Source organism: Pezoporus wallicus, unplaced genomic scaffold (assembly GCF_028554395.1).
Source record: "Pezoporus wallicus isolate ANWC-B61680 ecotype Strahan unplaced genomic scaffold, APGP_CSIRO_Pwel_v1 scaffold_3294, whole genome shotgun sequence".
Classification (NCBI taxonomy): Eukaryota; Metazoa; Chordata; class Aves; order Psittaciformes; family Psittacidae; genus Pezoporus; species Pezoporus wallicus.
Genome location: NW_026635478.1, coordinates 192,294 through 336,472, shown reverse-complemented (window position 1 = coordinate 336,472; position 144,179 = coordinate 192,294). Strand labels below are relative to the sequence as shown.

At 40.4% G+C, this 144,179-nt stretch overlaps 2 protein-coding genes across 5 annotated transcripts; one reads left to right on the top strand and one right to left on the bottom strand.

The window, feature by feature from the left end:
* Positions 1 to 31,272: 31,272 nt before the first annotated feature.
* On the top strand, positions 31,273 to 99,808 carry EEA1 (early endosome antigen 1). Of its 4 annotated transcripts, XM_057424605.1 has the most exons (30): positions 31,273 to 31,445; positions 39,718 to 39,810; positions 42,698 to 42,820; positions 51,351 to 51,478; positions 56,111 to 56,165; positions 56,294 to 56,359; positions 57,187 to 57,226; positions 58,059 to 58,166; positions 58,253 to 58,374; positions 59,965 to 60,120; positions 65,299 to 65,415; positions 70,183 to 70,521; positions 74,422 to 74,571; positions 75,576 to 75,695; positions 75,926 to 76,129; positions 76,746 to 76,946; positions 78,374 to 78,487; positions 80,154 to 80,309; positions 82,323 to 82,462; positions 83,070 to 83,400; positions 84,865 to 84,966; positions 85,336 to 85,530; positions 86,949 to 87,131; positions 93,043 to 93,228; positions 93,667 to 93,798; positions 95,643 to 95,828; positions 96,133 to 96,371; positions 97,719 to 97,839; positions 98,172 to 98,270; positions 99,404 to 99,808. In XM_057424605.1, exons 1-30 carry the CDS (start codon positions 31,422 to 31,424, stop codon positions 99,524 to 99,526), a joined length of 4,353 nt encoding a protein of 1,450 aa, XP_057280588.1. In that variant the 5' UTR covers positions 31,273 to 31,421; the 3' UTR covers positions 99,527 to 99,808. The 4 variants fall into 4 exon arrangements, with proteins under 4 accessions (XP_057280588.1, XP_057280597.1, XP_057280606.1 ...); XM_057424614.1 differs by lacking the exon at positions 42,698 to 42,820 and having other exon boundaries at positions 31,274 to 31,445; XM_057424623.1 differs by lacking the exons at positions 31,273 to 31,445; positions 39,718 to 39,810; positions 42,698 to 42,820; positions 56,111 to 56,165 and having other exon boundaries at positions 51,349 to 51,478.
* An 8,752-nt stretch (positions 99,809 to 108,560) lies between these two features.
* Positions 108,561 to 142,079, bottom strand: PLEKHG7 (pleckstrin homology and RhoGEF domain containing G7). Its single transcript, XM_057431039.1, is given in 18 exon segments — positions 108,561 to 108,730; positions 111,495 to 111,583; positions 114,342 to 114,501; positions 115,776 to 115,838; positions 115,840 to 115,859; positions 118,082 to 118,175; positions 118,947 to 119,062; positions 120,972 to 121,105; positions 121,107 to 121,144; positions 122,629 to 122,742; positions 124,020 to 124,115; positions 126,211 to 126,306; positions 128,274 to 128,423; positions 129,110 to 129,205; positions 131,495 to 131,529; positions 132,779 to 132,906; positions 140,204 to 140,226; positions 141,375 to 142,079. Coding segments are annotated over 18 exon segments (2,268 nt in total). The 3' UTR covers positions 108,561 to 108,619.
* Positions 142,080 to 144,179: the final 2,100 nt, after the last annotated feature.

Below are 144,179 nucleotides of genomic sequence, written 5' to 3'. Positions count from 1 at the left end.
GATCAGGGCCACTGTGTGTTGGTAGTAGATTGCACAGCTATATTGAATACATACCTCTGTTTCCCTTTTCCCTGCTGTGATGCTGGTATTGAGAGCAGTGTTCATTTCCAGGTGCCCAGCCTCATGCACTAACTGCATAGAGGGTGAAAGACAAGGTACCCCCCACTCTACCTGCTGTAAGGCAGATATTGAATGAAGTGCTAAGTCTGCAGTTCCCACCCATCTGAGGTGTTTTCTCTGGTACTCCAGCTGTGTCAGCCCCTGCTACTTTCCAATGGGATATTATTCAACAAGACCACAGCATAATGTATAAAGAGATCCAAGGCCAAAGAGGAGCACTGCGTCTAGCGCTCAGTGATGCAGCTCGCTTTTACAGCAGCCTGCACAATTTCAATTAAAAAAATAAAGAGAATTTTTAGTATGCATTTAGTATAGGTGGGAGACCTAATTCTAAAGTTTTGCTATGTTTAAGTGAGAATCCATTCCAGCTATGCAAATGAAATTGGAATACATCAGTTCCAAGCTGATATAAATGTTTCCAAGTAGGTATTCATAGGAAATGGTGCAAGCAAATATAACTCCACTCATTTGACATCTAAAATGGGATTTGTTGATGGATTCAATGGCGAAGAATAAATACTTTGCAATACATGAGTTCTGCCATTCTGAGGTAGATATATAAATTAATTCAGATGAGTTGTACTCCAGAAATGCTTCTTCACTACAGTAAAAAAGGTTGTCTAGACAACTAGCTCAGTTTTACATGTTTATACTGATGGCATCAAAAGTTTTTGTGAGATGAATCTCATCCCTGGTTTACTACAGGCCTCACTTGTGTCCAGGTTTTACTTGGGGATCTGAGAGCCTCACCCTATTACTAATGTGAACATGTTTTGCTCTGTCTGGATCTGATCCATACTGAAGAGAGGAGCTTGTGGTGAGGAAGGACAGAAGTATACCAACATGCAGAGCCATGGCCAGAGCCAGGCTAAGGGGAACATCAGCCATGCAGGGTCTTTGTGAAAGATGTCATAACTTGGGAAGCAGGGTGATGTGTAAGAGCACGCCAATATATGTTGCTGCCCAGACAAAGGGCCTGCATGTCCCTCGTGGCAGCTAGTAGGAGTGTAAAAAGCAGTAAGAAGCATCATAGTGGGATGCTGCCAAATCTTGTGGCAACTCTGCCTGCATTTCTTGCATGCCAGCAAGCATTGCTCATGACACAGGGAGAGGCCTGCAAGTTACATTCCTTACAAGCTGACAGCAAATTATTATCTTCAGCATGTGAAGGTATTTTAGAGAAACTGTGCTTCAGAGAAGTATAGTGGAGGGCAAGACTTCTTGTGCAAGGATGTATTCTCAATGGGTATTCCCTGATGGCAGATCTGATCCCAGCTGAGATCTCAAGCCAGATGAACTTTTTCTCCATGCCAACAGAGCTGTTCATATCACCATGTGGGAGGCTGGACTGAGAAACTGATGCTACTGAAATATAATGTGTTCTTTATTATTTTGCTGTAGAGTTTGCTGCCTTACGTGGCTCTGCTGCCAGATGTCCGTGGTGAGGTTCACACAGCAACCCTTGCTCAGAGCTGCTTTTTAAAGGCTCAGCATAGTCTGTGTCATAGTCCCCCAGATTTCAGTTTCTGTCCTGTTAAGTAACTCTTGCTAGTGACATGTCTTTACACATGTCCCTGGCTACCCTTGAGCTGGTCCTCAGAGAAGGTCCTACATAATGATCAGCCCGTCTCATTTGAGTGTGGTGAGCCAGGCTGTAGTCACAGCACCTTTACTTGTCAGTGACCTCACTGGCGAGACAAATAAATCCTGAAGGAGGACTCGCTCTTTTAAAGGAAGTCATCAAGCCTTTCACATCAGAGGTTGGTATGATACATAGTGGTTATTTGAACCAGAGAGACAGGGCAAAATCCCTTGGGCCTGTTGCCCAGGCTCCCCAGCTTGGACTGTGCCTCACCTTGGACATGCAAGGTGCCTCTGAGTCAGCTGCTGCATCACCTGTTTACATCATTATTATGGCCTGTATAATAGGGCTGATTCATCTTGATTCATCAGCAGCTCAAATATCCATACAGTCTCTGCTAGGCAGAAGGCTGGGGCATTATTTTTCTCCTTTTGTTCTACCTAAGGCATTCCTACTCTACTAAGCTCAGGCTTAGCCCTAAACCAAGCTTGAATATGGGAAGATCTGGTGTTCTGCAGAGCATTGCTAGATATTCTTCATTTTTCCCCAGTACACTTCTTTCAAGGGGCTTTCTTCAGTCTTCACTCCAGTTGCAGAAAGAGTCTAACGGGTCCTTGCTGTGCTGCCAACCTGTCATATCAGCAGGGTGCTGCCCTCTTCAGTTCTTGACGGCCCATTGAGGCAAACACTTGAGAATTTTCTTTCCCTTGCCTTTCTTTTCCCTTTGGTCCTAACCTGTTCTTGTCTCTTTCAGCCACTCATGCAGAACTGAAGAGACTATGACACCACAATGTTAACAGTATTGCAAAATGTTCCTGCATTTTCTACACAGCAGCTGTAGACAAAGCTTACAAAATACCATTACTATGAACTGCAGGAAAAATACTGCCTGTTGTATGCTGGCTGCTTTCTTGCTACTGAGAAAGCTGTCTTCTGACCCTCTGGTGTTCTCCACAGGGTGCAGATACCCAAAGCGATTCTTAGCGTCAACCCACTCCCTTCCTCCTTCACCCTACGCTCAGCCTTTATTCCCATCCCTATTTTATCCCCCTGGCTCTGCCTCTGTGACTGCATGCCAGGAAGCTGGTTGAACCATGTCATTGCAAGGAACTTTATTTCTGAGGGTTGTTTTTACTCCTGATACTTCAGTGACACAGTTAGCGGCACAGTCCCATCATGCAGTCATCAGACAGTGCCTGACAGAGAAAGTGGCTCTGGCTGGACAGGAATCACTCTGGGGGCTTTGTCTTGTGGAAAATGAAGTTTTGTGGAACTGTTCCTGCCTAACAGAGGTCTGTCAAAGCCAGTACAATGTAATGAGAGTGACAGATCCAGAGGATCTCCTCAGTGGGACATTAAGGAGGTGGTGGGGCAGGGTGAGAAGAATAGGAAGAAAGGTGGAAATGAATATATGAAAACTCAGTAGGTCTAGACAAGAGTGGGAAGGCTGTCAAAATGGAGATGGGGTTAGAAGAGTCTTTACTGGGGAGATAGTGAGCTGAGCATCAAATTGAGGACAGGGGTGTTGAAGGGAGGCGTCATATCTCTTCCTAGACAGATACAGCTAGAAAAAGCTCAGACACATTTCTAAGCCCACTGACTTTTCAGTGACATGGAGATGAGCTTGTGTGTCTGAAAATATGCCTGCTCCTTTTTCCCCCAAATGCAAAATTTAATAAAAAATAGGACTTGTCCTTACAAATATTGCCTTGGTTATGTCCTGAGACCATCACAGCTGCAACAGCCACACTATCACAGCCAAAAGTAGAGACAGAAGGAAGTTTGGGGAACTGGCATTTGAACTGGAATTAAAATTAACAGACAGTTTTTCTTGCTGTCTATCCCAAGGATATGTTAAAAACAGGTCTCTGACTTCCTTACACAGTCTCTGCTCAGCAGTAGATTTCACATTCTCTAGGGTCCCTAGAGTTCAAACCCATTTAATGTCTAAAAATGCTTGCCTGTTTTGTTACATAGCCAAGTCCCACTCAGCTTTCTCCAAAATTAGCAGAGCTACCCAAAGAGTAGAGATGACCAGGGTCAGTCTCTTTCTGTTATCTTTGTGCACAATTATCCCTGATCTTTACTGGATAAACTGACTCAAGCTAAACATGTCCATCGACTTATGTATCAGAGCTCTATTCCCAGCCTTGCCATGGCAAGGACACTGCGTGAACAAGTTCCCTAGCATATGATACCACACAGCCTTTGTGTTTCTAGTTCAGCGAAGGGTAAGCAATGGTATAGGATTTCAGGGAAGGCTGCTGATTTGCAGTCTCTTCAGGAAATTGTAATGTTCACTTAGACACTATCCTTAGTCTGAATACATTAAGCCCACTGGCAAAAAGATAGCCACAATTTAAGTTAATAGTACAGTTGCTGGAAATAATAAAAGAAGAGTTCTCTTTATAGTCAGTCCTCCCACTCATGGGATCAGCTAGTTTCGGATCCTCACTATCTCACACCACAAACCAGCAGGCAGAAAACGGTAATTCTTGACTCTTTTTGAAGCGGAAGAAGCAAGGGAAAGACATTTTTGGATCCTGTGTGGCTTTATTCGGCAGCAAGCTTGCATGTAACTGCAATTTACAAATGTCTTACAGAAGATTATCACACATATCCCGAGAAGTATCAGCAGCAGAACTGCCGCTTTGTTGTGAGAAAAATAAGACAAAAAGAAGAGAAATTGAGGGAATTAGTGTCAGGACTTTCTGGCTTTAGTTTTTGGCTTAGTTTATTAGAAACCGTTAAATGGGGAGGTGAGCTGTTTTCAAAAGCCTTTTTGATAAAATGCAATCAAATGGTAATGCTTCCAGACTTTTCCCTCCCATTTACACTATAGGGCTGTGGAATAGGTAACCAGGCAGTATTCCATCTTATCAGTCCTAAAATCTGGAGAAAGTGGAAGAATATACAGGTTGTTTGCCTCTGAATTGATAGCAGTTGACTCCAATGAGCTTGTCATTGATTGATAGAAGAAAGCTCTTCTTCAGGTGTAAGGATGCTGTCTTGGAGATTATAGACTTGGCCTCAAATGAAGGCAAGAATTAGATATCACTGTGCAAAGAACTTTCTCCATTCAGGAGGAACCTCTGGTAGCTCTGTGCCTTTTTACTCCCCAAAACAGGGGTTTCTATGTGTTCTGTGGACAAATGCTGGTAAAAGCAAATGCCAAACCATGCCACCACAGTAAGGCCAGCAGAGCTGCTTAAAAAAGCAGACTGCTCCCCCTTTCTTCTCTCATTCATTCCTGTTTTTATAGAAACCTACTTAAAATTGCAGTACAAGCATTTGTATGACCTTGTGGGGAACTATATTGGAAAAATTGCATATTTTTCCCCCAGGGGCTGTTTTTAAGCTGGATCAGTTCCCTGGTCTGGTTCACTATGTAGCCACACAAATATTTATGATGGCACAGTACAACAGATGATCTAGGAGAAGATGTAGGAGTGGGTGAAAGTGAGGACTTCTTTCTCGGCAATTGTGTTCACTTAAGAGAATACCAAACTGTAGCAAGGAATAGCAGTTGGAAGGCACATCTAAGAAGGGAGTTGAGGTATGTGCATTATTCCCCAGAAATGAAAACACAGCTTCAAATGTCAAACAGTGCAATTACAGGGAGTGAAGATCAGCTAACACAGCATTTCCAAATGATGCAATTTGCAGGCAGGGAAATGTTCAGTGTTTCAGTCACTCTGAAACTTCACTTTGAGAGAGCTGGGAAGTGGAAGATGCAGATGGTGGATCCAGACAGCTGCGAAAGCAGTGGATCTGCATGTGGATGACCCTCCACCTCCATGTAATCTGCAAGATCTGAAGTGAGATCTTATGTGAGATGATTTTGGATAAATACACTGGTCCCTGTGTGTTTGTGTTTGTGTATGTGTGTGTGTACAGGCTGAGATTCTGTGAGGGCTTCTTACATGGTTTTCTTCTCTTGAAGGTGCTTGTTGTGTTTTCTTTTGGAAAGGGGTGTCACCAGAAGGAGAATATAATGCATAGACGTATTTACCACTATTTTCTTACTAAGCTGTGCTATTTGCAGCAGCCTTCTGGGCCCTATGTGTGGTAATGGCACAGTAGCCTGGCCAAGTCCTCACAGAAAGATGATGTGGGGCTGCATGTCCCATGTTGCCAGTGTTCTGTCACTTGTTACTTGGGCTTGCCTGACCCTAGGACAAAGGGCCCTGTATGTACCTGCCTATAGCCCCAAAACTGACTGCTGGCCCTTTGATGGCCTCTTGCATTTGCATATACATATGTCTGGGGTTTATGCCAAAACACCCTCGTGTTACAATACCTCCAGGTGGAGAGGAGAGAAACTGAATAATGTTGTTGGACCGTGCTTGGGTCACACTGAGATAAGTATCCCCTCTTTCCACCTGCCTTTTAAAAGAATATATTGCGTATATTCTCATAGCTGTACATGGTAAGGTAAGAGCTTTTCTGCTTTGTAGTCAGTGTTGTAGGGGGATGGACTATGTGCAAGTACTTAGATTCTAGACTAAATACCAATTCTGATTTAGCATGGCACTTGTATCAGCATTCTCGCATGAGCCAGTTCCTTTCAGAAATGTTTTAAATGAATTAAGTTCTTAATGTCCAGGTCCTTTTTTCACTGGTACTTTATTTCAGTAGAGGCAGTTTCAGTCAGTATCTCCCTAGCTTTTAAGTGAATGATGTTATTATATCTCCACTTATTCAGAGGCAGTCAGGATCTGTAGTGAGATCAGAGATGTCAACCACCCTGTGATCTTCATTAAAAGGGGAAGACACAGGGAAAGGGTTGGCTTTTTAAAATCTTTGTCTCTTCAGACCATAATAATGGAGCAGTGATTCTTGCTTGGTTAAAGGATGCAGGGTAAGAAAGAGAACAGCTCTGGAATCAGACAATTTAGTAGTTCCCTTGTTTTGTGTGTGAGGAAGACCCTTTCCAGAGCATTACTAATTCTGTGTTGCCTCTGCATTTAACAACATTGTAGGACACTGTAGGACATTGATGAGAAGGAATGACCTTGGGAATGGGTTTACAGTTCCAGCTGCTTCAAATTTAAGGACACGATTGCTGGGCTTATAAAGCTATGAGTGAAAAGGAAGCAAAGACATTATCCTCATCAGTTCCAGGAACAGAAAGACCGGAACTTTCTTCTTAGTGATCTTGCACCTTTGCATGACAGTGTCAGGGCCCTGAGGGTACCCCCAGCCCTGACTGCCCCTGCCTGATCTCCAGGTGCTCCCCCCACCCTGCCTACAGCCCAGGACCACATTTTAGCCTTCTGAGACTGTTGATCCCTGCCCCAGTGATACCACAGCAGTGCTGGTGTCCGTATCTCCACAGCCCTGCCCAACCATGGGCCTTCCAAGCTCGGCCCCCTCATGGGTCCATGTCCCTATCCTGAAGGAGATGCCCAGTGCCTGGGGCTGGGATTGCCTCTGTGCCCTGGTGTCCCCCCAGTAGCCCTGTTCTGGGCTCTGTCCTGCCACCTCCCATGGGAAGCCTGGCCCCAGGGAGCCTCTGGCCGTAATGGGGTGCTGACGGTTGGGTTGCTTTGCTGGAATTCAGCCAGCACCTTTCTGAGGGCTTGTTCTTGGTGCTTTCTCAGATACGTGAATACATCTAGGCTGACTAAAAATATTCTTATCTATTATTCAATAATCTCTTCATCTTTCACCTTGCTGCTGGGTTGCTTTGTAAAACTTTAACAATAAGCTCATTTGATTGAATTAGAGATAAGGTGTCAGCTCATATATGTAGATTTCTGCTGGAGAACAGTTTGTGAAACCCATGTGTATTTGGTGTGTCTGCTGGTTTCAAGATCTAGTGACACTACTGTAAGAAGAGGGTGCTTGTTTGTTTCCATAGACATTTCGAGTACGTAACATAAGACAAACATGTTCTTTAACCTTTATTTAAAAATATCTATTGCAAAAGCACTGAGCTCAACGCTAATACCCAGGAATAGCAAGTGAGCTGTTCACTAATGTGAAGCAATGCTCTAAACAGAGTATTTTCATTACTGTGGCTTTTCATTTGAATGATTCTTTTTCATCAGTGTCAGAATGTTTGATGAATGTATTTGATAATATTCTCTCAAAGAATTTATGACAGCCATGTGTTTGAGGCTGGAACAGGAGAAGAAGGAAGGGGGGGGGAGTTACCTAAAGTAAGAAGAAAGAGCAGACTGCAACAACCCCCTGCCACTTTTATCCCATTTTGGATATTATGACACAGTTCTGGGTTTGGAAATGCACAATTTCTTCTTTTGGTCCTGAAAGAAGAAAAAATAAGGAATGATGTTTTCAACGTGATTGTGTGAAGGAACTGCCATTATCCGGCCTGCACAACCTGTGCATGCACTGTGCACAGGCAGTGTGCGAATGTCTGTCTCAAGAAAATACTTCTTCAGGAGTGATAAGGGGAACCTAACTGTAATCCTAAAGCCTGACTGTAGTGGTAGTTTGTATGGTCTGAAACCACAATCCTAACTTCCTTAGGAAATTTCACTACCAAGTATCTGAGTGGTTGCTGTAGTACAGAAAGGTGAATACCTGTCACCTTCTGCTGCTTTTGCCAAGGAAGTGGTAGGTGCGATAGCAGTGGCTCCTCCATGCTTGCTGAAGAATTTCTTTCACTTGAGGTACCCCTCCAGGTTTCTTATATGAGCACGACTGAAAAGTGAGCCATCTGTTTCCTCGTACTTCCCTGAATCACAGTCCTGAAGGAAGGGAGGGTTAAAAGCAGTTTTGAATTAAAAATTAATTTAAAATATCTTATTAAGCCTCTTCAGCCTTAACTACAGTAAGAAAATAAACTGATTTAGCATGTGATTTGTACAAGACACAGTTGTGTTTAATAATGTGGTAGCTTCCCACAAATTTCTGCCCTTGCTCATTCCAAGGACAAAATGAAGTTTAACGTTGGAATAGTTAGAAAACATTTTACCTCATACATTTTAACACTGCATTTTCCCTGTATAGTGTCTAGCTTAGTTATTCTAATTTTATCTTCAGTAATGGGTTCCTAATTTTATTGTTGTGGCTGTTGCTCCCTCAGGGCATTTGGAAATTAGATTTAGCATTTAAAAAACCCCTTAGCTGTAACTGACTTTTAATAATGAAATAAATGAAAAGAGTATTTCTGACTATAAATCCTGAATACTTTGACGTGGATACCTGAAGAGTTGCTACTGTTTGTTGAGTGCTGAGTTTTCCAGCCCTGTCTCATTTTACCACTTATTTGTCCGTCCTGGAGATATTCTGCACAGATTTGGAAATCTCCATTCAGAAGGGCTGGTGGTCGATATGTTTTCCACCATAGCATTTGTCAGATGTGGTAGAGTCCATAGGAAACCTTTTGAAACACAAGAGGACTGTGTAGGTAGTGCAGTGTTATGGCATTATGACTAAGAAGCTGTTTTAATTTTTAAACAACAGCAGACATTTCCTCTGAGATAGAAATAGATGCAATTTTTCTTTCACTTACATGGGCAAGTTAACTGCTCCAGATCTGGAAGGAGGGATCTATATGGCTAGGTGGGACTCTGGATGGCTGCTGTTCTTCAGCTGGGTACAAAAGTGATGGGTATTTGCTATGTGTGCATTCTCAGAAGATGAGCTTTTCTCCTGGGGAAACTCCTATGGGTTTCCTCACTGCCTGCAGCTTTCTGCTCTACCCTGTGCCTCCCCAGAATTTTTATCTGAACCATTCAGGGCATCTGAATGCAAAAGGAAAGCCCTGGAGGAAGGGCTTTGGAGTGGCTGGGTGCTCACTTCCCATGATGGCCATAGCATCAGCAGAGAAGAAATAAGCAAAGGTGCCAGTGGGGCACACACCTGCAGACTTGATTTACATGTCTGCAGATTACTCGCATGGGATAACATGTTTAAAAAAGGATTATCTTGCTGGGCCTTGTTTGCCAAATATCAGCCTGGAGCAAGTTTTTACAGCTGAGATACAATGGCCTGATAGCAGTGTTTATGATAGAAATTCCGCTAGCTATTTAATGCCAGCAACACACTGGCCACTTAATCACTGGAAGACTTTGTTGTCACAATGACTCTTTCTTTTGCAAATGGCAATATGTTTGGGGAATATTGCTTGGTGCTTCTGAGTGCAAAGACTCCATGCTGGTTAGTGGTTAGCCAAGCCCACAGGCGCTGTGAACAAATGTCCCCACACAGCTCTGCCAGTAACAATAACGGCTGGTGCTTACACAGCACTTTTCATCTTCAGGCTGGTTCCCAGAGTGGTGGGACCCGCTCCTCACAAGCTGCGGTTGCTGCTAGCTGCAGAGATGCTACAGCAGCTCTCCTGTGGCTTGGGGCAGTAAAGGTCGCGGCGGTACGCGGGACTCATGGTGCTTGCCACTGCCACATGTAGTTCGGAGAAAAAGCGGTATGTGCCCTAAGCCAGGACAGGCAGTGCATCCCAGCTCAGGTGCTCATCACTTGCCAGGGCTACCACATTGTGCGTGCCTACAGATAGGACTCCTCTATCAGGCTAAATAGGCAAGGATCTCTTTATTAGGATATTCGTGATGGGAAACATGCCCGTGAAGCACCAGGGCACGATGGCTTCCTAAACTTGACTACCCCATGTGTCTCTGTGGGAGATTTTGTTCCTTTTAAGGCAAATGCTTTTTGATCCTGAACTTATTTCCCAGACTTGGGAAAAGAATACCAAATATGCAAAATTATATAGTGTGTTACTAAATACCATTCAATGCCCTTATGCAAAATGGTCATGGCATGCAAAGTCATGACAGGGCTTTGCCCTCACAGAACTGCAGGATAAACTTTCTTTGGATATGCCCTTGGGAGATACTCAGAAATGATGGTCTCATGTGTTCATATGGACAAAAGCTACCTAGAATTTGGATAAAAATGAAAATGTATTTGCTGAGCCATTCTTGGTAAAGCAACAGCCAATATAACAATGTGTTTGTTGTCACTGGCCTGGTTTCAGCAGCAGGGTATGTTCAGCTCATATTGAATCACATAAAAACCCATGAAAAATGACATTGTGATCCAAGACCACTCAGCTTCAACTTACACGGTACACTGTCTGCTTTCTTTTAGGCTCAATTTGAAGAAAATTATTGCCAGTTGTGTTTCATTAGCGCACCAAAAAAAGGGCTGCTTTTTTGTTTTCCAGAAAGTTGCTGAATCACATCACTGTGCAGAGTATACTCCTCAAATGGCCTCTCTATAATGATGCAAGGAAAAACAAAAAAACCTTTATGAAAAGATGAAATGTGTTGTATGGGTTAGCTGAGGAAAAGTAATATTATCTTTTTTTAATGCCTCATGCTGCAGTGTCTGGGAACTGAAGGGCATAAAGTGTTCCTTTTCTCTTTTACTGCTGCATGACTTGTGCTTAACTATTTATGTTGCAATCCTAAGACCTGTTCTCGCTCCCCAGGAGAAAAACGCTGAAGTATTATTAGACCTTAGTGTGTGGGGGGAAGAGTTCTTAGTATAATTTTAATGTATAAATATTGTATGCTTTACTGCCGTGCTTAGAGTTTTACAGAAGTGTAAGTTGGCTGGTGCACACTCTGGTGGCCAGTCTTTCTGCAGGGAGAACTCCTGGGTACATCATGGTAAGTAAGAAATCTGTTTGCCAGGTATTGCACACCATTTTTTAATTTTTAATTGTTATTTTTAAGCTAAAAACACATATTCTACTCAATCAAGCATCTTGCAAGAGTAATTGCTCCCAAACAGGTATTTTTAAGTTACTAGTCTTCTGATCTCAAAGGCTGAATCTGGGTTTGTTTGATAGGATCCTGTTTCTGTTGAACATTTTTGGTCACGGCTCCCTACCTGTTTCAGAAGAAAGAAAAAGAAAAAGAAAAAGAAAAATATCCTCTCTTTTGTTGGACTATAATAGACATGGTAGGGCAAATGCTCTTGGTACAGATTTGTGTCATGCTCAGCAAATGCAGTTTTGAGTAGGCCAGGCCTTCTGCGTTTACAGTCGTACAAATATCTCCAGTGCAGGTTTGCATGGGTTAAAGATTGTTAGAAATGTTTGTGTATGCACGTAACCATAATGTTTAATTCAGCACATAGCCTCTACTGACAATATCTCTTTGATAGTTCTGCATATTCTGTCTTCTGAATACAGTTTTAGTGCTGGTTCTTCTTAATACTACTTCTCTTATGTTGTCTGTGATGTACAGTTATGGATTTTCTAGTTGCTCTTTTTGTTCAACAGGAAACGCCAGGCTTTTCTCACTGCATTCTGCCCTTACTTCTGGGTAGTGCTCTATTACATTGGCTGCCAGTGTGGGAACTAAAAATTCTGTTCAATTTCCAATCAAGCAAATCTCTATCCTGCAATGTGCAGAGAAGAGGCCAGAGTACCGGGACACCCCAGTGGCTGCAGAAGGGAGAGAACGCTGGGAAACTCTTGATTCTGAATAGAGCTCAAAGTGAGAACATGAAGAAGAAAGAAGGAAAAGACGATAGATGTGGATCTGCAACACTCTTGCTATGCCCTGAGAGGCAGGTGCTGCTGCCGGTCCACCTGTTTACAGGGTAACTGCTTCTGGCCCTTGGGACTGCTCCTTAAGACGTTTTCATCCTCTATCTCTCCTTTCCTTCAGGGTCGTCATTTAAGGTGGAAAACGCCTGTCGCTCAGGAAAAGAAGGCGAACTACCCCCTCTATAGGCTTTCCCCGTTGTTGCTTTCATGAACCGGCCATCCAGGGGATCAGAGCTGAATGCAAGCTTTGCAGGCTGGCAAGAACTCTGAAGTAAGGCATGTTTTGCATTTCTTTAAAATTTAGATATTATTTTTGTGTGTTTATGTGTGGGGGAATATGTATATGTGCATGCATATCCACACACATTCTCTAACACCTGTATATGTAGCTTCTTTTTCTGCAGAAGTCAGATATACAGAATCACAGAACCATGGAATGGGTTAGATTGGAAAGGACTTTAAGATTATTCAGTTCCAATTCCCCTGCCATGGGCATGGAAGCCTTGCACTAGACCAGGTTGCTCAAAGCCCCGTCCAACTCGGCCTTGAACACTGTCAGGCATGGGGCAGCCACAGCTTCCTGGGGCAGCCTGTTCCAGTGCCTCAGCACCATCATAGTGAAGAACTTCTTCCTTATATCTAACCTGAATTTCCCGTTTAAGTTTGAACCCATCATCCCCTGTCCTATTGCTAGTCCCTCATGAAGAGTCCCTCTCCAGGATCCCTATAGGCCCCCTTCAGATACTGGAAGGCTGCTATGAGGTCTCCACACAGCCTTCTCTTCTCCAGGCTGAACAGTCCCAACTTTCTCAGCCTGTCTTCATACAGGAGGTGCTCCAGTCCTCGGATCATCCTCGTGGCCCTCCTCTGGACTTGTTCCAACAGTTCCATGTCCTTTTAATGTTGAGGACACCAGACCTGCACACAATACTCCAGGTGAGGTCTCACAAGAGCAGAGGAGAGGGGCAGGATCAACTCCTCCGACCTGCTGGTCACGCTCCTTTTGATGCAGCCCAGGATATGGAGAAATTTTTTAAACCAATGCATGATCCTTTTGTTTATGAACTTCCTGCTTGTTAATGGTTTATTACAGCACCCTCCTGACTGCATTCTACCCTTCTTAGTGGAAGGGACACCACCTGAGCCAGCAGTTCCATGAACATAGGCAGGCTTCCTCCGCAGTGCCTGCTATCCCAACTGCTTTTCCCTCCTCTCTGTTCCGGGCCTCTGCCGCCACAATTGCACCAGCACTGCAGTTTATGGCATCATTCTGGTAAGAAAAGTAACCTATATTAAGAACAACCCTGTAAATAAAAAAGATTGTTTATAACAGCTCAGTGACCTGATTTACAGCACAGCACCACCAACAGCTGCAGAGCAGCAGGAGTGTGAAGAAGCAGCCAGAGGCAAGGTAGGGATGGGAGGCAGATGTTCCCAAGCTGGCCTTGCAGGTGAAGTCCCCCTTTTGAAAATGCAGCTGCCAGTGTACCTTTGCTCTGACATAGGTCAGAGGGAATTCTCCTGCAGTGTCTGAAGTAACACATTAGGGAAGAACTGACACATGCGTGAGTTATATATTAACCACTATAGACGACCTTTCAGAGAGTGGCAGTAACAATCTCACTGATAAAGGAAATGGCAATTTTTCCATTTTGCAGAGCACGGGTATTAACTCCCAGGAAAAGACTGCACAGCTCTTCCCACTAAATGATACCATTTTCAGTTCTTCCATACTTTCTTAAATGTGAATAAACTGTTCAGATGTTTTCAATGCTAAATAAATGCCTCTTTCTGTTTCTTGTGGGGAGCTGAGGGGAGAAGGCAGGAAATGTTTTAGCTAAAATGATGCAGCTATTTCCAAGGAAGTGTCAGAAGAGCAACATACAAGTTTGCTTGGGTTACAGTAGCAATCTTAGCAGCCATTCAGCACTCTGCTCACTTTTCCTTCCCAAGGCCTGACCTTGTTCTGTGTTCAGCATTACCAGAGATCTGCTGCAATGAAGTTTATGTACTTATGTCACTTAGGACACAAATGAATTGCTTTAACTTATGCTTAAAAGCAAAAACCTGCCAGAGATGACAAATCTGAGTACTGTATTTCACCAGTTAAATGACTAATGTTTTGTTGTCTTTGAAGCTTCTGGTGAAAGCTGAAGCATAATGGTGAAAGAAAAAATAATGTAAGTTACATAACACCACACATATGGAATTGATAATGCTCTGGTTTTATAAGGAATAAATTGTTCTTCCATGGTTATATACAGAAATATAATGAGGATGATCTCATTTGGTGTCCAATGTGTGCTGTGCATATATTCAGGAGATTCAGAAGATTTAAACTTTTTGACCAAAAGTGACAATTTCACAGAAGAATCCTTCTTCTGGTCAATATATTCCACTATTTAATGAAAAGAAACCCTGGCCATGTTACAATTCAATTGTTGTTTGGTTTTCAAGAGACATTTATTTTTTGACCTTCAAAACCACAAAAAATATCCTTGTTTTAGACTTAAATATCGTATTTTTGATTTTTTTTATTCTCCCCCTCAAGTACTGCTTACTGGAATTTTATTGCATGGAATTTATGTACCCAAGATTTTAAGCACCTCTACATAATTAATAATATAAATCAAAATCCCTGTGGTCTTTCTGTCAGGAACCCAACTATACAGACACCTTTAGAGACTCTTTTCCACTCTGTCATTATGGGAAGCACACTCTGCACTCAAGGAAGTGAAATAAGAAGGGATTCAGGTAATGAAAGGCTGGTGATAAATATCAGCCAGCAGAGGAGAGTTGATAGTAGGCCATGTTCAGGGCAGGATATTGCTCAAATGTGTTTGGGGAGGAAAGGACTGACAGGGGTTGCTTACCCATCCCTTAGAGCTGCTATTGCTTCACTTGGGTCAGGGATGGCCTGGGATGTGGAGGCTGCATCTCCTTTCATCCCACCCAGGCCTCTTCAAGAGAAGAGAGGTATGAGTAAGGGAGGAAAGGATGAATCATTTTGTTTAAATAGCTGGTGCTGGGGCTGCCAAAGAGGCAATCTGTGACAGAGAAGAAGAGAGGTGAAAGGCAAAAAGGGCTAGCCAGGATTAGGCCAGAAGACAGAATAAGCAAATGCAGAGAGAGAAACACTGAGACAAAGGCCTAGCCCAGGGATGAGTGATGTAAAGTTTCTGTGAAATTGGTGGTAGCCAGGATATAAGTGTGCTTAGGAATAGTGTGGTGGTTATGTTTGGATGCAAGGGCATTGTATGTACTAGCATTGCAGATATTGAACATCTTTAAGCTGGTGCCAGAGGTCTGTCGCATACATCAGTCTTGGAATCGCTGCCAGTTTTCTGAGTACAGTGTGTCCAAATGATTATTACATGAGACTGCAGTTAGAAGCATGCCAAATGAGTTGCACGTGAGTTATATCTATTATTTAGGCTCTAAGAAAAGAAAAAAGAGATGTAGGTCTTTCATCAGTCTCTTCAGAAAAAAAGCTTTGTACTTGCCTATAAATTAACCTCGTGTCATGATGACAGAAACATCAATTTCCACTTGTTGGAAATGTTTTGCATGCAGGCTTTGGCAACATCATTCCTCCTCACAGGAAAAAGACTGTAAGAAATCCCAGAGTTACTTTTCGTACTGCTATGCCATCTCATTACTGTATTGCGCCACCAGGGCGTTGCAAAGAATGCCTTAAAATGCAGAGCTGCCCAAACGTAAAAAGGCTTGGGAGTGGCATATTCTTTACTGTATGCATGACCTCATCTTAAAAGGAAGATTATTGTTAGCAAACTTAAGCTGATGGAAAGTTGAGAGTTCTTCTAAATGTAATCTCAGCAGCAACATGGTTCAAATAAGAAAAAATACATTATTGTCATCATCCTCTTTGCCAGTTCTACCTGTATCTGTTCTTCTTTATTTCAGAAGAGGCAAGCACCACAAAAATCAGGATGAACAAATTTCCCACCTATGTGCCAGGGCAACATCAGAAAGTGGTGTGCAGAGCAGCTGGCATTGCTATTCGGGCTGCTCTGCAGGGCCATGAAAACCATGCTCTGGGCTGGATGCAGGCACCCGGAAGTGCAGTGCAGAGGAGGGAGCTGCCAGTAACCATCTCTGGTGTCAGACTTATGCGAAGTATGACTAAAACAATGTCACTGCTGAATACAAAATTTCCCCATTTCTTTCTTGCTTTGATGAGAAGAGCACTGCAGATGTGGGGACAGGGACAAAAGTAGCCAGTATTTCCTCTCCTCTCTTTCTACATGCAAATCAGCCCTGCTCATGGGGCACTGGCTAATCCCTCTGGCTTCTGAACTGAGAAAAGAAGATGCTCCTCTTCCAAGTAACTAATGAATCACCCCTTTTAGTACATAGCATGCATGAATGCATTGTTAAAAAGCAGTCTTAATCACTCACTGAGAAAAATTATATTGATCATTTCTCCTTTTTAGTTGCTAACTGGAAGCCTCAGGAGTTGTGACTCACAGCCTGCGTGCTGCTCAGAAAGACTACTCAGAAAGTAGATTTTTAGCTTGTTATAGGAGCCCTCTGCATCTTATTCTTGCACCTTCCTAGTATGGATATGATTAGGAAAAAGGATAGATTTCTTCATTTCGTACCTTTCTAGGAATTACTGTTCTGCAGATGGATTTGGCCATGTCTTTTCAAAGAAGAGAAGCATTTTTGGTAGGCAACTGACTTCTAGTAGGGGATAGGGCTAAACAACTCCTGGGCTGGAGGAAACCCGCCCTCTATTTTGCTTTTAGGAATGTAGCAGTGTTGGACAAGCCACACATACAGCAGTTCATCCTGGTTTACGAGCATAGGACTGTGTGTCAACAGGACAGTGGCATAAGGAAAAAGAAGTAATAAATCTGACTGGTTTTGACAGCCTCCTTTAAAGATGGTGGGTGGGTCTAAGGTGAGAAATGAACTATGTTGTTGACTAGGAATTGCCAAAGACAGAGCAAAATTAATAGATAAAAAGTTTTTAATGCAACATGGGAAAAAATGTATCTCTAATTGTTTCAAATGCAGACAGTTGTACTGATAGACTAACTTGTATTAACTGCATGAAAAATACTACACTGAAAGATTTTTACGAATGCCAATAGTTAGGTTTTCAAGTGGTGGAGAATGCCAAAGCTAAGACAGCCTGCACCCCCTTAAATCAGTCCTTCTGGGTATATATGTATGTTATAAAAGTATAATATGGCTACATTTTGTTATTACACCTGACTTATTTAATCAGATCAGGCTCTTGTTAGTTTCTCCGCAAATGCAGAAGAAGCTACAGGGCCTTCATGGAGGACAATGCTTAAGGACAGTTCTGTTAGAAAGTAACTGAAGCATGTCTGTTGTTTTCAGTACTTACTGTTATTACCCCTAAGCAGCCCTTCTCGTTCACTCTGCAGGGACCTTCCCCATGCGCTCCTCCAGTTCTTACACTGCATGGCATTTTGGCAGTCAGCAGGTCCTCTGCTGTCCCACCACAACCTTCCTCAGTTGCTGGATGATTAAGTTACCTGTGAGCAGATGCTTAGGAGGAAGTGGGGAGAGGAGAAAAAAGGCACCCAATGAACTAGCTTTTGCTCATGTATTGATTGTGCAATGATGCTAAAAACATGTGTTACAAGACTTCATCATGTCTGAATGTAGCTGGAAGCAAAGGTCATGTAAAATGCTGGCATGCTGAGTGGTCAGGGTGGAGAGAGGAAAACTCAGGAGATGCCTGAATGCTGAATGTGATGCGTCCTCACCTACGCTGTCTGCTAAGCTGAGGGTGGTGACATCTTGGTAATTAGTTGGGTGCTGTTCAACCATCACAGCTTTTTCTAACAGAAGATATAATATCCTCAGTCTCCTGAAGTCTGCAGCAAGCAGGTCTCTTCAAAGAGATGGAGTTCATACATAGTGGCTAATGATTTTTTTTTCCTCATCAGGCCTTCCTGGAAGCTCAAGTTCCATTCTGGGGCTGAAGGGACAGAAAACAGGAGTGGTTCAACATAGGATTAGGATCCACTCACATGCTGCCCAGATGCAGTTAAGTTTTACTTGCTGCTGTGAAGCATCAGCCATAAAATTATATGTAGTCTACTCATTAAATGCAAATTGTTAAGGGCAATGGGGATAAGCAAGAAAAAAATAATCTCCGGAGAAATGGTATACTCAAACATGCTTCCAAAATGCGTGTGATTGCCCTTTGGGCTGTGCTGGTAGAGGCAGAAGGGTGGAATGGCCCATAGATCCTCTGCTTTAGCAGGGACTGCTGGCACAGATTTTCCCCATTGGACAATAATAGTTTTCTTTCAGCATCTTTACCTGGCATTGAATGACTGGCTTTTTGTTTCTTGGGCTGCCATTGCTGCAAAAAGTATTGCTGTCTGCTGTAGGTCTTAGAAATATCTTTTGGTGTATGGAAAGGAAATGGGATTTGTTTTGTGACAACCTCTCCTGACTGGTTGCTTGATGGATGTGGTCACTTGATGGAGGCATGCTGCTACGGGGGGACAACCTCTGGGGTCTGCCCCTGTGTTAGCTCAGAGAAAGATAAACTGCTGTGGAGGAAGCTGGTGTTCCCAGTGGTATCACAAAGAAAGAACAGACAGGATCATGTATTTAGGAAGGGCATGCTAAAGATCCTAGCAAATCTGCATTGGATGGGTTCCTGACAGGAGGTTGTAGTGAAGTGGGGGTTGGTCTCTTCTCCCAAGTAGCAACTGATAGGACAAGAGGTAATGGCCTCAAACTGCACCAGGGGAGGTTTAGTTTGGACATTAGGAACAATTTCTTCACTGAGAGGGAGATCAGGCATTGGAACAGGGTGCTTAGGGCAGTGGTGGAATCACTGTCCCTGCAAGTGTTCAAAAAACATGTAGGTGAGGCCCTTAGTGACATGGTTTAGAGGTGGTTGTGGCAGTGCTGGGGTGGAGGTTGGACTTCATGACCTTAAAGGTGTTTTTCAACCTAGTTGATTCTATGACTGTGATTCCAGGGAGGATTTGGCAAGAGCAGAGATGAAGAGGGAGCCTTGCTAGAGGATAGCTCTAGAGCAAAGCAGAGAAGCCCCAGAAGTCTCCCCAACCCCAACAGGCTGTCAGGAGGGTTCAGGTTTTATGTCATGACCCTACAGATGCAGAGGATTGCAACTCATAGGGTCACAAATCGCAGCCATCCTCTGTACTAAAGGGTCAGTGAGAAACACCAAATAGTAACTGTACAAAGTTCTAACTAAAAATGGACAGACCTGTTATAATCATCTGTAAATATTTCTGTCATGCAGAGATAGTTAGAGGAGCCAGCGCTTGTTCTTTGTAAGTAGGGTAGCAGTCATCAGGAAACCAAGATCTTTAATAACAAGCTGCAATTTGAAATCCTGACTGCAAGTTTAGTGTAAAATATCTTTAATACTCTTAAAATCACTTCAGTTAGTAAACTCATTCAGCATCAATTTCTGCTCAGATCTGAGAGTACCTTTTAATATTTGATTCTTGTTACATTCATAAAAATAGTACTTAAACATCAGTGGGTCCTTTATAAACATAAGAATCTTGGATACTTCAGCAAATTGCTTACTACAACTAACTGCCCACCACTTCACAAAACCCCTTTCTGTTTCAGGGCCCTTCCTTGCAAACATCCGTGAGACTGAGATAGCTCCATATCTAGTATCCCAGTATCTAAACTGTAAGATTGTGACTCTCAGTGTATTTTGTTTTAACTCCTAGCTTCCATGTGTGTCTATAGGCAGGTACAGATGTCCTTGTGAGACCTCAGAGCAGGGCCCTTGCACTGTGCATCTGGGGATTCACTCAACCAGGTCTGTTGCTGTGGCTTCAAACACCTCTCTGATATGTACATGTACATGTTATCTATCTTTCATGTCAAAATAGTCCCAAGCTGTGTTTCTACATAACATGGACCCCAGTCCTTAATGGGAATCAAAAGTCAGGATAACCAGAAAAGCCCTGCCCAATCATGAACCATATGTAATGGTTCTTCTCTTTTTTTACTGCAGACTAAAATACTGATTTCAATGCCTCACTGAGGTCCAGCAGTAAAATTCCCACTGTCTGCAAGAAATCCAAGAGTTGAGCCTTCAATATTGACACCAGCTGGGAGGTTTCTTTGAATGACTTGAAATGAAACACTGAATGCCTGCTCATTTGTTTTTCTGCCTTGGGCCAGGCTATAAAATGAACGTCTTATAGAAATTGGCTGTGGCCATCATGTTGCTGGGCAGCTGAGAAATGATGTAGCAGTACATATAGATGACCCTTGCTTCCTTCCTAAAGACAAATGACAATTTTAACCTTATATGTTTTGCAATTACATTATCGGTGGCTGTGATTACGCTACACAGGCTTAAAAAGGAAGGATTTTTATACAAATCAGAATTGTCCAACTGCCTACCAAAAAAAGGGCTTTATTATTCACCATGGGAAATCTCTATATTTGATCAGAAATGTCTAATACAAATGAAATATCCCAGCTTCAAAGAATACACCTGATTTTCCATTTATTGCTTATACAAATCCCCTGGCAAACTCATCAAAAGATTCTGGTGTACTAAACACATAGTTTAGCCAAATAGTTAAATTACCACTGAGATATTTTGCAGGTTGGTTGTTTTTAATTTTTTTGTAATTAATCTTAAAAAGATCTTTTCTTTAGAAGATGCTTGTTCTTGCTTATTCGTTCAAAAACTTTGGGAGGCAGAGATGGCCTGTGCTATAGCCTTCTACAATATATAACATCCAGTTTTGGAGGAGCCATTTCACTATCACTATAATGCCAAGCTGGAAATGAGGAGTGAACACTTATTTTCTGAGCATGTGCATCACTGGCATTGCTTTTACCATTACAGTTAACAACCATCTAAGAAAAGACAGGCATAGAGGCCAGGCTGTGGTTGGTAAATCTGGCTTTTCAGTACTTAATGGTGAACCAGAAAATTTACCAGCAGAAACAGTAAAATTGCAGTTCTGGTGCAAACTTATCCTATCTAACAGAATGTATTAGCATTGTTTTAAACCAGTAACTTTCTTCTGCCTAGCTTTATAGTGGGTTTGATGGGTTTGGGTTTTTGGCGTTTTTTGTTGTTTTTTTTTTTGCTGGCAGTCAACTTATAGTCAACAGAAAGTATGAAACTACTTTAACACTATATTCTACACACTTGTTATTTCAGAAGATGCAGAAATATAGTGCATGTGTATTTGATCCAGATTAAAACTGTATTGTCAGTTGACCCAGTAATGCATGTAGCTGGCATTAATGAATGGGAAGCCTCAGGTACTGAAGGGTTGATTCTTGAGAACCATGTTACCACGCAGCATTTCATCATCCCACAAGAAATGCATTTGTTAGTTTTCCTTCATTGATTCCCAGTGACCGTTTGCCCTACACTTTTGTATACACATTTTATTTTCTATTCATATATCAGCATTATTTTTTGTTTGCAAACTTTATCTGGTATTATATGAAATTACAAATCATACCTGCTCTATACCAGGAAAGGAAGAGGTTGAATGAAAGATCCCACTCATTATTCTTTTAGTGTGAACATTTTAACACTAAAAAAAAAAAAAACCTTAACAGAAGGATATTTTTAATCCTCCTTTGCTTATACCTAAGAGTCTTCTTCGTGCCTAAATCATTACTACAGTTGCTACATAGAGAGGTTTGGCCAGTACTGAAAGAAAATCAAGGGCAGGCCAGCTGAGAATTTAGCAGTGCAATACTATACACCTTAAAAATAGCATTTTGGATCATAAATTCAGGAAACTTCTAGCATTAAAATACAAATCTGGAAGACTTTTGAGAGGATCCCCCAGCTGGGAGGAGTGGCTGACACGCCAGAAGGCTGTGCTGCTATCCAGCGAGACCTGGACAGGCTGGAGAGTTGGGCAGGGAGTAACTTGATGAAATATAACAAGGGAAAGTGTAGAGTCCTGCATCTGGGCAGGAACAACCCCAGGTTCCAGTATAGGTTGGGGAACGACCTGTTAGAGAGCAGTGTAGGGGAGAGGGACCTGGGGGTCCTAGTGGATGACAGGATGACCATGAGCCAACACTGTGCCCTTGTGGCCAAGAAGGCCAATGGCATCCTGGGGTGTATTAGAAGGGGGTGGTTAGTAGGTCGAGAGAGGTCCTCCTTCCCCTCTACTCTGCCCTGGTGAGACCGCATCTGGAATATTGTGTCCAGTTCTGGGCCCCTCAGTTCAAGAAGGACAGGGAGCTGCTGGAGAGAGTCCAGCACAGGGCAACGAAGATGATTAAGGGAGTAGAGCATCTCCCTTATGAGGAAAGACTGAGGGAGCTGGGTCTCTATAGTTTAGAGAAGAGGAGACTGAGGGGTGACCTTATAAGTGTCTATAAATATATAAAGGGGGAGTGTCACGAGGATGGAGCCAGGCTCTACTCAGTGTCAAACAATGATAGGACAAGGGGTAATGGGTACAAACTGGAACACAAGAGGTTCCACTTAAACTTGAGAAGAAACTTCTTCTCAGTGAGGGTGACGGAACACTGGAACAGGCTGCCCAGGGAGGTTGTGGAGTCTCCTTCCCTGGAGACATTCAAAACCCACCTGGACACATTCCTGTGTAACATTATCTAGGTGTTCCTGCTCTGTCAGGGGGATTGGACTAGATGATCTTTCGAGGTCCCTTCCAATCTCTAGCATACTGTGATACTTTGATACTGTGATACTGTGGTTACGTTTATAATAATAGATGCTATTATTTAGCAGTCCCTGTTCTGACCATCTGAAAACAGCTAACTGAACTGCTAATGCAATGCTTGTGCACAGTGACTCCCAACAAAGTCAACATTTTTTACATCTGGTTTTATACGAAGCCATGAGCAAACAGCACATTAATTCTCAGAGAGAGAGGGCAGTGTTTGAATTGGTGCTGTATGGACCTTCATATGTTAAAAAGCTTGTTATTTTATTTGGCTAGATTTGTGTTGGAGAAAAAAACTCACAGGCCTTCAGCTTTTTTTTTAATTATGCATAAGGGTGATTAAGACAACATCCATAACTCTATTATCACTAAATCTTCATACATGACACGGAAAAATCTATCTTACATTTCTGCTGTAACAAAGAGATTCCTAATAAGATTAATTTAAATAATCAGTACTACTGACATCCCCTACAACTTGCGTAACTAAGGGTTCCCCTGCTTACTTCGTTTGGCATTGTAAGTATTTTGCTGAAAAACCTTTAAAGTAGTCTCAAAAGTGCCTAGACTGATGGAGATGAATAAGCTCGTGTCTAAGATCCAGAGAAAAAGAAGTTACGTATGTATATTAGCACGTATCAATGTGAGCACATAAGTAACCTCAAAGAATGTGTTCTTGGAAATATTTGAATTTTACCCGCCAGTGGAATTCCACCAATCCCCTTTTTTCTTGTTCCTTTTTACCCATTTTCTGTGCCATTTACTGGAAAGTGCCTACAAAACTTGCCAGCAAGAGCTAACGTCTCTGGAGTAACGGGATCAGAATGGCCATGATATCACCACAGCTTTTTAGGGTGGAATTGGAAAGTGTTTGTTTTGTAGCAGGCTTTCAACTTTATGCAGAATAATTTCTTAGCTGAGACATTTGGCAAAGAGTACTCTGCATGACTCAGTGGCAGATCTTCATCTCAGAGTCTGGTTATATTAATGCCAGGTTTATTTTTTACACAAACTCATACATATTTATGACTTACGTTCTCTTGCATGTTGCTGGGCTTTCTCTAATTCCAGCCCCTGTCTCTACAGCTACTCCAGCAGCAAACCTACACAGCGTACTTACTCTACACAGTGATTCAGTCACTGGAGGAATTCTTTGTTGCTAATAGAGATAATTCTATTATTTCTGCCTTTAATCAGGGTTATCTGGGTGAAGCTGTGCAAATCTTACAACATTCAGGTTCTGTAACACTAGATAGAAGCCATGACTTGGAGCCCTTGTACTTGGTATTAATGCTAGCTATGCAACCTTTATTAGTACACACACTTGTTACTCATGCGAGTAAGTGCACTGACTTGAAAGAGGCTTTCCGTAGCCCAGGAGCTGGCCTCCCGTTGTTAGCTCTTTGTTACAGACGTCATCACAGAGTCAGCCTGGTTCTAAAGTAGCTGAGCAAACACACCCTAACACACACAGGGTGAAGTACTGATGTTCTAGCCAACCTCTTTAGTGCCTTGAGTGAGGAACTGAAAAGCTGCTATTTCTCTCTGTAGTGAGAAGGGAATGGGTCAGGAACAACTAGTTCAAACATAGACTAAAACCACCCATAGGTTTTGCCTAGCTTCTGAGGGAAGCAGGTGACCTCTTGTGTCTTTCAAACCCATGAGGCAGTTTAAGTCTGAAATGAAAGAGGCATAGATGTCTCAAAGGTAGTTCTATTTCTTGGGTTTCTGACAAAACTGATGACTGGGTAGAGGTAAAAGATCCACATTTATGCTACTGAAAAGATCAGTGAACCAAGCTGATGTACAGGAGCTCCTGTGCAGCTCTGGACTGAGCACACCACATCCTGTTTCCTGCATGATGGAGGCCCTGACTGGCCTTGAAGAGGCAGAAGATGGAGTTTCTATAAAGGTGAAGCCGTAGGATATGTTCTTTGTGGGAAACTACATTTCTTTCACTGCTTATAAATCATGTGGTTATTACAACCTAATTGATTGCCAATAAATTTACATTAGTAGTACTATTTGACTCTTTTTAATGCTTTTCATCACAAGATTCCAATTTCTTTTTGCAATTGAGAGGTACCAGTATTTCCTTTTTTTTATAGGTGTTGTGTTACTCAGAGGATGTTTCGGGTGGTGTGCAAAATTATATGCAGTCTCTCAAGCCTTAGACTAGTGCCCAAGCTACTGGATAATCTTGATTTGCTAACACTAGTTTAAAACCACCCTAAATGTTTGCAAGGCTAAACACATTTGTTTCCCTTGATAAAGCTGAGGGGGAGCCAAACTGTAAGTAATGAAATACCAAGAGTTCAATCTGAACTATCAAACTCTTTTGAAGGCAAGATAGGTGCTGTCATTTTAATACTTAGTCATCACGAATTTTAAAGTATATTCCTACATAAATAGAAAAATCAGTAACAGATTTTCATATTTTGAGAACTCTGAAAAGCCTTTTAGCTGTTATTCATTGGCTATCTTAGTTCTCCTTTGGCTGTTGTGGAGCAGATGTACCCTATATATATGCAGGTGGCAGTCAGTGAGGGACTGGCAGCTGCCTGCCTCAGCAGTGTCTGGCAAGGTCCATGTACCCCCACTATGTGCTGCTAAGCAGCCCTGCCTTCATTTGAAGATGCAGTTGTTCCCAAATCTATACTTTGTAAAGCTTCCAAATTTTGTCATATGCTTCTGTTACTTTGTGTCTTCATAAGTCTACAAAGATTTAAACAAAATGTTCGTTTCCAATCTTTTCTACCTTTTGGACTATTAACATTTATGTGTCACTTTTTAAATGATTTTTTCTTGACGTACTGTGAGTCTCACTGATGTCTCATCCCAACCATCAAACACTTACTTCTCCGTATCACTGCTTTCACCAAGAACTTCCCTTTTATCAAGTGTTTTCAGCTGTTGGTCTCATCATGCTTTTTGGTGCTGCCTGCAAGAATGATGAGTTTCAATTGTAGTTTCTCAGCAAAATGACTGAGAAAAAAACTCTCCATGAATCTGAACTGCACTCTGCTTGTTTTGTTTGAAACATTTTTGAGGAACAAGAGCATCAATAGCTGAAACATTCTTCTTCAAGGTAGTTTTTCCTTCACAGACTTTAATTTGTCCAGCCATGTTCTTCTTAAATGATAATTCCAAGTAGGCAGTTGATGAAATGCTGCTTTGATTTAGGAATACCCAAATCCATGATATTCCATGAAATACATGCTAATAAGCCACTTACTTAGAGGAATTTAAAAATCCCACATGTATGTTTTCAGCTATGTTATAATTTAGGCTGTACAACTTAAGAATTTTCTCTTATAATAGCTCTGTTCTTTTTTTCTAGTCATAAATTTACTAACTGTTCATGAAATGTCATCTACTTTACCATCATTTTAGAATCCAGGCTCCAGGAGGCAGGTTTTCTAAATCATTGAGGACCGAACAGTGGATGACGGCCATATCTTAATCTCTGTGGTGACTCCTTGGCTGCCATTTCATAAATATGCACAGTAGTTGTTGTACAAATATTATAAACTATTTCCAAGAGGTAACAAATTTCCTGTGCTTGTGTGAAGTGTTTTAAGATAAAATACTTCTTTTGATCAGTAATTTCCATATGTATCATTTCTTGGGGTTTGGGGCAGGGTGTGTGTGTGTGCGTGTTCATAATTAAACTGTGTGTAAGAAGCCAGTTTGCTCCAACACCTCAAACACAGGTTTGTTGGAAGAGCTTGGCTGAGGAGAAAAGGGAGTTTATTTAATCTTTGAAGACAGATGGTTGGCACCTTCTTAATGCTTTTTAACTTCATTATTTCTCTTTGTCTGTTCCATGGTTTGTGATGTGGATTTTTAACATGATATTACTTTTACCTGCTAGTTATTATGGTTTTTAACATTCAAATAGTTTAAACAAACTGTATTCAACTGTTTTTCATAGAGTTTAACTTGACAGGAGAGAGCCTTGGGAAAAGACATGGGTCAATTTGAAAGCTACTTGCTGAAAGTATATGAGCAGCATATGGTGACAGTCAAAAATGTACAGTTAAAGAGCTAGGAAAAAAACAAAACCAAATCAAACAAAAATCAAAACCAAGAAGAGGCTCATGCCCCTTATAAATAGGATTCTTAAAAGCAACAACTTGAAAAAATGTGATAATTTTCCAGTGCAGCACATCATGAACCCAAGGAGCTTGTGACCAAGAGGTTTGGGGTTAGGAACTTAACATGACTGAAAATAACCATCCATATAAACACTAGAAACATGTAGGACCATGTAGCCAAGAATCTTTACCAAGTATATAGGCCACAAGTCTAAGTGAGCATAAATGCTGTGGACATACCACATGTTATTTTCCCTGACATTTTGTACCAAGTGATGGGGGTTCCTTGTGGCCCTCACTTATGGCACAAGATTGCAAGGGCACTGAATCCTGTGAGCCATGGTCCAGGAATCATTGCTTTTATTTGGCTATATGCATAACCTTTTTTTTTTTTAAAAAGAGAAAACAAAAGCAGTTATCTGTTAGAAGGTCTGAGAGGTGCTGGGCCATCCTCAATACTGCTGATACAGTGAAAAGATTGATTTCAGTTCTCTACTGAAATAAGGGCACACTGACTTCTGCAGGTATGCACGAAGTTGATGTAGTTCAGACTTTCAGCCTTTGGCTTCTGTTCAGAGGATGAAGTGCCTGCTTCCAGCTGGATGTGGGAAAGTCTCTATCAAGACTGTAGTCTGAAACTTATGGCTACCAGTGGACTCCACAGAAAGGCACCTTTTAATCTCCCTGTCATGAAACCTCCCACAGAGTTTATAAAGTTGGATGCAATGAAAATTTATAACTTCCATGCCTGAGGATATAGCCTAATACTCTATCAGCCTGAGATTTCAGTATTAGAGTAGCACGTTATGAATTCATAGGCATTACCATACAAACAATAATTAAAACCAAGGACTTCCACTGCAAATGGGACTGATTTAAACTCCCCCTTCACCCTAGATTTCTTCCCCAGGGTGAATTTTTATGTGCATTCTCTGGAATTGAGTAAAGGCAGTCACTCTGCAGTCTTTCCTTTACAGACAGGAATCAATAGGGTCTCTCTCCTCTCTCTGCCTGCCTGTTTAAATTTGTAGAAACTTGATATCTTTAAGCTTTATCTGTCTCTGTTGTACTTGATTGAAATTGGCTGATGGATTCATAAGTTACTAAGGGAATGATGGGTGGACAGGGAGACAGATGCATATGTTCACACAAAAATCCACACAAACAAAGGATCATGCATTTCCTTGCAAGACTTGTCTAAGAAAATCCTCAACTGATGTAAAACTTTTAACTAGTATCCTCAGATCCTATTTTCCTCTGGGCATTTGGGAATGGATAACCTAGGAGAATAAAAAATATGTTGCAAGGATGGGCTGCTTAAGTTACATGGGTATGGCAAGTTGAACACTCCAGCAATTCATCATCTGGCCTGCCACTCACTATTGTTGAACTATCTAGTAAAGAGAGTGAGATATTAAAATCTGTGGTCAGTTTGATTAGAGTAAATGTCTATAGAGTAAATGTACAGCCTTCCTGGATAGTTAACTGCACAGCCATACAGACCCAATCAATTCTTATAATTAATTACCTGTGCAAAATTCTGAAACAAACCTAACTGCCAAATTTCAACACCATTTTGTACTCTGGACATTTTACATAAATGAAAATGGTTTAATGGATGTGGCCAAAGACATCAGTGCTCATCAGCTGAAGCAATCACCAACTGCGTGTGGACTCCTGACCCACCCCAGTTGTTGACTAAATGACATGGCATGAAGCACACTGGAGCCTGTAGCTGGAGCAAACCAAGTTCAATCACATAATGCTGCTGTGCCTCAAGCCTTAAGGTGCTGCAGCCAAATCCTTCTTGTCATGTGCTTGTAACTCATGCTAAATCTGAGGATTTCAGAGTACTTAGAAATGTCAGCCTTTGAATAGAAAAACATCTTCCATCTTTACAGCACAGCCGGTGCTCTCCTATGATATTTGTTCTACTCAGCACAATTAGTCATTGAACAGGTTTATTATTTACTCATAACACTTTTTCTTGCATCCAATATGTAAAAGTTACAGCTTTAGAAGAGAACAGAGAACTGGAGTGTACTGAATTATGTATTCCAGAAGCTACTGGTATTCTAACAACTCTCTCGCCACATCTCATGTGGGTTTTTGCCTCAGGACCTACAGATCATAGAACCATAGAACAGTTTGGGTTGGAAGAGACCTTAAACATCATCTAGTTCCAACACCCCTACCACAGGCAGGGACACCTTCCGCTAGACCAGATTGCGCAAAGCCCTGTCCAACCTGGCCTTGAACACTGCCAGGGATGGGGCAGCCACAGCTTCTCTGGGCAAACTGTACCAGTGTCTCACCACCCTATAGTGAAGAATTTCTTCCTAATGTCTAATCTAAATTTACCCTCTTTCAGTTTAAAGTCCTTCCCCCTTGCCCTGCCACTGCATGCCCTTGTAAAAAGTCACTCTCAAAGATTTCTTCTAGGTCCCTTTTAGGTACTGGAAGACTGTTATAAGTTCTCCCCAGAGCCTTCTCTTCTCCAGGCTGAACAAGCCCAACTCTCCCAGCCTGTCTCCATAGGAGAGGTGCTCCAGGCCTCAGATCATCTTTGTGGCTTCCTCTGGACTCACTCCAACAGGTCCACATCCCTCTTGTGTTGCGGGTCCAGAGCTGAATGCTGTACATCTTGTGGGGCTTCACCAGACAGATTCTTTCTTGGATTAACTGATGTTTTTGAGCTGTACTTCTTTTTTTTTTTTTTTTTTTTGGGGGGGGGGGGGGGGTGTGTTGTTTTTTTTTTTTTGAAGGTAGGTGTGTGTTTTTGTGAGCAAATGTTTTTCTCTGACATTTAAAGAACACCTAGTGAGTCATGCTACAGGTAACAGCTACAGGTTGGGTGGAGAAGAGATTCAGAACAGCCCTGCAGAGGACTAGGGATTGCTGGTCAATGAGAAACTGAACATGAGCTGGCTTCAGTGTGTGCTCGCAGCCCAGAAAGCCAACCGTATCCTGGGCTGCATCAAAAGGAGTGTGACCAGGGGGTTGAAGGAGGTGATCCTGCCCCTCTGCTCTGCTCTTGTGAGACCTCACCTGGAGTATTGTGTGCAGTTCTGTTGTCCTCAACATAAAAAGGACATGGAACTGTTGGAACAAGTCCAGAGGAGGGCCACGAGGATGATCAGGGGACTGGAGCACCTCCTGTATGAAGAGAGGCTGAGGAAGTTGGGGCTGTTCAGCCTGGAGAAGAGAAGGCTGCGTGGAGACCTCATAGCAGCCTTCCAGTATCTGAAGGGGGGCTATAGGGATGCTGGAGAGGGACTCTTCATTAGGGACTGTAGTGACAGGACAAGGGGTAATGGGTTAAAACTTAAACAGGGGAGGTTTAGATTGGATATAAGGAAGAAATTGTTTCCTGTAAAGGTGGTGAAGCACTGGAATGGTTTGCCCAAGGAAGTTGTGAATGCTCCATCCCTGGTAGTGTTTAAGACCAGGCTGGACAGAGCCATGGGTGAGATGGTTTAGTGTGAGGTGTCCCTGCCCATGGCAGGGGGGCTGGAACTTGATGATCTTAAGGTCCTTTCCAACCCTAACGATTCTATGATTCTATGCCACAAGGTCGCCTTTTCAGCTCAGGGCTCGCAGGAAGCAGCTTGCTCCTTCAGAATTAAATTTCCAGTTCACTATGCAAATCAGTATGTTTCAGCCGTACTCTAACGTGCATTCCTGAGCGCTTTCAATACCTCACGACCAGCAAAGTAACGCGGAGCTGCGTTTGCGCTCTGCCTCACGCGGGAGGCCTCACCTGCAAGTTTAATCTACAGCTCGTTTCCTTCCCCTGCCCAGGACCCGATTCCGGAGCAATCACTGCTGCGAGGGGCTCTGCAGCTGCCGCGGCAGCCTCTGAGGGCGAGGCTGTGCTGCGGCGAACCGTGAACGCGGCTGCTCCCTCACCGGCGGCCTGCGCGGGCTCTGCAGGCCGAGCGGGCAGCGGGCGAGGGCAGGAGGGGTGACACCGCCCTCTCCGCTTCTCCTTTGGCAACCGGGCCGCGTCCCGGGTGCCACAGACACCGGCGGAAAACAGGAGGCGCACCGACAGCCGCGGTGATGGGCCCGCCGCTCATGGAAGGAGTCTGGCCCGGGCCCCGCGGAACAGAGAGAGGCGCAGACGCTGCGCCGCCACAGCCACCCCATCCCTATGATCAGCCCCGCCGACCTGGAATCCTCCGCCCGGCAGCTCCGGCCCTTTTTCACCCGTTTTCCCTACTCCCGTTCCGCTCCCCGCGGGTGGGCGGTGACAACCCCGGTCCCCCGTGCCCGTCCCTCCCCGGGGCGGGGCGGTGAGGAGGCTGCCCCGCCTCCGCGGCGGCTGTCACGGGGCGAGCGGGCCGTGCCGGGATCCTGCGGGCCGAGGGCGGTGCTGTGCGGGGCCCCGCAGCTTCCCCCTCGGCCTGGCCGCGGCCGCCCGGCGACATCCAGGCTCTGCCACCATGTTAAGGCGAATTCTGCAGCGGGTAAGGCAGCGAGACCTTCCCCGGTTGGCGGCGGTAAGGGCGGCGTGCCCTGCCCTGTCGTGGCGTGGCGTGGCGGGGAGGTGCCACTTCCTGGTGCCGGCAGCGCTCGGGGCTGGGCTCCCCGCGGCGGGGCCGGAGTCACCGGCTCGGCCCGGTTCGTCCTCTCCCGTCCTACGGCGCTGCGGAGGTGATAGGCCCGTGACGGCTGCAGGGCCGTGGGCTTCTCCGCCGCCTCCTCCTCGCCGCGAAGCGGGGGACGGCCCGAGCCCCGACGGTGTGGGCCGGGCCCGCTGTGCGCGTCCCCCGGGCTGCGCGGGGGTGCCGGCAGCGGGTGGGTCCCCCGGGTCGGGCGAGGGGCCTACCGGTGGGGCGGGGGGCGGCCCTGCCCCGGCGTGGCTCTTTCTTGCAGTGCGGCGGCGCCTCTCCCGCCACCTTCGCTCGTCGCGGCGGCTCCGGGCTGGCCGCGCTTCGGGCATGTTCAGTGAAGCCCCGCCTGGGGAGATCCGCCGCGGTGACCTGGGGTGATTGCCCCATGACCAGCAGGCAAACGAGCTTCCAACGCCGAAAGCCATTCCGGCAGCCACCGGCCAGCGGTGTCCCTTATGTTAGGAACCGGCTTTTCCGGCAGCTCTGCCTGCTGTGTAAAGCCAACTTGTGACACTCGTTTATGAAGCCCTTCTATCCCAAATCCTCGCGTATCGCTGCGGCGGTACTAGTCGCCTTGAAGTTCGCTGGTGGCTCCGGTGGAAGACGTCGGAGAGGTGATGGTAAAGGGAAGGGCCGGTGTCAGTCATCATGGCTCGGGGAGTCCGTCTCTGGCTCTCGGCTGAAGGATGCACCCAAAAGGGTTGAGTCACGGCGGCGGTGGGAAGGCAGCGCTTCGAATTCCGCACCGTGCCATGCAGAAGGCGCTCACGGGAAGGGGAAACCAGCGTGTTTTATCTGACGTGTCTTTCAGGTGTTTCTTTCAAAGCATGCTGTCCGTGTAGCACGTCTGTGGAAGGGTGTTTTATCGGAAACCGTGGCATGCTTTCTTCACCTGCCATGCAAGGAAGCATTGCTACAAGAATGAAAGTTAACAAGAGGGGAAGAAAGTACATCAGTATGCATACCGCCAACTTTCTCAGTGTAAAGTGTGCCTCACGATGTTTTTTGGTCATAGACCCTAAGCAGGTGAAGAGCGCTTTTGGTCTATTTGGAGCTTTGTGTTTACAGGAAGAACTTCCTTCCTGAAGTTTGATGGGAAGCCCTGCTAACAAGCTGGGAAACTTAGTGTGGACCTAATTAAATATTGGCAGCTTTTAACTGGGTGTTTATTGATTCTGAGGAGTAACAGGCCATCAAAGAAAGCTTCTTTGATAGAGGAGGAAGCTCGATACAGTGCCAGAGGAAATTTGCCTCTAAATATAATTTCAGCTGAACACTTCCTATAAAAAATTAAAGTCAGTGTGAAAGTTTTCATGTGTTAGAAATGGGCATCTTCTCTGAAAAGTTTAAAGAAAAAACTGTTCCCTAGTCGCTCCCAAAAATTACAGGGTTACAGCAGAACTAATAACCAAGAAAGGCAAAACAGACTTCTTCCTGCCCCAAAACAGAGAAATGCCGAGATTTTTAAAGGTGTCAGTGTTTTAATTGGTGTAAATAACTATGCTTTTAAGGAAATACCTCTTGCTAAAAGGGCTTTTAGAAATGTACAACCTCATACATACCTTTCTGACTTACAGTCTGTGGTTGGCAAAGTATGAAAAAGACTTCTGATGTATTTGGTGTTAACAGTGAGCCTTAGATTGCTGTCAAATTTGTTCATAAAGAGCAAATTAAAAATTATGTATTAAAATCTTTCACATCTCTGCGGCAATAGCTTGAAGGCCGAGGAACCACCTCTTGACCCTTTTCTTGGGCAGGGCATCATTAATGTAAATGGCAAAAGAAACCCACCTTCCAGTCACTGAAACATAGTTTCTTGTATACGTATTGGGTATATTATTTGATTATAGGTAGTGCTGTCCTTTCTGGGTGGATGGCTAGTCATTATTGGTGATATAACTTGAGTTATGGAAGTATGGTTAAAACCCACCAATTGTTACGTTCTTTTTTTATTTATAACTCAGCTGGCCATCAAGCTACAAAGATACTGTTTATAGTTCTTGTCTCTTATTTGAAATTCTGAATCCTGAATTTTTAAAACATCAGATATTTCTCTTTTATACTGCTTCTGTGCCTTGATCACCTTTTTATTTCATCCATGTGTTGATTTGTGTTTTTAAAAGCACCTTCACGGTCACTTTGAATGGCATATTTTCAAAATAGAAAGTGTTATATACTTGTCACTACTGAACATTGCTCATTTAGTATTTGAATTTAGTATCTCCATGCTGTCTTCAGCTAGGTCTTCAGTTTAGGTCCTTTCCCTGCAAGCTGTTTCTAAATGTTATGTGTGTTTTCTGTGTGACATCCTGGGGATCCATCTGTTCTGTACGTTTGCACTGTAAAACCCCTGTTCATTCATTCTTGCCACTTCTCAGTTCTGTGCATGGTTCGTCATGCTGATCTAGAAAAAGGTTGTCTTTCCCAAAAGACACCTTTGTGGAATGTCTGAGACACAAATGTTACTGCCAAGATATTATGATATTTGTCAGGGTATTTTTTAGAGCTGCCTATTCTTTATTGTGTTCAACTGTGAAGGCCCTTTGTGGCCATTGTGTCACCTCTCCTTTGTTCATCTGCTGGCAGGGCAGTGGCTGTTGCCTCTGATCTGTTAGAGGAGATTTCACTTCTTACATTTGCAAGATAAAAAAACTTAAAAAAAAAAAAGAAAAGAAAAAAATCCCACTTTTTGTAATAAGGAGGCATTTATTTTCGGCTGGTGGAAGAAGGATACTTGACCTTCTGAGCCTTCTTCCCATGGCTGGTGTTTTGTAGTGAAGGATTCAACTGTTGGGCCAGTTTGACTGCTGTTTACACTAGTTTTTGTCTTCAGTGTGTTAAACTGGCTGTCTGTGCCTGTTAGTGACTCCTATGTTTGGGTGGTAAGGTCCCATTGCTCTGTTTCTAGCAATGCTTGAGTGCTTGGTCATGAGATCTTGGGTTCTAGGTGGAGAATAGGGCTTTGGAGGCAACTCTGTAGCTTGGGTAGTACAGTCACCTTTTCTCTGACTCCAGACTCGGCAGTGGAGATATTTACTTGCCCAGGATGCATTGCATCTCATGCCTTACCTATAATTTTATGTTTATAACTGCAGGACTTGCTAGAGAGCTTATCTGCTTAGGTGGATGCTGAAGTGCAGCTGTGCTCATGACCTTCCTGTGGGGTTGAAGGGAGCATGTGTACTTCTTCCTAGGTACAAGGCCTGCTTCCCTGTAACTGATGGTGCGTTGGGAAAGAAAGGTTTCATGCCTTATGAAGTCAGGAGTCATTTCATTTTACGGAGTCATGAAACAGTGTTGCACTTCTTTAGAATTAAGTGATAGTACTGATTCACTATCACTGAGAGTTGTTTGATAACAAGAGCTTTGGCCTTCTTATCTTCCCATTCTTGCATCTTGTCTGTAGCTTCACGACCTTAATATGTGTGGGCCCTCCTGTAGTATTTAAATCTGTGTTAGGAAAACTGTATAAATCTCTATTTGTTTTAGACTTTCTCAAGGCTTAACATATTTTTCAAAGGTTTCAATTATTCTGAATTTAAAACTGCTGAATAGAGTATCATAACTGAATGAAGCATAGCAATAGACAGGTAAATGATGATGCAAAATGACATGGTAGCGATCCATATTTATACTCATTTTAATGCATTAGCTCAACTCATTCATTATATAATTTGCAGAAAATAAGCTGCAATCATTGTCATCCTTTTAGTTGTTAATGATGTTTCCTTTTATTCGCTTGCAGATTTGAGAAAACACAGAACATCATGAAAGTTTAGCGTATTACTTCTACAGCTGTAGTGCTAGGAGTAGAAACATGCCTCTCTGCAGAGTAAGCAAATAGAACTGACAACTAGAAAAGAAATACACTGAGTGAAAGACTAATTTTGCATCAGTCTTTAAACTCCAGCTATGGCTTTAAAGGTTAAATGTTAATTTTGTAAAGATACATATACAGAAACCTGTGTGAAAATTTACTTTGCCTATGGGATTCATAACTCATTCTTTTGCTCCCCTCTATAGTCCAACTGAAAGCAGAGCATCATTCTGAGCCTTTCCTTAGTTCATGAAGTCTGAGTTGTTTAATATGGTGTGATTTTTAAAATTTTCTTTTTAAATGGAATGTGATATAACAGTGGTCTGGGAGCCAAGCTTCAACATGTTTGTGAACCTATTTGAATGATCAATATTACCAATCCCCCAATCATTTGGCTGTTGGAGTAAGTTTAAACTATGTTACAGCTCTGAAAGATAAGTTAATTGCATTTATGGTCTTGGTTTCCATAGCATTCTTTCAAATTTGTAATAATTTTTTCTTGATAGTCTGTGTTACTTTGCAAATGGATGCTATGGGGTGATTCTCCTGATCCTGAAAGTTACTTAATGACCCCTTTCCTTCCCACCCTTCTTCCCTGTGCATGCCACTCGCCAGGAAATGTCACCAGCATTTTTCTTTTAAAGAGAGTGCATTGCTTTTTTTAAAGTTAAAAGGGTTTTAGCAGGTACTGTATAATAATTTCTGTTATATATATTCTGTGTTGTAGGATATGCTGTGCGGTGCCTTTTAGCATGATTATAGCATGTCTGAAGTGTTTCATAATGCAAATACTTTAATCAACTACATACTAATAATACTGTGCTTCTAATATAAAAGCTTTCATCCTGGAGGTTGTAATAATCTCCAATTTATGGTGCTGGAACTAGCAGGACTTAATATGCAAATCTCATTGCGAAATAGCTCTGGGGTGGAATGTGATAGGTGATTAACAATGCATAGTAGAGTATAAGAAGTTATAAGGTGAAGAAAATATTGTGTTAATTGTTGCAGAAGATTCTTAGGTTTGGGATGAATTGATTCATTAGTTATGTATACGCTCGAGTATTGCAAAAGTGGAGGTATATGCTGCCCGTCTAAAGAGATGGTTGGACTGTCTCTTACTGCCATTGTCCAGGCTATTGAGTTTTGTTAAAGTTCTCCCTCTGCTTTTGTACCTTTCTGTCCAAGGCTACATAAGGAAGTTCATATCCATTAGTGCTGACACTTCCTCCATTTATAACATGACATTTCTACTTGCAGGTATAGATGCTGGGACAGAGAGGGGTCCAAGTTCTCAGGCTTTCTAGAATAAAACAGCTACCATAGCTAACTTCCATACAAAAGCCTTTTTATTATGTTCAGTTTTCTAAAGCCTTTTAAAAAATTCATCTCAATGAGAAATTGATTCTTATATTGTAAAGTTCAACTCCTTTATGGAAGAAAACTTTGACACCTGGCCATCTTCCCTCATATAGATAGTACATCTTCTTTGGATTCTTTGTTTTTGCACAAAATGGATTCACAAGTGAGACTTAGATCTGGGTTGCATGACTGTGGTTTATGGGTTGCATGGAAAGGAACTTCTGAACTATATAAACTGAAGAAAACGGTTTATAACATTAGATGCAATAGTTAAACTTCCCTGTCTTACTGAGAAACTTGGCTATACCTTACCAATCGCTTTAGGTATTATTCTTCCAACTGTCAATGCACACAATCCATAACTTCATTTATGGAGTTACTAAACTTGTGCTTCAGAGCTCTCTTGTGGGATGTGTGTTTCCTCAGGGCAGCACTTCAGAGATCACAGAACAATCTGGGCAGAAAGGGAACTCAGGAACTCTCTAGCTTGAGCTCCTGCTGTGAGCTGGACCAGCTCAAGAGGTCAGGAGCAGACTGTTCAGGCCTGGCTTCATTGTGGAATAGCTTTTCCTTACATCCAGTGGGACCAGTCTTGTTTCAGTTTTTGTGTAGTGTCCTCCCACTGTGTGTTGCTGGGAGCAGCCTGGTTTTCTCCCTTTGATGACCTCCTCACAGATGGTGGTGGGGCTGCTGTTGAGCCCTCCCAGAGCTGAGACTGAGCCAGCCCTGTTCCCTCAGCCTCTCCCACAGGGCAGGTGCTCCAGCTCCCTTTATTGCCTTCTGCTGAACTTACTCTGTTTTGTCAATATCAGCCCTGGACTGGGAGAGCCAAGACTGGATGCAGTATCTTGATGTTGCCCCATGGGTGCTGGCCAGTGGTGGAGTGATCGCTTCGCTTGATCAGTTGGCTGGGCTCCTGTTACTACAACCCAGGGTGCTGGTGGTCCTCTCTGCTGCCTCAGCACTCTGCTTGCTAACTGATATGAGCCCTGGGTGTTTTTTGGCAGAGGCTTGTGTTTCAGCCAGGGGTTTGCCTCCCAGGCACAGGGCTCTTTGTTTGTCCCTTTTCAATTGCATGAGGTTCCTGTTGGCCCATTCCCGCAGTCTGTCTGGATCTACTGAATGACAGCCCTATCCCTGAATGTGTCAACTGGTCCTCCCAGTTTGATGTCATGAAAACTTGATGAGCATACACCCATGGTCCATGCTAGGATGTGCCTTGTTTACTGTCTGTATCAGTGATCTGGAGGAGAAATACTGATTGATGCCCTCATTTTTATGTGCTTTGCATGTGCATTGTATTCTTTGCTTACACCTTTTTTGCCTCTCTTATTATTAACTTGGTAACCTTGCATCACCTTGCCTACTGCTTTGATATGCTGTACTAGAAGGAAACTATGGTGTTCTTACTTTCTTTAGAAACATAAACCAGCTACAATAAAAAAAGGCATGGGAGTAGGAGAACTAGCATATGTTCATCACTTAGCTGATAACCTCAGAGAAGGCTGGAATGAGGAGAGAGTCCTCTCACTGTTGTCAGCTCCAATAGCTTGCTGCTTCACTCCTCCTCACTTCCCTTTGGCCAGTCTTTGGAGCGTTTCTAAAATTGAACTGTATCTTTATGGCAATTAAGTCCCTTAATCAGTAAACTTGGCCCTTTTATTACATATTTTTATTTAATTAGTCATAAAAAGTTATCTTTATGAAAGTTGGAAATAGAACTTTCTTTACAAAACAAAGCAGGAAAATGTACTTAATCTTCAAAGAATGGAAAAGCTCGCATGCTACAGATATCTTATAAAAGGTTATATAGTTGATTTGTGTAGGGGAAAAAAAGGATATATTTGAGCATGAAAATTCAAAACGAAATCCTATTTTGGAGACACCAGGATCTAGAAATGAAAACTATCTACTTCTGTCCGTCTCTGTAGATTTCAACCTATATAGTTAAAATTCTGTATCTTTGATACCCCTATATTAAGTTAGAAAATTCTTTATAACATTGCAAGTGTTTCCAGATGTGCTAAGCTACAGCAGTAGCATTACTTCATCCCATTTGCAGTTGTCATCATGGAATTGGATAATAAACTTTTGTTGAAACTAGGATTGCATATCAGGGTTAGGTTAATTTCTTTATTTGTGTTTCCTTTGAGACTACTAGGTTTTCTGCCATTGGTAATCAATAGTGTTCTGGAGATGAGTAAGAGAAGTTAAATCAAGTTTAAATCAAAGTTATAGTTAAATAAGCATTATAAGCTGCGATTCATCTATCCAGATTTTGAATTATGTAGTATTTCAAATTATTTGCTTATTTTCTCTGTAGTTTCGAATACTGTTTCATTTTCAGCATATTCAGAGGAGGTTTTTTTAGAGGTTGGCTTTCTGTTTAACAGAATATGTATTTTTATATTTCCAAATCAAGGCAGTGTACCTTCTTGCATGCGTATTGTATTAGCACAGTCCTCACTCTTCAGTTTTCCGTCTTTCAAATACTTAAAGGTGTGTTCAGATTGTAAATAAGTTGTCAAGTAAGTAGTATGATACTAGTTTACTACTTCTGAAACTGTTTAGATTGTAATTTCTAGTGTTTTTCTGTTAGAATACAGAAACGTAATTTAACATTAGTCAGTAATACAAGGGAAGAATTTTACTTCTTTGTTTTGTGTTGAGCGTTCATGAGGGGGAAGTAGTTTAAAATCCTGGCCTTTGCTTGTGGTATCTGCTTGTATTTTGATGTGTGAAGAACCTTGGATAAAAGCTTTTGTTGAAGTGTTGCACTGAAAATTATATCATTGTCTGTCAGCTTGTTCACGTCATTGCTCTTGTGGAGGGAAAATACTTCTGTATTCCAGCAAGTAGAAGAGAAGCCTTTGCATGCATATCATGCTTTATTAAGTACTCTGTAGACACTCATTTTATTTTTTTTTTCTCCTCCCTCTGTTTCAGACTCCTGGTAGGGGTGGATCTCAGAGCTCTGATTCAGATTCATCTGCCACACCAGGAAATGCCGTGGACGTGAACAGTGAAGGCTCCTCTGAGGTACTGTGCACCGTACGTGAGACTGGAGTCTTAAACCTGGGGTGCTGTTTCTCTGGTCCATGAAGCTGTTGGGAGTAACTTTTGATGCCCTACCTAAATAACAGCTGTACTAAATAAATACTTAGAAGTGTTACCTTATAAGAATTGGTTGTTATTTAAGTAAAAGAAAAAGGAAGGCTAGACCATATTTATATGTAAATGTCAATTAGGCTTACCTATCTAAATGGTTGCAAGCAATAATTCCTATAATCCTAGAGATGAATTATTAAAATTCAAAGAAATGAGACATAAGTTTAAGACTCCTCGTTAGTAAATATTTTATGAGAGTTCCAAAAAAACCAAGCTTTAACATTTTATCACACCTGTACTCTTTTTTCACCTTGCTTCTGCTGCACTATAATGTGTACAGGAAATCTACTCCTCCTTATGAAACATCAAATGTGTTGGGTTTTGTTTGGTGTTGGTGCATAAAGCTACCCTATCCATTTTTATGTGCTGATTGCCATACTTAACCAGCAGAATAAGCTGTTGTCCTTGCTTCAATCCCATATTACAATGTCTTTGGATTTACAGTGTTGTCAAATATTAACTCTGAAAAATGCAAACTGACTTCACTGGCTGTTGAAGCTAGTTTGTGCTAATGTAGCCTGATTACCTAGCTTGAAAATGTTTCAAGCTTAGCATGCAAATGCAGTGCAAGGTTCATTACTCCTATTACAGCATTAAAGGGAGCAAAGTGCCTTTTCTGGCATGGAATAAAGTATATGGTGATATAAATACTCCAATGTCTTCTGTGATAAGAAATAGGAGAAACTTTCACTGTGCTGTTTTAAAATCATAATTGCCTTCCATCTGCATATCTGCTTATTTCTTGAAGCATTATTGTAGTCAGTATAATCAGACATCCCTTAATATTTTGTTGCATGTTGCACAAGTCATGCATTTGTGAGTCCAGCTCTGTCTCACATTCATGTTTACACTGTCCCTGAAGCAAACAAATATTCTTGAATTGTAGACTAAAATTTCATTACTTCTGTAGTTAATTAAGGCATAAAAACATGCAATGAGGTAATTGCTTCTTTCCACAGTTTGTCTAAAATGGCACAGTTCTGTTAGTATGAGTGCAGTATCACTGACTGTGCAGCTAGTGGGTGTCACAAGGTACCTCAATACTAATGTAGTAGTATTTTCTTAGTATAGGATGAGTTTTCACAGCAGTGGTGTTCCTGCGCTGTTGCACCATTGGTTTTCCTTGCTACTGAGTCGAAACTTGGTGAGACCAAAGGCTGCTGTGTCACTTTTGGTTGATACTGTATAACGTGAAAGACTATCTGTTAGTTGTCAATAATTCTACCATCTGTTACATTAGTTACAAGTGGGGTGTTCTGCTTAGCATATGATTTCAAAATCTGCTTCAAGCTGAGCTCTGAAGCTGGTGATGGATTTTTACTCTCCTAAGGTTCATGGGTTGCAGCATGCAACTCGAGCCTTTCTGTTGGTCTTCCTTTTCCTGTGCAGCTGGCCTGAGATGTGGCCTCTGAGAGCTTCTCTCCAGGAGCACCACAGTGGGACTCTGCAGAATGTTTGCTCTCTGTTTTACTGTTATGTTGCCACCTGGTTCTTCAGTATTATGTAGACAGAAATCCAGCTAAGTTGTTTGCACTCTGGTTTCTTGGCTAGATTTCCTAATTTGCATTGCTGCAAGATTCAGATGGAGAATAATTATTAAATCTGTGCAGATTCTTACGTTTTCTACCTCCTCAAGCCTGGTTCCTGATTTTTGAGAATTATAGTATGAGTGGGGAATTCTGAATTCAAACTGTTCCTTGCTCAAGGAGAGGTAAAAATCTATTTTAGTCCAGCCTGTGGCCATGTCAGTTTCAGATCACACATAGACCTGTAATCAAGTCTAGAGATATAATTTATTCACTGCAGTCTGCCCAAGGAGGAAATGTTTGAGCCTATCCTACCTTTTGTAGCTTAGGTCCCAGTGCAACACTCTCTGCATTACAGGGTTGTTAAATATTCCATGCTAAAAGTGAACTCACAAGCATGCTTACACTTTCATTAGTGTAATGTGGCTGCATGAGCTGGACAGGTTTGCCACAGACATCCTTTTTTGTAAGGGGCCTTAGCTTCACCATGCATCCATGGAGGGTTGTGTTAAAGTCTGTTCTAACTTCCTCTCTAGTGCTCTGCCATGGAGGTGCAGGCATCAGAGCACTTTACTCTCCTGCCTACTTTCTCTAGGTGTTTAAGCATGTAGCATGTGTCTGCCAATTTAAATTGTAGTTTTGGTAAATCTTGGGTGAGTATGCAGAGTTTGTTTTTTTTTTTTTAAATCCTACCAAGGAAGGTGCATAATTTTCCCTATATGAGCATGACAGCCAGGCAGGCATACAGGCGTGCTGGTACTTGGACCTATCCTGCTGCTGCAACCTTGCTTATTAATTTACAGGAGTATTTCTTCAATCTCACCACACCATCCTTGCCTCTCCCTGTGAAACATCTGAACACCCTTATGGAAAACTGTGGGGGATCTGACCTGATGCATGGTAGCGGTCCATTCACACCTCATTATGCAGTTTATTCCTCTGTCACATGAAAGGGGTACCAGGAGTGCCTGGAAAACACATAGTATGCAGCACGGTGCTAGCTTTTACAGTGTGATTTAGATTTGTTTATTTTCATGTTCTTAATAACTGTTCCTTCTTGCCTTCTCCATGATATTCAGATGTGTTTTGAAAAAACTACCCTTTCAAAAGGGAAACAGACCTTACTTTGACGATTGTAGAGAACTTTCAGCGTAAGAATTTGAACAGTGTTTGATTCCAAATCTGCTTTTTTGTCTTTATTAGTTTCTTAAAAACAAATATACATTTCACAGGGCTTCATCTGTCCACTATGTATGAAAGTGTATGTAACTCCTACTGATCTGTCTGAACATTACCAGAATGAGCACACTGGAACAGAAGGAAGACAGGAGCCTCGTGACCTCCGAGCTATTACTGTGGGTCTTGTTTGTTTTGTTTCAATAGCTTTGGTAATGGGCTGCTTTAAATGAACATACATCTTTTCTCCTCGCTTGGGTGTCAGCTTTTAAAATTGTTTCTTTTGATTCTTTGCTGAAACATAATTTGACCTCTTATGCATGATTCCAAAGTATACATTCAGCAGAAGAATTAATCTATATCTAGCTTTCTGATTTGCAGTTGTCTATCACATGAGGCATTTGTGGTACTGGAATACTTGCAGTCACCAGTGTATTCCTTTTGAATATGTATTCTTTATTATCTGGTCACAATGCAAACACCTTACTTGAATAAGCTGTGACTTACCCCTGACAGACTGTGTCATTCCTGATGAGATGATAAAGGTAGATTTTGGGATATGAGCCATCAGAGGTGGTTTGGTTACCTGAAGAACGTACTCTTGTATTTAAGCTGGGTTGTGTTTAACATAGTTTCATTAAGTCTGTGGGTTCTTGCCCATTTTGAGGTGTTGTTTTTCCATAATCAGTTACTTGTCAGTTCTTTTTACTTGTAAATAGCTGATTGCAATTTTAACTTGAGAAAACTTGTGGATTTAGTGTAGCACATAAAATGCAAATTCAGTTGTTACTAGCTGTTGCTGTTTCCCGTTGCTAAAGTTGTGTTACTTGGTACAGTGATTCGGTAAGTATCTGGAAGAGGTGAGAAACAAAGACGTTGGTCTTTTATTGTATCAGCATGTTAGAAACACTAACAAAGTGGGGAGGTCTGTTAATGTATATCATCCATGCTAGTATGTAAAGTTTGAAATACTTCACTACTGAGAAGCTGATGGTTTGTATTTGTTGATAGAAAAGGATAGTATGTATTTGCAGTAAGCGCACTGTTGAAACAGCAACACAGGCAGGTCATCACCCTTCATTCCATCTTTGGCATTTCTGGGACAGCGTTATAATAGCCATATAATGTTATTAGTGTCATCTTAGGTAGCAGACATATGAAACATTGCTGAGTTTGTCTTGCATAAATTGGTGTTTTGCTTTCTATTGCTTGTGGATACTACTGTGAAAAGTTCAAATACATTTTCTTGGAAACAATGCTCAAGACGCTCCTGAATTCAGGTTTTTTTGTCATTGCATTCTCCTCAGGCATGGAGATAGAATATGTTGCAAGGCCAGTGTTTGCTCACACTTTGTGAGACCTGAAAAACTGTTACTTTGTGTCAAAGCATTAGTACCTTGCTGTTAATTTTGATAGTAATTTTCTTCACTAACCTGTCTTCCACTCCTCCCTACTGATGAAAATTTTAGTAAGTCAGGTCATTCACCCTGCTGTTCTCCTTGCTCTTCCCTCCTGTCTGACCTCTGTACAGTGAAAGTTGGTCTTATTCTTCAGTTATGGACGTCCACGCTGGCAGTTTCTGAAGGCGCCTGATGCCCTATTGTGGGAAAGGATCCTAACTACTGTACAGCCTTATTTATAGACTTTCTCTTAAACAGCTCTCTTTGCAGCCCTCATTTTTAAACTAGGGCTTACACCTAGCACTGATGAAACTTTAAACAAAGGCTTATTCCGCTGCAGGAACAGCCACCAAAGCATTGGCAAGTGTCTCTGTGCATATATAGCCAACTTGTTCAAACAAATGTTGTATAGAAGTTACACACATCACCACATTCCCAAATAGCGACATTGTTCCCCAGCTTTTATGTATACAGTGGTGTTGCTAGCATAAGTTGTGTGTCGTCTTCTGTTTTGTTTTCATTTCCTAAAGGAATCGCACTTTTCTAAACTGTGTCCAGCTTTTCCTGACTGTCTCTGGACACTCAGGACATCTAAACAGTGAGTCAGTTAGGCTTAGTTTCAGTTTTCCCTTTCTGGTTTCTCCTGAGGCTTCCAAAAAAACCCCACTGTATGGTACTCCTGCAGTGTTTAGAATATAGTAGCTGTTAATATCTATTGTCTTATCTATAGCAAGGTTAAATGTAAGGCGATTTATTTGCGCAGTTCTTTAGGGTAGTCTTCATATTTTTCCAGATGTTTAGTAAATACGTATTTCTTAGCTAATACAAGCAAGATAAGACCCTGATGTTTTCTGAATAGGCTTTTTGTAGCCAGGTTGCCTAGATGTCAGTTGGCATATTGCATCTTCTGTTTTTATGGATTCCCTTGAAATGTGATTGACTGGTTTTGCGCAGAACATCATGTCAGTGCTTTAATGCTGATATTTTATTCTTTTTCAGTTGCTTCTCAAATTAGATGTTGTTGGCTGTTTTCACCTCAGTGGTGCTTTCCTGCTTTGCAGAGGAGCAAAAATCACTGTTTGAGCTACATTAGTACATTAATTTGCTACGACATCTGAATGATACAAAGAGAATGCAGTAATTAGAGATGCTGGTTTGATTTGACTTGGTCATGTATTGTGACTTTCCTTTAAGAAATAGTCCACTGGATTAGAATTCCTAATTTGTGACAAGGTTGTAGTCATGTAGGCTGTGACAGAATTACAGTCTTACTCATCAATAGCAATAAAACCAGGAGAGAACTGAACTAGAAATTATGTTGGTTCTACTCAGGAAGAATCCAGGTTCTTTTCTGGGAAGATGTTGAGTCTGCAGTCTGGTGTAAAATAAACTGTAGCAAAACACCTTTTTTATCTTTTTGTCTGGAAAGTTAAATACTTGTAAAATTGAAATGTACTGCAGGTCTTAATTATAGAAAACATGACCTTTTTTTTCTAATGATTACTCTTCTAATGATTAAATTACTAATTTTGTAATGATTAAATATAGAGGTAATGTCAGAGGAAGCTGCTATCTTACTGTTAATGTAAACACAGAGGAAAGGTTTTTTTTCTGGTGGAAGGCATGGAAAAAAATGTCAACTTCGTTTTCCTTTTAACAATATATAAAGGGGCTGACCTAGTTTAGTTATTCTTTAGCTTAAAATACATTGTGATTTTTTTTTTTTTTTAAATTGGTATAAGTCTTCTGAAATAAATGATGAAATGTGGTCTTGCACTTGCTCTCTAAGCAGTTTAATTTGCCTCTGAGGACTTCCTGAGGATTCAGTTAATTGGTTTGGTGTATATTTGAGAAAGAAAACTTAGAAGCTACTTGATACATCTTTTGGCTCTGAAACATTATTATGTTTCTGTCCTCTGACCCTAAGTAGATACAGTTCCTAATCTTCTGTTGTGTAAAGTATTTCAGCCTTTAAATCACTGTGTAACTGGAGGGTGTCTGAGTTTTAGTTTAGACCTTCAAGGTCCCATCCAACCCAAACCATTCTATGATTCTGTCTTGTGTCAGGGAAGGTTGCGAAGGTTCACCTGCAGTGGAAAAAACATGAATGGTAAATTTAGAATTTTTCAAAATATTCATGACACGCGAAACCCAAAATTAACTCCAGAAGAGTGTGTATGCCTCTGATCATGTGAACATGTCATACAGCTCTTGAACTTACTTTCAGTTTTTAAGCACACTGGACTTTATTCACAGCATAAAGCCTATTCACAGCATATAGCTTATTGTACCAATATAGCTGTTAAAGAGTTGTTAATGTAAGTGTGGCAAGTATAGGTCATGGCTGGAAGGTGTTACAGCCCTTTACTTGAATCTAGGCTTGCATTTTGTTCATGCGGCTCACTGGGGGCTTGAGTGCCGGTCCAGGATTTCTGAAAGGTCAAAGATGAATCCCAGAAACTCTAATTTATTTAAACTTAAAGCATGTTCATGTGAATGTCAGGCATATTAAAGTGCATACGGGATTGGGCTAAGTTGTCCTATCACATCTGTATGGTAGAATAGTAATTTTTTCCGTATGGTAGAAGTATCATTTATAGTAAAATTCTGTGCGGTTTGGTTGTTTGGTTTTTTTGTTTTTTTTTTTGTCGGCTTTTTTAATTTTTTTTATTCACCACAGTACTTAAATATTTTTCCAATAAGAGTATTTGTGGAATAAAATTGACTTCACAGTGGAAAACAACAAAGTTCTTTGGTTCCTTAAGCTTGACTCATGACATAATTGCTGGCATAAAAATTCAAGATGTTGAAGAAGCTCTGTTTGTATTAGCAAATCTAGCTCTGTGTATGCTACCCGTGCTATATGTCTTTCTACCACATACAGCTGTAGATCAGCAGCAATTGTAGCAGTCTAAATGGAACCACTTATTCAGTTCTATGCAGTATTAAAATGGGATTGGAGAATAAACTACATAGTCATCAGATATTTCAAGAAAATGCTAAGGAAACTGGGTAGCTATGGCTGTTACTTTCAAACTTAAATAGCATGCCTGTTTTCTTGAACTCCAACTACATGAGTAAATCTGAATTCCATCCTGTTTTGCCCATGGGACTGCCCTACAAGAAGTGTTGTCATCTTTCTGCCAGATAACTCAAGTTTTAATTTGTGAAGAGGGAGCTTCAGGTAAAGTAAGCTGTGCTTTCAGTCATAATTGCTTAGACTTCATAGTAACTTTACAAAGACCATTTAATTAAAGCTGGGGGGAAAAAGAGCAGTTGGCAGATAAAGACAAATTTAAAGCATGTATTCATAGGTGTCTCAAGCTTATTGATGATGGAGCCCAGGGAGCTGCTATGGTGACATATGTGTATATATTACACACAATTGTTAGGTCAGCTGGTTAGCTTCTTGCTCTGTTAACTCTGTTAAGTAGCTCTGCATTGGCAGTGACTGGGGAGTGGAAACCTTTGTGTAAATGGTTATTTTTTTAAACCTCAGGCAAGAGCCTTTGGCCTGTTGAGGGAATATCTTTGAAAACCTTCAGTCTTTGCTAGTGAGTAAGGAAAATGCTGCTTTTCAAAGTGTCATCATACTACACAAATTCATTAGATTAGAACAGTGAGGGAAAAAACATTGCAAATAAGACAATATTCTGAGAAGGCTGAAATTTTTAGAAATACATTTTTGCACCCTGCCCAACACTCCTCAATTCTACAGAGTAATACAAGAAGAAGCAAGAGAAACAGAATCCATTCAGTTCTATACAGCAATTTTTCTGTTATGTAAACTAATTCTGAGTCTTTTATAAATAGTTGAGGATTAGAATGGTTCTATGGTAGCCTGCAGTTGGTCTGGTTGTGTTCTTCGTGCCTGTGGTCTGTGCCCATGGTCTCCCTGGGCAGTTTTTTGATGTGGGAGGCCAAAGTTCTCCCAACAGTTAATAGCCCTGTAAATTATATTGGTACAATAAAAATAAATATGGTAGTTCTTTTGGCAAGGCTTTCCTTCCAACGTTGCTTTTAGCATCCTGGCATACTTCCCAAAGAATACTGTATTAATGATTTGTACAAATATTAATGTTACTTGAAAGGAATCATTTACCTTGTGTGCCTTTAAGAGAGAGAAGCTTATCTTTATCAGGCCTGAAAGTAAATCTTAGCTATTAGACAGAAAAAGTAGCTACAAATATCTTCTAGAGGCTTATTCATAAGTCTGTCTTGAGAAAGGCAAGTGCTTTTACGGAGTCCAAGAGCTTTGGTGAGATTTGTCATTATAACTCCAAATTGAGGCAAGACACTTGCCTGCAGTACTGGTGTGTTTTGGAGTCTTTGCACCGAGGAAGGCCTATCCCACCATGGACAGCATGGTGCTGTGGAGGTGCTTGGTAAAAGGCATGTTTCACAGGCATCCATCTGAATGAGAACCGCTTCCTTTGGGTCAGAACAGTGGGATTTGAAGTTTAGTGTGCCTCTCGTTCTCGTCGGCATGCCTTGACCACCAGGGGCTATTTTGAGCTGCAAATTGTGTGCTGACTCCTAGTGGCTTGTCTGTGCATGTGTGTGGGGTTTTGGTTTGGACTCCTGTTTTATTGTTCTAGCTCTGTCTTGTTTTAGAAATTCTGTGGTGATCTTAAGAACCCTTTCGTGCTAAAAACTTCTGCATGTGGTGGTTGTGGTCTTATTTTTGTTTTCCATTAACTGACAGGCATGTGCAAAAAGCTTTGGGTTCTATAAATTGTCATTTCCTGGTGAAAAGCTTCCTATTTGTAAAAGCAAAACCTAGCTAGTCATCACTATATTTTTTTTTTTTTTTTTTAGGCTCTTTTCTACCTGTGTAAAGCAAAAGATAAAGCCAAAGTAGAACATTAGTTAGGAAACTATGACTTACAGTGCAGCACTGCAGGGGGCTATAAGTGGTGTCTTTACTTTTATTAAATGGAGAATATGAAATGTCTTTCACTTCTCTGTGCCTGTGCTTTATGCAAAGTAATTCCTAAATGCACTGTAAAAGGAAACCTACGGAGTGTCTCTTGGCAAACACAGCCTTTTGAAAAGTATAACTGTGCATGTTTTATGTGTTAACTTCCTTCTTCAAATATGAGAATGCTACTGTCATTGCTTCTTCTGTAAAGGAGTCTGTTAGTTAAGGGAGCCAAGTATAGGCTTACTGGAAAGGACATCTCAGCTCCCTCAAGTTACAGTGACCAGTGTTACATTCATGGAGGTAACTGTGCAATCTATTCTTTGTCCAGGGCAGGCATGGTCTTGATATAGGAGTAGCTTGCACTTGATACAAATTCCTGCAAACCAACAGAAATGCTTACAAGATTTAAACATCTTGAGCTATCACATTTCTTCCCCTCATCCTTCTTCTCACACATTTGTCTTTAGAGTAGTAAAATACACTTTTTGCATATCTTTTCAAAATTCATCTCAAGATGATGCTGAGAGAGATATTTTTATGTCTGTGTTTATTTATTTATTTATTTTTTTAAGAGATAAAAGAAGAGACCCATCAACCCAAGTTCCTGAATTGTCACTTAGGGCTAATAGTTGCAGGCCCAGGAAGCCTGTACACTCGTGTCTGTTGCTTTCTGGTGCCCAGGAAGATCCTGATGATTCTAGTTTTTTTCCTCTGAAGAGGACTGAGTTAGTGCTGCTGACATCAGAGTTAACATCTGAATACTAACAGGCTGTAAGATGCAGTAGGGTACTGTGTCTGTGCAATGTAATGCTCTGATGTGCAAGTGGTGGTGCCTGAAGCTGTAGGACCCAGTGTTTCTGCCCACCGCAGCTCTGCACAGGAAGGGTGACATTTTCCATGGTGATGATGCCCCATTGCAGCAGGATGACATCTTACTCTCTTAAACCTTGTGCATCAGACCTCTAGGAAAAGCTCAGCTAGAGTAAGGGTGTCTGTGAGAGCCATAACCCAGTGCTGACTTCAACAGTGCCACATCTCGCAAAAGTGAGGCCAGCCATGATCATGATAGTGCCAGCGGAGTAGCTTGGGCTGGTGAGTGATGCACTTTTAATCCCAGCCTGAGTGAGAGGAAAAGGGTTTCTACCATAAAGAGAAGGTTTTGTCCATGTTTCCCCCCTCTGCTGCTGACAGCAGGTCTGTCCCCCAGAGCTCCAGTCAACTCTGTGGCCTCTCAGCTGCAGCACGTTCCCTTGGCTTGGCAGCTCTGCTCTGCCTCTGGCCCCTCATTCTTCAAGCAACTGTCTTCAGATCCACCTGCCTAGGAAATCTTGGGCTGGCTTTGTCTAGTAGCTGAGATGAATGATTGCTGTTGCTTTGGGCTAATTGCACATATAATCTATTCTTTCCCCTTCTCCAGAGCTCCTCGTTCCACCCCACCACAAAAAAACCCCAACCAACCAACCAAAACAACCCGAAACAGAGTAAACAAACCCAGCGAAAGAAACAGATTTTGCCCTTTAAATGGAAAGAAATAAAGAGCAGAAGGAAGGAGCGGCCAGTGCAATTTTCTACACTTGTTCTTTCTACATGCACTTACTCATGCTATGAGGAGCACTTGTTTTTCTCTGTGAACAGGAGACCTTCCCATCACTGGGAAACTAAATATACCACTGAGAACTGCTTAGTAGCGATTCATCCTAAAAGGATGCTGTTGTGCTGTCATTGTATGAATTTGTCTGCTTTCTGCTAGGAAAAATAAATCACTTGCTTTTTGGCCCCTCCTATTCTTCATTGCTGTTGCTGTTTGCCGGGGATCTCCCTCTGGTTCTTGTGCTCAGAATGACTGTTGCTGCCATCATATGCTAATCATATCAGATAGACATTACTGGAAACCCAGTAGTTTAACACATTTTCTGTAGCCATTTTGGCACACGCACATGTATATGAGTTAAGTGTTTGGTTGTTGAATTCTTAGAGTGGACTTTTGTATCTTGTTTTTTAAGACCAAACTCCAAACCCTACCTCCTTTTTGAAGGAAGAATCAGATTGTATTGAAAATTCTTTTCTTGGGGGGAGGAAGAAATTGTAGTGCAGACTTTTTGAAATCACTTTTAATTTTTCTAAATAAAGGTTCTGTTGCTAGTATGTAATGCTGTTGGGGGAAAACCCTACTGAATAATGGAATATGAATTTTGTAGGCATTTTCTAGGATTTTAATTGCCAAAATTGTTATTGGAGCATGAAATAATTGGTATGAATTTAATGATTGTATCTGGTATGTTTTAGGTACACAAACAAAATTTACAATTCTATGTAAAAATAAGATGGAAAAAATAAAAGTTTACTTCTCACCTCTCTTTGTTTTTGTTTTCCTTTTTATAATAGGGCTTTATTTGTCCTCTCTGTATGAAATCTCATGGATCAGCTGAAGAGCTGTTCAAGCACTATGAAGCAGTTCATAATTCTGGCATTGATTCAACTCATGGAGGGGAAGGTCATCTGTCACCAGAAAGGTGAAGCAGTACTCATTTGTGCATGTGTTTTTGTGTCAGTGTTGAGCTGCTTCTAGTTACACTGAATGCTGTATTAATTTGTAATTATGTAGTCCAGTATTTAAATATTCATGCCCCATTTCCAGCTACAGTTAAAAACTAGCTTGAAATTACATTGCATGACATCAATCTGACAATAAATGAAAATAAATTAAGTTCAACAAAGACAAGAGCAAGCTCCTACACCTGAGTCGGGGCAATCCCAGGCACAGCTACAGATTGGGCAGAGAAGTGATTTAGAGCAGCCCTGTGGAGAAGAACTTGGGGGTGTTGGTCGATGAGAAAATCAACATGAGCCAGCAGTATGCTTGCAGCCCAGAAAGCCAACCGTATCCTGGGCTGCATCAAAAGGAACGTGACCAGCAGGTCGAAGGAGGTGATCCTGCCACTCTCCTCTGCTCTTGTGAGACCTCACCTGGAGTGTTGTGTGCAGTTCTGGTGTCCTCAACATAAAAAGGACATGGAACTGTTGGAACAAGTCCAGAGGAGGGCCATGAGTCTGATCAGTGGACTGGAGCACCTCCCATATGAAGAGAGGCTGAGGAAGTTGGGGCTGTTCAGCCTGGAGAAGAGAAGGCTGCGTGGAGACCTCATAGCAGCCTTCCAGTATCTGAAGGGGGCCTATAGGGATGCTGGGGAGGGACTCTTCATTAGGGACTGTAGTGAAAGGACAAGGGGTAATGGATTTAAACTTAAATAGGGGAAGTTCAGGTTAGATATAAGGAAGAAGTTCTTTTCTGTGAGGGTGGTGAGGCACTGGAATGGGTTGCCCAGGGAGGTTGTGAATGCTGCATCCCTGGCAGTGTTCAAGGCCAGGTTGGACAGAGCCATGGGTGACATGACCTAGTGTGTCATCCTTGCCCTTGGCAAGTGGGTTGGAGTTAGATAATCTTAAAGTCCTTTTTGACCCTAACCATTCTATGATTCTATGAAAACCAGATGCAGATGTTTATATTGTTAATTAAGTCACCTCTTTCTCATGCAGATAGTAATGTGATGTTACAGACTGGAGTGATTTTTAGGAATATGGCAGAAAAAAATAGAGATTCCTCCTAATTTCTAGCATAGAGCTGAAATTTCATCTCTTGAGGGTGGGGAGAGTAACTCTGAAAATAGAGAAGAAGCATGATTTTTGTCCCTGGGTATTTAGCTTTCTTATTGGGTGATTACAGCAATCAGTATTTGCCTAAATAGGTTTTTGTGTTGCCTAGTTATTTGTAAATCTGAGAAGTTTCTGTTTTTCTCACTAATTCTCCTTCTGTCTTCCAGAAACTCCATGCTGATCTTCAGAAATCTTCTCTGATTTATTTTATTTAACTGTTTGGTCAGAACTGTGTTGTTAAGTATATTCCTAGGAAACACATCAGATAGCAGGAACAGATAATGCGAAACATTCTCCAGAAAAGTTTAACTGAGCAGTTGGCCTGTGTTGGTCTGGGAAGCTTTTTCTTAGGGGTAAAATTTACATAGGTTTTCTTTTGCTTCTTGCTAGTTCTTTTTCTGTTCAGTGATTATTTTGGACTACTGTAAATGATAGTCCATGCTCCTGTATTGTTGCAGCTTCCCAGACTCTCTGGGTTTGTACACAGCAGTGTCCAAGTGAGCAGCTACCTGTGGCATCATTCAGCAGCAGAGGTACACACTGCATGACCACACAGGTGGTCACCTGCTAAATGGAGCTGGCTTCTGTTGACGCTGAGAAGTAAATGGTTCAAATGTTTTGTCACTAGTAGAAATGTGACCCAAAATAATAATTGCATTGAAAGAAATACAGATATTTACGTCACTAACTCAAGAGAGGGTGGTTCTTTGCTGAGAAAAAAGCGTGGAGAGTGACCTATTTCTGTTGTTATCCTAGTGAAGATCCGTATCTTCCCAGTATTGTACAGAGCTGGCAAGCCAGTTAGAGCCAGCGTTAGCAGAGGTCTGGTCTTCATGCATGGATGGGCCCTTGCCTGTGGATAGCTGCCTTCTCTCCCAGCTGCTGCTGCAAAACAAGAAATCAAAATTAGTCCTAAAAATTAACGTGAGGAAGTCCTAAAAATTAAGGAGAAAGTGGTAGGGTACTAGTGGAGTTATACTGGGTTTCCTATGTACACATTTATTCAAGAATGAGCATTTCTTCTCTAACTTAAGGCTTTTTGGAGTGATATAACTTAGACCTGAAATGATTCTTTTAGTAGAATAATAACTTTCACATAAAGGAATTATCGGTAATAGCTACATTGTATAGTTTATGAAATGTTTATTTTTATGCCTTCAAGTTTCCAATGTCAACCAGATGTTGGCTGGTGAAATTTATTTATATTTTTCGTGGCTCTTGGCAATTTAAGGACAAGAGGTTTTGTTTTCTCTAATATAATTGAAAAAAAAGCAGACAAGGTCAGGGAGTTTGGATGGAGTGAAGGGAGTCTGGTGGGAGCTGTTGTGTAATATGACTGTTTCTTCCTATTAGTGTGGTATTCTTTAATGCTTCTCTGTTGCATGCTTGCTTGAGAAAACTCTCATTCAACATAAATATGTTTTTCCAAGACTTGGAATACTGTATTAAAGAAATATTGCAAGCTACATCAGGGAGCCACTTTGTCAGTCAACTACGAGTGAAGCTTGCATGTAATTCATAGTACCAAGACTGGGAGGTAAAATTCCCTATTTAGTCAATAGAAAAAGTTAGGTACTGTGAGTTACATTGCATCCTCTTCCTCCCACCTGCCAGTAAACTGCCATGATTATGTGCCAAGGGTGAATCATCTAACTCTACCCCAGGCAATTCAGCAAGGCCATTGCTACTCCATGCTAGGACGGAGGCACTGGCATTGCAGGTAATGAATGGAGTGGAGCTTAAGGAAAAGTAGTAAGGTTTTGCCAGATGGTGAGGCTCAGATGTGCTGAGAGGAGGAAGGGATTGTAACAGGCCTAGCAGAAAAACAGATTTGGTGAGGGTTTGTGTGACAGTAAGAAAAACAAAATTACAGTGTCTACAGTGATCCCTTACACTTCCTCCCCGCCCCCGTCCCCCCATTTTCCACTGGTCAATTACACTGAATTTAGGTTTCATCTTAAAATCATCAAGCAAAACTGTGTTGGGAATATGGAGCCAACTGCACTTTTCCCTTTTTCCTCCCCTCTTCCTTCCCATCTACTACAAACTGTTTTTATGTAGCTCAAAGCCTTTTATCTGCTACAAAGACCAGAGCATCTTAAATGCTTTAGTATTGCAGATCTGGTATATGTTCAGCCCAGCTTCAATACAGTTAACTGTTTCACCTGCCTGAGATTTCATTTATAATCTTAAGTGAGCATATTAGCTGATTTACTTACTCATACTGGTGAGAAAGCTGCTCCCTCTTTGCCTCCCACAGCCATGTACGGGATTTGGATTGCAGCTATACCTGCCTCAGTAAAATTGTATTTGCAAACCTGCAGTGAATGTCTCAGGCACAACAATGTGCAAATAGCAGAAAATCTTCTTCTGAATAAAATTAGCCTCCCAATATTCTCTTTGTTTTGCCATTGAAATTGATCCACCTTTGAGTTCTTATTTCACTGGTTCAAGTGTGTGTGTTTCACTTGCTTCTTGATGGCCCTGACCTGATGTTAACATGCTAATGTAGACTGGTTGTATTTCTTCCCCGTTCAGCTAAGGAATAGCTTGCTTTGTTATTTTGTGTTTGTTTTTTTCCTCCTAAGTATGAAATAATTTAAGATAACTACTGTGGAGGAGGGGATAATGGGGATAATGCGGCACAGCAGCGATAAAATTGTATGGTATATGTAAAACTGAGAGACTATTTTGGCATTGGCACCCACACACATATACTCTGAGGAGTTCTGTGTACTCCTCAGTCTTGCCACTGTACAAACAGTAAGAAAGGATATGTTTGAGTTATTTTAATGACCTGTGTATTCTAGACTTGGAGTAGCTGTATCTCGGTAATGCAACATCATCCTTGCATGTATAGTTGTGCAATTCTGTAAGGAGACTAAATCAATTAGTAACAGTTGTAGCCTTGGATCTTGTGTTCTTGCGTGGTTGGAGGCTTGAGGATGAAATTTGGGAATTTAGAATCCCAAGGCTTTAAAATTTCAGACCATTAAGTGAATGTGTCTGTGGGGCATACAGAGTTGCTGTGTACATGAAAAATTATGAGTGTCTCTTAGCAGTGTTCCTTTCTGTCATACAGGAAGTGAAGGAGAATAAACCTGTCATTTTCATAAAGAGGCAGGCAAAACAGTTAAATGTCTCAGTGCATAGCTTTGCCATTATGAACTCATGTGGTTGAGCTGATGCACTCAGATTTACACAGTGTTTTAATGAGACTGTTTGCATATCTATTTCTTTATTTTTCCAAATAATGTGTTTTGCATTTTTCAAGTGATGTGCAAAGTGAATTAATAAGTATCTATTAATCTGGTTTATTCCAAGTTTCAAATAAATCAAAGAAGTATTTATGTTACATTTATTTTTATGTTTTGTTTATGTAGTACATGGCTATCACTCCAGTTATTTAATACACATTATAACCTGTATGTAATTGACAAAATATAACTACTCATATTCATTTTCTCCACTCTGTGGATGTATTTATTCAGAGATGAAGTATCACTGCTCCGACAAGAAGTCCAAGACTTGCAAGCTTCACTGAAGGTTGGAAATGTATTTTAATTGCACTTGGTTCTTTGTTTCAAATTGCAAAATGTTCCACTCTCTAAAGCAACCAAATTTACCATTCTCTCTCCCCATCTCCTTTTTTTCTTTGTATGTTTTCCCCCTAGGAGGAGAGGTGGTATTCAGAAGAGCTGAAGAAAGAACTAGAGAAATTACAGGGGCAGCGGCAGCAAGTAATTGCTTTAAAATACTTGAAGCAGGTTTATCATCAGCATTGACATTGAAGATTAATACCTTTTTTGTAAGGCACGTGGCCTGATTTAGTTAGTTCTGTAATTTGAATATTGACATGTTCTTGAAAACAGAGCATTGTGGAGAGGTATTTATAAATCTGAAGAACAAAGTCAGAATAGATAATGATTCTTCCATACTACTCACTGCAAGTCCAGTTCAGATTTTTCCTTCTGTTGGGCTTATTCAGAACTCAGTTTATTAAAGCAGATAAACCAAATGTGGCATTTCTCTGTTATGAGGAAGGCAATCAGGTCTTTATTGTAAGAACTTTTGGAAAACGATAGTTTGATGTCACTGATATGCAGATGAACTGAACAAACAAGGCAAGGGCAATGCTGGTACATTGTGCCCTAAGGAAGCTCTTGCTTCTTTTGTTACTGTGAGCTACTTACACACTGGATTGTAACAAACCTCAGAAATTGCTTTCTGATAGAATGCCTTCTCAGAATGTACTTAGTGATATCTGTAACCTCTGTTTTTAGGGCACATTTCAATACTGAGGAGAGGGAGGGGGAAGGGACTGTTACTGGTTGTCTTGCAAGTCTGGAAGCCTGATAGTGTAGTGATATATGAAATGGAAAATTATCTTAGCCTTTTTCAGTCTTTGAGATGTAACTGTTTAAATTGGGTATTTTAATCTGCTTTGCAGTATTTGGCATGAAAGTCTTTATTTATCTCTGTCTTTTCCAAAAATGGGATGAACTTTGGTGGTAGTAGTAATTTTTATTCCTTCTGTCTAATGATGCATTTATTCTGTTTTCTTAAGGATTCTAAGTCTGATGGATTGACAACGGCTACATCTACAGGTGGCTACCATTTTCTTATATTAATTTCTGCACTGTCTGGAATTTCTGTTTTTTTTTATTCAGTGTAGCTTTTAGGTTTGTGAAAAAGCACTTTTGGTAAATTGAAGAGCTAGAAAGCTGGAATGGTACAATTACTGGAAAACAAGTTCATTGTAAGTGCTTGAGATAGGTAGATTTTGATAGGCATAGTCTGGGGAAATAGTTCTAGAGGCTTGGGATTTGTAATTTCTAGAAGTGAGACAGAAGTTCTGACTCTGAAAGCAGTGCTCACAAATAGTTTTGGGCATGTTTTTCATAATTTCATATATTCAAGCATTCAGTACAAGTCTCTTGCTGAGAAAGACTGTGACTGTTTATGTTTAAACTATGGCACTTGTGAGGGCTGGTTTTATTTAGTGTTTTTCTGTACTCATTGCTAGCAAAGTAAACGATTTTTTTTTTTTTTTTTTTTTTACTTTTTGTTTAGCAGACTAATACTTTTTGCTCTATATTTTTCTCCACGAGGCACTCATGGAATAAAATTTTCTTTATGTGAGTGTAAAGTGTCTGACTGATCATGATTAAAGCTTTTAATCACAGTTTGGGGCTCACAATTCAGCAGCCTGTTGCTATTTGTGACCAATATGTACTTAATCCTGCAGAGTGCTCAACTAGTGACAGGTTCCAGCATCATGCTTGCAGATATTTAACTTCAGTAAAGTTGTTCACTTTGCTAAGTTAATTGGATGTTAAGTGAATTTGGATTACTCATTTACCTGCTGTGGTTCGTTATGGTCATAATTGTATTGTCTTACCTCTTCTGAAAATAATACTGTTCTTTTTGTGGAAATAGAATCATTAGAACGGCAACTAGAAGAGATCCAAGTAGAAAATTTTAACATTAAGCAAATGAAAGACTTATTTGAGCAAAAAGCAGCACAACTAGCCACTGAAATTGTGGGTAAGTATATTAACATGAGGTCTGATTCTGTTTTCTACTTGGGCAACTTGGGCAAGTGATTATTTATTTAACTTCCTTCTTATTAGAACTTAAATCAAAGTATGATGAAGAGATCAGCCTTCGGGAGGGAGCAGAACAGAAAGTGACAAACCTGACACAAGAACTGCAGAAGGAGAGAAGTACAGTTGAAGATTTAAAGACAGAGCTGGTATTCACATCACACTAATGTTTTTGTTATTTTCAAGTCCAGGGAGGGATATACTTAAAATGCTTGCAAATGCAGTTTTAAAGCAGTTGAACTCTGTTGAACTTGGAGATGTCTGCTCGTGGGCTGAAATAGTTCAGAACACCATTGTTTCTCATCTGTTTCTCTGACCTACATTTTCAGTGTTTTTCCAGTAAGGAAATACATGTTGTTTCTGACTCATGTATTAAAATTTACCCTACTTTATATTGTAGTCTGCTTGTTTGATGCTCTACCCTTCAGCAGTTTTGCAGGGTATTGCACATATAGATGTGCTGTGCAGGCCTGTATTTGGATCATGCCGTGGCTGACTTCCACAGCTTTAGATCACCCTTTTTCCATGAGGTGTTATGCTCTGACTGTCCCTGGACAGCTGCATTTGTAAGAAGCAAGGTGTTTTGTGACATGATGGCTGAAAGGCTGGCAGCTGTCATCACCATGCCTATGCTAATGTTGTCCCTCTTGCACTTGGCTGATAATACCAGTGTGGGTGTATTCCAGGGTTTTGTCTCCTGGTGACTTTTATATACAGCCGTGACTCCAGAGAGCAATCCCAGTGACTCAGCAGTTGTACCACTTCTAAAGCAGGAGTGAAGGGGACTTCCTAGTTTCCCCCACTCAACCACTGCTTAGACATTGGAGGAAAGTAGGACTCATTTATCCCTCTTTTTGTCTGTAGTTAGTTGCCCTGAAGGGCTCATGAGTTACTCTTGGCCCTGCCCAGCCACTGGACCTACCCATTCCCCTCTGTTTAGTTGTTTCTCATCTTCCTTTCTCCTGCATTCTTACCCTTTTCCTGTAACTTTGCTGTTCTAGATGCCAACACTCCTCTGCTTTCTTCGGTGCCCACTGTTGGCTTCCCTCTCCTTTCCCTCCATAGCTTCATTTTGAGGGTCATTGGGGTGTTTTAGATATAATTACCAACAGATTTTACCTATGGATCTGGTATAAGGCATGTCTAAGTACTTTCAAGACATTTCCATTTTTTTTTGTCTGTTCTTGTGGATTTTTTTTTAAACAGTTCTTGAAGACAGAGGCAGCATCATTATAAAAGTCTGTGTAGCACTGGATTATGTTGTGTCTCAGTCCTGAGATGGGCTTGTATTACAACAGCGAAGTATATACAGTATTCCTACTTATCAGTGAATTGTGACTTCAGATAAATTTGTTGCATGGATTCCCTGGCATTTCAGTGTTTTTTCCAGGGAATGTCTCCCTCCTGTACCTAGGCATCTACCTACATAAAAATTACTGAAATATAATCCTTGAGACTTTTTCCCATTTGTCAGATTTCATTGAAACCAATCAACAAGTTCTAAGTTTAGCAGGTGAAAACTGGCAACCAGCCATTAAATCCTTTTTCCTTTGGAAATGCTGAGTACTTTTCCATGGTTCTGTTTTTGTGTGGAGTTTGTTCTTTTTTTCTCTGCTGTAATACAGTATATGTCATCTTGTGTATAGATTAGTGATTTAAAAGATATTTAGAGATGATATTGACACTGGAAGCATGTCTGCCAACAGCATGTTGCTCACTGCTACTCTGCTACTTTTCAGCTACAGAGACCTGGTGTGGAAGATGTGGCTGTCCTGAAAAAGGAGCTGGTCCAAGTTCAGACGTTGATGGACAAAATGACACTGGAACGTGAGAGAGAATCTGAAAAGCTGAAAGACGAGTGCAAGCACTTGCAGGCAGAGCAGGCTAATTCAGAGGTAATAATCATACCTAAAGATGTGCGTGCTAGCTTTACCACAATTTTCATAAAAAATAGAAAATACTAATTCGTCATAAAAAAGCCTCTTAACCCAATCTTCTAACTTATCTAATAGTGATGTTTCTTCATTATAGTAAATTGCATAATTATGTCAAAAAATTGTCTTTTCTACAAAAGCCTCCATGTTTTTCATTGTAAAACTTTTTCTTGGCATAAAAAGTTATTACAAGAACCCAATAGCAGAGGAAGAAACCTTTTAGCAGAGCTGTGCTGTTTGTACTGGGTGGGAAAAATAAAGCAATACCTGTGTGATTTGAAGACTTGTTTCTCTTACTAAGTGACATCCAGACAAAACCAGTTGTTACTGAAAATGATGTTTTTGGTTAATATTTGAGTTGATGTGCCTGAAAATGGATGCTAGTGTTAAAATACATAAAAGAGAAATTATTAAGACAAGGTAAAAATAATTGCAGTATTCTCATAAGACATACATAATTCTTGAACTTACACAAGATTTAAAAATGTCAGTGGAACTGAGATAAACTGGTTTTCTTTTTTTTTTTTCCTAGTTTTAATGTCAAATGGGAGGCTTTTTTGCACCTATTATTTATTATAGGAATATTTTGTGTGTAAGGTACAAATCTGTTCTGCACACTTGCCCTCCCTCAGTCCACTGCATAATTGACTTCAAGTGTTGCCTGTTACCAAGTAGAGCAGAAAGTGAGTGACTGCCTGGCCTCACCATGTCTCAAGATCAAGATGTCAGGATGTCACCTGTAATCTGTTTCCAGGTGATACCACCTTTTCTATCCTTGTTGCTGCAGACCAAAGGTCTAAAGTATAAAATAAAATCTGTTGTTCTCATGTTAGGTTTATTCTTTTAATATTTTTTTCTCCTTATTATGCTGGTTTTGAACTTTTAAATTTATCACATTTAAGAAGTATCTTAACTGTCTACTTGAGCTGCAGAATATGCTGATTTCTTCAGAAATACTTTGTGAAGGCTTGTTCTGCTTTGGCTGAGTCAGTGGAAGAAGTTTTAAATTGCTGATGGGAGATTTGAAAGCACTTGTCCAATTTCATTGTTCTTACATACAGAATTGATGATAACTCTGTGTTAAAGGAAGCAAAGCTAACTGCTTCTCCCATAGCAAATATTCAGTGTTCTTGGTTTTGGTTTCTCTGCTTTTCCACCAGTGAACACTTCTGCTTCCATAAAATGCAACATCTCTGACTTTGATCTGTAAGAGTGAATCTTACTCGTCAAACTTTCTCAAACTTAAACAGGGGAAATTTAGATCAGATAGAAGAAAGAAATTCTTTACTGTGAGGGTGGTGAGGCACTAGAACAGGTTGCTGTGAACAAGCACAGGAAGCTGTGAATGCCCCATCTCTGGCAGTGTTCAAGGCCAGATTGGATAGAGCTTTGAGCAACTTGGTCTAGTGGAAGGTATCCCTGCCGTGGGCAGGGGGGTTGGATCTATATGATCTTTAAGGTCCTTTCCAACCCAAACCATTCTATGTTTCTGTGATTCTGTATCACTCCTGGCCTGTTTGATGTTTACCATGACAGTGAGGGAGCTCTCTGACAGAGACAATGGCAAGAAATCTTGATAAAATTACAGTATCACTAAAAGGGCTTTTGTCTGATGTATGATTTATTTACTGATGAGTTGGTAAATCCATACTTCCCAAAGAATTCTCTTTGCTGGGTGCTGTTGCACCTGTCTGGCAGGTTGGTTGATGTAGTTTTACAAATGGATGACTTGGCAGGGTAAGTCTTCACTGAAGACTGTCAGCTGTGTTTAAGACCTTTTAATTTTGTCCTCCCCCTTTTCTATTGTCCCACACCAGTACAGCAATATCAGCAAAACTTGTCAACGCAGAGCTGTGGTCCACAGTGAAGTGGGGTCATTGCAGCACTCCCCTGTTTACATGAGGGAGTGCCTAGGATTTCTGTAGGACTCCTAGTATCCTCTGTCCTGTTGAGATTTGTGGATATGAAGTATTTCTGGTATATTTTTATTCTAGGCTTTCATGTGCCCTAGATTTCAGAACTGCAGCTTTGACTTTGTTCATTTGCACTTGCTTTAGAGAAGTGCTGCCTGCCTGGCATTATTATGAATTTCTTCAGGCTTTCCCTTCTACCTCTCCTCCCAGCAGATATGTTGAGCTCCAGGAATTGTTCAAGGGTATGTTTTGTACTAAACATGAACCTACCATTGTTTTCAAGTTAAAATTACGTGTGCCAAGAGCTTCATCAGATCAGAAAAAAGGAATATCACAGTTGGTATTGTGAATATAATGTGGTTATGTGGCCATGTAAGTTGCTGCATAATCGCAGTTTGGTTTTAACTGTGAGATCCCACAACTATGCTGTGGAATTTAAATTTCATTTCAAAATACTGTCTCTGTACTCTTTTGTGGTTTGGGGTATTTAGTTTTCATGTGAAGATAAAATGACATAGCAGTAAGGGTGTAACAAAAATCTTTCATCTTAAAACATTCTCATAGGAGTGCGAACTGTTCTTGTTCCCTCAAATTAGGTATGTTTAAGTTTTGACATAACTAGCCATTTTAAAATGTAGCTTTAAAGTGTAGCTTTTAACAGGAAAAAAGACTAGTGAAGAAGGTTTTTTCAGCCCTTCTGGAAGTAAGAGCAGGTCGGGGAGAAGGCTGCACGATGCCCTTAGCTGTTATTATGTGTTCACATAACAATTCTTACATTCTAAGAAGGATTATAAGCTACATTGCAACAATTATATCAGATGTCTGTGTAGTATCATCAGTATGTAGGCTGAATGAGAGAAGATCGAGTTGCTGTGTGGCAGAACGTGGTAAGCAGTGGTAATCTGGTTCTTCTCAGAAGTGCTACTGTCTTCTCTGCTTAATTCCAACATACGGCAACAATAACCCGAGATGTGTTCACACTAAAAGCTTTCCTGTCGGTGTAAAGTGACTGATCAGAAGTTTTTAAAAAATCAAAATTACTCAAAGTCATAGTGGTGAAAACTTTTCTACTTTTCTTAAAAAAAACACAGTTATGGAAAGTGTTAGCCATAAGAAAACAAGAAATGGAAGTCCTTCATTGGCAGAATGGGTACAGTTCTGGCCATAAAAGTTTGGCCTTGTTTCATGTTTTGCTGTTTAAGAGCTTTGCTCTTTAAGAGCTCCTCAAGGACTGAAAGTGATTCTTATGCCATCCTTGACTATTTTGCCAAGCTGGCTGAGGATACATACAGTAATTCTGGTTTCCAAAGTGAGATGTTTTAAAAATAAGTTAAATTTATGGCATGGGTGAAGAAAATAACCAAGATAATCTTAACCCTGTGTGAGCATTTTTAGATGCTGCAGGAGGGGAATGTGAAGAACTGTGCAGCTCTACAGTTGTCGCCTAAATGTGTGCATTATGGTTGGGTGTTTGTGCCTTATTTCAGGTGTGTGTGTATCTCAGATGAATGTTCATTCTGAGCTATTATTTCCATGTTTAGTTTTTCACTATATTGGCTCCTCCATAGTAAACACAGAATGAAAACATATGCATTGCTGTGAACTAAGCATTTCTATGAACCTCTGCAGATTGGGGTTTGTTTCAGTATCTGATAAATCTTCATAGAATACAGGGCCTAGACTTTATTGTTAACTAGAGTGTTCACAGAATTAAACAGGTTAATTAGGTTAAATTATAGGTAAATTTAATAAAGCGAAGACTGTTGTTTTTTTTTTTTTCTTCCACTAAGCAAAGGCATTAAAACCACCAGAATATTTGAAAACAAATTTGAGGAAATGTGTCTACTTATACCTTTTGTGACTGCTCATTTCCATCTTTCAGCCATCCATTTTATTTGTTACGTTTTCTAATGGAGACCCTTAAATTTGAGGTAAATTTTTTGAAACCTTTTTATGCTTATAGTAGATTTCTGTTGTATCAAGATAATTTCAAGAGGTTATTAAACAGATACATTCTCTTTTGCTTATTGATTAGTTAATCATACAGACACATCAGGCAGTCAGTATCAGGAATGAGTATTCATTCATGATGTATTTCCATGTTAAGAATGAAATGTAGGATGGGCTTCTTGAATTGTGAGGGAAATGTGTCTTTATGGATATAAGTTATGATTCTAGTCTGAAAGCCTGCATTGGTATCTTTAGCAATCTTTTGCATGTTTTCTGCATTATATTCTCTCAGTAGTGAAAAACCCATGCTGTGTTTCCTGAGAACATCCTGGAATGTTTGCCTGCCAGAGGCAGATCCCAGGATGTGTTTTACCTAACAGCTCCGTAACAAAACAGTCTTGTAAAGCACAGCAGTACAGAAAGTCAGTTAATAACTGTATGTAGTTGTATAATATGTTCATATGTTCTCTTTTATCTGTGTTTTCTGTACGAAGGTTGTAGCTAGTATGTTTTATTGTCTACTACTTCTGCTTTAGTTCATACTTAAATTCGGTATTTATACATTTATGCTGAAATCTGTAGTTAAGAGAACAATAAGAAGGAAAATGTCTTTTAAAAGGTCATTATATAGTGTATTCATAGTGAGTGCATTCATACACAGCATGCTTTTAGGGCAGCAATTGTTACCCATCTAAAGTGCTTTTCTTTTTTGCTTCCATTATGGTACTCAAATACTTTGCAGTCATTGATATATTCTGTTTTGTGCCAATCCTTTTAATGGAGTAGTTTTGTTCCCTGATTATGCTGACCTGCAGGGTTGATGTGTCCAAAAGTCGCAAACTGAGTTTGCATCAGATGCCAGACTCACTTCTAGTGCCTTTTCCAGTAAATTTTCCTTACGAGGGAGGCAAAGCTTTTGGCCATGTAACTGCTATGACTTGGGAGGGTTTCACCTTGAGCTAGAACTATGGTAATGATTAATAGATAATCTGTTGTGCTTTTCATTGGTTGTGAGCTCAACCTGGCATTTCCTATTGGACTGGAACCAATTTTTGTCTCTGGAAGTAGGACATGAATGAATCTCAGCTGGGAAATTATGCTCAAGTAGTGCTTCTGTAGCTAATGGTGCTCTGAGATTAATTTGCAGGTGATTTTTTTATTAGGCTGTTTTTTATTACAAGGTACTTTTTTGTTTTGCTACCAGACATCTTGCTTTTGTTGGGATATGCATGCAGAGCATTGTTTTAAATGTGGATTTTTCTGTTTGTCTGATCAGGCTACCATTAACCAGTTGAGAGCTGAACTTGCCAAAGGACCTCAGGAGGTAGCTGTGTATGTTCAGGAGCTGCAAAAACTTCAAAATTCAGTCAAAGAGTTGCAACAAAAAAGCCAGGTGAGAATGCCGTTATTTTCTATGCTTGTCAGCTCATATTAAAATGGAAACACATCACATTCTGCTTTGGGAAGCATTGAAGACTGTAGCAAAACACTTCTTGGGGTTGCAGAAGTTGAAAATTCCTTTGCCATTTTGCTTAATATGAAGGGTATTGTACAAGCAAACACTATATTTTAATGATCATCAGTATGTTACAACTGAAATCCTCAGGGTTGTTACGATTGCAGATTTCTAATTGCTGTAGTTTATGCTTACCAGTCATTAAGCAGTATTCCCATCTCACACATGCAAAGAAAAATCAGTACCCTTTGAAATGTTACAGTGTTTCACTAAAAATCATAATTCAGAAAGCATTTTTAGCTCTTTTCATTGGTTTTGCAGCTTCTTAGCTTTTAGATTGTAGTCCTGTCATATTTTATGGCCATTTATTAAAGTCATGAATGGTAGAAAATGGAAATAAACTCCAGAAGCTTCTCAGCTTGTAAGTATTCCTTGAGAGCTTTTATTGAAGCCCTTTTAGCTTTCTGCATTTTTTGTATTTGCATTAAAAAAAGTATGTGTTGTGGTGAAAGAAATGTAGGTAAGGGAGGAAAGGAGACAGGGAGAAAGATGCTGTCTACAACTGCAGGAGGATGCAGAGAGGAGGTGGGCAGTCTCCTCTCCCAAGTAACAAGTGATAGGTCAAGAAGAAACAGCCTCAAGCTGCACCAGGAGAGGTTTAGACTTGATATTAGGAAAAATTTCTTCACCAGAAGGGTGATCAGGGATTAGAACAGGCTTCCCCACGACATGGTGGAATCATTATCCCTAGAAGTGTTCAAAAACCATGTAGATGAGGCCTTTAGTGGTGGATTTGGTAGTCATGGGGTAATGGTTGGACTTTATGATCTTGGAGGTCTTTTCCAACCTCTAGTTGATTCTATGATTCTATGCATGCTGCTGATTGTTACATGTTTATCTAACACTGTGTATGAACTATACACATTATGTATATGTATTCACCAGCAACCTTGTTGATCTTGAAAAATAGGAAAAGACAGAGACCAAACAGTGTGTATTTAATGTAATTAATATTAAAACAGCCTTTGCAAAGAAGATAATAAGGTGCAATTAAAATTTTGTGAATTAGGGTGACTCTTGGTTTGGCTCATTAAATCAGGTACAGAACTGAAATGGTGAGAATTGTTGAGCTGTACTTTTCCACAGACCAGCAACACTGCATCAAACTTTTGACAGAAGTATTGCTGTACAATATAGAGGCCTTGCCTGAATATATTGCTATTCCATTAACAATGTGAAGTGAAACAGATTGATGCATAAGATAACCATAATTTAACAGTCCTCTGCTATGTCAGGCTAATGCCAAATACCACTTGAGGAATAGGAAGAAGTGGCAGCAAGCTACATTTCCTCTTTCAGTTTCAATGACTTAAACCAGTTTACAGCCATTTCTTTATGCAGCTTTTTGAAAGGTGATATCCATAAGGATGGTATGCTAGTCAAAGAACCTTGGCCCTGGAGGAATTGGACCTAGAATTAGAACAGGTAACACTAGCTTCCCAAATAACAGAAATTGTTCACATTTCAAACAGTTTGCTATCCTTGAAGAAGCTGTCAGGGAGGAGGGAGGAGCCATTAATACAGGATAGAATGTGTTGTGTTTTTATTTGTACATCCATTCATATTTCCATTGCAATGCAGGAAGGTATTTCTGTGCATTGTTGCAGATTTTTTCAAGCTCATGTACAACCTCAAGCAAGCAATCTATACCGAGAAGAGTGAATGACAAGTAGATAAGATCAGTTCTCAGAGACCAGTGGAACTTTCCTTCATTTATAGAGCACTGTAAGTTTGGGTCTTGGCTTGCCTTGCAGAGGCCAGTAATGGCCGGTAGCCCAGAAGAGACCTAATGTGTAAAACCAGCATACTCCCTGAAGTACAAGACTTCTAAACTCATTGCATTTGTATTTTTTGTTTGTTTTTTTTTTTTTTTTTTTTTTTTTTTTAAGAAAATTGTGATGCATTGCCTACAGGGAAAAAAGCTTAGTTTCTAACCCTCTACTGATGTAACTATTCTGAAATTCAATCAGTGCCCACAGAGTTTGTTATTTAATGCCTAGCCACTGTCACGACTAGCGTGTATTATATTTACTTTTTCCAAGGAGCAGTTTTAAAAGAGGGGATTGATGTGGTGTTCTCCATTGCATTTTGTGGCCTTCAAAGGCTATGGGCTTTCTGTTGACTCTTGTAACATACTGTCGTTTCCTCTTCCTTTTCTGTGGAAATGAAGGCTTGGAGAGGAGAGGTGGCTTGCGTGTACCCATATCTCTTTATATATCTGGGATGCATATATATCTGGGATGCAGCTGGGACATGCATCCACATAAGAAACACTGCTGGGTCCACTGATGTAACCTGAATGACCATAGCTTGTCAGCTCTGTGGCCTCAAGTCTCAGTCTGCTTCAAGACAACAGTAATTGTTTCTATTTCTTTACACCTCCCTGCCCCCAACTTAAGTTTTTGCCCTGCACTGACTCTTCATGAAGTAGTTCATAGCAGTTCTAATTGTGACGTGTAGCTCCAGTTATAAAGTAGTAGTAAGATTAATACTTTAGCTCTGATTTGCCCAGCTATAGGTGAAAAGGAGTCTGTGGTGTTTTGATATTTCAGGAACACTCTTCAGTGCAAATATTAATGTTCCTGCCTGGTAGTTTCTCTTTAATGGAAAGGAAATTGCAATATTATTTTCTATTTTGAAGGTGAAATATATTCTAAAAACAGTGGGAGCCTTGTCACTGACTTTAAGAGGGTAAAGATGACACCTGACCTCAGTTATGTTCTTTATGTGGTCCATTCCTGCATTTCCTGTGTGCAAAAATAAATTTATGCATACCTTTCGCATAACTTTAGCAGCACCAAGTTGTTTTATTTTTCAAGAAACATTTCAAAATATACTCCTTCAGGTTTAGAATTCAATAGCCAAAGTTTAATGTTAAGACAGAATTTCTGACTTAGTTGTATACTTTAGAAAATACACATTTTTGTAAAAGGACACATAGGCATTAATTATATAATTATATTTGTTCTCACATGGGTTGCTGGACTGTTGGAGTTATTTGCAAGATTGCTTGTTTTCTAACCTCTCTTTTCTTTCTGGATTCTTCTGTTTATTTTATCATGATTGTAAAATAGAAGTGTCTGTATATGGTTTATAACAACCAATGTAGTCATAATTTGCTAAAGTCTGTAGAACAAAACTATTCAGCTGTTCAGTTTATTTGAATGATTTTACAGCTGTTTTCTTCTGGCAAAACAGGTTTCATCCCTGGATACTGCACAGCAGTGCACTTGTAAGATGGCCAGCATAGCTGGAATTGCAGCACTATCTTTGTAACTGCTATTCCAAAGTCGCAGAGCTGTCTGAAGTTTTGACACATAAGACTGACTTCGGTGTTGGCATTTTTTCAGGCTGATGTGCTATAAATGTTCTTTATTTTTCTGTATTTTAATTGAAAGAGAACAGAGAATATAGTATTCACTACAACTGCCAGAAGAGCACAAGGATTTAAATGATCTGTGTAGTAATGCTCCGCTGAGGTAGATGTCAGTACGATGCTGCAATAAATGGAACCTCCTGGTACATTTCAAGAAGATGGAATGAGTTGCTAGTGGTTGGGTGATGACCAGGGCCTCCCTGCAACTGTTTCTGTGCTTTAAAAAGTGCCACTGGAAAATTAAAATGGTTCTCATGACTTCTTTGTTCTCAAATTCTAGTTAGTGGCTCAGCTAAGCTTGGGGGAAAACCCAAACTTTCTGGAATGATATTTTATCCGTTAAGATATTTAATTTCTATCTGAATATAGTTTTGGTTATTTCCTGAAATTTGATAAAAATCATTAAGTAATAGCTGAAAGTGATCTGTTAATATTTTTTCCTAGTATTTTTTCAGCATGTAAATTTGATAGTATGAGTTTAGACCCTGCAATATTTGCTGTTGTTAATATGACAATGAAAATCTGACACTCAGCAATGTTCATGGTTTTCCTTTAGGGAATACCAATTTTTAGTGTTTTCAAACTCAAAGCAACCATCCTCTTTGAGTTGGTTTGTATGCAAAGAAACTAAATAGTATAAATTAAAATATAATCTTCTGAAATGAATATTAAATCATCAGTCTTTCATTCAGAGATTTATCAACATCACAAATTTCATTAGTTTTCACAGGTTCTCTTCTGTGCTTCGGATAGCAGATCATTCTTGTAAGTATAGTGACAGGGCAAAATTAGGATACTTCTTACAATTATCAGCATGATGACTGCACAGGATTAGACAGGAATTAAGCCACAAGTGTTGTTGCTTAAGGAATTGTGTGAAGGACAGTAATAACTTGATTATTTTTTTTTGTGTATACTAGTAGCTCAAATTACTGTTTCAACTTCTGTCCAAACACATGCAGTTGTAATACCCTAGAATTTAAATGTTCAGGGAAAGCAAATTGGTCTTCAGGATACAGAAATAGAGTTTTTGTGGTGTTCTCAGTAAGAAGTGGATTTAGGTGAGATTATGAAGAACAGTATTTCCAGTTGAAACTGTGTGTGTATGAGCTCCAGAATTAACAAAATAGAGGTCAATATTTACTTTAATAATGTTTTTAAGCAAGTTCTTTGCTGTTCAGCATCAACACTTGAGAAGAAATTTGAATAATGCATTGAATGGCTGTGAGCAGAACTGTATTTGAATAGCTGTGTAACTCTCTTTATAGAGTCTGACTGAGAAACTGCTGAAGAAAGAACAGGACTACACCCAGCTAGAAGAAAAACACAATGAAGTAACTGTGAGTAAGAAGAATGTGCAGGCAAGCTTTCACCAGAAGGACCTGGACTGCCAACAGCTTCAGGCAAAGCTGTCTGCAGCTGAAGCTTCGATACAGAGATTACAGACAGAGCTAGGTGAGAAGGGGGAAGCAAGCCAGAAACTTAAAGAGGAGTTGTCTGAAGTAGAGACAAAGTACCAACATCTTAAGGCAGAATGTAAACAGCTCCAGCAGCAGAGGGAAGAAAAAGAGCAGCATGGCCTGCAGCTCCAAAGTGAGCTCAGTCAGGTAAGGTTCCTTAAGCCTCCTAGACTGTCCTGTTGGGATGGTGCCTTAAACCATCCCATTGGGGGTTTTTAAACTGTGCAAGCATATTTTTTGTGCTCATGCATTTGCATTTCCTTATTGAAGGGGAGTAACTAATCAGTATCTGCATTTGAATAAAGGTAAAGCTAGCTGGTATTTGAATAATGTATTCTTCCTAACACTGCAGAGAATGAAATGCAATCACCTCTTTTCCTTAGATAAGTAAAAAAACGAACTGGCGAAAAAAAAAAAAGGAGAGGCTGTGATAAGAGTGCAGAAATTCTTTGGTATTTGTTTATCATTATGTCTGGATCTTTTTAGTAGGTCCAAACTCCGGATCTCTTCTTAAAACTATCTTTGAAATTTCAGTTTTGAATATTAAGGTTGAATGAACATAAACTTTGTGGCTTATTTCTCATGTTCTTATTTTACTATTTTTGTATGTGAAAAAAAAAAAGCTTTAGCTGATCTATTTTTTTTCCTCTACTCTTTTTCTCTTAAAGTGTTAAATGAACTCTTCTTTCATCCTACAACTTTTCCCCTCCCCTTCTTTTGTTGATGCGTTGCCTGAAATAAGGGCAGTATTGTCAAATGAGAAGGCAACCCAGAATACTGAGTTTGCATGATAAATAATGTAATAGACAAATTGTAAGATACCAGCAAGATTATTTATCCTGGTTCAGTAAGGTAGCTGAAGCTATAATGAATTCAGCTTATGAAAAAAAAATTCAGGTAGGTTATTAGAAGTAGTTTCACTTTTAGTAGTAATTTTACTGCTCTATAGGAGGTTTGAGAAAAGTGAGTCTTCATTTTACATTAGAACTGAAAAATGCTTTATGTGCTTTAAAATTGAATAGTGAATACAGTAGAGAATACTTAGTGTGAAAAGCAGGGAAAATTTGAAATCTTAATATTGCTTCGTCTCTCTGTGCAAACACCTTCTCTTTACGTTGCTGATAGCTATGAGAACATGCAGAGTATACATCCCCTCACCATTTATTTGTTGTTCTGCTAAGTCCAATGAGTTATGGAAGCAGGACTTTCATATAACATTGACCATGCTGAAATTTGTGGCTGGTTGAACTCTGTTTTATCTAATGTCTTGGGGAGTAATGTGTTAGTCTGGAAAAATATTTGTGCATTGGGAATCATGTCTAATCCTAAGATGTTAAAAAAACCAACTTTTTTTTTTGTTAGTATAACTTCATTTTGATCTCTCATGAAAGCTTTATAATTTTAAAGCAAGTGTTTCTCAATTTGCAAGCCTTTGTAAAGTCTGAAATAGATTAAGTTGTAAACTGTGAGCTTATAGGTTATCCTGGAAGAGCTGTGGCTTGGCAAGACTTCATTTATGTCGGTATTACATCCCCAGAATGACTCTCCTCCTCCTGTCAGTCTTCTGTCAGGGAGAGGGGAAATAATTATATTAGTTACCTGCTTAGGAATCCTCACTTGGTAAAACTGCCTTAGTCTGCATAGGCAATATGTGTGCAAGCTTCAGAAGCATAGCCAAGAGGTTGAGCTGAAATCTGGCTTCAGCCTGAGAGGGCATTTTTAGGAAGGATATTTGGGGTGAGAAAACGAAAGAGAAGGAAGATGGATAAAGCATTGCTGAATGATGTCCTACGAGAGGAAATGGAGGCATCACACATTCTCTGATGATACCATTGGGAAAGAAGACAATCTAAGCAGGAAAAACCTGAACAAGCTGCTGGATCTCAGGGTGTGCTTTAGAATTGTGAAAGAATAGTGGAGGAAAAAACCCTTATCATACATGATATAAAATAAAATAATAAAATAGAATAAAAGCCAAGCGAAACCTTCTCCTCCCTTCACACAAGTGAAGTGTTCAGTTACTATTGTCATGAAAAGACTAAATTTCTCATATTTGCTCACTTCATACTTTATGGAATTTTCTGTTTTATGCATGTAGTCCAATAGCTTATGTTGACACAATGAATGCTGCTTACAAAGGGTAGCCGTTTAGTCAAAATGCATTTTCAAAGAATCCTTGCCATCTTCTCAAAATTCACGTGAACACTTTAAGTATTTATTTTATTATTCTGCAACATAGGTTAATGCTGGATTTTATGATTCTGTTTACTAAGGTCAGTCTTAAAGTCCTTCAGAAATACTTAACTGTGTCTATAATAAAAGGGACTTTTGTACAATGTTGTTTGCTGATTTCCCCCTTTCCAGATACTCTCTCCCAGTATCAATGTAGCCATGAATAGTTATAGTAGTTATCTTGCTGCACTCTTTCTTCATTAGATTTTTTCCTCCAGCTCTTGTTCATATTTTTAGTGAGGAAGAAGTATTAATAATGTAGTGATTATTGTGGAAAAAGACAAACATTCTGGATCACTGGAGGAGAGATTATGGTCTTTTTCCACACCCCGTCCCCCCTCTTCTCCTACTTCCCTCTTAACTGTGCAGTCAGCTAGCAGGCAGCATCTTGGCCACATGCTAAACAGCTTTTCATTCACAGTTTTTGTGGTTGTGGACATATAAACGAATTATTTATCTTGGTTTCCTAAGAAAATAAGGCATAGATATGTTTGTTTCCCTGTCCCCGTCCCCTGTAACTTTTGCATTGTTTGCTAACTTCAGCCAGATTTTGACAGATGGCCCAAAGTTCTTCCTAGTTAGGTTCTTCACTGTTAAATTCTTATGGAAACAGGTAGCTGAGTAAAGGAGAAAGACATGTTAATGCCTCACCCCCTCAGTGCCTGAGGGGAAGTTTTAATGTTATCAAAACCACTGTTCCTTTTTCTGTACTGCTAGGCAGCCAGCTAGTCAACAAGTGGTGGCTTGCAGTGAACAGTAAGATTGTGCAGGCTTTTGCCTAGATACTAGCAGGGATTTGAGGAAAGTGCGAGAAGGGTTTAGTGTTGTTGAAGGGAGGACCTGGAGTTAAAAAGCGAATGATTCGAGGGTCTTGGACATAAATTCATAGGGAAGCAAGCTTTACTTATCCTGATACCTCGGGAAGGTTCTTGTTGTGCTGCAAGGTCTGATTCATTCTCTGTTTTTGCATTGAGTTGAAAGTTTGTTTGTATATCTGTGAATATGGTCATGTAGAAATAGGCGGGTGGTAACCCAGGACCTATTGTGAGAGCTTCAAGTAGAAGAAAAAGCTGACTTTATGGAGAGAGCTCTTTAGAACAATGAATTGTAAAAGACCATCCTTGCACTTTGAAGATGGTGCAGCACTGCTTTTGATGGCTGAAAAAGTCATGAGGCAGGCTTATGTCCAGCTGGAAGAGCACAGCCCCTTACTTATGCTCTGTTGCTGGAAAGGGCTGGACTGAAAATTACTAAAGTTACTGTGTGCTCTACACTGAAGGTTCAGTATCTCTTTTCTGCAGAGAATGAATGCCATTGATGTAGCCAGGTCAAGCTAAAAATTACACTCTTACTATTCTAGCGGTGCAGAAACAATATGTGTGGGAGCCAGAGAAGCAGGTTATGCTGCTTCAACCACTGGATCTATATGATCAAAGGTGTGTGCTGTATGAGCCTTAATTGCTCTAAGGATCATTACTTTATATGATAGTCCTTATATTTTTGAAGGATTGCTCTCTTTGTCAGGATTCTTAAATCTCTGTAAATCATATTGAAGGTCTTCTGTAGATAAATGATGCTTCTAGGTCCTGCCAACCTACTTTTTTGAATATTTGTTCAAACTTGTGCAGCTGATGCTGTTCTTTAACATGATTTGTGTTTCTGAGCTTTATGTTGTACATCATGGCTTTGGGAGCTCATGTGGTTGTTTTACTCTGGGTTGTGAAAACTTAGGGCTAACATTGTACAAAGGGAGTCTAAAATACAGTGTTGTTGGCTAAGTAATGACTACAAAATTGATGACTTTTATTTTTGCAGTTGCACAGTAAACTTCTAGAAACAGAGCGGCAGCTAGGGGAAGCGCATGGGCGGCTCAAAGAACAGAGGCAGCTGTCTAGTGAGAAGCTGATGGACAAAGAGCAGCATGTGGCTGATCTGCAATTGAAACTTTCTCGAGCTGAAGAGCAGGTAGGTTCTTTTATGCAGACTCTACTTCGTTCTTGTTCTGACAGTAGCCTGTATGTACACTTGTGGTGAAGTTACAGCTTAGAAAGTTTGCCCTCATTGGGATTTCATTTAACTAATGCTGTTAAGGCATTAGTCAAATGGTAGATGGTAGAATTGTCAAAATCTGCTGAAATGGCAATTGCATTACGAACTTTTGTAAGGCTAAATGCTTATCAGGTGCATGTATGTTCATGGCACTTTACAGATGAACAAAAGATATGCATTTTACACTTATGAACTTTGTCTAAGAGTCTTACGAGAAAAAAACTTTGGTGCGCCTAAGCCCGTATGGGTAAAGTTTTGTATATAAATATTCTTGTGAGATAAAGCTGTACATAAAGAAAAAGTGAACATGGTGCAGCAGGTCGTTGGTAGGTAATAATCTGTGTAGGAGGGATGGGCACAAAACACTTGGTTAATTAATTTTTATTTGTTTTAATGAGTGTCTTATATATATTGCTGATTTTCTGCTGCCTGTATGGGGATTGGCCAAATACCTGAGTGGTACGTTGTCAAGGATTTAAAGCTTATCTGTAGCTAATTTGCAAAGCCTTGACCAGTATAGAAGTGGGGAGACTGCTAAACTGAAGTTTCTACTAAAACTGCTAATGATAGTAATAATAATGTCATTTTACAGATACCGATATTATCAGTCTTGTTACAGCTTGACAAATATTGGAAAAAACCCATACTAAATATCTCTTAGATTTTAGATTTTTGAGAGCTAAAATACATATGTGTGATACAGGATCTCATTTATTAATAGTAATAAATGCTTTGGTTAGATTTTGATTCTTTAACTAGCATTACACAGTTCTATTTTTATACCATGTTTCAAAGATTCATGTTTAGACTAAAATCTTTTAGCGTTAGAAGGAACATGGAGCACTACTGGCTTACTGCATGGTGCTTGTTCACTCATCAGTCTGATTTGTCTGTTTTTTGGGTTGGTTTTTTTTTTTCAGCTCAAGGAAAAAGCAGCAAATTCCACAGAATTGCAACATCAATTAGATAAGGCAAAACAGCAGCACCAGGAACAGCAGACGCTTCAGCAAAATACTACAGCAAAACTACGAGAAGCCCAGGTAGCATGATTATGTATCATCATGTCAAAGTGTATTTCAGGATTTCATTATTTTAAAGATGTTTTCTCTGTAATAGTGACTTGCATGACTTATATTAGTTTCAGTAAATTAACTTTCAGATCTAGAAGAGAATATACAGAAAGTGTTTAATAAATTTGTCCAACATCTTGTGCATTAGGAATAACCTCTAAGGTCGTTATAACTAAGGAAGCTATTATGCGATTTTCTAGAATGATTTGGAGCAAGTACTGCGACAAATTGGAGATAAGGACCAAAAAATTCAAAATCTTGAGGCTTTGCTTCAGAAAAGCAAGGAAAACATCTCTCTGCTAGAAAAGGAAAGAGAGGACTTATATGCAAAAATTCAAGCTGGTGAAGGAGAAACAGCAGTTCTTAACCAGCTACAAGAGAAGAACCATGCATTGCAAATACAGGTACGAATTCGAAGACTTGTTTCTTTTTGAAGACTGGTTTCGTTCTCATTACTGAATTCCATTTTCTTTTTTTTTCCTAGTTCATCAGGTATAATGCTAAACTTTCCTGTGTTTTGCTGATTCTATGACACTTCCTTTAAAGATCTTAATGTACGTTTCACAGGACTTGTGTTTTGGTGACTTCCTTGCTATCAGCATAGGGGAAGGAATTCCTAGATGTTTCCTATGTACATACTCTAGTAATATGTGCTTGCAAATATTTTTTTTGATACATGTACATGTTTATTTCTCTTATTTTAAAAAGATGTTTAATTCCAGCTTTCAACGCCAAAGCCAAAACTCAGTTTAGCCTGGATCTGTTGTCTCCTTAGTGTTTTGGTTTTGTTACCGTAAGGCCAAACTGATGATACCCTTTTGCTTTTATTTTCAGCTGGTAACCTGTTTAACCTCTGGTATAGTCTGCAATATAGCTTTACTGTAATAGTTCAGAAAAAGAAATGTGATAGCGTTGAGTCTCCAGAGCCGTGACAAGACATGCTAAAATTCAGAAGATTTATGACTTCCTTGGACTTGCTGTTCCAGCTTTCTCTTCTACTTACTTTTTTTTTCACTGCAGGTAACTCAGCTGACAGAGAAGCTGAAGAATCAATCAGAAAGTCATAAACAAGCCCAAGAGAATTTGCATGAGCAAGTACAGGAGCAAAAGGCACATCTAAGAGCTGCTCAAGACCGTGTGCTTTCCCTAGAAGCAAACATCACTGAACTAACCAGCCAGCTAAATGAAAGTAAAGAGAAAGTATCACAACTTGATGTACAGGTAATGGAACTGTGGAGTGCCTGGTGATGATAAATTCTGCATGCAATTGCTGTGTTCTTTCCAGAGAATGTACAAAGTCATTTGGGAAAAATTTATGTTTCTACTAACAGATAAATGAAGTAGAATAAGGCAGATAAAATTGAGGAAAATGTAAGTGGATTCTGAATAGAATAGATGGCAAGTGTGGCAAGTGTTTGTTCGTTTTGTTTTTTTCTTTTTGTTTTTTTGGTTTTGGTGGGTTTTTTTGGGTGTCTATATTGGTTTTGTTGTTTGTTTGTTTGGTTTTGTTTTTTTTTAAATTAAAAAAAAAGTGTTAGTACTTGAGCTGGGAAAAATCTGTCTTCTAGCATCTCTTCTTATATTTGTTATGATTAAATAAAAAGAGCAGGATCCAAAACCCAGCTATTATCAGTCCTGGATTCTGTGCACCAGAGTGAAAGTCTGTTGAGTCACTAAGATGTTGTTGCCTCGACGTTTCCTATGCTGGTGTCTTTGTCAAAAATAAAACAAAAAAAAAGTGCAGGATGCCTTGTTGTCAGTTTAATTTATTAAACAAGGAAATTTCCTAGCATGGACTCAATGGGGGCTCTCCTACTGTTAAGTTCTGCTTAAGCTAAAAAGCTGCTAATTGTGTTCAGCTATCTCAAAGAACAAACAGCATTTAGCCAGAAGTTCTTGCCTTGGTACACTTGGAGCAGCAAGTACTGTTGTTGTTGGATTAATGCACTCTGATGTCTTTTGTTATTAGTGTTATACAGTTTCCAAACAGGTCTAGGAATTTCTTCCAGTGTAGTTTTGTGCCATTTTTACTAGGCTTCACTGCGCTGTCTGGGCTGGTTTTCCTATGATCTATGAGCTGTTACAGCTGCTTTTTAAGACAATGTGAGCTTCCTTACAGCCTTCAGAGAAGTTGCATTTCTAGTAGGAAGAAAAATAGTAAACCACAAGAGCAGGTGACCCTGAATATTGCCACTTTGCTCCAACACCAGTCATACCCACCTTCAAAATTTGGTTTGCTGGGTGTTGTGGAAGGAAGGGAGGTTGCTCGCAAACAGGCAGGTAGAAGCAGAGGTAGCATACATGTGGAAGCATTTTTTTTTTTGTTTCTTATTCTTTTTGCTTTTAAGAATTTTGAAGGTTTGAAGGCCCTGTAGTGTGCATGTAGTCTGAGGCTATCATGGTATGCATAGGTGTGAATGCAATAAGGATATCCCATTATTTTTGTTAGCAAGTAAAGATAAGAACTCTGTGGCTTAAAATCCTAATATTGGTCTAAACCTTGAGAAGAGTTTCTTTCCTTTTTTTTTTTTTTATACTAGCACATAAAACCTACTGATTTTACTATTAAACTTACTGACAAGTATAAAGAAAATTAAAATGAGCCATAGTAAAATAGATGTTGTACTGAAATACAACTTGTCTTTCAGGTAAAAGCAAAGACTGAATTGCTACTTTCAGCAGAAGCATCGAAAGCTGCTCAAAGAGCAGATCTTCAGAATCACCTGGACACTGCCCAGCATGCATTGCAAGATAAGCAACAGGTTATAAGCAACATATAAAGTTTCTCTGTTACTGAAAAAAACTACTTAAAAACCTCAGAATAGTCTGTTTACAAACTGAATAAACATGTGAATATGCACTTGTTGCATATAGATTTGGTGGGGGAGGAGGGCACCAATCCATCCCAGTGCTACCAGTCAGTTGCCAGCACCTGTAGTGAATGCTCGGAGCAATGCAGAGCTACCCTATCTGCTCCAGCCAATGACCTGGATTTATTCGGAGCTTGGTTTGTATGCCTCCAAACAAAGGATGGTGATCAAGGGGCTGGAGCACATCCTGTACAATTACAGGCTGAGAAAGTGGGGGCTGTTCAGCCTGGAGAAGAGAAGGCTGCATGGAGACCTCATAGCAGCTTTCCAGTATCTGAAGGGCACCTACATGGATGCCGGAGAGGGACTCTTCATCAGGGACTGTAATGATAGGACAAGGGGTAATGGATTTAAACTTAAATAGGGGAAGATCAGAAAGGCAGAAGTTCTTTACTGTGAGGGTGGTGAGGCACTGGAATGGTTTGCCCAAAGAAGTGGTAAACACTCCATATCTGGTGGTGTTCAAGGCCAGGTTGGACAGAGCCATGGGTGGTGTGGTCTAGTGTGAGATGTTGCTGCCCATGGCAAGGGGGTTGGAACTAGATGATTTTAAGGTTCTTTCCAACCCTAACCATTCTATGATTCTATGATTTGGAAATAATAATTTAGGATATTTTAACCATGTGATATGTATTTAGTTCTCTTTGCTGTCATCTGGACCAGGTATATTTTATAGTATAAATAATTTACTTGTATTTTGTAGTATAAATAATCCACTCTTTGCTGTGGAATATGATTCAGAATCAAAGCTGTCCTATTGGGTGTAATTCCGTGCAAAGGCTGTTGCTAAAATTGCATGTTTTAATGTGTGTTAATCCTAGTGATGCGTTCCGCCGGATGCTGAATCTAATATTTGCGTTGTTAAAATCAGTGCTGCTGGGGTCTTCATGGAAACATCCAGCAGATGCTAACATAGCACCATTTTTTTAGTGTGGGAATGCAATTAATTGCTGTAAGCAGCAGACTTTTTTTTCTTCCCCAACTACTAAATAATTAATTAATAAATAAATCGGCTTGGTTGGAAAGCAGCGAGTTTTGATGTAGCTGTCATAATAGTGGTTACAAGGTGAATGTGCTCATGTTGTTTGTGTTGAACCAAATGGTTCGAAATCATCTCTGGTATTTGGAGAATTGACTCCACATGGTATTGGCTTTCCTCTTCAGTGGTGCTCGATTTCATGAAGACAGCAAAAAATTTCTCTAGGGCTTCATAATGTTACTTTCTAGTTACTGGTCCATTAAGTGCAGGATCCAGTGGCATTTATTACCTACAATTTCTCTTCCATTTGTAACTTCAAACACCTTTGTTAAGATTTAGCCCACAGCCTGTAAAGTTTGAGAGGAATATCGAGCCTTTAAAAGAAACTTTGTCAGTTTAACAGAGAGAATTTGTGCACGATTGTGTTTCTCCTCTCAATTTCCTGCCCGTCAGAATAAAAAAAACCCATTATTTTCCTTTTTAATTGGAACACATTACATCATTTAAATCATATATGACATTAGTAATTTTTGAAGTTATTTAAAAACTAACAACTGTCATACTTTTATTTTACCTCAGGAGTTAAATAAGGTCAGCGTTCAGCTGGATCAAGTTACAGCTAAGCTGAATGACAAGCAGGAGTACTGTGCTCAGCTGGAAGCCAGTCTCAAAGAGTACAAAGAGAAAAGTCTTTATTTAGAGCAGAAAACTGAAGACCTAGAGGGACAGCTTAAGGTTTGTACTGAACACAGTATCTGAGTTTACAAAAACTGATGTTCTCCACTGTTTGGTTGCATGTGATAAAAGCTGTGCTCAAATTAGGGGGGAAGGATTATATCAATACCACTTTTGTAGGTTTTCTTTTTCACTTGTGTTTCCTGATCCACCATTTAATCCTATTCTCCCCTTCTTCTGTTCTAGTTTATCACAGTAAGAAGATAGGATTAGGATATTGCCACTGTACTGTCGTTTTCCTGTACATGTGCTTCTACCAACCTCTGTGATACCTGGGAAGTGTTATGAGAGGAAATATGAATATATCCCAAAATTAGAGTCTTCAAGTTCCCAGTTTTAACACTTTGAAAATGGTAGTAGGGAATATGTGCTAACATTGGTTAGCCCAAGTTTTGCTTCTTTGGTTTGTTCATTTCCAAAGCATTTCAGTGAGCTTCTACAGAGGCTTTTAATCAAGATTTATTTATTGTGTTTTTCTTCTAACTTGATCTTGAATTTTGCATTCTAGTTTTGGAATCAGTTTTTCTTTTAAATAATCCTGGCAGGAGGTTTGCAGAACCTTTTGGTGTTTGGAGATACTGGTATGTTCAGTTAAGGATGTGAATTAGTCCTAGTGCTTGAGAGCTTTTAAATTTGAGATTTAACCTTTGTTCAATATTTGTTACAAAGTTTGGCAGTCAAAATTCACAATACATAAAAGCATATGGTACAGGGCTTTGGGAGCAATGCAAAATTGCCTTTGCAGTGTTACCTGTCTGTTTTGAGGGAGATTAGCAATCTCTGTGCTCAAGACTGAGCATAGAGTTTTTTGACTCTCATGTGCTCTATAGAAAATAAATAAGATTGTTCTCCTCATAAGAAATTTTAATCCAATGCTATTAAAAAAAAACTGTCATACAATGTATACCAGCATAGTTATTTTGTGTTTCCTTTGCTCTCTTCTTTTGCACACTGGTTTTTTTTTCCCACTCCCTTTGATTTGTGTTTTTATTTCTCATCCTGTTACAAAAATGTCACAAGTAACCGACAGACACAAATGTTTGGGAGGAATACAGTGCTTGCTTGCACAAGATTTTATGAGGTTCCTGGCAGCTGAAGTGTGAAACAGTGCAGGGTTGTTGATGCTGTCAACAGGAATGCAATTCTGTGTAAAACCTTGGCGTCATTGCCGTTCTTTGGGATCATTCCAGTTGAATGCATGGTATTTTAAAAAAAAATGGAAAACAAAGAGCCCTCAGGAATTTTCTTGGAAAAACTTGTCCGTTTTATTTTATGGCCACTGTGTGAAAGCAGAAGTGCCTGTAAAACTGCCAGTGCGTTGAAGAGTCTAAGCAGTGCACATTGACTGAAGACTCCTGTGTTCTTTTATACTTCAAGTAAATGAAGAAGCACCTTCAAAAAAAAAAACACCACCAAACAACCCAACAAAACCACCCTCCTGCTCTCCCCCCAAACAACTAGAGCCCAAAACAAAACGCCAAACAAACCAATAAAAACTTCTTCCAGATGAGCATAGGATTTTTTCACCAGTGTAGTTTGTGTCTTTGCTTTTGTTATAAAGAATAGCAGAGTTCTTGGGATATGTAAATGCGCAGTCATTTGAAACTGCTGAAACTACTCAGTGGTGGATAGGACATGGCCCCAGAGTTGAGCACTGTGTATGGCCTTTCTTTATATAGGTGTTTTCAATAAGCTCTTTAAAGATACGTGCTTTTTATCTATTTCTTTGCAGTAAAATGACTGCTTGGCTTTTAATTTAAAGATGATTTTAAATGTTTTACCAAAATAGTTCAGTTCTGGAGGAGCAAGAGGTTTGCAGGAACTAAATAATGAAAGACAAATAGAAACTAATGAAATAGGTAGACAATGTGCAAGCACTGTGACTGCTTTCTGCAGTGAAGACTAGCTACGATAAATGCTACTCTCAGACTAGATGACTTTTGCTTTTTTACTGCTATTTTGATTTTGTTGTTTGTGTTCTGATAGCTCTAATTTTTTATTTTTATATGTCAGAAACTTGAAGCTGACATTCTTGATGCTAAAGCAAGCAAAGAACAAGCTCTTCAGGAGTTACAGCAGCAGCGACAGCGATCCACAGAATTAGACCTCCGAACAACAGAACTGAGTAAACAACTTGAAGCAGCAAGAGAAGCGTACGCATTTCCTGTGTTATTATGCTTTTCAAAGTCAGACATAGAACTAGAGTAGTTTGGACTAGTGTTGGAATTTTGGTTTTCTCTGCTGTGATTTCTGAAAATCATAGATAAGTGGTATGTCCCCTTTGCTACAAGAACTGAATTTTATCCCACGTTTTCTTTCACTCTGTGCCACGCAGACTCCATCTGCCATGTTGTCTCATGTGAATCACTGACTGCTTTGATTCAGTTTTCATCTTCAGAGCATTCACTGTGCTTAATGTCAGCTATCTAAACATTAGGTATCTAAACACTGAGGTTCATCTTTAAGTATCCATAGCCTTGCAACTTTTTGCAGAGACTAGTTTGCAATTTATGCATAAACAGTAAAGGGGTAGTTTCTGCTCATTATAGTTGAGGAGGAAAAGTCTATCTCAAAATAGTTTTTAAAGTTGTTGGTATGTCTTCCTCAGGGGGACAGAATGCTTATGCTCTGGATGAAGGTGGTATGCTTTGAAGTACTTCTACAGTTAATATATTAAATAATAGAGACATTAATGGTACAAAGGAGCTGTGGAGAAGAATTTAAAAACAAATAATATTATTTTTCCCTTTGTATTTGTAGGATGTCTAATACTAAATCGGATTTGCAGAAGAAGTCTGAAGCCCTTGAACAAGCAAAAAAGCAAATTTCAAAGCAGGAGGAGGAGAAGGCCAGCCTCAAACAAAACCTTGAAAAATCAAACCAAGATACTAGTAAGCAACTCAAAGAATTAGATTGTAAAATGCAAACAGCATTATCAGAGCTGCAACAAGTGAAATCAGAGAAGGATGCTCTAATAAAGGATCTTACAGCTACCAAAGATAAGCTCTCCAAAAGTTCTGAATCCTTCAAAAAAAGAAAGGAAGAGTTAGAAAAAGAAGCACAAAAAGCAAAAGCAGCCATGGCAGAAATGGTTAGTAGTTTCTTTCATTATATGCTAAATTGGGTGAATTTATAGTCTGATAAAATGATTTTGCTTTCTGTCTGAAAAGAGTGTACATACAATTACAATGCATGAAAATTAATTGCCTTAAGGAAAACAAATTGTGATTTTTGTTAGTTTGTATATTTGTCCTACCTTAAATTTTTGTCTGGATCTTCACAGTAGTCAACATCACACACTGTGATCCCTTTTTCCTGCTGCATGCCTTTAATATGGTGAAGAAACTAAATGGAGACAAGCAGTGAAACAAATTGATGGGAAATGTCCCTTTTTTTAAAAAGTACATCAGCCTTATTATAACAACACAAAGTTATAAGCCCTTTGCTAAGCTGTCACCATATTGAAGAATAATTTATTTTGCTAAGGCCATATGAACTTTGTTTCTGGAGTCTTTGTATATACAGCCTTCCTGTGCACTTGACATGCTGGAAGGCTGTGTACAGCAGGCAGAGTGATATCATTTGTTGTTTGTGGAGAGGCCTTAAGGTGTTATCGGAGTGCTAGAACTATTTAAGTTTTGGAAAGGTCTCTCAAATGGTGGTATAACAAGTGCTTGATCACCTGAACAACCTACTATGGTAAAGAAGTGAACTCTCACTAGCCTTAAAATATGCTTTCTTTCCCTCTCTTGCTTTGTTGGCACTATGAGTGGGCACTGTATGAGTACATATTTTATAGATTTTCTTATGCAGTTGTTCTGACACCCCTGCCTCAGACATGGTAGGGGTGTCTTTCCCATTTCCTTCTCATCTTGCATGTCACCATTTCCCAGAACTCGTTCAGAGCTGCTTTTATTCTGATCTAAAAAAAAATAAAAGTTAAAAATAACTTTTTCCTTTACTCTTCACTTTTTTCAGATAAGCCTTTTTATTTGCTTTACTTAGTTACTGCTGTTTAAATATTTGTTTCTCCTAAAAACTTGAAGGATTTGCTCCCCAGTTTAGACTTAAAGATAGGAGTCCAGATTCTGCTTCTAATTCCGTAGTCATTTGGAGGCTTGCCACTGTCTTTTAAGTCCATGGTATTTGGGCTTAAAATGTAGTTGTATTTGAATACAACTCCTGCAAATGTACTTTGCTCATGAGTTTTTGAACATCAAGAAACTCTGAATCCTGAGGAGAGTGATGAGCCTACTGCTTTCCACAAGAAGGAGAAGGGCTGCCAACAACAGCTTCAAAGAGGGAGACTATCCGTAATTGGAAAAACTCTTCGGCACATGGCTGCATTTGTTAGTACAGGGTATCAGCTGTGTTCAGCTTAGAGTTACCACTGTGAAAGTTTTAAAGAGTTTTGAGCTGAAAATATGTCTGCAGCTGAGAGGGAAAGCTCTTTCACTGGAAAGGAAAGCATGATTTTTCAAGGCTTTGTAGATCCTGCAGAAATATCTGGTACCCCATCTTAGAAGCTCACATAATATTTTCTTATCTTTCTTAGGAAAAATCTTGCCAAGAGTTAAAACAGCAGCTCCAGGTCCAAACAGAGTCTGTAGCTAAAGAGAGGAATGAATTGAAAAACTCACTGGAAAAAAAGGAGGGGGTAAGCTGTCTGTTTGGTTTCGAAAATCCAGAAATCAGTAATAATAAGTATTTAAAAGATTAATTTTCAGTATCACATGCTGGGACTGATGAGGGATAAAGAGGTTGCAGTTCTCAAATTGTAACCTAACTGGGGCACTGAAATAAGGTGGTGCTAAAATTTCCTAGATGATAACATGAAGCTTTAACATACAGGTTTTAGTCCTACCTTTCTGTGTGGCGCAAATCTTAGCTGTGGGGATTTTACAACCCTTCAGGTTTTTTCATTAGTGAAACAGTTACTTGGTATTACCATGTCCTACTTTTTTTAATACTTTCATAAAAAAATTGATTAAAATTATATGCAGTTATTTAATATTTCTGAATATAGATTTCTAAGCAGTTGTCGATAGAACTTGATGCAGCAAAAACACAAATACTGGAAATTCAGGTTCTTCTGAAGGAGAAAGAAAAAAGTGAGCAGCATCTCCAGGGAAGGCTGAGAGAGTTAAAGGAATCTTTTGAGCAGAAGAAAAAACATAGTGAAACACTGCAAGCTGAATTAAAAACTGCCCTTTTAGAAAAGGTAAGACTGGCCTCTCATACTCCTGTAAGAAAATGAATATAAATTTCTCAGATAAATGCTGCAACTTTTATTTCAGTGTCTGTATGATAAACAGCTGTTTGTTGTAGTAGATAAGGTCAGGATGTAGAAACAAGGTCTTCAGAGCTGTTGGAGATACAAACAACATTAACAACAATAATAAAGTAAAACAAACCAGTGTTGATATATGAATTTGGTAGGAATTGAGTTTCAGTAAAGTAATAAAAATGACTGGATTGAATGTGTTTATTTTGCTTCATGATCATGCTATGAAGCAAAAGTTGACATTTTCTGTAAAGCAGTAGAATTTTGTGAGAGTGGTTTAGACATACTCTACAGTGTTTTGGAACTTCTGTGACAATTTTAAATCAAGTCTTCTCTTATACCAGAAGAATTTATCTGAGTGACAGTATGAAACTCATAAACTATAATGGAAAGAGTTCAAATGTCTCACAGCATTAGGAAATGTTACGTTCTGTGCCATCCACTGTTAAATGTTGCTCCAGTTTTGGTTGCCCTGTGCTACATGATAGTATTTAGTCAGTCTGTGGCAACTTCAGGATTTAGGACTTGGTGTCGTGGTTTAACCCCAGCCAATGACTAAGTACCACACAGCTGCTTGCTCACTCCCCTCTGTTGAGATGGGGGAGAGGAATGGAAGGGATAAAAATGCAAAAAATCATGGTTTGGAATGTAGACAGTTTAATAGGTAAAGTAGAAGCCACATGCACAAGCAAAACAAGACAAGGAATTAATTTACCACTTCACCTCATCAGGCAGGTGTTCAGCCATCTCCAGGACAGCTGGGCTCCATTACGTATAAATGTTACGTGGGAAGACAAACATTGTAACTTTGAACATCACCCCCTTACTCTTCCCCAGCTTTATCTGCTGAGCATGACTCCATGTGGTCTGGAATATCCCTTTGATCAGGTGGGGTCAGCTGTGTCCCCTCTCAACTCCTTGTGCATCCTCAGCCCACTCGCTGGTGGGGTGGTATGAGAGGCAGAAAAGGCCTTGACTCTGTGTGAGTGCTGCTCAGCAATAGCTAAAGCATATCTGTATTATTAACACTGTTTTCAGTACAAATCCAAAACATACTAGATACTGTGAAGAAAATTATCTCTATCACAGCCAGAAACTTGAAACACTTGAAAACATTCTTAAGATTTTTAATGTTTGGTCTTAATGTGTTTCACTAAGTTTTTTGTTGTGAATTAAATTTTGCTGTTAGATTGCTTACAAAATATTACTGTAAAATCACAAATACCAGATTACTGAAGTGCTATTTCGTAAGTGGGGAAAAAAAATCTTGCCTTGCAGTAGAAATGCAATTTATTAAAATGATTAAGCTTTACTGACTGTAACTCTAATTGAAACTTGCTATGCTTACGTTTCAGGCAGAACTGGAGAATAAACTGCAACAGCAGTCTATTTTGTCAGCACAGGAGCTTAAAGCGGAGAAAGTCAAGTTAGCAGACTTGCAGAAGAGCCATGAAAAAAATAAGGAAAGCATGGAGAAGCTGCAGTTGGATCTTTATGGGAAAGAGTCTGAGGTGCTAGCAATAAGGCAAGACCTTAAGGTACTTACAGTCATGTTAATGTCATACGTGACTTTTAGTAGATCTTTTTGTATACATTTTGAAATCCAAGAAACTTCAAGAACTGTATAGGCAGAAAAATGCTTCTTCTTCATATTCTATACGTATGCTATATATAGAATTTAGTGCTGTTTAAACCCTTCCAAGGATATTTGCCAGTTTACCTGAAATACCCTTGCATTTATGCAGCAGCAAACTGAAAGATGATTTATTTTTGTATTCTTTTAACAAGTTGATTTTTTGAGTTTCTCTTTCTTGTTATATATTGCAGCTTTCAGCTAATTTAAACAGCATAGCTAATTAGGGCAAGGTCTGTCAGCATGTAAGTAACTGCTAGCTTCTAGGTGATTTAACTAGAATTTTAGTTGTCAGTCTTTTCCCATGCCCTTGCCCCTTCCTTCTTGGTCGACTGTAGATGTTCAGAGATGTCAAGCTAATAGAAATGGTAGTTTTAGGGACCTGACTGGAATACAAGTGTCTGAACTTAGTCTTTGAAGTTTTTGATATTCCTAAACTGAATTTACCTGATTCGATATTAGGGTGTAGTGCCTTCAAAGAGGTACTGCTGGCAACTGAGTCAGTCAGCAAAGGTGTTTTTTTATGTCTTTTTTTTCTGCCTTCTTTCTTCATGTCAGTGCTAAGCCAATGCTCCAGTTAGTCCCAGCACATACTGCGCTGCAGAGACTGGCTGTCTACTGGCAAGATCTGTGACTTCATCACTTTTCATTTCAGATGAATCACACTGCAGCTTTGTCTGTGTGTGACACTGTTGTTCTAGGCTTTTCTGAAGTTTATGGAGAGAACTAGGCACATCGGGAGATTGGATCATCTGATCTGTTTTAGATGTCAGCTTCTGATGGCTTCATTATGTATAAGTCATTGATGGCTTAGATTTCATCACTCCCTTTCACCTGTCCCAGTGGCCTTTCAGTTCCGCCACTGAACTGTTAAAGGTCTCCTGGCCATTTCAGATAGATAGGCCCATGTGAGCTGTGGAGCCCTAGCCAAACTCCAGGTTCGGGGTAGTTTTAAGAAAAAGAGAAATAACTCCTTTAAATATAGGTCATTGGAGTTTTATTAATCTTCCCCCTCCTCTGTAACATTAGATTACCTGCCACATTTCCCTGCAGGTTACAGAGGCTTTACTTTCAGTGTAGCTTGGTTGAATTGCTGTGTTAAATTGTGAAGAACTTCAGCATGATTAACAAGCAACAGTTGTTTAAAAAACCTCTTTCTTATAGTTAGTTTCTATGGCATACATATCTCTGTGTATTAATTTCCTGCAAGGCACTTAGATCAATATTTGGTAATGCAATGACCTGTAAAAGCATTGGATGTGCTCATTTAACTGGCTTTCTTTTTGGTATAGTTTTCATGTAAGTATCGCTTGTTGCAAAAAATAGCTTTGTTACAAGTATTATTGAACCAGCTCAATGATCTCTAGTTCTGACAAGTATAAAATAGGACAGTAGGCATCCCACATGCTTTTAAACTTGAATGTGGATGGTAGCAAAAAAGAAAGCTAGAACATCCTTGCAGAAAGGTAAAATAAGGTGAGTACCATGGGAAAACAAGACTTTCAAGATGAGCAGTCAGGTAACTTGATTTATTATGTAAGTGTCTGTTGAGCCTAAAGGGCCTGAGGAAGTTTGAGGTCCTCAGTAGTGAGGTGATGTACCAACTTGGAGGCTGTTTATTGGATTAAAAAAAAAATAGAAATTTTAAGACATGTTAATTATGACTAGTGAGGTCTGCTTGCCACCCCTTTTTAACGTAAAATGTAGAAGAGAGAAAAGGTGGGGAGCTGACCCTTAATTGTGGGTGTGCTGCCTCATTGCAATCTTAACCTAAAGAACTAGAGATAACTTTTTTTAGGAGGCCTCAAAGAAAAAAGCACATTGGGAAAGCCTCAGCGTGATAATGTTAGTCTTGAGATTTGAACATCAAAATGCTACTGAAGTCAGAAGAACTTTATGGTGGAGTTTCACAGTCCAGTTCAAAGTCATTTGTCTGGATAATGTCTTGCCTTGAATGAGTTACTTAATAAAAGTATACAATCTGAGCCACAGCTATGGATTTTGGTTAAAGTTTGGAACCAAAGCTGATGGGTGAGCTGGGGTTCAGATTGATCTGAATCTTATTAGTAGGCAATAGTAGAAGTTTTTAAACCTTGTATGTAAGGTGAGCTTGGGTGTCCTTCAGTGCAGGATTTTTTTGAATGGGGTTTTGAGCAACCTGGTCTGGGGGAAGGTGTCCCTGCCTGTGGCAGGGGGGGTTGGAACTGCATGAGCCTTAAGGTCCCTTCCAGCCCAAGCCTTTCTGTGATTTTTAGTTGAAATAACGATCCTCCTGCATAGCTGTGCTGAGTCAGCAGGGTCTGAAGCCCAGCAATGTCAAGGACTGACACAACCAGGCTGTACTATGAGATTGTAGCAATGGTAGGTTTTCTTTAGTTAAAAATACTACAAGGGAAAATTTAAACATTCTTACGTGGTGTAGCACCGTGCTATTGGTGAGGGCAAGGTTTCGATGTGGGGATAGATCATAAAAGGCTGTACAAGGAGTGGATGGCACGAATAGGGTGGTAGGGCTAGATCCTCACGGGATGGAAGGAGTTGGGCTGTACACAGAGCACCATCTTCTGGCATCTGCTCGCAATATCATTGCTGAAATTGCTGGCTCGTCTCGGGCTGGGAGGCTGAGAAGTGAGCAAATGTTCCAGTGAAGTTCTGCAGTTGAAGATACAGCATTGCATGAGAGGCAGATGCAGAGTGGGCAGCTGCTCCCTGGAGTGCACCAGCACAGCTGGGTCCTAGTTTCTGGTTCAGTAACAGAAGATCCTTGATGTGGAGCTGTAGTAAGATGCAAGTTTGAAGCTGTAAATCTTGCAGAGGAAAAGTGAGTGTTGTAACAAAATTGGAAGTGAGAATGTAGTTATAATTTTATGGATACTATTTGTTGCAATTTTACTTTGGTATAAGTTACCGCCTATAGCAGTAACTACACTCATGCATTTTTGTGACTGAAAAAACAAATCGGGTAGGATTTGAGTGCTTGTAAATGCTATAGCTTTTGATACATATAATAAAAAAAGAATAGCACCACAGATCATTTGTGTATATAGATATACACATATATATACTTGTGTATATATATAAGATATACATATTTTTGCATGCACACACATAAGCTTCTTTTTTTGTGGAAAAGGTATTTTTTGTATAGAAGGGTTAATAAAAATTCAGAACTGCTATTTTTGCCTTGATTTTGAGTTCATGCAAACATACTTTGTTGAATCCTTCTCTCCTGAGATCTGCCAAGTATCTTTCAGTCTTGGCATTTGTGCTCTTTGTAGTCAGTCCTGGTTTCCTCTGTGTTCTCTAAAGAATGTTTCTTTGCTTCCAATATTGGCATCTCTGTCAGCATATCTTCAGTGGATGTTCTGGGACAGTATTCATGCTGCCAAACCGTAGGCCTGTAAGTCAGGAACTTAAGTTGCCTGTTGTCAGTCTAACCCTTCTTCTTAGGAGGTGAAGAGAGATCAGGTTAGCATCCATGTGTCTCCTTGTGGACTGGGATCAGGAAGCACACGGACTAAAATGCTCATTTTTGTGTACCTCACTTAGGTGCCTAACCATCTAGGACCTACTGCCCAGCCTGGACTAGTTCTGCTGTTTATAATTTACACTGCAACAGACCAAGTTGTAGTGAATCAGGCTTTGCTATCTTCTTATCTTTTTATTTATTTATTTAAACTCTGTACCAGTCATCCTAGCATCCGGTTTTATTTGCAAAAATAAGTACAGATTAGCATCTTCTGTTCTGTATCTTTTCCTCGAATTCAGTTTTGTCTGTCATCCTGAAGAGCAGTCTCATGACTAAGGGTATCTTGCTAGAATACCTGTCATATTCTGGGAGCAATGGCAAAAGTGAATGGTAATTAAATAAGGTAAATGGCATCAGGTTTTCTGAGAGGTGGTTTTATGTTAAAGATGCAGTCTCCTCAGCAGTCAAAAAAACTGGGCTGAATTGCTGCCATAGTGAAGACTGGGCGAGGAACAAGGATAATAACTGGAATGTTTAACCATGTGCCAGAGGATTTCTATTCATTTCCAAAGGATGCTGTGAAGGACTTTTGAGCAAAGCAGAAAGAAAGGCATGGATAGGTAGAAGGTTGATTTACTGTTAAAATTGCATTGAAGGGTTTCTCAGTAGTATTGTTATTAATCACAGCACAATTGAGGCACTTACACATGTAAGCTATAGCATGCTGAATTGTATGAAAAGTTTCAAGACTCATATTAAAAACTACTGACTTACAGAAATGTTTGTGCATAATACAGAGCAGAATAGGCTGAATACTAGTTCCACTTATAATAAGATTTACATTGTCTTAGTGTAGGTACAGGCGCAGTGAGATAGCCTGTACAGCATAGACATTTGGGGGAGAGAGGGGAGGTGAGAGAGAAGTATTCCCTATGTGAGGCTTTTAATTTGTGTGTCACTATTCACTTCATTAAATTTTATCATCCTGTGCTAACAAATTGGATGCTTAAACCATGTTCACTCCTGGAAACAAATTTGAATGAAAGCTGTGGTTTCATTATGTTTCTTTCTAAAACCGCAGTTACTGTTGGGTTTGCCTGTGAAGATGCTACATGATGATGGTACACTTCCCATCCTTTCTCATTGTTAGGCAAATATGGTACTCCACTGCCCACAGTGGAGGGGAGAGAGCTCATTTTGCTTTCTGAAAGACCCACCCTGTGCTGAAAGCTGGAAATTGCAGAAGCACTTCCCATTTTGCTTAAAAAAAAATCTGAGTTAACACCTTGCTAAGTAGTGAACTCTAATAGCTCAGAAAACAAATAAAGTAATTTGTCTGCAAATTCATTTTAAAAGCCAGTGCGAACTTTTTAAGTGCCACTGGGATTGTTGAAAATGCTGTTGAGTCAGCAGTGGTCCATCACTGATGTTTCAAACTACATCTGACTCTACAGGAAAAATACTTCAGACATTTCAAGGGAGGATTAGGAGGCATCAGAAATCAATTTGGTTTTAAATCAACACAGGAGAGGCTAAAGTATATGCATAATTAAGTGAAGCCGAAGTTGTTCTTATTCCTTTTAAAAACACTAACCTTCAACAAGAGGTTTGATTAGGATTTAAGTAAGAGCTTAAAAAAGAATTTAGTATATCTTGAAAGAATTTAAATCCTTATTGGTGCACTGGAGGTAATAAACTTATTACTAATAATAAATATCCTCACATTCTGCATGATCGTAGCATCAAAGATTTCCATAAAATACCAATATTTTGGAGGAGTGGAGGATGAGTTTGGTATTTTTCTTTCTCATTGGTTCCTTATGAAAGAACATGCTTCTAAGCAGAGCTAGTCCTTCCCTAAGCCTAAGGCTTAAAAAGGTATAACCTCCAGAATATTAACTCAAGCAGAACCCCAAAATTTGACTTTGTTGTGAGGAAATAGAATGAGCCTTGTATGCAAGTTAGCTTCACTGCGGCTTAAGTAACAACTGTCAGAGTTATAGATCAGTTGATTTGCCCAGAGAACAAAATAAGTTTGTGTGAGCGAATTCAAATTTGTCCGCTTTTCATCAGTTACCTTTCATTCTCTGCCTTTCTGTATGTTTTCACCTTTTCTCTGTGGAAAGATGCAACGTGGAATATGTACAGTAAGGTATTGCTGGTGGAAGTGGTACTGGGGTAGTTTCTTTTATTTAGGGTAACCTTGTAACCTAGAAGTTTCTGTCAACATTTGAAGCTAAATGTTGCACACTAGGTAACAGTTTTTCCACATGGAAAAACTTCAGATACTTGGGTGTCTGAAGTTCTTGTGCTGATAGGTAACTTGCGGAACTCTCTTTGTGATTAGTCCACAGAAGAAAAACTTGCTCTAGCTCAAGAAGAATTGGTTTCCAGTAGAAATCGAATTGCTAGCAATAATCAGCAGATTCAGGAACTGAAGAAAGCAAAGTCTACGCTGGAGCAGGATGCGTCAAAGAAGGAGCAGCAGCTGGGCGAGAAGACCAAAATGTTACAGGATCTTCAGAATGACAGGGTAAATGTCTTTTGACATCTTCACACAGGCACATACACCCCACACTGGCACCCTTTATTAAATTCTGTTGCATCTCTAAACAAAGGGTGTATGGGGGACATAGCACTATTGTAATGTGTGGCAATGGCAGTTTTACTGAACCTTTGGTGCCAAGACTTCTAACAGCAGTTGAAGCGAATTTGGTTCAAAATAGGCTGTTAATTTGTTCTAAGTGGCTAGACAGGTGAAAAAATCTTATTAGTTTTAAATTTAGAACTACAAACATGCTGCTAAATGTTTGCGCTGTGAACTGTGGATAGAGATATGTGGCAGTTGTTTCCTACTAATTACAAAGCCTCCAAGTAGGTTTTGGGCCCTGGATGTTTGTTGTTTGTTCATTTATTTATTTTGTGAACTTGGAAGAAGTAACTTTTCTAACACTTCCTATTTCTCTTCAAGATTTTGAAAGAAAAAGACTTGGCTAATGAGAAATGTAAAACAACAGAGCTCCAAGAAATAAGGAGTAGACTTGAAAAAGAAAGTGCCAAGCTGGGTGAAGAGCTTAGAGCCTCCAAGCACGAATTTGAGAAGGTATATTCAGACAAACTGAGTCTTAATGTGGTTGGTTATCTTATAAGAAAAATATGCCTACTCGGTAGTTGTTATTTGTAATGGCTTTGCAAAGATGGTTGCTGTCAGTGTCAGTATTACAGGTAAAGGAACCAAAGCCTAAATTTCATTGCGGTTCCTGAGCAATGATGACTTGATTAGTGATAATCCTGGGGCACCGGTGCCCAGTGTCCTTGGCCAGGTGAACCACACAGCTTGTTTTAGCTTCAGGATGGGTTGTATGTCCTGGCTTTTCTTCTGCACCACTGTAGATTCACTGTGCATACGCTTACTCGACTATTTGGAAGAGCAGAAAAGATGTCCAAAAGTGTCATGAATGTGAAGTTTCCCAGATATTCCAGGCACATCTGGTACTTATCAAGGATGCGTGGTAGAGTTGAAACTGCCTTGATGTGCTGTGGTTTCTTAAAATGTCTGTAAAAGTCACAGTCAGGGAAGAAACAATGTCAGGAGCCTCATAAAAGACTCACTCTACCAAAATCATAACAATCAAATGAGCTCTCTGAAGGGTAAAAGTTTGGAGACTTTAATTAAATAACGTTCAGTCTGCTGTAAAACAAACCATTTCTCACCACACAGTATGTATTTTTTAGTCTCTGCAGAAACAAATGCTCCTAAAAGACTTCAGTTTGTTTTCCATGTTACAGTATTAGAGTTATACTTACATCTGTTAAGTACATGGGGTTTAAGTTGCTTTATAAGTATAAATGAAGGTACCGTCCCTATACACTAATAAAAAGAAAGTAACATGATACCTTATGGGTTTCAGATGTTATTTTGTTCTCCAGTATTTAGAAACTGGTCTCTTTATTTTTAGCTAGAAGTCTGTACTTTATGTCAAGTAATCTATTTCCAGTACATTCTTGGATTTGGGGGAAAGGTTACTATAATTCTCATCACTCCTAAAATATTTATTCTAAGGAAGAAAATTTATAAAGATGTATATAAAATGCATGCACACCAATGGCAGCTTAATATTCATCTCTTGATCTACATACAAGCAATCAGACTAACCAGAAAAAGTCTCCTAAAGGCCTATATTGTTTCACATCTACCAAGGAGTAAATAGATATGCGTCTATAGGGCATCCTCCTATTCTCAGGATATGTTCTCTCCCTGTCTTTGGTTTTGTTTTAATTTTGATTTATGGAAAGCTGACAGCCCCTATGAGTCTCTTTGTACCTTTATGCTTGGCTATGTAATTTTAAGATAAATGATTCCTGTAAATTGACTATTTTACTTCAGGATTTTGTTATATTTTATTACAGAAGAACATGTAAAACTAATACTTAAAAGCAAATGTATCGTCCTGCTTACTTAAAACAGAGGGTATTTATTGATACATTTAAGACTAATAGTAGCTGCCATCAATGTTAGGTTTATAAGTTGTCATTACAATGCCTTTAACCTCATTATTGCAGCTAGAGAATGATGGGAAGTAAATTTTAAAACAGACTCTGGAAAATGACCATGGATGTCTCATTTCAAAGAATTGCATAAAATAATCCAACAGAACTTCAACTGCTTTAGTAGAAATATACAGTAAATTTATTTTATAAATGAATGTAGTTCATAATATAGGTAAAAGTTTAAAATCTTTGATCATGAAAATCATGAATACTTTAAAAGTATAAAATAAAAAAAAAATATATAAAATTTTGTGCTATAAAATTATCATTTCTTCCAGTGATAAAACTAAAATTATTTCTGGCTTCTCCTTGGAAAGAATTTACAGTAGTTTTGAATTTAAAATCATTTACACTTTCAAAGTTGCTACTTTAACTTTGAGCTCTATATCCTAACAGGAGGTGGCAAATCTCAAGGATGCAAACCAGCTATTGATTCAACAGAAATTAGAGCTGCAGGGCAAAATAGATAATACTAATTCAGCTCTGGAACAGGAGAAAAAAACCCATCAAGCTGTCAAAGATCAGCTGAAAAAGAGAGAAGAGGAGCTGAAGAAAGAATGTGTGGAAATTGAAGCTAAACTGGTTAGTATGTTAGAGAGTATAAGACTTGGTTTGTGCACATGCTTTTGGTTTCTTCCAGGGACAGAGAACAAGCAAAGAGTTGACTTTAGTTTCACATTATATTAATTTTTAAATTACAAAGTCAGAAATCTTTGAGGCATTTAAGGATGTGGGAGAATTTAATAGGATGACAACCTTGTCTAATAGAGTTTGTTGATTAAAAGTAGTGATTCTAGTGCAGTAAGTTTCCTTGCTTTAATTAAATGTAGGGAATAGGGAAAGAATACTTGGAAGGTTGTTTTTCATTGTTCCATTGTTTTCTTAGCATGCAGAGCAAAAAGAGAAAGAAGAAGAAAATAGGAAACATGAGGAAAAGGAGACCAAACTCACCACGCAGGTCACAGCCCTGAATGAAAACCTGGCTACCATGAAGAAAGAGTGGCAAAGCAGTCAGAGGCGAGTGAGCGAGCTGGAGAAACAGACAGATGATTTACGTGGGGATATTGCTGTCTTGGAAGCAACGGTGCAGAATAACCAGGATGAGAGAAGGGCGTTGCTGGAGAGGTAAGCTATGGTCATGGCACATGTGAAAGTATAGTTTGGGAAATGGAAAGTCTCACACTACAAACTTGTTTCAGTTGATTCAGGATTCCCTATGCGTGCTTTATTTTAATCTGCTTTTGTTCCTAGTGTTTGGGCTGTGGGTGCAGTTTCCAGAGTGCAACATTCTATTGTCCCTGCCAAAATACAGCAAAGGGTGTTGGGACTAAACTGTGCTCTCCGTGGGCTTTGACAAGGTGGCTATTTTATAGAAAATCAGGCAGGCATATCAGGACCTTATTTATAACCAAAGTCACACTTACGTGCTTGTGCTCAAAGATCTACACCCATCCATAAAAGCCATCTAAATCTGTCGGGCTCCTCTGAACTTTGAAGTGTGTAGGTTGTGGCTTCTCATCTGATCTGCTGTATGAACCTTACAAGGCCTTGCAGAGGGAGCTTCTCGTATCTGAATTAGCTATCCTTCTCCATCACTCCAAGGCTCCCCTGCCTTGACTTAATCAGATTAGGTGTACTATTCATCCAGAAGCCTGGAAGAGACTTCTAAGTGCCTCCAGTAACAAGAACTTGTTTAGGCACTTATAGGTATGCCCACTGCTCAATGTTAGGAGATTAAATATCCAATTGGATTAGGTAGGCTAAGGGTCAGACAGGAGGCATTTTATCCCGCCTGAAAACCGACAGTCCTCTTTTCTCCAGTTCTGCTATTGTCACTACAATAGATTTAAATGTTAGGTAAGAAGAGTGCCTTTCCTTCAGGCAGCAGGAGCCTGGCAAGGCAGCAGAAGTTACCTGAAAGCAGTGATTACAAAGGTAAAAGAAACACCTGTGAGACAGGAAATTTTATTTGTCCTTATTTCCTGACATGTTTGGTGAAGGCAGAATGGAAAACATTTTTGAATACTGTCAAGCTTGCTGACTTGTTTTTTGAGCAGTAGACCTTGGGAGAGGATGGCATCAATGCAAAAGAGGTCCTCTTTCTTTGGCAATCCCTTGCCATACTGTTCTGAACTCATGCAGTAGCTGTTTGCAGCTTGGCAGGAAACTGTTGCACAGGGGTACATATTAGGCCATGTTGTTGATGGACTTCCTTCAGTAATGTCCCTGGGTTTAGGAGTAATTCCAGATATTAATAAGACACAGATCCTTGGGAACAGTGCCGGATAATCTTAAACTGACTGTTAGAACAGAATATTTTTCCAGTCAAGGCATCCAAGAACTTTTCACAGCAAGGATATTTTTGGCTGAGAGTTATGAGAGAAGCTTCTCAGACATGACAACCTGCCCAAAGGAGGCAGTGTGTATTGCTGTATATGCTTTGAGCTGACTATTTACTATTTTTTTCCTCAGGTGTATAAAAAGTGAGGGAGAAATTGAAAAGCTTCAAGCCAAACTTGTGGAAATGAAGAAAAAGCTGGACAACACTACTGCTGCAATGCAGGAACTTGGCCGAGAAAACCAGTCATTACAGGTATAATTTGATTTGAAGCAATTAAACCTGTTGACTCTCTGTGTGGGAACTTACGAGAATTTCAAGTTTGTGTCAGATTGGTGGTGGGTTACTTTCCAGAGTGATTACGATATTATGCTTGGTGTATATGAGGGCCATATTGCTGTCTGTGGGTTATTAAATCTGCTTATAGTTCTGAAAGTCAGAAGGTTTTCTCTCTGAACAAATATAAGCTCTCAATATCATGGCAGAGATGGTGCTTTCATACCACACTGGGTAGTGTGTGCAGTGAAAACAGAGGAAATTAGGTAAGCATTTTAAAAAACAAACCTTTTTGTGTATCTTCTATATAGATCAAACACACCCAAGCTCTCAACAGGAAGTGGGCAGAAGACAATGAGGTACAGAACTGTATGGCCTGTGGAAAAGGCTTTTCAGTGACAGTGAGAAGGGTAGGTGTGTTTAACTGTGTGTCTGTGGGGATTTTCTTTTTCTATTGCTTTCAAACTCTTACATAGGATACAAACTTCAGGAAATTACCTTAATAGTGCTGTGGAATTCAGGACATCTCAGAATACAGTTATTGCTTGCAGTGCTTTCAATATTAAAAATAAAGTGTGTGGAACTTGCTTTATTCATAATTCTTTTGCCATTTTAACAGTATCAGTTTATAAACAGTGTTAAAGTAGCTCAATCCCCTAAGCGAACAAGCAAAATTACGCTGTTGTCAGGGTGTTTACAGTGAACTTATTTATAACCAGCCTGAACTGGATTTACAAATATAAAAGGAATGTGTATTTGTTGAAATTAGATACAGAATCATAGGATAGTTAGGGTTGGAAAGGACTTTAAGATCATCCAGTTCCAACCACCCTGCCATGGGCAGGGACACCTCACACTAAACCATGTCACCCAAGGTTCTGTCCAACCTGGCCTTGAACACCGCCAGGGACAGAGCATTTATATGTGAAAATAGGAGGCATCAACATGTGTTGGTGCTTTGTGACTATATATTTCTAAACACTAACTAGACATGGAACAGAAGAAAGAACTGGATATGTTTTAGGTCAGACCTTCTTTGACAGCATTTTGCTGCTGTCAGGGTGTGCTCCATGAACTAGATGAGGTATACCTGTGAGGTTCATTTTTGCAGTGCTTCCTGGCTTGGTCTTAGGTGGCTCTCCCTGTCCTGCATTATTTGAGTGATATTCTTTGGGTAGTCTTTGAACAAAGGCTGCTGGATCCTTTGAATCAAGGATACTTTTCAATGTGAAAGCAGGTAGTTACAGGTAAGACCATGTTTTATGTGACCAGAACAAGTCCAAGAGGAGAAATTTAAGAGGAGGATGAACCTGAACCAGTTTATTTCCAAAACTGGTATAGTCTCCCGACTTAGTGAAGTGCTTCTGAAGGTTTTACTCCAATACCATTTAGAAAGAATTTACTCTTGTGCCCTTCCGTGTGCCATGTAACTACTATTTAAATAGTCAAACTAACTTCTAAAACATGAGACTTTACCTGACATAATGATCTCTATTGGTGATCGATGCATTGATGTTCGGCATGTATGTTTTTTCTTTCGCAGCATCACTGTAGACAGTGTGGAAATATCTTTTGTGCCGAGTGCTCAGCAAAGAATGCCTTAACTCCTTCTTCTAAAAAGCCTGTCCGAGTCTGTGATACTTGCTTTAATGACTTGCAAGGATGACTGGCTATCGTGAGTGACAAAGAAATGTTACACTAAAAATTACAGTTTCTGTCAATGCACTTCGTTCAGCACTCAGACTACTATTCAGTTTGGACAATGATTGTAACACTTGGCAAAATTTAGTATATTTTAAAATGTTTATTGATACCAAGTAAAACTATTGTATTTTTCGTGAGACATGGGCTCAGATCATCCATAGCTTATTGCCATTTATCCTGAAAAGAGCTTCTATGTCTAGATTAGAAATATCCAGTTATTTGTAAATAAAGTTTAAACAGAGGAGTAACAATGTATTTTTTTATCTTTTATTTTTTTGTTCAAGAGAAACAGCTTTTATGTGATATTGTAGTTTATTCTTGTTTCCTTCAAAGAAAAAAGGAAGATGCAAAAACTTGTGAGGATTTTATGTATCGAATGTTGCTGTAAAAAAGCATAACTAATTGTTGCATTTAATTGCATATCTGATGTTCTTTATAACCCCTTGTGATTTTGTTTTCTTTCTATCTCTTTGGTTCTTAGACTTTTCTCTCTAAAGTTTGAACTGCACAGTGAGGGTAATGGCTGGACTCGACTCCAACCTGGTTTTATTTGCTCACTTAGAACTTGTTGTAGTATCAGTACCTGAGTCCTTATCCGACTACAGTGCTTGGTTACTGGAACATCTTTACACATACTGTATTTCATAGTCTGTGTGTGTGTGTCTGAGAGAGAGTACATGTGAACCAATGGTGAGATAGAGTTTAGTGGGCATTGCAGGAATATTAAATGATAAATTACAATATTCCATTCTGTATTGATTGATTTCACTTTTACATATTTGTTTGATGGATTTTAATATTCCAGAAACCCTTATACATGGACTTTAAAAAGCAAACAAACAATGCTGGCAATTGCCTGTAGCACATATCTCCTTGTGCTGTGGAAGCCCTTGGAGGTCCTTGAGGTTCTAAGGGACATCCAGACCTTCCATGCTAGGTATCCTACTAAGAAAAAGTCTTTGAGACTGCTGCCAAATGTCTGACCTTTTCTTCTGTCCCTTCCTCAGCTTTTAGTGGAAGACATTGAACTCCTGCTACACCTAACAAACCTCAGTTTTATGCTACATCTCATCCCATTACCAGTGGGTTTTAAATGTTATGTTAGTTATATGACAGTCTGCTCAGAACGGTGGTGTGAATCTCCCGTTACTAGCTTAGTTATAGACGATCAGCTCTAAATAAGAGGGCAATATATGTGTCTTTAGATATTTATTCATACTTTCTTTACTGTAATTGCAACACAGGTTCCTCGTAGAGTTCATGAAGGCTCCAAACTTCTTTTTTGTTGTGATTTTATTTACACCTGTTCATTCTTGCCTGCCTGTCTCTGACTTTCTTCCCTTTGTGTCTGGTATTTTAAGACCACTAAAGTCATTTCTTCTGAGCAGGGGTTATGCCTTACAATATTTAGGGACTTTTTATCTTAAATACTCTAGTAAGCTCCCCACACCTCAGCCTTCCTACAAAATGTAGCCAGCTGTTTAGAGAAAAAGACTGTTTCCTCTACCTATTGCCCAAGGTAAGGAAACAAATTCTGTCACGATGATGGAAGCTCAGCCATTGTTAGGCAGGTTCATTTGCTTTTATCTATTGACAGCTCTGTATGTCAATGAAGAAGAGTCTCTCTGATGAAAAAAAGCCTAGTCCTGATAAACTCTTCAGTGAAAAAACTTCTTAATCCCTCTTCTCCAGAAGTAGTGATCTACATGTTTCATGTCTCTTCTTAGTTTACCTGTCTAGTTCTACATTTGCAGCCTAAAGGAGTCTTCCTCAAGAAGTTTTCTTAATATTAAATTCTTATTTCCCAAAAGCCAGCTGGATTACATAACTGGTTCTCCTCACTGCAGAAGAGTTTGGGGTACTGTGTGGTTTATTTGAAATACTGATCTGCTTTTCTGGTTCAAACTTGAGAGTTGCTGGCTAAAAAGAAAAATTGCTGCAACGATTCCATATGAACAGCCCCTGGACTTGCTGTTTCTCCTCATCAGTGTAACAGTTTGTCATAAGAATCTTTTGAATAGAAAATATGAACAGATTCTCTGCCTCTGGGAATTGTTTTATATATTTATTTATTTACTGGGAGAATCTGAAGAGTTTGCCTTCAAGCCTTTCTTTGTCTGACACATGACTTCAGAAACACAGGAAAATAAGCAACAGTCGTGCTCCAGTGTAGATGTGCTCTGCCCTGTTGGGTAACACAGAGAGCCTTGTGCTGCTTTCAGGGTGAAGGATGACCACGTGGAGCAGAAGGGATTTAAAGAGGGAAGAGAGAAGCTTCTTGTGACTTCACAGGGACAAAACACATGAGACAGGAAGATGGAAATCTTTTGTGGGGAGCTAGGAAAACGGCTAAAAGGCTCACTTATATTCAGGAATTTTGCTTTTGAATGAGAACATGTGAAAGATTAAGAGAGAGCTCTGCAGTACAAAGGAAGTGGTAGAAGCTCTAGTAGGCTTGTTCTTAATTCAGCTTTTGAGATGCCTTTATGTAAAGACAAGCAGAGTCACCTCACTCAGCTGGCTGCTGAAGCAGTGTGGTTGGCTGACTGCAAATCAGACCTTGATCTGGAGCTCCTCAGCTTCAGGGCAAAGCCAGCTAGATTTCTGCAGATTCCTTTTTGCTGATCAGTTTATCTGACCAACTTTTTGAGGGAATGGAAATGCTTTCCAAATACACATTTGTAGAAAGAGGGATTGTTAAAACCTGAAGGAACAGTGGTAGAAACAGTGGTAACTACTACCTAGAACAGGGGTAGGAGCTTTCATGTTTGAGCTTTGAGTCTGCAGCAGTAAGTCAGGATTGCTACAGTTTTTAAATGGAGTGAATTTATGATTCCATTGCTGAATGTTATGCTCCTTCTTTTGTGCTCAGGATTCTTAGTGCTGGTCTGTATGTGTTGCCAAGTTGATGGTATACTAGACCCTTGGCCTCAATGTCAGGTTGGAAATTGTGTTCAAGCTCTGTAAAATGACTATGAGATACTAAATAAGGGAAACTAGAAGGTGAAAAGCTTTGTATTTATAAATCTGCTTGCAGAGTCTGACTGATTTGATGGGCATGTATCAGTAGGAACGTAGGTGTTTTGTTGCACTGCTTGAAATAATAATAGGAAAACCTAGTAAAAAGCCTGGTAATTTTTACCATGCTGCTTTAAAGGATTCCAGACGAAATAGTTTAATGTACTGGGTTTTTTTAGACCACAGACCCAGGAACAGAGGGAAAAACTAATAAAATGTCAGAAGAGATTAATCTTGGAACTGGAGGATACATAGTGGTGTGTTTCAACAGCCTCTAGAAAGAACCAGATTGCTCTCATTCACTGAGGAGAGGCCATTATAGAGCAAGAGGTGGAAATAACAGTAAAACCAGTGCTCAAACCAGTAGGTGTGTGGTATCATCAAGCTGCTTTTGATTGCTAGGCACTACCATGGCATCAGGAATGGGACAGTGAAGTGTGGGATTTGTCCCTGAAACTCTCCCCTCTGCAAGACACTCCATCCACATTCAGAAGTGCTGGGGAAGCAGAATATGAGAGACCAGCTGCCACATGGGCAGAGGCAAGCTACGGAGGCAATCCAAAAAGTGTAAAGGCTCTTGTTAAGGGTAGGAAAAGCTCTTGAACTTCCTGGAGACTTCATCTCTCTTCCTAGTCAAAGAGCCACAGTCCCTTGCGTTGTTGCCTCCAGAATGCCAGTCATACAGTTCTACTCGCACCTCAGGTCAGCAGTTCATACTTATGTCCTGCAACCCCTCTGCAGGCAGGTAGCTTTGCAGAGGTCAGTGTCAGGCTTTTGATCTTAGCTGGATGTGCTTCACTGTTATTTATTTCTTCTCCTCATGTATTCCCTACAGTAATCTTCCCCTTTCTGCAGAGGTTGAACAGAAAGGATAAAATTAATGAGTCACAGTAGGAAAAATTCTTCTCTGCAGATGAAGAGACAAAAGGAATTTTCAGCTGCAGTTTCCAGCAGAGGCAAGAAAGAGGTTTAGCAGGATCTCATTTTTCAGCTGGTTTTACTCTCTGGCACAAGAGTCCAAGGCTCAGGGTACAGTGCAGGTTTATCCCTCTTTATTTGGAAGGCATCAAGTAACCAAGTTGCCAAAGTGTGGAGCACTAGGTGCACAAGAATAATGAATAACTATTTTTGTTGGTTTTGGGACGATTATTTGTGAATCCACACTGGAAAAGCTTTCTTAGTGAAGCAAGAAGGGTTTTGGGAGCAGAAACATGAAGTAACCTTGCTGTGTTTGTATTACATGAGCAAGAATAACTGATTCTTTCATGCTAGATGTTAAGAGAAGTGACATTCCTAAAGAAGGGACCTGGAAAACTCGGGTACTTTTCTGGATTGTTTAATGTCAGATAAACATCAAATGGAAACAAATGCTTGTTGGAAAACTTTGTAACTTATTATGACCAGATGTAGTGGCAGATATTAAACTGCTGGAGCTTAAGTTCAAATAGAATATAAGCTATGACAAGAAGAATGGTATAATGGTTTGAGTATGTTGAAACTGATAAATTACTCCTCCAAGTACCACCCCTCCCACTCTCATATTCTTGGAGGACTAGGAAACAACACTGTCATTTGCACTATGCACTTTTTGCTGTCTAACTGAATATAATCTACAGTAAGTGGAATGGCATACTTTACAATGCATGTGTTAGCTGTAATCAATGAGCAGAAAGTTTGTCTTCAGCTGAACTTCTCACTGTATTACATTTGGCCCCTTGCTATGTAAGGAGAATTGCACTTGTAATTTCTTTGTACCAAAATCATGATCATCGTCTGAGAGCACATGTAACAACAAAACCCATGTAATCACATACACATTGTCTTTGTAGAGCTTCATTTTAAGATTATTAAATGAGAAAACGTGAATCTTGTGTATTTTCAAGGGTCTTGCCAGTTGTATACTTTGTAATTTTTGAAGTCTTGACCTCAGCATCCCTTCTAGGGTAAGTTTAGAATTGTTGTCCAACCACGGGCTTTCCAAAAGCACTAAATTGTGTACTTTTCAGACCCAGCAATAACTGGATAGTGAAGTCCTTGCCACAGAAACTCAGTTTTGGATTGTTTTTTTTTTTCATTTTTTCTAAGGGCACTGAATAAAGAGGTTTGCATCTTTAGAAAGAGCATTAGATGCCACTTAAGATCACAGTAAGGAAGAAGATAGGTACTAGTTAAGGTAATAAACTATGCCTTTTGTCTGTAGCTCACCACACACTGCACTCGCTGTGCAACAGATACAGGAGCATCTGCTCATTTGAAGATTACTGAAGCCCTGCTAACCCTTTTAGATCAATGTTACTATGAAAGCAGAATCCTGGTAAGCGTGTTTTCCAATTTTTCCTCCCCCTATGACCTGAATTAAACCACATTCGTCTGTATTTCCTGCCATTCTTGGGTAAAGAGGGCTGGGAAAGAGTGTTCATCGTTATATGTCAACAGGTCAGTGCTGGCAAGTCCACGCTCCTGCTGGTGGCTTTATGGCAAAGTACTCTGTATCACACTATAGCTTCATTCTGGGCATCAAAGGGATGTTTGAAAGAACATCTCACTGGGTTAGCAAATACCAGAACTTTTTATAGTAATGTGTCCAAAATGCTGCTTGTATAGGATTTGTCACTTTTGTAAGAAAAAGAGAAAAAGTCACACACACAAAAAAAATAAATCATAAACCCCCACCATTTGATGCCATTACATCAGATTTCATTTAAACTACCTCTCAGTGTGAAATTCAAACATTAGGTAAGTTTAATAAGGTTTGCTCACTGTCATTATGTACAAGTTATAGTGGATGCCAAAATTGCAAAGCTTTATCACCAAAAAGGAAAGAAGTCTCTTCATTTAATGTGTTTGAAAGTATTCCATTGTTTCAAGTTACTGTAAACTCTGTGTTCTTTTAACTTCTGTAGTTCCAATCTTGCAAACTTCAGCTGCTGGACAGAAAATAAATCATAACCACAAGCTGTCATAATTATGGTCTGCTGGGTGTAAGCAATTTTGTATGCAGTTTTGTCATTCACCAAATGTACCATTAGTTTAGTCTTGGTTTTTCTTCAGTACTGTAATGGATGTGTGCCACAAATTACATTGTCTTGTTTGCCTCTTTTCTCAATTTTAATGATCAGTTTATTATTGCAGATGTGAATATTGCTCATACAGCTTGATTTCTGTATGATTGCATAAAATATAAATGGGAAAAGTTTTAAGTTCTTACCCAGTATTTAGATGTAATGTATTATAATAGCCTTATGTTGCAGTTTTACCTACAGAGTACTGCACTTCTTTTAAACTGGATCATACCATCTTGGTAGGTGTATGTAGATTTTTTGCATGAGTGTGTTTTGGTTTTGGTTTGTTTTGTTTTTTTTTTTTATTTGAAGTTCCATTCTCTTAAGTTCTACTTTCAGTGTGTGTGTTTACTACTTGCAATCATGTAGTTGTGCCTTACATTGTGAAAGAATATAGTCCAGTGTGCACTGTAATTCCTGAACTCAGCGATACAGAAAGCGGCTGTGGATTTGGATGAGGAGATGACACCATGCATCAACTGGTTCTGTATAAACTATGATGAAATGTTACTGAAATGTTTTGGGTTTTTTGTTTTCTAACCTGTTAAAGGAATGATTAATGACAATAAAAAAAAAAAAAAGGAAAATTAGACCTTTCTAATTGACCAGTTTTGTCATTCAGGACTACCTTGCCCCATTTCAAGATAGCAAAGCTGCTTTGAAATGGAGGATATATCATTTTACAAATGACCTGTTGGGAAGCTGTACATCTAAGAACAAGCTAAATGCTCAGTTTCTGACTTGTGGGGAGATGCAAGAAAAGTTTTCACATTCCCGAGGAGGCAGTGATAATGGCTGTGTTTCAAATCTGTTTTCTCAGAGGTTAAATTCAGAGTAGTTTTTCCATTCCCAGTAACTGCAAAAGGCTGCTGAGTATCCTGCATTCAAGTCACTGTCTGTGTTCAGCCATTGCATTCAATGCAGTTGAACAATTGGCATAACTGGAAGGCTCAGAAGTAGCTCTTGTTTTATTTTTTTAGGCTAATGAAGGGCTTGTTTGTGAGATGGAAACGTCTTTCAGGGTGGAACTGTATTGCATAGAAGCCAGGTGATTGATGTGTGTGAGACCAGTTCCATAACAAAGCCACTATTGAATTGTGGGGCATTCACAAAAACCTGTGTTTAACTATTGAAGCAGGTCTTTCTTGCACCACTGTGTAGACAGTAGGAAAAGATACAGAAAAGAGGTCTCCTTCCCAACTTTGAGTTGGGAAGTTAATTTCTGCCTGAGACATCTTTGTCTTCAGACCACAGAACAGCCTGTTTAGCTTGCATCTCCCTGGAGACAGCCTGAGTTTCAAGGTACTGTGAGGTTCTGGTGAGGCACTAGTAGTGGAAGGGGGAGGGTGTGATGCAGTGTGAAGCTTGGCTTGGGATCAGGAAGATTGAGCACAGCTGTGTAAGCCAAGTTGTGGCTAAGTGTTTGCAGATTGTGTGGAGCCCTGCAGCAGATCTGTTGTCTCCACTGTTTTGCTCTCCTGCCTTACACATTCACCACTTGGCACTGAGCCTGAGTGGCTGTTCCTTTCCCAGGAAGCTGTGACAAGAGCTTGCCTACCTCAGGTACAGGGAAAAGCACAGGGATGTGTATTGCAGTGGCCTTAGGCTGCATCTGGAAGGCGCTCAGCCAGGTGAGTACGTACAAATATACAGCCTCCAGACAGTAGCTTGTATGTACTGGTGAACCAGTGGGTAAAATGTACAACCACATCCACTTGGGTATTGCTGGGGAGGAGTGGGATTAGGGGCAGCACTCAAACTCATCACTAATTCAGTTGTGGTGTAGAGGTGAATGCTGGCTCTGCTGTGAATATTGTAAACAACTGGAATTGCACTGTTGTTCAGCATAGCCCTCATCTGCGAGGCTTCTCTATTCCATTCCCCCTGAAGTAATTTCTGATTCTGAGGGGATATTCTAATGGATACTTTCCTGCTGAGGAGACTAGTTGGTTTGGGACAGAAAGAGGGAAAAGTGACAGTCACTGGGACTGGCTTTAGGGAAGTCTCCCTTTATGGCTAATACCAGGAGATTAGCCAAGGCTAACCTGGTTAGAGCACCCTTCCTCCATGGTAGTAACCTGCACAAATGTTGTGGCAAGTAATTTCGGGCTGTTCTGTGGGTCTCTTCTAGTACCTCAAAAGAGGGAAAAATGAAGTGACTAATAATGGGCACACTTCTGCTACATGGACCACAGATCTCAAATAGCAGAGAAGTATTGAACGGCTTAATGCAAAAGGAACACTCGAGTTTCTGAAGCAGACCTAAAAGGCTGTAATGGGTGTAAAAAAATGCATCATGACAGATCTGCTGCTAATAAAGTGGTGAAAAACCTCAGGTAAAAAAAAATGCAAATAAAGCAGGGCATCATTGCACTTCTTTCTTTTTATATATCCAGTAGCATCTCTGGTTTAACTGAATGTTATATGTAATTATGACTTTTCCCAAAGAAACTTCAATAATCTCATTTTAAAAATTAGTAAGTCAACACAACATATGCTTTCACTGATCTCATGCTCAAGTTAATGCAAAAACATCTTGTGATATTATAATTCAGTTGGTAGAGAGGCATAACTATCAGCAGCTATGGCTACACAATATTAATTTAATGAAATTTATTAATACAGTATGATTGCTCTCAAAATAACCTTTCTAGACTTTTCTCGTGAAGGTATTGTCACGAACAGAGGTGTTTCCACTGTCCTGCTTTCTAGGAAACAACAAGCTGTATCAAAGCTCCGCTGGATAGCAAGAGCCTTACCCTAGTTGAAGCAAAGGAGCCTCTAAGAGTGATACACTTACTGCAAGGCACATTTCCCCCCTTCAGTTTACCCCTACATTCTGTGATCAAAACTCCTTACACCTGCCTAGTCAAGTCAGAAATCTGTTAGCTTCAGAAACTTAAGGCATCCTGGAAGATATAACTGTGTTATCACTTCAGTAGTCTTCCACTGCCTCTGTCGGTGCTGTGCTGAAGTTATTGAATTCCAGAGGATTCAGCTGGGAGGCAGAAAGTGGTGCTTTTCTTGATTTCATGTTGCACGGAGTAATTGGAGATTGCTGTTTCTATCTGTGACATCCATGTTTTCTGTAGCAGGAAAAAATAAGTTGTTAACCAAGATAATAGAAAAAAGTTCTAGTAATTGAAACAGATAAACCACCAGAGTTTTATTTAGCCTTTCTTCAAGGTGCATGCTCATGATTCCTGAACTGAACATGAATTCTCTCAGAACCAAGGCTCCCAGTTGCTCAGGTCACTACACATTGCTGGAGTCAGTGTCTAGGGCCAGGGATTTCCAGTGAAGGTCTGTTTCCTTTTTGGTTGGAAGGTGGGGGTTTAATGCTCTGTTTGCTTGTAACAGTGAAGCTTGCTGCAGGCTATTTCACTCTTTTTTTTTTTGTGTGTAATATTTATTAGCTTAATGCTGCCCCTGCAGTTTGGGCTTCCTGTTCCTCTGATTAAGATGACCCCAGTGCTATCAGCATCACAAATTCTGTTCCCCTCTGAGATCTGTCGTGTGCTGCCACATGAATTTGTTTCTAGAATCATGCTGACAGCATTCAGCTCTATATCTGCTGTCATCAAGATACGAGAGCAGGGGGTGATGGCTGGAGAGATAGGATTTAAAGCACATAACTTCCTTCTCTCTGTGCAAGCCCAGATGGTCTGGGTCACAGAAGCTGAGTTGTCTCTGAATTGCTGTGATTAGACATTACAAATTAGTTGGCAGCAATACAGGCTTAAGGTCTAACTGTGCTTCTTCCATCCCAGGGTTTTTATTTTGCTTAGTCAGGAGCTGCTCTCCTGCTGTAATGCATGCAGAGACACTGAGCTTTGGTGCAAAGAGTAGAAACACAAGAAAAGGGGCAGCCTCATGCTTCAGGCTATGCTGGGGTTCATACATTTTGTATTGACCCATCTGGTTGTTTTTTTTGTGTGTTTATACCCTGAACGAGTTAAAAACATCACTTAGAAAAATAGAAAGCTGGAGATAAATTGAATGACCTACAGGTCTCTAAGGGGTCCCAGCAGAGGACATGGAAAAGTCTGCATGTGCCTGGCAGAGCACAGAGCCTGCCTTTGGTACAGGGTGGCTGCTCTGGCCCCTCTGGAGCAGAGGAGGTCTGATGTGCAGAGTGATGGTGTTTCACAGTGCTTTGCCAGGCAGTACTGGGCTCACAGGGATCAGGATTTAAGCTGTTGAGCTTTTCAAGGCTCAGGGAGAAGAGTGGGAGATGGGTTAGAGAGCAGAAGGCAGGATAGTGGTATGGGTGGGATGAGCAACAGCAGTATATTTCAGGTCTGTGTTTTCATGTGTCTGCTGAGTATTTGGTCTCTGAGAAAGAGGTGGGAGTAGGGCATGGGATTCACTGCATCAACATTCAATGCCCCATGTGAACTCCCCACACGGTTGGTAGAGTGCAGTATTGCAGCAAGAGGCAGGTGGACAGGGTGAGCCTGGGCCTCTCAAGGGAGCTGGGAGCCAAGGCAGACACTGCACAAAAGTCAGGAGATCTAAGAGTCAGCCCTCTGCTTGGGATGAGTCAATGGGAATATGACATGTATGGCTTCAGTTTGCTGTCTCCCTTTAGGTATAGCTTAGCCAGCTTGAGGCACTCATCTGCCTCAGGTATACTTAGCTCCCTGTATACTACTCAGCAGTATCAGAATCATACAGTAGTTTGAGTTGGAAGGGACCTTTAAAGGTCATCTAGACCAACCCATCAATCTTACTCAGATCACCTTCCTTTGTGCCTTGCAGAATCACATCAGCTAAACCCATGAGCTCATCTTGGCTAGCAAAGCTTCCTTAAAAAATTTATCGATCATGCTGAGATTTGGCTTCCTGGGAGCTGAAATGAGGTAATTTACTTCATTCAACCAGTGCTGGAAAGTCTACCCTTTCCAGGGCTTAGAGCACCCTGAGTCAACAAAACGGGTAATGCCAGCACATCCAAGTGAGAAGTACCCTTCACAGCAGGGCTCTCTTCTCTGATAAACTGGACTTGGGAGACATTGAGAAGATGGTAGCCACCTAGTGTGAAGGCAGCTTTAGAAGGGAAACGTAATATTTCAATTATAGGAGAAGGTAACTACTTCTTGAGTAGGTATCTATAGTATGTGTATCTGTAGTAGATACCTGTTCCAAGTACCAACAAACTTGGGAAGAATTCACTCATTGCTTTTCTCTGAAGAAGTCTGTCTACTGTTACTTACTCTTAAGAATTACTATTGTTGCTAGTCAAATTTGTGTGCATTAGGTACTAGAGAATGGAATTCAACTTACAGGAGAAAAAAATATACTTCTGTGAAGTGTCTACCACACTTTCAGATGTTACATGCAGCGCTATTACTAGAATGTGATGTGGTGTGAAAATGGGGGTAAACGTATGTAATGGTAGAATGAATCATACCATCTGTTCAACCTGAAATTGCAAGATGTGTATTGTGCATAGATGAGCATGCTACAGTTTTCTGATCTGAGTACTACTGCTTATAAGCTGGGGGTTTGTGTTTTGGCGTTGACTTCTCTGGAGGGGCTGAATGTCTTCATTTCTGCAACACAAAAAAAATGCCTGTTTTTTTACCAATCAGAAATTACAGTGTTTTTCAACAAGAATATGACCTGCTGCCAGCCCTGATAGCAAATTGGTACGTGTTCAACAGCAAAAATCCTGTGAGCCAGAGCACTGGGTTGTTATTTTGTTTTGGTCTGGTTCTGTTCAAATGTCACAACTGTAGTAGATTGTTATCACAGCACGGCTGCTTTCAGGCTGCAATCCTCTTCTAGGGAAAGCGTGGTTGTGTAATTAGAGAAGAAAAAAATAGTGTGCTACTTACCTTAGCAGGCCTCTGTCTGAGCTTGTAGCAAGAAGACTGCTATGCACTGCCAGTACCTATTTGCATGCTGTATTAGGAAAGCATTTCACAGGCTGAAGACTGGAAAAATGTGAAGAGGTGATAGAAATTCCCTTGTACAGCTGTCAGTCCAACTTTATATCCCATTGTCTGATTATGATTGAAGAAATGATACATGAATCATATTTTATGATTCTTAATAGGGCAGTACACCCTGATAGGGTTAGTTCTTTTTGTGCAGGAGGCTTTGTTATTTCCAAAAGCTAATACTGCTTTCATTTCTTTTAATGATTTTACCATTGTACAGCTGTGGTGCTTTTGAGTCTAGCTGAGGGTCATGAAGAGAAGTTTCCACTCAAAGTGGACCAAATGTTAACTGAAATTAAAGAAAAACAAATATCAGAAATTAAAGAGAAAGGTCCCATTTTAATTTTATTTCAAACAAGTGCATATTACGACTCCCATGTAGGGAAATGGCTGCACTTGGACTGATGATGGTGGATTTGGGTTCTCCCCAAATCTTAAATCCACAGCCGAATATTAAAGGAAAAGTGATTTCCTAATCAGAAAGTATGTTGCTCTTATGAGCTTCAGATATGGGTTCCTACTATTACACTTTACATATAAGTGTAAATCTCTCGTAAAAGGTTTTGGCATTTGCAGGTAGTTCTGCTTTAGGGTAGCTTCCCAGGATTATAAGGACACCATTATGGCTCTTATCTCTCCACTGATATGTAGCAAGCTTCGGGCTAGAATTATCTTGCATAATTGTCATCCTCCTGCCCATTACCAAAAGAGCAGTTCTATGACATTGCAATATATATAGTTTTTCCTAGTCTACGTATTGAGGTACATTTTTTCCCCTAAATGAGATCAACCCTCAGCCAAAGAGTGAATGCAAAAGTACATGTTAGATCAAAAATCAGGGTTTCTTCCCTACAATCACTACAAGTCAGATGTTGCCATTTCTGAGAACTGCCACCAACAGCAGTTCTAATATTTTACTGCCACCAATAGCAAAATTCTCCTTGAGACTGCAAATGAATCGGCAGCATTTCCCAAGGTCACACATTCCAGATATTTAAACTTTAACTTTTTCCTGCAAAGGGGTATTTTCCATTGGCAATGAAAGTTTTGCTTATTGTTTTACACAAAATGGCGGAAATCTGAACTACAAGCTCCCTGTAGTCATTTTTCTCACTATTGTTATTGTATTCCACTCCAAGGAGTTCTGTATTAGGATGGAGCTTCCAAGGTGTTACAAGACTTACAGGTAAGTAACAGAGATTGCCATAAAGAGACAGACTTATAGACAGAGACTGTAATAAACCTGGTAGGAATATGTGGGAGAGAAGTCAGGCAATGAGGTCCTGTGTGCAGGGAAGGGCCGTAGCCAGTGGCCAGAGCTTGGGCTGGGATGCAGCAGGTAACTTTGCCTATTCTGCTGCTGGATCATGTGGATCTTGGTTAGAAATAGAAATCTCTGAGTGCAGGAAATGTTGACTTGGAAAAAAATCCCAAAATCTTATTCCCATCTCCATTACGGTGTATATGGCCGTATGGACAAAACAGAGGGTGGCTGCACTGCCCACAGCAGCACTCAGAAGCTGTCAACCTTGCATCTAGTCTGGGCTTAGGCAGGATCATGGGGCTGCCCTCCCCTTGGTGAGAGGTGCCCGCTGCAGTTACTTCTCTGCTGGGTTGGTAGGGAGACTTGTTAGACAGACAGACAGTGCTTGAAGCACCTTCTGGAAAATGTTATTATTCCCTGTTCATCCCCTTATCTCATCTTTAGTAATTTGCCTTTTATTGCCTACCTTTATTTCCTAGCAGTATCGATGCTGAATACTAAGTAATCTGGGTGAATATATTTCAAAGTTATAATGAATTTTATGGGCTCTAGGTTTGCTTTCCATATCTGTTGATTTTCTACAGAGCACTCTAGCTCCTTGAACTTTTCCTCTCAGCCTTTAGGATTAGGATGGCTGACAGGCCCTGGAGATTTGTATTTCTCTTGTTTCCTTTTGATATAGGAGGCTCCGGAGATCTGGGCAGTGTTAGACTGGGGTGTGTGAGAGCCTGAATGAGTGGCTCAGACCAAAGGGAAACCTGATGTTTCATGCCTGCTCCCTCACCCAAGCTCTGATTTGTGACTTCAGAGACGTTGTTTTGTCAGGGTAAGTTTGGTCACTCTCTGTGGAGGTCAGTCCTCCTCCCTACCTCACCCAAGGGCACAGCAGCAGTTACTGGAGCTGGTTTCCCCTGGCAGTGCATTTGGATGTCTCTAAGCAAGGAGGCATTGATGTACAGTAGGTGATTTCCATCCTCTCAAGGGCTGGTAGGGAGGTGAGTAGGAGCAGCAACAGGAGGTAGATCTCTCCAGCCTCCTTGAGAATTGCTGCTGTGCACATGTGAGGACACCCAGGAAAGCAGTGCTGTGGGACAACTGCAGAAAATGCTGCATAACTAGTATGGGATTGAAAGTGTGCTTGGGAAGGATGCCCAAGGTTTGACAGAGTGTGAGGACAGTTAGGTCAAGGAAATACTTGATTTGTGAGCAAGAAGTCACTGGAATCTAGCTACCTCCTTTAGGGTGAACGGGTAATACCTGGTGCATATGTAAAAGTCACTGTTAGAGGCAGGGGGACATGGGATGTGACATCTGTGTAAGGAGTTCATGCTTCATGGTAGGAGAAGAGCTGTGAAGCCAGAGTGCTAAGGCACCCCAGGCATCTAAGGGTGGTTTGTGGACAAATATCATCTTACCCTTTATACTGCCACATAGACAATGCACTGAGGTGGTATTTATGAAGATGTTCATGTGCACATAGGCACATACCTGTAACGTGGATGGGGTCAATGTTTTTCAGTATCAGTCTGTCTAGTGGGATGGGCTGGTCTAGGACAGTGCAAAATCTACCCTCTCTGATGAAGGGCTGCAGCTCAGGAGTGAGGGAAGGACAGACAGGCATTAAACTGGTGTCTGAGCTCCTGTATTTCTGGGAATAGAAGATGAAGTTGCTTAGCTGGTTGTCTGCCATCTGCTCATGAAGTTTAGGCACTAAGCAGGCCTAAATTATGTGCTTTCTCTTACCAAAGTTACTCAGACAGCTTACTTGCTTGAGGAACCTCAGAAAAATCTTTGGTACCTGGAGCTCTACATCATACCTTGTACTAAAAAGCCTCATTAGAAACACAGTATGAGTCCACAGGCAGAAAACAAAAGTGTTCAAAACTCTCTCTTTTTTTTTTCTCCACCTCCCCCCCCCGATTTAACAGCAGGACTTTTTCTCCATCCCTTGGAGATGTGTTTCCTCAACTCCCCTCGCATAGATGCAGACGGTGCCAGGGGCACCAGATTATCTGGACTACCAGATAGGTTGCAGCCCTTTACAGAAGGTTCCCCAGAATATGAATGTTGGACAACCCTTTGAGACTTGCCTGTGGGTCCCTTGAATCCCTGCTCCCTTCATCCACCTCTGTTGCTAAGGGATGGTGCTGCTGATCTAGAATCTCTCACTGCATGCATTCCCTATCTCCTACAGAAGCAGAACACCTACTTCTTTAAAGAAAAACCCAAGTCTTTAAATCAGACACAAAGGTCTTGAGATCAGCATAGGTTCACTTAGCCTTAATTGACATCAGCTTCATAAACTTAATTAGCTAGATGCACACCTGCACTGAAGCTTTAGTAATATCAGGTCATCCGCTCCCTTTTTTGGTGGCTAAATACAGATATTTATCATATATAGAACTCCCTCCATTTTAAACAACGACAAGAAATTAAGGCAAAGGGAGGAGATGTCCAATAGACTGTGTTAGCGCTGAGAACAAAGCCAGCCTTCCATTTCCCCGTTTTCTCCTGCCTCCCCTCTTTTTTTCTACTTCTTTCCAAGAGTTCTGATACCTCTGGGATAAAAGTTTCTCAGGTGCTGAACTGAGTCTTAAGGGAGCATTACAAACCTTATCATAACCTTGCACTTTTCTGAGCCGCGGGAATCCAGAGTGTCAGAACTCCACCAGGCACACAGGCAAATACTAAGGTCTTGTAATGTAAATTCTGCCTGTCATAGTGTGTCTGTGACATACTGAGCCTAGAAGCAGTGTTTTGAATCAGTGTTATGGTTTTCTATTAAGGAGGTATCACCAGTCCTTCATGCTGATGAGACATCTTGTATTTATCATTAGGTCAGTCTTCCAAAGTACACTCAAAATATTTACCAAGCTAAAAACCGTAACAACCACAACCATGTAGATCTCTATCCATTATTACCTTTCTGTGACGTTTCATTTTGGTAATTAATAGGAAACTGTTGAACAGGAAGAGGTAGATAGATGTCAAGGAGTCTTGTGCTTTCTGAGGAGAAAACCAAAACAAAATCAGTTTTATGGTGTAACTATTTTAAGGAATTGTTATTTTATAATGAAGCACATCTGTGAATCATGCCTGTTAAAAGCACTGGATAAAATGCTTTTAACAAAGAAGCATGGTTTCCAACATAGTACACAGCTACTTCTCCCCTGGTCTGCACTCTCAAATGCGGTACTTAATGTCTCTTGTTGATTTTGGCTACTAATGCTTGTACCTTGTAGCAGCTACCTCATGAATAACAACTACTTGACTGCCAGGAAAAGTGACCTGGATCCCCTGGAGTTACCTACAAAGGCAACCATTGGCATGCTGTAAATTAGCAAATCCTACCTGGTAAACAGTGAACCCTCTGAAAATGGCAGAGATAAAGAGGGAAGTGCCACCTTTCCCTGGTACCTTTAAATACTGGTATGCTGCCCTCCTCACAGGCTTTTGTAGTGATGAAATGTTAATTGATAGCATCATAAAAGCAACCTCTCTGGTCCCCTGTACCATTATTTGACCACCCTAATTGTTAATTTTTTTTACAAGTATCTAATGGAGGAATACCCCATGCTACAACTTGCATTGCTATATCTCATCCTTTCTCTGTGCAACACCAAGATGCCTTTAGCTTCATCTGCCTTAAACCATCCATTAGGCAGCGAAGACAACACTAAGGTCTTCCCTAAGCCTTCTGTTCCTACATCTGAACAAATCCACTTCTCTCAGCTGCTCCTATTCTCAGCTACAGGATTACAAAAGCCCCAAGCAACTGTAGTCTCAGTGATCTCTGTTTCATTCAAGCAATCGCATTCACTTTAACACCAAATGTATGTGAGCCTGTTCAGGGCGATGACTTTAGGACAAGCTTTCTGTTGTGTGGTATTTCATTTTTGTCTTGAAAGATATTTAATTCAGGTAAGTGCCAATTGCCAGGCACTTTTATATTACAGATTGCAGGCAGCTGGCTTGGTGGGTAAGAATTATGCTCATACCTCCTTCCATTTTTTGATTACATATTGCAGAAAGAAATGTAGCCACCCAACGGCCACCCTTACCTCCTGCACTGGGGGCTGATGTCTCATCAACAGATCAATGAGTGCAGAGGGAAGCATGGAAAGGAGAGGATTCAGTGGCTTTCTTTCAGCTATGCCTGCCACCCCCTAAACATCATCAGCAACCACTTCTCTTGCCTTCTGTGCAACTATAATGCTCCTCATGAAACACTGAAAAACAGACACCGTGTTTCTTTTGCTACTCCTTTTATAACAGTAATAATGGTGCTGGGAGACAGAAAGTTTATTCACTTGTATTTCTGAGGAGGTGGTGAAGGAAACATAAGACATGGGCTCTGCTCCTTTCTGTCAATTTTTATAGCCCTGCATCCACCATAGCATGCAGCTTCCAGCATCCTTTCACATGATGGTCTTTTCCAAACTGACCAGGCTCTCCTTCCTGCTCATACAAGGAGGACATTTGCTTTTCCTCTGCAGGTGTAGATTCTGCAGCAGCTTGCCAGCAAGCAACCTGTACCCTGCCACAGAATGGTGCCTGTTTGTCTGGAGATACGAGTCTCCACTCTGCCAGCATGATAGACAGCTGCAAACAGAGATGAAGAAATCAATATGCTCGTGTGGGACCACTGTACTACCCGTGGAGTTAATGTCATGTTGTAGGAGTGCTCTGTTCATAGAAGGGAAGCCACTTGCCAGGATAACACCTTCTTGTTCCAAGGCATCCATCAAAACAGCAGTCTTAGCAAAGAAGAAATATGAAATAAAAACAGGAAAAACCTCTGGGCTTTTCAGTGATTTTCAAGGAAACACATGGTGGATATGGTGCCAGAGAGGTGAGTTGTGTTGACATCGGTCCCCAGGCACATGAGGTACCTCGTATAGGACAGTCTAAACTTCCTGTTTTCTTACTGACACATTCTTGAATGTGACAGTAAAATGCTCCCTTTGAGTGTAGGCATTGGCTAGTCAAGCTGATTTCTTCAGCACCTGGCAGACTGAATATCCAGATGTGACAGTAAACAACCATGCAGATTACTCATCCTTTTGGCAGCTTTCCTGTTTCTCAGTCTCTCTGTGACAAGCTGTACGTTTGCTTTTTCTTTCCCACACCTGCCCAAATACAGTTGCAGAGATTCATTCTGGATCTGCCACAGCAAAATATGATTCCATTCAGCTAACTCCTGATACTGGGATGTTTAGGGACGTTACCTGCTAGTGTTAGCCTCCCTTCATGAAGGAGAAGGCTGTTCGTTGAACACAAAATGTTTTCACTGCCGTTTTCCCTTAGGCTTTGCTTCAAACACTTGACCCCAAAAAAGAGAGAGAGAGTGAATAGGGAATCTTGCACATCTGATGGAGAACTGCAAGGCAGCCAGCAGTTAAATTGAGTACACGTGTGCTCTTATCTCAGGTTAAATACATCACATAGTTAATAACTGAGCATGGCTACGTTTCTTCAACAGCGCTGTTGCTTAAATGTGTTTAAGCTTTTGAAATGTTAAGCTGTGTTTTGATTTTCCGGAGTGGTTTTAATGTTTTTTGCAGCCCTGTGTGTGAACAGACACAATCCTTGAGGTGAGACCCACTTGATGATATTACCATAATGCTTGAAGTCTGTATGTATGGCTAAGGGGGTAACCACAGCACAAAGGTACACGTGCTCCTAGGTATACTGTGTATTTAATGTCAATAGAAATTTCTTTGGCTCAGCTTGAGGAGTGAAAGAGGCAAATAATTTCTGCTTCATAACCTTATAAAAAGGTAGTAATACTTATATCTATCCCATTTCATTATGCCCCCTAAAAGCAACTTCTGGAGAGTCTTCCTGGATCACAGGATCGTAGTCTCTTGAATGCTAGCTAAGAGCAGCCCACGCTATCATCCGAGGCACTGTGCACAGCCTGTATGTTCAGCTACAGTATTTGTAGTGCTCAGGCTGCAGCTGCTCCTGTTAGAGCAAAGCCATCTCCCACAACTAAAATATAGACAAGCAGCCAACTTTAGACCACACTGTAAAGATAGATAGGAAACTAAACATTCCTCGAGGAAAAATGCCCCTTAGAAAACTGCTTACCTCTTGGACAAAGAACCTCTTGTCACGATCCCAGACCTGAGGCCAAATTACGACCTCTTGCAGCTGTCTGAACTTCTGAAAGTTGTCCAACCACTTGACTTTACCTTCCAGATGCCCTGAAATATGTGGAACATTGGTTACTGCCAAGGCTGGCAAACCCAGTCCTGTTTCCAGATGATGCTGAATATTGTTTTCTCTTCAATAGAAGCCAAAGTTCCTCACATGTTAAGTCCCAGATAAAATCTTGGCCTCACTGTAAAAAATGCTTAAGCTTTTCTTAGGTCTGTAGAACCAGAATTTCTAATCTTGCATTCAAACATGCTTAAATTCAGGGCAAAATGAAAAGGTGGTGTTTGCTAATCTGGTTGGGAAACTGGGGGAATTGTATAAAACTCAATTGAACTGGAATCTTTAAAAGTTGCTTAAAAAATGCTGCTTTTTTTTAAAGTGTCTGGGCTAGTGAGATAAAAATGTTTTTCACCATATACAACCTGGTAAAAAAACTGTTGAAAGTAGTGAGAATTCATTTTGAGGGAAGTGGTGCCAGGACCTACCAAAGACTGGGACTGGGATTTCAGAAGGTGAAAAGTGGAGACTAAGTCTTTGCTGATTCAGGGCTGTTATGGGGAAAACCTTAATGAGCACGCAACTTGAAATCCAGGTTTTTGAGTTGAGTGATATTGCAGATAATGGTTTCAGACACACACACACACACACACACACACACACACACACACACACACAAACATCAGAAGGGGAATTCTGGGACTGCAGCTGTTCCTTATGTCACTGATTCTCTGATCAAAAACTGAAGCCACATCTTTGTTAGGTGCTGTGATAAAGAGGGGTCACCCCTCTATGGTTCCTTTCCTTAGCCCAGAAATATCTAAACTCTGGAAGGACCTATCTTTTTTTTGTTTTGCCAGGTATATTCCACAGGTATCCCATGGTCTTTTGGGGCATACCTAAATCTGCTGTCTGCCCAGCAGAATTCTCCAGACTAGTGAAAAACAATCATATTTTCCTATGGGACCTGTTCTTTGCCAAAACCTGTACTCCTTGGGTGGCCATTAGGCTAGATACTTCATAGGATTTGGCGAGAAAGAACCCAGGCCTCTCTTTTAGGTGGTGATTCTGTCATTGGAGTATTCACCTAAGAAGAAGGAGCCCCAGATTTATCTGTCTCTAGAAGACATTAACTCTCTGCCTCATCTCCAAAGGAGATGCTTGACCCTTCAGCCTCTAGGATGGGGAGAAGAATGATGGCAGAGAGCTTACTACCATGCTGAGTGTACTGCTGGTGAGGATGAGGCACTGCCTGGCACCTCTCCAGTGTCTTGCTGATGTACTGTCTTGTCTTTGATTTAGTAGGGGCTGCATGAGGCCTTTGGGGAATAAATGTACTGATGTACTATGTGACTATAAGACACTTAGAGGTGCATTTATAGCTTTCCGATCAAGACCTAATTAATAAATTATATAGAATTAATAAAAAAAATCCTGGTCCAATCCCTTTTTTTCTCCATAGTAGCTAGAGAAAATCTGTAGCTGGGATAGCACTTCAGCTATTTTGTATAGTAGGACCCTGCCATTTATTGAAAGGCCACTGACACAATATTCCCCTTGTGAGTGCAATTTTATCCTATTAAGGATTAGCCCCAACACAGCCTTCTGAGACATAAATCCAACTCAAGGGATTCCTTCTTTGAGAACTTTCCTGATTTGCTCTTATTTGTGAACTCCTGTTAATTGTTTGCATGTTACTGCAGAGGATTCTGAGCAAATACAGGTGACTCACGATTTAGGAGTCCTGTGACCTTGTCAAACCCTTGAGAGGGTTTGATAGCCCAAGGGTGGCACCAATCATTTCCTACAGAATGAAGAAAGGCTCAGGACTGTAGAAAGGCATGCACATCCTCATTGCATCTCTCCAGGGAGACCAGACCAATTCACACTCATGCACAAATGGCCACATAACTAGCAAATAGTTAATTGCACAATTGACTTTTAACCTTAGCTACTTACATATGGACTTTTCCACCTTTTCTTTAAGTGACTGGATAAAGCCTTTCTCTGTTTCATCAGTGCTCCTCTTCCAGATGATGTTGAGGAGGAGGGGATAGCACATCAGTTGATGCAAGGGAGAGAGCAGCAGCTCTGACATGCAGTCTCTCTCACTGTTCCTTTTGTTCACACCACTGCTGAAGATAAAAAATCCTGCCTTATGCCTCATCGTTTTCTGCGTCATCAGCTGACTGTAATGAGACTGGGACTAATTAAAGGTGAACTGCTCACACAGTGAGAGCAAGGGCAGTGTAAAACATTTGTGGTTTAACCTGGTAGGTAGCTAAACACTGTGCATCTGCTCTTTCACTTTCCCCTCACCCAGCAGAACGGGGAGAGAACTGGGGGGTAAGGGGAAAATGAAACTCCTGGATTGACCTAAAGGCAGTTTAATTGGGTGGAAATGGAAGGCAAAGTAAAAATAACGATAAAAGAATTGGAATACACAAAAGAAGTGATGCACAACACAGTATGTTCACCACCCACTGACTGATGCCCAACCAATTCCCAAGCAGTGGCACCCAGCTATCTTTACCCCAAGTTTATATGTTGAGCATGTTGCCATGTGGTCTGGAATATCCCTTGGTCAGTTGGGGTCAGCTGTCTCAGCTCTGTCTCCTTCCAGCTTCTTGTGCACCCCGATGTACTTGCTGGTTAGGTGGTGTGAGAGGCAGAAGAGTCCCTGACTTAGTGTAAACCCTTCTTAGCAACAACTAAAACATGAGCATGTTATCATTATTCTCATCCTAAATCCAAAACACAGCACTATACAATCTACTAGGAAGATAATTAACTTTATTCCTGTCTTTGCAGAGGGTTGCTGCTTATTCTATCCAGGATGTTCCTTCCCTGAGGGCACATGGGGCAGCAATACCCATAAGTGAGGAAAGCAGCCCAGTTTTCTTGCCAGGGCTCAGCCAAAACCCACCCTGCCCTTTCACCAAAGGTGCCAAGAAAGCACTGATGTGCACCTGGATTTCTATTTCCCTTATATTGGCTTTTATCATATAGCCCTTTCCTTATGCAGAAGAAACCCGTCATAAGCTTCTCCAGTCACTGTGGCATAGTGTAGATGCTGGGGGCTGTTTTGTACTCAGGGAATGTGAGCCCTATCATCTGCTAAGGAGTGTAATACCCTATACGCTGTGTTCCTACCCAACATCTAAACCAAGCTGATGTGCAGGACATGTATCAAGGTAACACACTTGAGAAAGATTTTACAATGTGCCTTGATTGATTTTTGCTTCCTTTTTTTCTGTAACAATTTCACTTTGTTAAGGTGGAGGTCACCATGTCAAGGGATTACGTGCAAAACACATGAATGATAGAGGCTGGCAGTACATACTTTCTGCCTTCAGAAATGCAGCCAGTTGTTCCTTTTTTGCTTCCCCCTCTTGTCTGTTCTGAATTACAAGTATGGGCTTTCATATGTGCAGAGGAGCATACACTCAGGAGGGTGACTTCATATCTGTGATACCTTCTGCAGTTCAAAAAATCTGTGTAAAATGCTACCTACACAGTTTTGCTTCCAATGAACTTCCCTAGTCTGCTGTTAAAATCATGTCATGAGGCAGAAAGGCTGAAGACATCACCACCACCATCATCACCATCACCTTACGTTCAGGTAGATGCCAAACTCTTCTCTCTGTCTCAGGTTTTCCAAGTAGAAGACAGCGGAGGTATAATTAAGACAATATATCTGATGTGTCTGGCAGAGGTCACCCTGGAAAAGCTGCAGAAAAGACTTCGCAACTTATCAAGACACGCGAAAGGGAGAAACAACAGTTTTGGTTTCATAATGTGTGTTTTACCTGAGATTTACTCCTACCTAGGAAAATGGGGGAAGAGACAAAGGGGAGTTAAGAAAAAGGCAATTTAAAAAGGAGTAAAAGTGGTAAAGTAGTAAAAAACCCTCAACAATGTGTGGGAGCACAGTTCTAACAGCTCTCCAGAGGTGTGAAGAATTCTTAGACTTTATTCTCATTAGAAATAAGTGTCATGTGAAATTCATGTGGAAGCTGAACATAAACCCACTATCTATGCAACAGCTCTACATGCCCTTGTATAGCATGTCACTTTATATTGAGTGTGTTAGATAGCTCTTAGAAATGTTATGTGCCACCCATGATAAAACTCAATTTTTTCTGGGATTCCACCTGTCTCACAGACACATTATTGGTGAGAATGCCTGAAGACAGAGGTAATGGGGCTGAGAAGATAAGCTCCAGCCTCACTCCCCCTTTTTAAAATCCTAACCCTCAGATAGGGTCTGTTTTAGTATTTTCCAGAAGTTTTCCCGTGGCCTCTGCTACCAGGGAAGGTTCAAGCCCATGAACTGGTTTTCTGTCTGTATTAGTATGTCCAACTGTTCAGTCACTGGGAAGCTGTGCAGGAAATACAGTGCCTGGAGGCTGCTGTTTGGACAACTGCCATGTTTACCGTGAAGCCTGCCCAGAAAGGTAGCAGGGCAGTACTTAGCAGTGGCAGGACAGCTGTGTCTGTGCTTCTCTCTTGCTTAGCAAGCAAAGGCCAAAGAGTAAGAAGTATTTCAGTCCCAGTGAGCTCTTAATTAAGCACTTTAACACAGTTGTGAGTTTAGTCCATGGAATAAAGGAAGGATCTATGCAGTGGAGTGAAAGGAGACAGGGACATCCAGTGGTGGGGCTGGAGTCTGGTCTCAGGGAGAACATCTTCCACAGAGTGAGAAGCTCACATCTGCCAGTGGCAAAGTCTCCTCAAGGTCTGGGCTACTTAATCTCAAGGAAGAGAAAACATTTCCAGACTTAGCTCCACATACAGAGCACCTTTCCATGACCACCTCAAACATGCCAATGAATAAAAAGGAAAACATCCTACTGAGAGAAGGTGCTTCAGGCTGAGACCAAACTGCCTGTGACAGATGGTGTGTCCTTGACTGATTTGATTGCATTAAATCACCTGAATGCTATGATAAATGGCCTGCTGCAAGGCCTTCCTGGTATTAAATAAGAATACTTGTAATTATGTTACCTTTCTGAGTATGGAGCTGAAATCCATTGGAGAGTTTGACTTTCTGATGTGCTCCTTCACGGCTTCAAAAAAAGTTTGCAGAAAACTGAGACTTATCTAAGTAATTGGAAAAAAGAAGAGGAATTAGCAGCAACGATCTTCTGAAGTTAAGTTTAAAACAACTTTATTTCCCATCCCTGGTCCCATCCCAGTGGGGTGCCTATACTTATCTTCCCAGCATTGCCAGAATTATCTTCAGACTTACATCATGAATGCTTTAGTTAGAAGTTAAATCAAATCTATACAAATATGCATTTACGTCATGGTAATGCCATGTGACAAAAGCTTTGAAACAAGATTAGTTATTCCATTTAAACTTATTTTAGGGCAGCAGCTGTATCTAACATGAATTGACATGAAAAATTGTCTATTGGAAAACACTGCATATGACCTAGCTGTGATGATAAAGGAGTCTTCATGGTCCTTTGAAGAAGATATCATTTTTCATAGTTTGTTTCATGCTGTTGGAGATGAGGGAAATCTCTATAAAATGCTGTAAAAAGTCACATATTCCCCAGAAGTTAACTTTATGTCTTTGCACTGGATTCAAGGGTGCCCACACTGTCAGTCGGATGCAGATGAGAGCCTGCTCCTAAACCCACACTTGCCTTCTTAACACACTATTTGCACACAAATTCATGACCAGGCTCAGCTTTAGGCCAAATTTTAGGCCAGAAGGAAACATCATCGTCTGTGATACTGTTAAGAACTGCTGTTGGAGGTTCACACGTGGCTTTGTTTGGTGTATTTATGGGGACAGTGTTGCTTATAAGATGATGCTTATTGTTTCATTATGACAAGGGTGTATTTTATGCCTTTTAGAACATGCATTTTTTGATGGATTCAGCCTGCTGTCAAGAAGAAATGGATGTAAATGCATGAAAAAATACATAAAAGGCATTGAAAACAGGTATTTTCTCCAGAATTTGATCACTGGTTTATATACAAGTATGAGTAAAGCGTGATCATTTAACATCCTTATTAGTAAGGACAAAAAATTAGAAAACAAAACAGAAAATGTATTAAAGAAAATTCTCTCTAGACGTAACCCAGCTCCAGCCAAGCTCAAAGCTTTTGTGATTGCTAAATGACACACAGCATTATAACCCACTTGTTTCCTTGAACAAGAACAAAGGAATCAGCAACCACACATAAGCTGAACTCTGGTAGTTGGCTGTGTGTATGGTCTTAGTACACAACAAGTGCAAGGTGAAACACATCAGCTAAACACCTTTTCTTGTATCGCCAGGCCTGCTCAGGTGGTCACTCACAGCAGCTCACCTGGTGTGAGGTTCAGCAGAGCAGGGGTGACTTGCTCATGCGTTTAAGCTCTGGCTAATTGCCCCTACTTTGAAGAGCTTTCCTTCCATTTACGTAGCTGGAGAGTACCTTCCAAAAAGTCACTTTGCTATTAAGGACAAGGTGTCCTGAAAGAGAGCTCTCAAGCTAAGAAAAAGATTTGGTTTGCTTCTGAAGTTACGTAAAAGCTGCTTTGGACTTACGGCTTCCTTTAACTTTCAGAGCTGGAAATGGTCTCCCAGCAGCTGGCCACAAGCAGCAAAGAGCTGGAGCTCATCACAGCCAAGCCACGTGGTCTCCCTCCTCCTGGAAGCTGGAGGGTAAGTAGCACATGAACACAGAGCATCCAGTCTGTGTGGGAACTATCCACTCACACTGAGGGAAACCTCAGAGGAGAGGAGTGGTTAGTCTTTTGTTTTAACTTGCCCTGCTGGAGTGGCACTATAGATAGCAAAGTTTTTGTGTCCATTTGCAGAAGGAAACTTGTTATTGAAGTTATTTTGCCATTGTTGCTGCTTTGCTGTAAGGATTGTGCAGTCAGAGTTTATCTTCAAAAGGATGTTGCTTATGAGAATTAGTTTCAATCTCATGTTTACTTCAGAAACAGCTGCCAAACAAGCTCTCCTTGCTGTGCAAATGCCTGTTTATCTTTTGCTGGAGGTGCGTGAGAATAGTTTGCACTGGTGAAACCTGAACCCCTGATATACCAAATAGAGAGGAAGGAAAGATTAATTATTTGAACTAAGTCTCAGTTGTGAGAACTGGATCTTAATAGAAGCTTTATGGGTGGTTTCTCATCTCCTTTTATTGGGCTGGTCTCTGATCTCAATAACACTATTTTTTTTTTACTCGCCTTGCTTAACACCTCTAAGTTTGCAAAAGGTCTCCATAAATCCACATCCAAGAGAAGTTCATTAGTCTGGAGGCATTTTAGAGTGTTCATAAATACCTTTAAAAACAAACCAAATCTATGTTACCTATCGTTTGAGGCAATTCAATGTATCTGTACTCTTTTTTTGCCTTTTTCCTGAAGAGAACATGTTTGCACTGTAATTCTTACTAAATGATTATTTCATCTGGGGAGGGCAGAAGATGACACTTTGTGAAACTTTTCCAGACCTGCCTGAAGGCTAAATATTGGGCTTTGTGTGAGGAGGAGGGTATGAGTGATGTCCCTGGGGTGTTCTGTGGCTGCCACAGAGGCAGCTATGTCCCTGCTGGGTCCTCTAGCATTCTTTCTGTGTGAAAGAATTAATAACATCAGAGTCATTGTTACAGATTTCTGTAATGATGACTTTTCTAAATGCTTTCCTCCATATCCCATGTATCTGCTGCTATAGAAGTTGTTTAGAGTTAGTATGGGGGTTAAGAAATGGTTGTAATAGTGTAAGTGGAGGGCTCATGAAGGTTTTTCATCTCTTTGGATTGTTTTATTAGCCTGTATTGAGTGAAAACTGCATGGATACTTATTGGCTGTTTAAGGTTTTATAGTATTTGAGCTCTGATGGTGATCTTGGAGCTGTGCTGAATCTGACCTAAATCTGAAAAAGGCTTAAACAATGTAGATTACTGAGTAGAGTTTTTGTATATGTGTGAAAAGCACTAATGAAAAAAAAAAAACAAAACCCACCAAACTATCATCCAGGTGCCAATACTGAAGAGTTAGTGGGAGGGTTTGCTTAGCCTTGTGTGATTGTCGCCACGAGCAGTTGACCTGAGAGCTTAAAGGGGATTTACAGTGGTTTTAAAGTTCCCTGTGAAGATTTGTTAAAATCGGTGGAATATTCCTATACTGGGAAGTATTTAGAGTAGCAGGTATCTCTAAAACTGGCTATCCAAATTCAGTGGATTTCTTCTTTGCAGAAAAGTTTGGGAAGCTAGCACGGGCTGAATAGTTCATCATTCACAGGTCACAGGAGCCTGGCTGAGGTTTGTCTGTGGGTTCCTACATCAGTCTCACCAAGGGGCCTGTGTGTCTCCTGTTGTCATCCTTCCAAAGGATTCACCTGTTTTTAATCTTCTCAGATCCTTGAACAAAGTGTATGGAAGGAAGGATGCTTCCATCTTGCCTTGGACCAACAGCTGGTCCTGGTCCACTACTTTCCCTTCCTGTTCTGCCCCACCAAGGAGGAATTCAGCCCAGTTCTGTATTCCCTTTTCTTTGCAGTATTTCTTGTACTGCCTGGTCTAACTTCGCAGCAACATGGAAAATGTTTCACTAATCTTTTCCTCTGACTAATGAGAAAACAGAAACTTTCTTTGCAGAATAAGTGAAAAGCATTAGGAAGATATTTAGGGAAGCTTCCATCCTTTTAAATGGGTACACTAACTTTTGATGTGTGTTGAATGTAAATTGTGCAGTTATTGTATCAGTGTCTAATATTCTTGTCCATATTTCAAAGCTCTTAAAGTTCACCACGATGGATGGAGACAATTTGGAGTTTTTGGGAGAGGAGTTGTTTATTAGTTTCCTTGTTTTCTTGTAATATTAGAACTACAGGTCTGCTGAATTCTGAGATTTTTATGCTCTGTTTAGGATAATCTAAACATGGCTCTATATGAAGTTAAACTAAGATTATAGTGTTACAGACCACTGGTAGAGAAACATCTAGTATGGTCAATTGGAGAGTGGTTTCACCGTTAGTGAGAAGAATAGGAGAGTATCAGCTGAAATTACCGGCAGGATCTGCAATCAGATGGTGTTTGCAAAGCACTAGAAAGTGATATCTGGAAGTAGAGATGCTATAAAGAAGTTAAAAACCAAAGGGAACTGGGGAAACAGCAAGATGGGAGAAAAAACAACTACTTAAGTCATTCCCCCACAGACACTCAATGAGGGGTTAACAGACGGCTTTATGCCTGCCATGCTGGCAGCAGGGCAAATACTTATTTTTGAGAAATGAAATCTGAACTTACCATTTTGAGAACCAGCAAATTATCCAGAAAGTAGGTGCATTCACTTGTGAAAAGTTCCCACATTGCTGCTTCTTTTTTCACTTCGAACTGCCTGTCGACATCTTTCTGCTCTGTCTGTTGCGCCTGTACAAATTCACGCCAAAATTTACTCTATTGATTGAAGAAGAAAGAAAACCACCGACTGTTGCAAAGAGCCTGACTGCCATTGTTAGCAATTCTTCTGAAAGCTTAAAGAGGCCTTCAAAAGAGATTTTAAAAACTGATGTTTTCCTCCAAAATATTGGTGACATAAAAGTACTGAATCTGAAAATAACACTGTATGATAGCCTATGTTTGAAGGATGCTGTATGAAAAAAATAGTGGGCAGCTTTCAAATGCTAAAGAATTTAATATGTTGTGCTGCTGCTGGAAAGCAGGGATGTATGAGAGCTTCCTATTTTCCAGATGGTATAATCGAAGTACAGAAGGTCTGGGTCTTCATAGGTACTTAGATATTTTGTTTAGTCCTAAGGCAGCTGCTACCACCTCAGTGACCTGCTCCAAAGTCAGTTCCTTGCTAATCCCCTTGCCCCTCCATTTCATAGAATTATAGAATCAACTAGGCTGGAGTAGACATTTAAGATCATGAAGTCCAACTGCTACCCCAGGACTTCCAAGCCAACCATTAAACCATGTCAATAAGGGCCTCAAAAATATACCTTATGCTTATACATTAATTTTACATAAAGGTCTCGTGTCCAGATTAATGTAATGAAAAATGGTAACTTGAAAATAAGACAAAGTTTTTATCCCCTTCTTTCAATATCCTTGATGCAGTATACTTAGTATTTTGATACCTTAAAGCAGAAAAATTCATATGTGCTGAAGTCTATGATCTTAACAGTTGAAAGACAGTTTTCCATATCAGATACTTGCTTCTGTTTGTCTTTAGCCTCTTGAATAACAAAAAAATATCCCTAATTCATACAGTATTTTAAAGACTGTTGAGAAGATTACCCAGTTCAGTTCACCTTGCTCTGATCTGTAATGAGCTTGCCCTTAACTGAATCACAGTATCACAGTATCACAGTATGTTAGAGATTGGAAGGGACCTCGAAAGATCATCTAGTCCAATCCCCCTGCCGGAGCAGGAACACCTAGATAATGTTACACAGGAATGCGTCCAGGCGGGTTTTGAATGTCTCCAGGGAAGGAGACTCCACAACCTCCCTGGGCAGCCTGTTCCAGTGTTCCGTCACCCTCGCTGAGAAGAAGTTTCTTCTCAAGTTTAAGTGGAACCTCTTGTGTTCCAGTTTGTACCCATTACCCCTTGTCCTATCATTGTTTGCCACTGAGTAGAGCCTGGCTCCGTCCTCGTGACACTCCCCCTTTATATATTTATAGACACTGATAAGGTCACCCCTCAGTCTCCTCTTCTCCAAACTATAGAGACCCAGCTCCCTCAGTCTGATTACCTTTTATCTCCAAGACGCTCCTACACAGACATGAAGCATTGATGGCAGGTTTAGTAGTAGCTATGGGTGGGGTTGTGTAGGTATGTAAGGTATTATTTATGTAACACAGAAATTTTTGCCAGGGCAACTCATCAGTATGGTAATAACAAATAATGGGCTATCTCAGAAGACAGAGCAAATAAAAGGCTTTGTTTCCTTCAGCCCTGTCAGAAGGAGGGAACAAAAGCCTCATGGTTGAAAACATCCTCCTGCCATAGGCATGCAAAGTTTGCAGGCTTGTTTATTTTTTTGGGGCTACATGTTGAAAAAAAACTCCTTTGGTCAGTTGCAGAGTAGTGTCTATAAAATGAGCTTCAGAAAGCTTGGAGAGCAGGAAGAGTTTGTGGGAGGGATCATGAAATAAATACAATTGCTTTTGGTTTGGCTTTATTTTTCAGGCCAACAGTGCATGTAAAAAGTTTAACCAATATTTATGAACTATAAATCGGTGCTGTGAGCACAGAGTTGTAAGGTAAGTCTATATGTAAGGTGTTTGCTTAAGTTTTATCTGCTCTCTGGAACAGTATGCTCTTACTTTACAGATTTCTGTTGTCTGAACTTTAGGCACTGAACACAGGCCAATTTTGAAATATGTGTTTGATTATAATATTTGAAATTCAGAGTTTAAGCTCAACTCTTAATTTTGAAAGTTAGCTTGAAATGAAGCAGAAACAGTAATGCAATTTTACATACACCCACTTAACCAATGAACCTTCAAATTTCATGGCATTCAATAGTTTCAGAAATCACTTTTGGCTAAATATCAAATGCATTTTATTGCTGATTTCAAATATTTTTCTTAATTTAAAAAGTCTCAGTTTTAGACCATGCTCCTTCAAATGATATAAGAATGCTATCAAATGAAGCGGGGATTATTGTATGTGTAATCTGAGTATTTGCATTGGTTTCACTGGCACAAACTCTCCTTTGATAATTGAGGTTTAGAAGATAAAATGCAAATAATATGAGGAAGGGACTTCACACAATTCCATGTTTAGGAGTGCAAAGATATCAAGACACTTGTAAATGATATTTTTTGAAATGATGAACAACACTCGGAAGGGAAATTTAAATACCATAGTAGGTGAAAATTTTCACAACTGGAAAAGACACAGAAATGTGTTAGACAAGGAAGTTAACTGAACTGTGGTGGTGTTTATGATTATATTGGCAAGTGTGTGTGTGGGGTGCCCATGAAGACGGGAAAGGCCTAAGAAAGCATCCAGGAAGCTACTTTTATAGGTACAGCCTAGATCCCTCGCATATGAGTGGTAGTTAGGCAAGTATTCCAGAGCCCTAAGGGCCTAAGATCTAGGTTGGCATGCAGGATATACTGTGGTCAAAGCAGTGATGAGACTGGCTTGCCCACCTTGTGCCCTCTTACCCTGGAGAGCTGCACTGGACCTGCTGCTACCACTGAACACCTTGAATGAGAGAGAGCTCTTGTGCTGTCTTCCCAGATAAGGGCACCTCTCCTTCCACCACCCATGGGGATGGGGAGCAGCAGCACCGACCGTTTTCAAGTGCAGTGGTGCTGGTGGCTGTGCTGGAGCTACCCGCCTTCATTGCAGGTTAATGCCCGAGCCCAGGGTGGGCTGAGACCTCTGAGTTCAGCTCACCTGCTGGCTGCTATTCTCCAGAGGTAGTAACGAAACTCTTTTTTTCCCAAGTTAGTTGCGGGAGAAGGCAAGGCCAGTGCAAGGGGGAACAAAGAAGTTAAATACTCACAACTCCTCTTTTGGCAAATGGCCACCTTGTTTTTTCTGGACTCTAATGGGTAAAACAAGCGTGTTATTAGTAAAGAAAAAAATAACTAAAAAAACCCCCTGTTATTTATATGTATGTTTGTTTTGTTTTGTTTTTTGGTGTAAGATGAAGCCTATATACTCTACTTGGCTCAGATTTAATACTTGTGTTTAGACAGTTTGTGCACCAGAATTAAAACCCATGAAGCCTGTTGGGTTCCTCCCAGCAAGAATTATGTCTGTCTGTAATGGGATCTTGGATGATGCTAAACACTCCCACTTGCTGCAGATGATCACTGTGTGATTGCCAGCTCTTTACATGGGAAAACACATCATACCTTAAGATATTAATTGTTTTGAAGCAAGAATTTGGCTTTGTCTGCTCATTAGTGCTATCTTGGAGCTATGCAGGTATTTAAAACTCCTGTGAATAAACAACCCTACAAACTCTGAGCCTCAGATCTGTCATGGGACTGGCACAATGCTGTAGGCGGTAGCTCATGGTCTTTAGTGAGGCGCAGGGAAAGCTAAGGATCTAGATGTAGGAATGCACTGGGTGAGAGGTGAGGAATGCCTGTGTTTGTTCAGCAAGAAATCTGGAGCAAATTTCTTCTATATGTGGCACCTACCTTCAGGCAAGTGTGTGACTGGGAATCACAGTCAAAACTTTCTCCTTTTGGTTTTTGAAGTCCTTCATCACGGGCTGGCTTGTTTGCTTTCATGAAGCTGCTGGTTGTGACCTTGACTGACTTATTTTTTTAAGGAACTTTGATCTCTGGTCACTGGCAATCTCTCTATGTTCCACAGTAGGTATTTGTGGACATTGATTGCAGGTCCACATTTTGCTGGTGGAAGTTCTTTCGGGCAATCTCTAGCCATAGCTTGGGTCTGCTATCCTTGTGATTGAAAACTGCTTGAAAGGGTCACACGGGCCAGTCTCTTCCTTCTGCTTGAAGCTGTACAGGTTGGGATTTGTAACTCAACTGCTTGTGGATGGAGATCCTGGTTTGGGCTCCGGTTGTGCCTGGCCTATGGAAGAAGGAGGTGATCTGTGTCCTCCCCACCTCATCTACCTATTAGATTTTGTATTCAACAACAACATTCAGGCAAAAAGAACAAACTGATGGGAATTTTTAAATTAACAATGCAGTCTCTTTGGTGTGGGTTACAGCATCCCCCACAAACGCCTCGTGTGTAATCATTGCACTGGTCCTCCCTCCCCATCCCACACACACACAGGATGAACAAACCCCACCCTATATCTGACCTGCACTTAGCAAGACGGCAGCGTGGGGCAGGTAGTCCATTGCAGTGTCTGACACCACAGGGTCTCCAGGCAACACTTTCAGTCCAGGCAGACTCGCTACCACAGAGCTACGCCTGTGCCCTTCTGGTCTGTGAGATAAAACAACATGTCATCTCTCTTTGCTCATGGCTGCAGAGGAAGCTTCTGAAGCACTCCTTTGAGCTAAAAACCCCAAATCACAGCAGCTATGAAATGATGTGCTGAAGGAACAATGAGTACAAAATTTCAGTGATCGACAGGAGATATCTAATTATCCTTCTAACTCCACATTGTTGCTGAGATCAAGGTGCTTACAACCATGGCTTGCCTCAGATACTAGGTACTTAGGGAGCTTAAACACAGGAAATTCCTGGGTTCTTCTGAGATTAGGCACAAAAGTGAGTGGGAATTTCAGAATGTGTGTTTTGGCACTGGAGAACAAAGCAGTAGTTAAATCCCCTGTCCCTAGTTGATACGTGGGTTGTCATTACTTTTAGCCTTCATATAACTTGGGTGATTTCAAGAAAAAATGGCATACTAGTGGAATAGTTAAAATGTTGGGTATATATTTTTTAATATTTAACCTTTTGGCCAGTTCGTGCTATTGTTTTTAAGTCTTTTTGAAATTTTTCTGTTAATTCAAATATTATGTGTTTTGCATGTAGTATGACTTGGTGGCCCTGCTGATCAAAACCAGATGGCTCTTGCTAACTACTGTTGTTACTAATAGAGGGTGTTGTCCAGGATATAGATCTATCCAGTGAAGAGACATAGGCATTCTGTATCCAATAGCATGTTTGTGCCAGAGGCTGCTTGCATTCAAATACAGAGACTACTGGTGCACATTAAAATCTTTTTGTATTTTGCTAGTAACTCACACCAATACCTAATTAATTGTGTTAGTATACTGCTGCAAAGTGACAGCTGCCTTTTTTATTGTCTTCAACTGACTGATGCATGAAGATTCCATTAGAGTTCAAAGGGTCGGTAGCTAAGTAGCTGAGGGAGGAAGCACGAAGTGTATGTACATATATCCATTTTTTTCAGTCGCCACCTATTGTGTGTAGTATTTTAGGTCAGTTAAATATAATTACTGCTTTTGTTTTGCGTAGGCAGATACGTTACTGAGTATCTAGCCACTTGCCAAGGCCTGATGTGAAACCTGGCAGGTATGTTTTTCCCCATAAGTGCATGAATAGTCACTTGACAACTTGTCAAGTTGCAGGTGAGCTCTGATGGAAAGAACTGGGATTTGCTATGTAGAGCAGGACATGGAGGTTATGCTTTTTGTTAAGAACTGACAGTGACATTGCTTGCAGTTGCTTTAGCTCAACCAGTTGAATTGTATAGATGAAGGATTGGTCCTAACAACAGAGAGGGTTGTAGGCTAGCAGGGGGGCCAGGTCTTGGACTTTAAACACTTGAAATATGGGCATATTACAGGTTGGAAACTGCATGCTGAGGAGTTTCCAACGTGCAATGGTTGAGTTTTTCCTTTTCTGGTAGTGCTGCTGAATGGGGAACATTGGATCTATTTGTTTAACTGGGATTTACAAGGAGACTGAGGTTCATCATGAAATTGAAACTAACATATGGTTCATTAGAGCTTTTATGGGTGGGGTCTGTTTCTTGGTTGTCTGCAAGCCCATACCAGTTCAGGGAGACCACTTCCTTATGAGGTGCGGTGAGTGCTTCCCCGTGGAAATTTTAAGTATCACACAGTATCACACAGTATGCTAGAGATTGGAAGGGACCTCGAAAGATCATCTGGTCCAATCCTCCTGCTGGAGCAGGAACACCTAGATAATGTTACACAGGAATGTGTCCAGGCGGGTTTTGAATGTCTCCAGGGAAGGAGACTCCACAACCTCCCTGGGCAGCCTGTTCCAGTGTTCCGTCACCCTCACTGAGAAGAAGTTTCTTCTCAAGTTTAAGTGGAACCTCTTGTGTTCCAGTTTGTACCCATTACCCCTTGTCCTATCATTGTTTGCCACTGAGTAGAGCCTGGCTCCATCCTCGTGACACTCCCCCTTTATATATTTGTATACACTAATAAGGTCACCCCTCAGTCTCCTCTTCTCTAAAGTATAGAGACCCAGCTCCCTCAGTCTTTCCTCAAAAGGGAGATGCTCCACTCCCTTAATCATCTTCGTTGCCCTGCGCTGGACTCTCTCTAGCAGCTCCCTGTCCTTCTTGAACTGAGGGGCAGAACTGGACACAATATTCCAGATGCGGTCTCACCAGGGCAGAGTAGAGGGGAAGGAGGACCTCTCTCGACCTACTAACCACCCCCCTTCTAATACACCCCAGGACGACATTGTTGATAGTACACTCAATTCCCTCATCTAGATTGTTGATGAATATATTAAATAATACCGGTCCCAGTACTGACCCTTGAGGCACTCCACTAGTTACAGGCCTCCAACTAGACTCAGCCCCATAGACTACAACTCTCTGGCTTCTCTCCTTCAGCCAGTTCACAGTCCACCTCACTACCTGATCATCCAGACCACACTTCCTCAATTTAGCTGTGAGGATGCTGTGGGAGACTGTGTTAAATGCTTTGCTGAAGTCAAGGTAGACCACATCCACTGCTCTGCCATCATCCATCCACCGTGTTATTTCCTCATAAAAGGCTAAGAGATTGGTCAAGCATGATTTCCCCTTGGTGAAGCCATGTTGACTGCCCCTCATAACCCTCTTATCCTTGATATGCCTTAAGATGGCACCAAGGATAAGGTGTTCCATCACTTTCCCAGGGATGGAGGTGAGGCTGACCGGTCTATAGTTACCCGGGTCCTCCTTCTTGCCCTTTTTGAAGACTGGAGTGACATTTGCTTTCCTCCAGTCCTCAGGCACCTCTCCCGTTTCCCAAGACTTGGTAAAGATGATGGAGAGTGGTCTAGCAATGACTTCCGCCAGTTCCCTCAGCACCCGCGGGTGCATCCCATCTGGACCCATGGATTTATGGATGTCCAGATTGCTCAACTGGTCTCTAACCCATTCCTCATCGACTAAGGCAAACCGCTCCGTCGACCTGACTTCATCTAAGGTCTCAGGGGTACAGGGCTCTTCAGGACTGCCTGCAGCAGAGTAGACAGAGACAAAGAAGGCATTCAGTAACTCTGCCATCTCTGTATCTTCTGTCACCAGGGCACCCATCCCGTTCATCAGTGGGCCTACATTGCCTCTGGTGTTAGTTTTGTCTGCCATGTATTTGAAAAAGCTCTTTTTGCTGTCCTTGACCCTTCTCGCCAGGTTTAATTCTAAGGATGCCTTAGTCCTCCTAGCTGCCTTCCTACATCCTCTAGCAGCAGCCTTATATTCCTCCCAAGTGGCCAGCCCCTCCTTCCATGACCTGTAAACTCTCCTCTTCCACTTGAGCATACCCAGCAATTCCCTATTTAGCCATGCAGGTCTCCTGGCCCTCTTCCTTGACTTCCTACGTGTCGGGATGCTCCGATCTTGGGCTCGGAAAAAGCAATCCTTGAATGCCAACCAACTGTCTTGGGCCCCTTTACCTTCAAGCAGCCTTGCCCATGGGATTTCCCCTAGCAATTGCTTGAAAAGTCCAAAGTTTGCCCTGCTAAAGTCCAGGGTTGCAATTCTACTTGGTATTCTACTAGTCCTACCGCACAAGATCCTGAACTCCACCATTTTGTGGTTGCTGAAACCAAGGCAGCCCTCAACCCTTACTGCTTCGACCAGATCCTCCTTGTTAGTGAGGATGAGTGTTGGTAAATATTGTATTAAGGTGCTTCTGAAACCTTCAGTGATGCCACAATGTAATGTCTTGGGCGGCTGAGTTATTATACAATCCAGATGCTGCACTATAATACAAAGCTAATTCTTAAAGTTATCACTCCTGTACTAGGAAATTCAGGAGAGTTATTTCAGGTTTGAATCACAGAAGAAGATTGCCGATGTATTATTGATTTTTAAAGTATCTAACCTACTTCAATTTCAGAATATATTTTGAAGTTGGAGGCTAGTGGCTTATGAAGATAAGTAACGGGAAACATAGTTTCACTGTGACTGAATTAAATGGCATTACCTTCCTAGATGAAAAACACCTTGAACTTTAAACCCACATATGTTTAAGCAAGCTCTTCACATAGGTAATCACACCTGTGATATGTGGAAGCATGCCAGGGTCACTTGCATGTGTATCTACAATATGCCTCTGCAATCTTACATGCCTGGGCCAGTTAATGACTTACATGACTAAATGATGTACTCATACTTCACAGATGAAGGTTCAGGTATCTGTTATCAACTGGCCTGATGTCTAGATGTCTTAGATATGTTAGATGTTTTTCTTGGTTTTTTCTGTAGAAATCAAACTACTGGAGTGCTGTGTAATGAACTTTGCCTGTTTTTGAGTCTATATGCAGTGTTTTAGAATCTGTTCGTGCCTACAGACCCTATAGCTTTGCTCTTTTCTTTAGTTTGCTTTGTTTTCTTACAGGGGGCAGAAGACTGAAGTGTTGAGTTTTCAAAACCCTTGTACTTTAGGGATGACTTCAAGCACCTGGGGAATGCAACAGTTCCTCCTTTTTTTTTGTGAAACAAGATAATGTCATAGATTAGCATTATGAATGAACATTATTAAAGACACTGAAACAGATCATGGTCTGGAAAAATAAATATCCTGTATATATAGTTGCTTGTAGGGCACAGAGAGTTTCAGCTGATTGCCTTTTAGAGGTTTGTATATGGTTATATATCCATAATCTTAGCCTAACTAGCTGTCCCAAGGAACAGACGTCTGTATAAATCATCTTACTTAAATAACAGGTCTGTTAGTTATAGAAATAACCACTACATAACAATAAAAGCAACTGAAGAGATTATGAAAGTCAATGTTGTAGGGTGGTCACAGTATTGAGATAGATGTTAGATATCATCCAAGCCATTCAGGGAGCGTGTTTGGAATCCCTGATTCAAAGAGTTAGTATGACACTTCACAGGCATATGAGACATTAAAAGAGGAAGAGGAGCATTTCAAGATCGATGAGGCCAGCTCCCTCAATTAACTGAAAAGGAGCTGCCTTGTCAGTTACTGAGAGGAATTTTCTTTAGTTAATTGTCTTTAGGAAATAGTGCAGTGCAGTTTTCCAGTGAGTCTGATACGCTGATTGGTGCAAGGAGAAAATGAGCTCAGAGTAAAGGTTTCATTCTATCAACATTTCCTTCCACAGCAGAGTTGGCTTCAGTATCTCGTCTTGTCCCAGCCTCACCTCTCTGTCCTTTTTGCTTATTTATTTTGGCTGATTATATTTAATCAGCACCATTTCAGCATGTTGTCTTGCTGACAAAGATGTACTGGCATTCCTGACTGAGTGCTGTGTGTGGGAACGCTGTTTAAAAAGAGCATTGCTGCTTTAAGAAAGACTTTTGAAAGTACAGCCTGGGAGTGGGGAGAAGAGGTATTCATTAAAACTGAAGGATGGATGTATGATTTTTAACTGGGATGGTATATAAGTCAGTCTTGGAGGACAGTTGCCATCTGCCTCAGCGTGATTCTAGATGGGGAGAATAACCTGACATTTCAAGCAGTTTTCTCTGGCTGTGATAAGAGGGCATTAGCCGTTAAGGAGTTAGACTAATGATTTGGATAAAGAAGGAGCTGAATATACCTTTGCCCAGACCTTGGACTAAATTCAACTTGATTAAAAAAAAGCTTAAAGCAGAAATTTATTTTTGTTATTAGTGGTTATTTTTATATATGTTGGTTATTTTTGTTTTATATTTCTACATTCTAATATTAGTCAAGACAAAAATATAGAAATTCTGATACATCATCCAAACCTCCTTTGGTCAGTCTTTTGTGTTGGTGGCTATGGAACAAAGCTTGTGTTGTTCTTTGTGTGATTTCTTGATTTCTAAAATGTCTGGATAGAAGTCCAGAGCCAATATAATAGCTGGCATATAGTGCCTTCCTTCTGAAGATGCCAGGCAAGTGGCATTAAATGCTCAGTGTTCTCCTGTTTAGCCATTTGCAGATGGTATCCTTCTAGTCCCTGAAGTTTGCTAAAGATCACAAAGATCTTCACCTTGTCAGTGAGATACATATCACAGTTTTGAGTTTGGTCAGAGCAGATTCTTCCCATAATAGGTACAGATCGCCTGTTTTCATACCAAGGTGCAAAGGTGTCTCCCTCGCCTCCTCTCTCAATCTCCATTGTTAATTTAAAAATACTAAAGAGTGGATTTGAAACTGCAACAATTCAGAAAATCTAGGAGGCCTGTTCTGCAGGGAATGTGATTTCAGATGCACGTGCACATCTGTTAAGCTTTGTCTAGGGAGCTGCCTTGTGTAATGGCTCATAGACTGCATCAGCCTGCTCCTACCCAGCCCAGTCCCAAACATAAATGTGCTTGAAACACAGACCTGTTTATAAACTGCAGGTTATAACAGAGCTTTTACCTGAAAAATGACTAAACATTGGGAAGAAGAGGAGATACAGCTCAAATAATGATGTTTACTGCATTAACAAGTGGAAGACTTGATGGTAGAGTCACAGAAGTGTATTGTTGTTTGTTGTGGGGCTACCTCTGTCTTTGCCAAGACTTGCTCACCAGTGCGTGTGCTTTTAATATACTTCACTCACCTGCATGACGCACCTGAAATCTTCAAGGGGATCATGCAATCTAGCGAGCACTGCACCATCAGTGAGAGAGGTAGGACTATTAAGGGAGGTAACTAGCTCCAACTTCGTTGTTGTGTGGGGAAGAAAATAAACTTTGTTTCCCTTCTGTAAACATTTGAACTTCTGGAGGAAACAAAGGTGGCTGAATCAAAATAATTTCTAATCAAACTTTTACTGTCTGACAATTGCTTGTAAGAGCTTGATGGAAATCACTGCACAGCTCTATGGTGCGCAGCACCTTATATTGCTTGCACTTGAATTGCCAAATTCAAGAATTCTTCTTAGTTTGTAGGATCAACAATCTCCCCATCTAGTAGCAGACCTAGTTCTGCTTTGCTCATGTATGAGAACAATTTTGAGCTGTTCTGTTAGCTTCTTTGCTCCCATTTTCTTTCCCACAAAGTTTTGAAGAATGTTGCTCAAGATTATGGGATGTTTAACGTTCTTCAAGCAGAAACTTGACACTGCTAATCCAAAGAGCCAGACCTTTTGGCAGTTAGTTCTTAGTGCAGAGCTATGATGGTCCAGCTGAAATATAGCTAAGCATGTTGCGGAGAGGGCCAGATTTGAAAGAAAATCTCATTAAAAAGTTTAGTTTAACAAGCTAGGGATAGGCATTTCACACAACCAATCTATGAATTGAAGTTGAGTTACACATACACCTCATTATTCAGTTTTGTCTTAGGGTGAAGTGGATTCATTAAAAATGTACAGAAGTGAAGCTTAGGACAAGATAAAACAAATACATGCATACCTTTGTATAGGCAATCCACACTGCTGAAAGAAAATGACATATTCTTGTTAGTTGGTCAGACAGCAAGCAAGCAGTCTGATTTTTTTTTTAAAAAAGGTACTTATTAAGACAAATGTACTACATAGACTGAGGCATTGGTTTATTATTTTTATTGTTGTGGAGAAAGGAGAAACCGTTTGATATCCAGAATGTTTTCTATATTTGAAGGAAGGGGGGAAATAGCTTTTGGTCTGTGGCACAAAAGTACCCAGTTAGTAAAGAGCTTTTCACCTATTTGACACCATCCAGGTCAGTTCAGTGAAATGTGTGGACAGAGTCAAGCATACGTCTGAATTCAACTGCTTGTGCAAGCAACGCATGGTCTTTGAGAGTAGATCTGCCAGCAAACCTGGTTTATGTGGTGCCTCTCCTTTTGTCCTTGCAGTGAAGTTAGGGGGGATAGCTGAATGGTAACTTTCTTCTAGGGAAAGAAGAAAAACTAGAAGCTAGTGAGCTTCTAAGCTAGTAAGCTTGCTCCTCCCTTCTTATTACTGACACTGGCACTTGCTGGACCAGTGTATCTTTTTTTTTTTTTTGAGCTGAACTTAAAACTGAATGGGGCCAGTGAGTGACAGAGCTGGCAGAGGTAAGTGGAAATCAAGAAAGGGTATGGGACCTCTCCCTCTGGTAGTAGGAAACCTTATATTTGGCTCAACCGTCTTGAATGGCTTCATTCTTGGGGTTTGGAGGGTTAATAATCATATACAATAAAACAGAATAGAGAACTGCCCTGCTTTAGGAGGAACCCCACAGAAGGATCCTGGAAAATAAATCTTGTAAAACACAAGCTAGAACTGGGTGAATCATTTAGTTTTGTTCTTTCGTAGTCGCAAAACCAGTTATACTGGTCTACCAGGGATAAGGGACAGAGGTAAGAAAGAGTGGCCATGTGCAGGAGCAGACTAGGCCAACCTAGTCACCACAACACAAGTCTGGAACCACTGTCTCTTTGCTGATTTAGAAGGAAGTATCTCCCTTCCTGATGAGCACAGAAGTTGGTCTGTTATATCAGAGGAGCACAGGCCAGGCTGCAATTCAGGTTAAGAACTGTGATTTTATGCTCTTGGCCACGATGGACCAACACTGAACATGCAAGACCGGAAAGGAGATTGCATCATTCTATTTCTCCTACCTGGACATCCTCCTGGGGTGTAGGGCCGGGACTAGGGATTCTCCTAGTCAGGGTAGCACTGTTGGCTCTCCAAGAGTTCTGGAGTCTCTCACTGGTTCTGCCATTGCTGAGAGGACCTTTGTGGCTTGACAGTTTTGATCTGGGGCTAGCAGATGTTGGGTTTGCAATAGTTGTTTCAGACTTGGCTTTGGAAGACAGTAATTTTGCATGAACACAAGAAGGCAATGACAACGAGGAAGTTGTAGTACACCGAGGTGGACTCTTGCAAATGTGGTGGAGAGAGCCGTTGTATTCCTTTAGATTCCCTAGCTGAGCTGTGTCAGAACAGTCCTGGAATGGCAGTGCTTGTGAAGCAGAGGTCATCCTTAGACGTCTTAAAGTTGGGGAAGTGGAAATTCTGGCCAGAGCATGCCGGTCAAACTGGAAGGGTGTGTGGTGACTCCCAATGAACTCCTCTACAGGAAGCTTCTGAAGTGAAGGCTCTATATAGCCTCGCCTTTGAATGTAGTCGTCTGGAGGCATGGTGGTGTCCATACAAACTGATAATACCTGTGTTTCACAGCAGCTGAAGACGTCTTCTGGACTGCTGCTTCCAGACAAAGCAACATTTTCCTTATGAAGATCAGTTTCCCTGTTTAGAAGTTCCACCCTAATGCAGGCTTCCTTGACCAGGTCTGGCGAATAATCAGACCTTGGTTGTTGCATTCTTTATTTGCAGCATGAAGATTTATAGCTACTAGGAAACACAATCAGAAAAAGCTCTTAGTAACTTGCCACATGAATTTTCATATGGGAAAACATGCAAATGGAAAAAGAAAATCTAAACAGAATAATGTAGATATGTGCACTAGCACAGGAACAATTGCCCACACTTCAAATCCTGCTTAAATGCAGGTTTTAACAATTTCAGCAAGCAATGGTTTAAGTGGCTGCTAACTTTGAGTGTGCAAGCAGTGTCAGCATCAGTCAGTAGAATGAATTAGATGGTAATGAGTAACCCTGTAATTAGGAACTCTGCCACTTAATTTCTTGTTGCCACTCCCCCATCAATAAGTGAGTTTATGACAGTTCTGTATGTAGGATAAAAATGAAATCCCTAGCTCTCTGGACTCCTAATTGTTGCAAAATCGTTTATGGACAATACTAATTACTTGCTGAATGCTTAAGCAAAGGCAATTTGGCATTTATGTAAGGTGAGTCTAATCACTTTTTTTCATCAGGAAAAGTATTTTGTAGTAAACATTATGTAGGCAACAAATCAAAGTAATCTGTCGATTGATCAGTAAATAATCTTATGTTCTGTGATTCATGAAGCTGTATTTTAAAGTATTGTGGTGACTAGTCTCTAAAGCTGGGCTGACATTTCAAGTTATAGCTGAAGATTATTATTTCAGCCTCTTCAATCTATTATTTAATTCAGTTTGTTTGCTAAGAGGAATCTTAAATCTTCTCATGATTGCTGGCTTCTTTTGGGGACTTTCATTTATTAGAATGAGTTTATTCAAACGTATGTTGACTTTTTTGTGAGCTATTAAACATCACATATTGAATATGACTTTTGTCTAATTATGTAGTCCCATCAGATTGATTTATAAAGGCACTAGAAATAAATTCTTTCATTAAAGTTCAAAGTATTGCTTTTTACAAACTCCTCAGCTGTTAGAGGACTGGCATTCAGATGCTTACAGGAATAAAAAACATATCTTTATGATGAAAATGACTTCTTTCACAACTGTGGTGAATAGCCACAAATATATTAGCATCTATTCATTCCTCTTTAATAGATAAGTGGTAATTAACTCATATGCTTTTTAAAATGGACTAGAATGAAAAATCCCATTCAAGACATATCATGAATAATAATAATGACAAATGATTACTATTTTCTACTTCTGAGCAAAGATATGATTGCATACGTGCCATTGCTCTGAGATCTGTTAATCTTTCAAGACTTGTGAAGTGCAGTTGCATCAAACTGATCATTGTTTGGCCAGACATCGTTTGCTTTTTATTTTTTATTTCTTTTTAATAACTGCCTCTTCTTTGTGCAGAATTTTACAATTTGACATGGAGCTTCCAGATATTCATGTTAATATTGTTCCGTTGCTGAAGTAAGAAAAATATCTTTTCATGGAAAACTTGTATTAAAAATAGGATCTTTTTTGCTTTTCAGTTTAATAAGGTGTTTCTTTTAAAAAAAAAAAAAGCCCAAACTTGCTACTTTCTTTATGAGTATTGATGAGTTGCTTTTATGAGTAAGTAGAATAAAGCTGCAAAATATTTGTAAAGGAAATACATGTTAAAAAAAGTGCAAAAATATGCCACACACAGAGAGAAAATTTAGCATATATCATTAAACTTACCAAGGTAGCCAAGTGAAGATTTATCAACTTCCAGTATATCACATCCTTTTTACATGCTATTAAATGACATTTTCAACAAGTGCTTGATTAACTGCTACTAGGCTTAGCAGTAGCATTTTCTCTTCTAATGCCACCTTACTGACTGCTGGTATAGAGGACTAGCTTTTCTTCTTGTAGATTTGTTTGTCAGGTCAGACGGAAATGGCTTCAGGATGAATGCCATTTACAAAAGGTAACATGAGCCATACGTTTTAATAAACTTCATTCCTTTCATAATATTTTGAGGGTATTTGTCACATTGATAAAGTTTGGCAAGAGAAATGTCAGTCAAGTATATAATCAGTTGCAAGAGAGGATGAAATTCCTCCACCCCTTTCCAACAATTCATTTCCCTCCTCCTCCCCCCGGCTTGTCTTTATTCATTTAGCTGGATCTAACTACA

Bases quoted from the DNA above. Each gene is read 5' to 3' on its own strand.
- EEA1 (XM_057424605.1), top strand. From the start codon at position 31,422: ATGTTAAGGCGAATTCTGCAGCGG. The intron at 65,416-70,182 runs GTGAGAATGCCG...CTCTCTTTATAG, and splicing joins AGTTGCAACAAAAAAGCCAG to AGTCTGACTGAGAAACTGCT. The intron at 96,372-97,718 runs GTAAGCTATGGT...TTTTTTCCTCAG, and splicing joins AGAAGGGCGTTGCTGGAGAG to GTGTATAAAAAGTGAGGGAG.